The sequence below is a fragment of the Nerophis lumbriciformis genome, linkage group LG31 (assembly GCF_033978685.3).
Source record: "Nerophis lumbriciformis linkage group LG31, RoL_Nlum_v2.1, whole genome shotgun sequence".
Taxonomy (NCBI): Eukaryota; Metazoa; Chordata; class Actinopteri; order Syngnathiformes; family Syngnathidae; genus Nerophis; species Nerophis lumbriciformis.
The window spans coordinates 21,384,643-21,503,012 of record NC_084578.2 but is presented as its reverse complement, the minus strand read 5'-3'; the positions used below and the strand labels follow the sequence as shown (position 1 = coordinate 21,503,012).

The 118,370-nt window shown below is 40.3% G+C and overlaps 8 protein-coding genes across 12 annotated transcripts in view; 3 read left to right on the top strand and 5 right to left on the bottom strand.

Annotated features, from left to right (window-relative positions):
- The first annotated feature begins 1,775 nt into the window (after window positions 1–1,775).
- Window positions 1,776–9,039, top strand: LOC133574308 (uncharacterized). Its single transcript, XM_061926453.2, has 2 exons — window positions 1,776–2,472; window positions 8,032–9,039. The coding sequence occupies exons 1-2, from the start codon at window positions 2,277–2,279 to the stop codon at window positions 8,865–8,867; spliced, it is 1,032 nt and encodes a 343-aa protein (XP_061782437.1). The 5' UTR covers window positions 1,776–2,276; the 3' UTR covers window positions 8,868–9,039.
- Window positions 9,040–12,579: 3,540 nt separating this feature from the next.
- Window positions 12,580–25,854, bottom strand: LOC133574311 (uncharacterized). The gene is made up of 2 exons (XM_061926457.1): window positions 25,399–25,854; window positions 12,580–14,911 (listed from the first exon to the last, which is right to left on the bottom strand). The coding sequence occupies exons 1-2, from the start codon at window positions 25,592–25,594 to the stop codon at window positions 13,767–13,769; spliced, it is 1,341 nt and encodes a 446-aa protein (XP_061782441.1). The 5' UTR covers window positions 25,595–25,854; the 3' UTR covers window positions 12,580–13,766.
- A 5,955-nt stretch (window positions 25,855–31,809) lies between these two features.
- Window positions 31,810–39,926, top strand: LOC133574312 (uncharacterized). 2 transcript variants are annotated; one of them, XM_061926458.2, is made up of 2 exons: window positions 31,810–32,192; window positions 38,837–39,919. In XM_061926458.2, exons 1-2 carry the CDS (start codon window positions 32,072–32,074, stop codon window positions 39,832–39,834), a joined length of 1,119 nt encoding a protein of 372 aa, XP_061782442.1. In that variant the 5' UTR covers window positions 31,810–32,071; the 3' UTR covers window positions 39,835–39,919. The 2 variants fall into 2 exon arrangements, with proteins under 2 accessions (XP_061782442.1, XP_061782443.1); XM_061926459.2 differs by lacking the exon at window positions 31,810–32,192 and adding an exon at window positions 33,137–33,252 and having other exon boundaries at window positions 38,837–39,926.
- Window positions 39,927–42,652: 2,726 nt separating this feature from the next.
- On the bottom strand, window positions 42,653–50,467 carry LOC133574173 (uncharacterized). Its single transcript, XM_061926256.2, has 2 exons — window positions 50,022–50,467; window positions 42,653–44,491 (listed from the first exon to the last, which is right to left on the bottom strand). The coding sequence occupies exons 1-2, from the start codon at window positions 50,203–50,205 to the stop codon at window positions 43,668–43,670; spliced, it is 1,008 nt and encodes a 335-aa protein (XP_061782240.1). The 5' UTR covers window positions 50,206–50,467; the 3' UTR covers window positions 42,653–43,667.
- A 2,848-nt stretch (window positions 50,468–53,315) lies between these two features.
- LOC133574313 (uncharacterized) lies at window positions 53,316–61,064 on the top strand. 3 transcript variants are annotated; one of them, XM_061926462.2, is made up of 3 exons: window positions 53,316–53,688; window positions 53,772–53,818; window positions 56,420–61,064. In XM_061926462.2, the coding sequence occupies exons 2-3, from the start codon at window positions 53,806–53,808 to the stop codon at window positions 57,421–57,423; spliced, it is 1,017 nt and encodes a 338-aa protein (XP_061782446.1). In that variant the 5' UTR covers window positions 53,316–53,688; window positions 53,772–53,805; the 3' UTR covers window positions 57,424–61,064. The 3 variants fall into 3 exon arrangements, with proteins under 3 accessions (XP_061782446.1, XP_061782445.1, XP_061782444.1); XM_061926461.2 differs by having other exon boundaries at window positions 53,769–53,818; XM_061926460.2 differs by lacking the exon at window positions 53,772–53,818.
- Window positions 61,065–68,912: 7,848 nt separating this feature from the next.
- Window positions 68,913–79,130, bottom strand: LOC133574316 (serotransferrin-like). Its single transcript, XM_061926464.2, is given in 18 exon segments — window positions 68,913–69,053; window positions 69,129–69,318; window positions 69,419–69,600; window positions 69,675–69,742; window positions 70,012–70,170; window positions 70,973–71,126; window positions 71,317–71,337; window positions 71,646–71,742; window positions 71,824–71,987; window positions 72,051–72,136; window positions 72,138–72,202; window positions 73,534–73,697; window positions 73,887–73,939; window positions 74,011–74,140; window positions 74,912–75,103; window positions 75,180–75,279; window positions 78,789–78,943; window positions 79,023–79,130. Coding segments are annotated over 18 exon segments (2,070 nt in total). The 5' UTR covers window positions 79,069–79,130; the 3' UTR covers window positions 68,913–69,009.
- A 6,228-nt stretch (window positions 79,131–85,358) lies between these two features.
- On the bottom strand, window positions 85,359–97,140 carry LOC133574314 (serotransferrin-like). Its single transcript, XM_061926463.1, has 17 exons — window positions 96,979–97,140; window positions 96,743–96,897; window positions 91,938–92,037; window positions 91,667–91,858; window positions 90,752–90,881; window positions 90,631–90,683; window positions 90,276–90,439; window positions 88,805–88,958; window positions 88,572–88,735; window positions 88,397–88,493; window positions 88,060–88,080; window positions 87,708–87,869; window positions 86,506–86,656; window positions 86,171–86,238; window positions 85,915–86,096; window positions 85,607–85,796; window positions 85,359–85,532 (listed from the first exon to the last, which is right to left on the bottom strand). The coding sequence occupies exons 1-17, from the start codon at window positions 97,130–97,132 to the stop codon at window positions 85,489–85,491; spliced, it is 2,181 nt and encodes a 726-aa protein (XP_061782447.1). The 5' UTR covers window positions 97,133–97,140; the 3' UTR covers window positions 85,359–85,488.
- An 11,227-nt stretch (window positions 97,141–108,367) lies between these two features.
- Window positions 108,368–118,370, bottom strand: part of LOC133574317 (serotransferrin-like) — a 10,213-nt gene continuing 210 nt past the window's right edge. Inside the window, exons 2-17 of one of the 2 annotated variants that reach the window (XM_061926465.1) lie at window positions 118,218–118,370; window positions 114,590–114,689; window positions 114,319–114,510; window positions 113,430–113,559; window positions 113,310–113,362; window positions 112,965–113,128; window positions 111,554–111,707; window positions 111,327–111,490; window positions 111,161–111,257; window positions 110,830–110,850; window positions 110,496–110,657; window positions 109,503–109,653; window positions 109,163–109,230; window positions 108,904–109,085; window positions 108,615–108,804; window positions 108,368–108,540 (exon numbers count right to left, since the gene is read on the bottom strand). The exon at window positions 118,218–118,370 is cut by the window's right edge and continues 2 nt beyond it. In XM_061926465.1, the coding sequence (XP_061782449.1) occupies window positions 108,497–108,540; window positions 108,615–108,804; window positions 108,904–109,085; window positions 109,163–109,230; window positions 109,503–109,653; window positions 110,496–110,657; window positions 110,830–110,850; window positions 111,161–111,257; window positions 111,327–111,490; window positions 111,554–111,707; window positions 112,965–113,128; window positions 113,310–113,362; window positions 113,430–113,559; window positions 114,319–114,510; window positions 114,590–114,689; window positions 118,218–118,370 (2,025 nt within the window). In that variant the 3' untranslated portion in view covers window positions 108,368–108,496. The remainder of the gene's footprint in view (window positions 108,541–108,614; window positions 108,805–108,903; window positions 109,086–109,162; window positions 109,231–109,502; window positions 109,654–110,495; window positions 110,658–110,829; window positions 110,851–111,160; window positions 111,258–111,326; window positions 111,491–111,553; window positions 111,708–112,964; window positions 113,129–113,309; window positions 113,363–113,429; window positions 113,560–114,318; window positions 114,511–114,589; window positions 114,690–118,217) is intronic. The other variant, XM_061926466.1, reaches the window with a different exon arrangement.

Below are 118,370 nucleotides of genomic sequence, written 5' to 3'. Positions count from 1 at the left end.
GTTCTACCGCTTATTCCCTTTGGGGTCGCGGGGGGCGCTGGAGCCTATCTCAGCTACAATCGGGCGGAAGGCGGGGTACACCCTGGACAAGTCGCCACCTCATCGCAGGGCCAACACAGATAGACAGACAACATTCACACTCACATTCACACACTAGGGCCAATTTAGTGTTGCCAATCAACCTATCCCCAGGTGCATGTCTTTGGAAGTGGGAGGAAACCGGAGTACCCGGAGGGAACCCACGCAGTCACGGGGAGAACATGCAAACTCCACACAGAAAGATCCCGAGCCCGAGATTGAACCCAAGACTACTCAGGACCTCTGTGGGACCCGTTTTCATTATTTATTAAAAAAAAAAAATTATACAATTAATTAATTTTTCAAACTGAGACTCACTGACTTTGGCTCATATTACTTTTGCGATTGCTAAAGAGCATGATTTTGGTCTTCTTTACATTCAGAGACAATTTGTTCTTAATAAACCAAGTTTTGAAGTGAATTATATTTATATAGCGCTTTTCTCTAGTGACTCAAAGCGCTTTACATAGTGAAACCCAATATCTAAGTTACATTTAAACCAGTGTGGGTGGCACTGGGAGCAGGTGGGTAAAGTGTCTTGCCCAAGGACACAACAGCAGTGACTAGAATGGCGGAAGCAGGGATCGAACCTGCAACCCTCAAGTTGCTGGCAGTTGCTTTTTATATAATAAAATAACATCTGTGAAATAGTATACACAACAGTTTTGTAATATGTAATTAATTAATTCAGTCATTATTAACATACTGAGATGAAGAATATCTTATTTTCAATAAAGTTGAAAGTATTTCTCATAATTCTTCTTCTTTGTACTTTGTAAGCACCATTAATTTGAATAACCTCTTAAACTGGATCATATCAGTACAATGTTTAACTTCATTACTTAATCCATTCCATAATTTAATTCCACATACTGATATGCTAAAGGTTCTAAATGTTGTACGTGCATATAAATGTTTTATATTATTTTTTCCTCTAAGGTTATATTTCTCCTCTTTAGTTGAGAAGAATTGTTGTACATTCTTTCATCATCATCAGCCGTTATCATTCCACTGCTGGACGAAAGCCTCAGCATGTTTCTGCCATAGTGAACGATCTCTAGCTGCTCCCTGCCACTGCACTGTTCCCTCTGGAACTGCTGGGGACTGGGGGCCGTCTTCTTGGCGTACTTTTCATGCTGGTTATTAGCCTACACCTTCCACGCTGGCTTGGTCCGGGTTGGAAGGGGTATTTTATATCAGAGGTCCTTCTCCTAGACTAATTGCCTTACTGGGCTGTTGAACTTAGTCTGTCCTGTTGGTTGTCCGCGCCCCAATTACCTAGGGACCCGCTCATCTTTATGGCAAGAGAAGGTGCAAACGGTTCTTTGTGTGCATTTTATAGACGTTAGTTGGGACTCACTAACCCCACACACAACCTCCCATCTCATGCCTGGATGTAGTTTAATGTCATACCCAGGACAAGGTTATATTTCGCTTTGTACATCATTTTAGCTGTTTGCAATTTTACCAAATCACCGAACTTTAATATTCAATATTTGAAACTATGAATAATAAAACACGCCAAAACATGTGTCCTTTATCATAGCTACACGTATGACAAAAAACGTGTGAAAATCAGTGGTAATCAGTGAGGTAAGATGAATTAAATGCGCTGACAGTCCATTGCTCCTGACAAATGAATTGCACTGAGTGGAGCAGATCACCACTCCAAGATGGCGCCCCCGCGTCTCGTCAGCGCCAATAGGCAGTAACGGTCGATGCTGCGTCTGCTTATTAGATGTCTATGCTGACAATAGTGTAAGTGGAGGGACACAAGAACGCCCATGACATAACAAGACATGCAGAGAGGGCAAAGCGGGCCATTACTGCCCGTCACTCATTGGGACTCGACTCTTCTGAATTACAACAACACTACACTGACTCTAAGAGCCGGTTATTGTGCGCATGACATAAGACGTCACGAGAGCAGGATTGTCACGTCAAGTGTGCTAGCTGCCATGAAAGCACATCGATGAAGAACGCAGCTAGCAGAACTGTAAGCAGTCAGTGTTATCGTGTGTTATTTATTAAGTACATCATATAAAATACATCTTGATTTATTGACGTCACGATAGAATCGTCATCTCGCGCGAGATGCTTCTCAGGTTAGCTTAGCTTGTTAGCTGCTAACGAGAGACTTGGAAGTGATCAAAAACATCGTCAACCGGAGATCCGGTGTGAGTATAAAGTGTGGGGAAATGTGTAAAGTCCATGTGCTGAGAGCGTTGGTGAATCAGCGGCTAACTGAGGCGGTGGAAGAGGTTTTTGTAGTGATAGAAAAAACTTTAACAGACTACGAGGAGGAACTTTCTCGAACAAAAGAGGAGAATGAGCGACAACGTCAACTACTGGACGCTTTTTTCAAGAAACACCAAGTTGTGTCACACAAAGCAGGTTTGTGCCATTCTTTACCTTTTTTTAAAGTTAAAGTACCAATGATTGTCACCAGAGCCGGCCCAAGGCATAAGCGTACTAAGCGCTTGCTTAGGGCCCCGCGGCCACCAGGGGCCCCCCAAAAGCAATTAACAAAAAAAATTTATTTTTTATTTTTTGCATGTACGAGTCTGACTGATGATTTCTAAATGATCAAAGATATATTATTGTACAAAAACACAATTTTAGGTCAACAGAGTGCTGCTGCTGATCTAGGCTTAGTGATTCTTCCTGCCTCTCTTTAAATGTAAAGCTGCCTCTGCTGCACCTGTGACGTTTGCCGCCTGCTATGGCGTCACATTAGTGCCAAAAATCCGAGCGCATAAAAACTGTTATCGCGCGCTGATTCTCCACTTCGTGCGCGCGCGACACCCTTTTGCGCGCGCGTGGTGCCTTTTTGCGCGCGTGCCGTCTCGGTCTGTGCGCTGGCATGTTTCGTTTTGGCACTTTGGGGGTGGGTATGCTTAGCCGGCCCCTTCTTTCTGATTGGCCAGACGAAAAATGCTCAGAGATAATCAGAAGTATAGCAGGGCGGGTCATCGTCAATATGTATCAAGATTGTTATAGGCGCAAAGTTTTCACTTCTTCTTGAACATTTGTTTTCTAATTTATGGAATTTATTTTGATTCAGCCATAAAATTAATGAAATAATCTTTGAATTTTGTTTTTAAAATGTTAAAAATAGCCTTTTAATAATGTATTCTGAAACAGTTTAAAATAATCAGAGAACTGACTAACACTGACCCTACACAACTATGTTGCACAATTAAGTCATTTTTTTTATAGCGAAAGAGGTGATTTCAACAGGTGCAGCATCCTATGTCATATCTACATGTAATAAGATTTGTAACAAGGCAAACCGTTTGTAAATTGGTCGAAAATCGAGCAAGTTATGGTAATTTAATTGGTACATGTACTAATTAAATTACCATAACTTGCTTTGACATCAATGTAATGATTGAGGCTAGCTGTCCGAGGTAAGATGGCTACAACGTTGCTACGCTGGAGAATGATTGGTCTTATGAAAAATGCTCAGAGCCAATCAGAAAGGAGGGGCCGTCTAAGCATACCTGCCCCCAAAGTGCCAAAAAGAAACATGACAGCGCGAGGAGAGATGCCAGGAGTACACAGAGAGCGCACAGACCGAGACGGCGCGCGCGCAGAAAGGCACCGCGCGCGCGCAAAAAAAAGACACCACGCGCGCGCAAAAGGGTGTCGCGCGCGCACGAAGTGGAGAATCAGCGCGCGATAACAGTTTTTATGCGCTTGGATTTTTGGCACTAATGTGACGCCATATCTTTCCTCTCAGATTCAGACAGGTGATCAGAGGACCACTGTCTATTAAGGAGAACTTTTCATTCCCCAAACGGCATGATGGCCGAAGTTTTCATTATCATTATACCTACAGACAGCTAGTCAATGGGGAAAAAGTCAAGCGTAGCTGGCTGACTTATTCAAGAAGTAAAGATGCAGTCTATTGCTTTTGCTGCAAATTATTTTCCAAAAAGTCCTTAAAACTGGCAGCCGAGGGACAGCGGGATTGGGTCAATATAGGTGCACTGCTGAAACAGCATGAAAACAGTGAAGATCATTGTAGCAACATGGTGAAATGGAAGGAATTTGCCTTGCGTCTTTCAAAGGGGAAAACTATTGATGAATTTAACTTCAGTAGACTGCGCTCTCTTTGTACAAAGTAAACATTAAATATGAACAATTAACTAAAAATGTAAACTAGTAATTAAAGACTAATAAGTACAAGACTGATGAGACAAGATGACACTTTTACTGTAAATACAAAGCTTTATCACTTGGACTGTTCAACCCCAGGCCACTCTTGCAGCTGAATGTTTTCTACATTTTAAGATTAGGAACCATATGTGGCACTCTGGACATCATTCGTTCATTCATTGGTATTATTTATGTTCTTAACTGGGCCACCCCCATATCTTTATAAATGACATGTCATTTGTAAAGACATGCCAGGCTGACAATAGGATAATGTAAACAATACTGCCAGAGCCGCAATGAGTTTATAGTAGGTGTGTGAATGATCAACAATCAATATTATTGGCAGAAATAGAGGGCCCCAAAATCAAATTTTGCTTAGGGCCCCATGGAGGCTTGGGCCGGCACTGATTGTCACACACACACTAGGTGTGGTGAAATGGGTCCTCTGCATCCCCTTGTTCACCCCCTGGGAGGTGAGGGGAGCAGTGAGCAGTGGCGGTGGCCGCACTCAGGAATCATTATTGGTGATTTAATCCCCAATTCCAACCCTCGATGCTGAGTGCCAAGCAGGGAGGTAATGGGTCCCATTTTTATAGTCTTTGGTATGACTCGGTCGGGGTTTGAACGCACGACTAGGGATGATGTTTGATAAGAAATTATCGAGTTCGAGCCTATTGTCGAATCCTCTTATCGAACCGATTCCTTATCGATTCTCTTATCGAGTCCAGATAGGTTGTTGTATATGGAAAAAAACACACAATATTTGGTTTAACAAAAGCTCACTTTTATTATATAAGATATTTTTTTTATCTAATAAATAAATAAATATTGACTGTTACCCCCCTATAAAAATAAAACAAAATAAATAAATATTGACTGTTGTTACCCAAAGTATATTAAGTGGGATTTTTCAGAAAAACAAATATATACAGTAACACAAAAATAACCTGTCTCTGCGATCACTATAGGTGTATAAATAATAATAGTGTTAAATAAAATCAGTCCCTTGGGCAAAAAACTGAAAATAATACAGCTCTCCAAAAAGTGCACTTCTGCTGCTATTTGACATAACTGTTTGTTATGATGCTTTGACATTTTTGCACTTTATTTCTTTATTGAAAGAAAATTCTATGAAGAATTGTAACCACATTTGTTTGCAAATGTGGTTACAATGCTAAAAAATGAAAAGTTAAAGCTAAAAAAAGAAATACACTTTATTGAGTTAACATTATTTTTTTATAGGGGGAAAGATGTTATGAGCTAGGGTATATAACAACTACACTACCCAGCATGCAACGGGAGTGACGAGCATGCGCGGTAGCCCCGAAAAGTGTTGTTGCATGTCGTCACGCCGGCAGCTAAGAATGATGTTATGAGCACGCTGTGAAAGTAAACGTCAAGAACTCAGCCAACACGCCTTGTCTGCATTATTTATAAATAGACAGACAACACATACACAGTGTGATTTTGTTTTGTTTACAAGGAAAGAAAAACAAAAGTTAAAAAAGGGAGATCATGTCATATATGTTGTGTATATATGTATGTGCTGCGTTTGCTTTAAGAACGTTGCGACAGCTGCCGTAAAGGAGGTGCGTTGCTAGCCTGGTTGCTATGTTTACGGTTGGTCGTAAAAGTGTTTGTCATGTGTTTGTACCCTGCTCAAATCTCTCAGTAAAGTTGTGCTGCGTTTGCTTTAAGAACGTTGCGACAGCTGCCGTAAAGGAGGTGCGTTGCTAGCCTGGTTGCTATGTTTACGGTTGGTCGTAAAAGTGTTTGTCATGTGTTTGTACCCTGCTCAAATCTCTCAGTAAAGTTATTCATTGGATTATACCTTTTTGTTTTGAACTTTATTACACCTTGGAGCGCTTTTTCCGGTCCATTTTTTTCCTGCTTTCGCTATCTGCGCCTAATGACTGAGCTACGTGACGTAATTTCTTGTGATGTCACACAGTCGCACCTGCTGCCCTCTGGGAAGCGCTACAGGTGCATTAAAACCAAAACAAACAGGCTAAAGAACAGCTTCTTCCCCAGGGCCATAACCATCCTGAACGGACTGCCCCATTGTCCCTCATAACTGCCTTCTCTTCGGTGCAATAACCCATTCCACCAACCACCCTGTTTTTATTTTGTTTTTTCATGTATATATTCATTTCACACCATATTCATTGCACTTCTACATTTTTTAAATTTTTATATATTTGCACATTGTTTTTCTAGCATGCACACATCGCACTGTATGGAATGGCCTCAATCTCGTTACCTTGCGTAATGACAATAAAGCTGATTCTGATTCTGATTCTGACAGAGCATTTCTGGTCGGGACGGGATTTGTTCCGAGGGATTCGAATAAAGAACCAACTCTTTTTCTTTACTATAGTGGTCTCGATAACGGGTACCGGTTCTCAAAAAGGGATTTGAGTCCGAGGACTCGGTTCTTTTCTTATCGAACAACCGGGAAAATCGGTTTCGAGTATCATCCCTACTCACGACCTACCGATCTCAGGGCAGACACTCTAACCACAAGGCCACTGAGCAGGTTTGTCATTGGTCAGTTTAGACCAATTTCCATGTACCATCAATGTTCATTGCCTAATCCGGGGGTCAGCAACCCGCGGCTCTTTAGTGCCATCCTAATGGCTCCCTGGAGCATTTTTTTTTAATTATTGAAAATGGAAAAAGATGGGGGAAATGTTTTAGTTTTGTTTTAGTATGTTTTTTGTTTGACAACAAACACTCCCAATTGATAGAAAGCCCACTGTTTAATATGTTTGTTTGTATGCTTCATTGATGAGAGTATTTGGTGAACATCGTTTTGTCCTACTAATTTCGGCAGTTCTTGAACTCACCATAGTGTGTTGACTGTGACGCAACAGTTTGTTTACAAGTAAAATCTTCCACTCCTTCTTTGTCTCATTTTGTCCACCAAAAGTTTTATGCTGTGCGTGAATGCACAAATATGAGCTTTTGTTGTTGTTATTGACTTGTTGGAGTGCTAATCAGGCATATTTGGTCACTGCATGGCTGCAAGCTAACCAATGCTAACATGCTATTTAGGCTAGCTGTATGTACATATCGCATCATTATGCCTCATTTGTAGCTATATTTGAACTCATTACATATCCTTTACTTTTATCCTCTTTGTATATAATTTAGTTTTGCATGTCTCATTACACATTATCTGTATGCAATATTGGCTGCATTTCAGATAGTTGTTTTTGTGCCATGTTGTTCCAGACCACAGCAAACATTACCTAGCTTGCTAAAGATTGTAATAAATCTATTAAAAGAAGACAGCCTGCCATTTCCTTTAACTTGACACACACATCTATACCTTTGGCCATTAAAAAGCCAGTAATTTCCAGGAGTTATCGCACCGTCCGAGTAGCCTCTGATTTACTAATGGTTTCTAATGTTGTAAAAATGTGTAGAATAAATATTACATTTCAACATTTCGCTCAACAAAGATTTTCTTCAGCCTGCGACAAATAGTCATTTTTGATAGTAGGCTAATATATATAATATAGACACTTGCATCATGTGTTGCCTTCATTATAAGACTATAAGACAAATTTGTTTTTTGTATTTTTGGTCCAATATGGCCTAATCAATAGTCATTTGAACTCCATACTAAACTTAAGCTCTTCTAATGAAACTTTTTTAATTACACCCCTTGTTATTTCATGTAATGTTTGGCCCAACACTGCCCCTTTCTGGGAGGAAAGAGACACACCAATGACATGGAAGCATTTTTCATTTTGTATTTTCTAATGTGTCATTGTCGTGCGTCTGCAGATGAAGGTCTTCCCCCTGAGCAGGAGGAGCCACAGCCCCACCACGTTAAAGAGGAGGAGGAGGATCACAGCGTCAGTCCAGAGGTGGATGGACTAGATGATTTCCCAGTGATTCGTGTCATTGTGAAGAGCGAAGATGAGGAAGACAAAGGTCAAAGTGAGGAGAGAGGGGAGGAGCATCTAAGCAGCAGTTCAAATCAACACACGACAAGAGAAGCTGATGGAGACGACTGTGGAGGATCACAAGCAGACAATCTCTCAGCTCCACTATCTGATAGTGACGACACGGATGATGAAGACTCTAAAGCTGATACGACAAGTCACACTGACAACACACACTGGACATGTTCTCAATGTGACAAAACATTTGGCAGCAAGAGAAATCTGAGAAGACACATGAGTATCCACACAGCGGAGAAACCGTTTGAGTGTTCAGTCTGTGGTAAACGATACCCTACAAAGGAACGTCTGACAGACCACATGAGAATTCACGTGAAACGATTCATATGCACAGTCTGTGGCAAAGCCTTTTCTGGAGGTCACCATTTGAAAAGCCACCTAAGAACACACACAGGAGAAAGACCTTTTGTTTGCTCGGTTTGCGGTCAGACATTCTCTCAAAAGTGCAGTTTGGAGAAACACGCCATCATGCACACTGGGGAGAAACCATTCAGTTGTACATTTTGCGGTCAAAAGTTCTGGCAGAAAGGCACTTTGACAAGACACACAAGAATACACACTGGTGTGAAACCATTCGCCTGTTCAGTGTGCGACGCAGGTTTTTGTCATCGTTCCGCATTAATCAAACACATGATGAAACACATTGACGAGAAATAAATAAGACACTTTGGTAATTTGTGTCCCGTCTGTGACTTGTTTTTAGGAAATAGGAAAAAAGTCAAGCAAAATGGATGGGATTGCAGCACATCAGTATTATTGTGTTTGTCCTTCATTTAGTACTAATTTTATTGCTGTCATATAACACTGATAATATGGTAAATAAAGCAACACAAACACTACCTGCCTTGTTATTTGACTCTGAATCAGCTTTAAAAGTGGATAAATAAGCGCAAAATATGTCCAACTTTAAATAAGTTGGTATATCTATCTATCTATCTATATATATATATATATATATATATATATATATATGTATACATATGTGTGTGTATATAAATTTAAACTATGAAAATCTGCTGTACACTGTGTGTTTGGGTCCTATTTTTAGGAAAACTAATACAAAAACTCAAAAGTCTAATTAAACGCTAAAAGCAGACCGCCTTAAAAAACGGAATGGAATTTTACATTTTTTACAGCATGATTTACAATACTAACTATGAAGGATAAAACACTGAATATTGACAACATATGAGCGTCACACCCAATCTCGATCGACAAATTTTACAATCAAGCGAAATGCAAAAAAAATGCATCAAACACAGCGAAATAACGCAAAGGCTAAAAAAAAAAACAACAATCTGATACATCTGATATATCACTAAGCTTTAGAACTTTGTTGTAAAAGTCTTCTTCCGCGTCTGTTCATGACACCCGCATTTCAGGCGGACCGCTCTGGAAACACTCTGTGGAAACGCTCCCCACCCACACTGCTTGGTGCCTCATCTGAGCTGCTGTGACTTAGATGACCATAGTAACTAATTAGATTACCATAGTAACTAGTATATCATGCAAAAGCGCAGATTCCAACCATTGACATACTTTGTATAGTTCAAGACTTACGGTCATTTGAAAATATCACTGCACATCATAATGGCAGCTACTGTTTCCATCTTAAAAAACTAAAACAAATATTTGGGAATGTCCGACGGGCCAGATTGAAAAGCTGTGGTCCCCAGGCCTCAATTTGCCCAGGTCTGTTCTAGAGGGACCACATTGCACCACTCTCCAATCCGGTAGATGACGCTACCGCACGTATGAAGTCGGCACAAAGAAGGGCCACAGTTTTCTTCTGTCAACAAACGGACTATGTGAAAGGGATGAATTCAAAGCAGAAACATAAGCATCATTACATTGTCTGCCAAAACACAAGGATATCACACTATTAATGTGTAATAAAGAGCTAACAATGACACATTAAGATTTGCATATATATTTTAGACTTACGCTTTTTACATTTATATACAAATTAAACAATACCTCAAGCCGTTTACAGTTTCTCGCTTTTGGAAATGATGTGCATTACAATTGAAGTTCATCTTTCTTACTTGAGTATTCGTTCTTTCAATTTTGACAGAAAAATTACATACTAGCATGTCTTTTAAACTTGGGAACAATCTGACCATGCAAAACATAAAGTCGGCCTGCAGGTCTAGTTTTGTTGGCCCGTCGCATATTGTTGGAGAAAAAAAATAACAGTAAAAATGTTTTTTTTTAAAAGTGATGTAATGCGAAAATAAGCTAAAAATGTGATACTAGTAACTCAGGGGTATTCACATTTCTTACACCAAGGGTCTCATACTGAAAAGTCAAAGTATGCAGGGGCCATTTTGATGTTTTTTTTTTTAATTTGTAAAAAAAGATAATAAAAGACATTATACATCCAGTATTTAAAGAAAAAACTTAGGGTTAGCTTTGTCTTATAAGTGACTGTGTATTATTATTAGTTATTAGTATCAACATTTTAGCTTTTTTTCATTACGTTACTTTTTTTGCTTTTTTTTATTTTTATTGAAGTTTTTTACTTGTGTTATAATTAATAATAGTACACTTTGTTACCCATGACACAAATCTGACACTAAGTTTTGTCTTTAAACATATGTAATGTTTGTTGTTAGCATTATGTATATGTATATATATATATATATATATATATATATATATATGTATACACACACAAAACCAGTGAAGTTGGCACATTGTGTAATTCGTAAATATAAATAGAATACGATGATTTGTAAATCCTTTTCAACTTATATTCAATTGAATGGACTGCAAAGACTAATAAACTAATAAGACTAATAATTTAATGTTTGATCTGAGAACGTTTTTTGTTTTTTTTGGCAAATATTCACTTAGAATTTAATGGCAGCGACACATTGCAAAAAAGTTGGCACAGGGGCATTTTTACCACTGTGTTACATGGCCTTTCTTTTTAACAACACTCAGTAAACGTTTGGGAACTGAGGAGACACATTTTTTAAGCTTTTCAGGTGGAATTCTTCCCCATTCTTGCTTGATGTACAGCTTAAGTTGTTCAACAGTCCGAGGTCTCCGTTGTCGTATTTTACGGTTCATATTGCGCCACACATTTTCAATGGGAGACAGGTCCGGACTACAGGCAGGCCAGTCTAGTACCCACACTCTTTTACTACGAAGCCACGCTGTTGTAACACGTGCAGAATGTGGCTTGGCATTGTCTTGCTGAAATAAGCAGGGGCGTCAATGAAAAATACGTTGCTTGGATGGCAACATATGTTGCTCCCAAACCTGTATGTACCTTTCAGCATTGATGGTGCCTTCACAGATGTGTAAGTCACCCATGCTTTGGGCACTAATACACCCCCATACCATCACAGATGCTGGCTTTTCAACGTTGCGCCTATAACAATCCGGATGGTTCTTTTCCTCTTTGGTCCGGAGGACACGACGTCCACAGTTTGCAAAAACAATTTGAGATGTGGACTCGTCAGAACACTTTTCCACTTTACATCAGTCCATCTTAGATTAGCTCGTGCCCAGCGAAGCCGGCGGCGTTTCTGGGTGTTGTTGATAAATGGCTTTCGCTTTGCATAGTAGAGTTTTAACTTGCACTAACAGATGTAGCGATTAACTGTAGTCACTGACAGTGGTTTTCTGAAGTGTGCCTGAGCCCATGTGGTGATGTCGTTTACACACTGAGTCAGTTTTTTATGCAGTACCTCCTGAGGGATCGAAGGTCACGGGCTCCCAATGTTGGTTTTCAGCATTTCCGCGTACATGCAGTGATTCCCACAGATTCTCTGAACCTTTTGATATTGCGGACCGTAGATGGTGAAATCCTTAAATTCCTTGCAATAGCTCGTTGAGAAATGTTGTTCTTAAACTGTTCGACAATTTGCTCACGCATTTGTTCACAAAGTGGTGACCCTCGCCCCATCCTTGTTTGTGAATGACTGAGCATTTCATGGAAGCTGCTTTTATACTCAATCATGGCACCCACTTGTTCCCAATTAGCCTGTTCACCTGTGGGATGTTCCAAATAAGTGTTTGATGAGCAGTCCTCAACTTTCTCAGTCTGTTTTGTCACTTGTGCCAGCTTTTTCGAAACATGTTGCAGGCATCAAATTCCAAATGAGCTGATATTTGCAAAAAATAAAGTTTACCAGTTCGAACGTTAAGTATCTTGTCTTTGCAGTCTATTTAAGTGAATATAGGTTGAAAAGGATTTGCAAATCATTGTATTCTGTTTTTATTTACGATTTATACAACATGCCAACTTCACTGGTTTTGGGTTTTGTATATATATGTATATACTATGTATATATATATATATATATATATATATATATATATATATATATATATATATATATATATAGTCGTGGTCAAAAGTTTACATACACTTGTAAAGAACATAATGTCATGGCTGTCTTGAGTTTCCAATAATTTCTACAACTCTTGTTTTTTTGTGATAGTGATTGGAGCACATACTTGTTTGTCACAAAAAAACATTCATGACGTTTAGTTCTTTTATGAATTTATTATGGTTCTACTGAAAATGTGACCAAATCTGCTGGGTCAAAAGTATACATACAGCAACATACATTATCGATTTTGGTGATGTCGAAAATTTACAATCAAATCAAATTAGCTTCATGGCATGGCCTCTAAACTTTATGTGAGTGATTATGATTGACGACACCTGTTGACTTCTCTGAGCCCAATTCAATAGGTCTCATGTGATGCAGTCATTAGACTCGGTTACAAACGCGACAATGGGAAAGTCAAAGGAACTCAGCACAGATCTGTAAAAAACAAATAATTGAATTGTACATGTCAGGAAAGTCACTTGGAGCCATTTCAAAGCAGCTTAAGACCCCAAGAGCAACTGTGCAGACAATTTTTCATAAGTGCATGGCACAGTTTTGTCACTGCCACGATCAGGAAGAAAACGCAAGCTATCACCTGCTGCTGGGAGAAAATACAATACTGCTGTACAATACATTTTTGTCAAGGCAATTATCAATAACGTCCTGCTTCTCAAGACCAATACAGATAACTTATTTATAACTATTGTTCTAAACTTTTAGGTTTAATTGTAGTTTATGCACACCTTTATTTGCAGCTGGCGTCTGGGGCAGCTTGTTGAGCAGTGCAAGCGTCTTCTTAGGCATCGTAGCAATGCTGGTGTTGCAGGTGGCGGATTTTTGCCCAACATGTGCTACAAATAGCACGCAAAATATCTTCATCTGGAACAGTGACGCAGTCAAACGCAATCAACTGCACGTTTGTGTCTGTAAGTGCACTCACTGTAAAAGCAAAGCGGGCGAGAGCAGTATAACACCAGTTGAGTAAAAAGATGCTAAATGCTCACAGACTGGCTTCCTAACCAGACTAAAGGAAAACAACTACCGGTAAGTAGCTTTTTAGTCTCTCACTTAGCTCAAGTCTGCAATTCAATGAAATATGATTGAGTATTGTATTGTTTTGCATTTAAATGGTAGAAGCATATCAACAAAGTCACAAGTTATTGTGTGAGAAAGTCACTTATCAAAATCAGTTTAATGTCCTGCTAGTTCATTTAGTGCTGCTGTTCTCACCAGCACACTTGTGACAGTCAAGCTGGTATTTATAAGAGAATCTTTCATCACACACAATGCAACTCAACTTTTTCTCATAAGTGTGTGTTCTCATGTGTCTTACAAGTGTTGTTCGGCCACAAAAGCTTCTGTTGCAGGTTGAACAGGAATACGTTTTATCGCCAGTGTGTCTTCTCATGTGTCTGTTCAAATCATGATTTCGTTTAAAACCTTTACTACACACCGAACACATAAAAGGTTTCTCTCCAGTGTGTATTCTTGTGTGTGTTTTTAACTCGTCATTTCTTACAAAACCTACACCACACACTGAACAGGAAAAAGGTTTCTCTCCAGTGTGTACTCGTGTGTGTATTATCAAATGCGCCTTTCGAGAGTACCTTTTACTGCATATTGTGCACACGAATGGTTTCTCTCCAGTGTGCGTTCGCATATGTATTTTCAAATATTGATTTCGGACAAAACCTAAACCACACTCTGCACAGGAAAACGGTTTCTCTCCAGTGTGTCTTCTTGTGTGTGTTGTCAAATGTGTCTTCTCATAGAATCTTTTACTGCAAACTAGGCAGCTGAACGGCTTCTCGCCTGTATGTATCCTCATGTGTCTTTTCAGTGTTGAATTGTCAGCAAACATATTCCCACATTTAGAGCATTTAAAGTCCTTGACGCCCGCATGACTTTTCATGTGTCTATTCAGATTCCCCTTATTAACAAAAGCTTGCTCGCAGTGAGAGCATTTCCAGTGTGTGTTGTCAGCTTTAGAGACTTCATCAGTGTCAGCAGAGTGTGACGTTGTCTCGTCATTATTCGATAGTGGAGCTAAGAGGTTGTCTGCTTGTGATGGTCCACAGTAATCTCCATCAGCTTCTGTTGTCATCTGTTGAGTTGAACTGCTGGTTGGAGTCTCCACCTCGCTCTTCTTCTCACTTTCACATTTGTCCTCATCATCTTCACTCTTCACAATGACACCAATCACTGGGAACTCCAATCCTTCAAGATGCTCTCCTTCCTGGCTAATGACGTGTTCCTCCTCCTCCTCCTTAATGTGGGGTTCCTGTGGCTCCTCTAACGGCACCCCGGAGCTCCACTTGTGCTGCTCAAGGTTAAGATGTTCTTCACTGAAGGCTGCAGGACACAAGATGGCAAAAACATGCTTTAGAAAAGTCCAGCTTTTCACAGTCACACTCACATGAGACATCATGCACCAGAAAGAATATGTTCTGACGTCGCTGAGGATCTCATCAGTCACCACAGTGACATTCAAGACATCATAATAAATACAGTAGAATAATAGAACCAATTAAATGGGTCATGAAAACACTAAAAAGAGAACATTTAGAGTGAAAATTGTGTAAAAATATATATATATGTGGGGTAGAAACAGAATCAAAATGAACATGTACTTAAAAACAAAGAGGGCCAACCTACAATGTCAATTTTTCAGACTTACAGATGTATGTGTTTAAGATCTTGCACTCATGTTTTACATAATATGGTTATATCATGAAGTTGGTGTTAGGCAATAAATTATTTCGATTTGTTTGAGTTTGTTCTGCTCTTGCAGGAGCTTTCATAGCTTCCCCTACAATCAACCCTGCTTCCCGAAACAGAGATGCACACAGTAACACAGCAACAACATGGCTACCGCTTTCGCTAACGAGAGCGAGAAGTACAAGATCTATAGCATCATCAGTGGTTTGGCTTTGCAGCGACACATGTGGAACAGTGAAATTGTCTAAGTTATTCCATAGAAGTTTTATTTTTAAGCCATATCACTCAGCCCGAGTTGGTGTGTTTTTAAGATTATCCCAGCTTTTATTTTCATACCACTCCTAAATGTCCTGAATGCTGGGGTACAAGAACACAAGATTTCCACTAATGTAGTCACACGGCTGACAAGCGGCTATCAACTAATTAGGTGTCTTCATTCATAGTGTACAGCTGCGACCCTAAGTTAGTAATAATCACCTCAATTACGGAAAATAAACTGTATTTCTTAGTATCTTAAGTACCATGATCAAGTATCATTATCACTGGAGGACAAAGCTTAACATGTAGGCAAGCGAGGGCAAGCCAGGAGCAAGGATGCTAATATCTAAGCTAACTGCTAAGCTCCCTTTAAACAACACTAATAAACAAGTGCTTAGTAAACTTTAAGAAGTATTTGGGGTAATGTCTAATATGATAGATACTAAAGTGATTAGATCGATATTTTTTACTTTATCAAAATACATTTTTTCGTTGCTTTTTATTAATGTTTTCAAACTTAAGACTTTGACGGCAAACACCAAAAGATTTAAACTAGGGATGTTACAAAGAATTTATGCTGCCGATTTCGTTCATCCATGAGTGATATCGGCCGGTCCCAAAACCGTTTTCAATCACATGTACTAACTGTGAATTTTTTTTAATGTATTTACGGTGAGTTTAAAAATATCAACACAATATCTAAACGAGTTCCGTATTCTCTTTTATTACATACATCTGTTTGAGAAAAAAATCAATACTACAGAATAACTTAACTAAAGCAAAAATTACTATCTACTAGGGGTGTAACGGTACGTGTATTTGTATTGAACCGTTTTGGTACAGGGGCTCCGGTTCGGTTGTGTACCGAACGAGTTTCCACACGGACATATTAAGTAGCGTAACGCACATTGTGTAAACAATGCACACCGAGGCACAACACATGGCGTGTTAGCAGCTAACGGGCTATGCCACCGGAAATGTCCTCTTTTGCGGAGCTGTCAGGGCGGAGTTTCTTAAATGCCTCAAATGTCTGGCATTTTGAGTTAGGGTTGCGTGTATTTTCAATTTACGTTCAGGATTAAGAAGGGGTTAAAAACAAAACAAATTGTGCGCGCAACAGCATTCTTGAGGGAGGGGCAGAGACAGAGAGAGCGAGAGAGTTATGATAAACGCGCTTGCGTCGCCAGGCTCGGCTTTTTATCCATAGATTTATCAGATTAAATTTTTTATCATCTATAGCAGGGGTGTCAAAAGTGTGCCCCGGAGGACATTTGCGGCCCACAGCTAATGTTTTAAAGGCCCACGGCACATTCTAAAAATACTATTAAAATAAACAAAAACATAACAAGAGTGAAATAAAAAAGCTTAAAGGTTAAATGTAATTTAGAAAAAGTTGCAATGTTGACTAATAAAACAAAGCTGTTTTTTTCTTTCAAACTGTCATTGCTCAAAACATAATATTGAATCAAAATCAATGTTATTATGAATTATCGACCTATCCAAGGTTCCGATTACTTCACATCAAATATTCTCCTAAGAAAAATATTTTTGGTGGAAGATTTTGCAAATTTGGTAATTAAATAACCCAAAAATGTATATTTTGTTGTGTTCTTACTGTACCGAAAATGAACCGAGACCTCTAAACCAAGGTACGTACCAAACCGAAATTTTTGTGTACCGTTACACCCCTACTATCTACTACTTATTTAAATCCTTTGTTTTTTTCCCTCGAAGTGCTCCTTGGTCCAAGGAATTATTCCTTGAATTATATTCCTTGCAAACATTACCAACAACAAACAAAATAATACTTTAAGACAATAAAAATATTACCCGAGTCCCTCTAGTATGGGATCATATTCTGATATTACCCTTGGTGTCAACGCTTTCTAAGCTAAAAGCTATCTTAGCTAGCGCTCCTGTTTGCTCAGAGTGTCACATGTTTAGCACTATCCTAATGCTTAATAATGATACTTGATGATACTTCAATGGGTCATATGATTTATTTTCTACATTTAAAAACACTTTTTTGTGGTCTACATAACTTGTAATGGTGGTTCCTTGGTCAAAATTTTGCGTACATTATGTTTCCAGATTATCCTCAAAGTGCTTTCTGACTATCTCTTCAGGATGCGTCGTTTTGTGGGCGGTCTTATTTACATGGCTCCACTTCAACTCCGTCTTCTCCGTCATCTTTGTTGTAGTTTTTAGCGCTTCCATATGGACTTTACTGACAGATATAACGTCGAACTATATGCTTATTTCTCTACTTTGTAGAGGGTGCATGTGCATGCACGAGCCAGTCTGCCCCACAACAAGAGGATAGAGAAAAAGAAGTAGCTTATTGATTACAGCGTGAGACTACAATGGTGAACTCTAAATATCTACCATGTGTGGAGATATCCGCTGATGTCACAACTGGGAAAAACATTGCAAATTGGGCAAATTCCAAGACTCTTTTGGAGGAAGTAGGAAGAAAGGCAAGATTGTTTTATAAATATCTCCGCCATGCCTCAATGGTTTAATTTCACATTTTCGGGACTTCCCAAGAAAAACATCGTCTGTTGGTGGTTTGGTTTCAAGCGGGAAGATGTCGAACAAGTATGCGGCAAACGCGTTGCTACAAAAAGTAGCACCTACTGCTAATTTGTAGCATCATTTGAAAAGTCACCCGCTAGAGAATGAAGAGTGCTTGAAATTCCGCATGTCAACATCTCCGTTCGGTGCACTTTCTGTTTTCAAATGACATGAATGTTTGTGCCACTGCTTAAAGGCCTACTGAAACCCACTACTACCGACCACGCAGTCTGATAGTTTATATATCAATGATGAAATCTTAACATTGCAACACATGCCAATACGGCCGGGTTAGTTTACTAAAGTGCAATTTTAAATTTTGCGCGACATATCCTGCTGAAAACGTCTCGGTATGATGACGTCAGTGCGTGACGTCGCGGATTGTGGAGGACATTTTGGGACAGCATGGTGGCCAGCTATTAAGTCGTCTGTTTCATCGCAAAATTCCACAGTATTCTGGACATCTGTGTTGGTGAATCTTTTGCAATTTGTTCAATGAACAATGGAGACAGAAAAGAAGAAAGCTGTAGGAGGGAAGCGGTGTATTGCGGCCGACTTTAGCAACAATAACACGGCCGGTGGTTCATTGTTTACATTCCCGAAAGATGACAGTCAATCTTTACCATTGGCCTGTGGAGAACTGGGACAACAGAGACTCTTACCAGGAGGACTTTGAGTTGGATACGCAGACACGGTACCGTGAGTACGCTTCCAAACATTTAATCGCTTGCCCGTACGTGCGTGCCGCTATGTGCATGCCACGTAAATAATTCAATGTATACACCCTGATGATTATCTTGTGTGATGAATGTATTATGATGATAGTATATATGATAAAATATATCTGTATCATGAATCAATTTAAGTGGACCCCGACTTAAACAAGTTGAAAAACTTATTCGGGTGTTACCATTTAGTGGTCAATTGTACGGACAATGTACTTCACTGTGCAACCTACTAATAAAAGTCTCACGTACGTAACTTTGGGGACTTTGGGGAAATATATGTAATGTATGAACTTTGGGAACGGTACTTTGGGCTGTGGGATTGAGTGTGTTGTGCAGGTGTTTGCGTTGTATTGGCGGGTTATATGGACGGGAGGGGGGAGGTGTTTGTTATGCGGTATTAATTTGTGGCATATTAAATATAAGCCTGGTTGTGTTGTGACTAATACTTACTGTTTTAGTCATTCCCAGCTGAATATCAGGTCCCACCCACCTCTCACAGCATCTTCCCTATCTGAATCGCTCCCACTGCCCTCTGGTCCTTCACTCTCACTTTCCTCATCCACAAATCTTTCATCCTCGCTCAAATTAATGGGGAAATCGTCGCTTTCTCGGTCCGAATCGCTCTCGCTGCTGGTGGCCATGATTGTAAACAATGTGCAGATGTGAGGAGCTCCACAACCTGTGACGTCACGCTACTCGTCTGCAACTTCCGGTAGAGGCAAGGCTTTTTTATCAGCGACCAAAAGTTGCGAACTTTATCGTCGATGTTCTCTACTAAATCCTTTCAGCAAAAATATGGCAATATCACGAAATGATCAAGTATGACACATAGAATGGACCTGCTATCCCTGTTTAAATAAGAAAATCACATTTCAGTAGGCCTTTAATAACTGTTTAATAAATACACTTTTGGTAAATTGACTTAGTTGTGGTTCCCCTCTCTGCATGAAAGTTTAAAATGAGCATATATTAATGCAGTGTGAACAAGAATGTTTTAATGTAGACACATAGAATCATCATACTGCTGTGATTATATGCATCAAGTGTTCATTCAAGGCTAAGGCAAAATATCGAGATATATATCGTGTATCGTGACATGGCTTAAAAATATTGAGATATTAATAAAAGGCCATATCGCCCAGCCCTAGTTCGCACACACAAATAGCTTTCACTACGTTTCCATACACTAAGTTAGTCTGATTTCTCAAATAATTTGCTTTCTTCTATTTTCACACCTGCATGTAAAGTCCCAGTTTCCATGCTCCATCTTTAACGCGACCCTTGACCATACGCTGTGTGCCTCACAAAAAAGGGTGATTATGGGTGTGTCAGCTTGTTTAGCTATGCGGGAATGTAAATACAGTCAAAGAAGAGAACAGTACAGTTTAATAAGATAGAACTACTAGCTGTCAAGCTCCAGATCTAACCAAAAACTACAACTTTCTGCTATTTGGTGTTGTTGGTAATGTTTCAATGTGTTTAAATGACCACTGTAATGATGGTTATTATGATCATCAGAGATAAAGAAAAAGATTGCTTTTGTGGTAAATTGATTTTACCATATACTGTAAATACAAACTATGCAGTGAATTAATTTGAATTGCTGGTTTGTATGTAAAAGACAATGTATAAATTGTGGTATATGGACATTGAATTTTTAGGTCACAAAATACAGTACAAATAGCAATGTTGCTTATGTATTAATGAATTAATGAGGTCGAGGCAGAAATACTTTGTGATCTACCGCTATTTATTATTGATGTGTACATTGTACAGTAAACTATCGTTTTATTAGGTTCGTAGATTGTATTTCTCGTTTAGCACTTAGCAATACTGCTACACGATGCTTAGTGTTTCACTAAAGCTGGATCTATTAAACAGAGCTTCTAAAATGTGTAGCCAATCCTCCTTATATTTAGGATCAACAATATAAGTTTATGGATCATAATTTTTTCCAAAGTAATGGTTGTTGGCTCTCACAAATTCTGCATGATTTGCATTGTTGTTGGTGATGAAATGATGTGTGGTTCCTACCTCTACGTCACGCTATGACGTGTCTGGCTAGCTCATTATCTCTCAAAATGTCTCGAGAATCTCCATGAGATTGATACCATTTTGATCATATCTATTTACTCGCAAACTTTGGAAATCTTTTGGTGTCATACATCAGATATACTATACCAGTGACGTGCTGTCACTAGAGGCAGGTGAGGCGGGGCCTCACCTGCCATCATGGAAAGACAAAAAATGTAAAAAGAAAAAACATTAATTAAATTGTTATATGTATTCAGTGATTATACTATAAAGTTATTTTCCATTTAACTTCACCAGTTTTCGATTATTTTTATTCAAAATCGCTGAATTTTCACATTTGCCGTTCAAATACTGAGAAGAGACGGTGCGGTGAACAGCAGCCAGTTGAGGCACGTCACTCAGTGCCTCAACATGGATTCCAGACTCGGCTAACTGCTGGCCTGCTGTGCAGTGAGACTGTATTGATATATGAATTATATTATACATTTCCATAGTTTAGTTAGCTGAGGTATATAATGTACAGTGTATTTTGTCAACAACTGTATGTGTGTAACGTATTTCTTGTGCTGAGCGATCATAAAACGGCTGCAAAAGACGCACTGGCTGAGGCTCCAGTAACCCCGCCTCCTGCACCCCCGCCGTAGAATTGTTATATCAACTAAAGCCCACACTTAAACTTTCCACGTGCAAGATTGAATCTATTTAAAAAAGTTATTTCATAAGAAGCCAAAAAGTGCAAAAACAATAATGTTCGTGTTGGAGGAGTTGTGAATGACTGCAGGGCCACAACATTAAGTACACCTGCAGACTGCAGGTGTATCTAATTCACAACTCCTCCAACACGAACATTATTGTTTTTGCACTTTTTGGCTTCTTATTAAATAACTTTTGTAACCTATTTTTATGGGCTTTCCTCTTTGTGATGTTAAGTTCCTGTTATGCGCTGTTATACAGTATATGCCTTGAGCTCTTATTTTGAAGGCGCTAAGAGCGGAAGTGATGACACGTTGGAGTGGAGCGGAGGTTTTTGAAAGAAGGTAAATAAAGTGGTCCTCGTGTAAACTGGAGCCTCCGTGTTTGTTATTTTGTAGTTTCATACAGTATAGGCGACATTTATAAACCCTCGGTTACACTTTTTTAAATAGATTCAATCTTGCACGTGGAAAGTTTAAGTGAGGGCTTTAGTTGATATAACACTCCCGTCAGGGGGTGCATTAATCCAGCACAACAGCGGCGCATGGACTTCATTTATAAGTAAAGGTATGACCAAAATAATGTTTTTTTATTAAATGTGCTTTTTTTGTGTGTTACAGTTTGTATGTGTAAAGTTAAAGTTAAGTTAAAGTACCGGTACCAATGATTGTCACACACACACTAGGTGTAATGAAATGTGTCCTCTGCATTTGACTCATCCCCTTGTTCACCCCCTGGGAGGTGAGGGGAGCAGTGGGCAGCAGGGGCGCCGCGCCCGGGAATCATTTTTGGTGATTTAACCCCCAATTCCAACCCTTGATGCTGAGTGCCAAGCAGGGAAGAATGCTGGTATGAGCTTTTAAACATAACCCGTTAACTGCTGCCAATCAAATGGTGAATAAGATACTCTTTAGGGTTCATATGTTTGTAAATCTGACTGTGATGAAGTCAGTGCCTCACCAGCCATGAACCCCACCGCACGTCACTGTACTATACTGTATAATATACAGTATAGTATATCTGATGTATGACACCAAAAGACTACCAAAAAAAAGATATATATTTTTTTTACTGAAGAAGGGTTCGGTGAATGCGCATATGAAACTGGTGGGGTTCGGTACCTCCAACAAGGTTAAGAACCACTGCTGTATATAATAGCTTCAATATAGAACTAAAATGTGTGTTAAACACAATCTAAAAGTGTTTACATGCCTTTTACATAACTGTTTTTCAAATTAATGTAAATATAAACTTTTTTAGAGCATTCACTGGCTGACTTATTCTTTGCAGTCATTGGGATGTGACTTACAAGTTGAGTCCGACCAACAATGTTAACTCAAATTTTCCGTCACATCCAACGCTAATTTCATGTATTTAAACAAACATAAACCGTAATTGTTAAAACTAATTTTTTTGTTTAGCAATCTTTCTAATATTACCAACCTTTTAAAATGGGGTAAATATTAAGAAAGTAAAATAAGTGTAAGTGTCGTTGAAACTTACACTTAATATTTTTGTTTAAGGGTTAATATTTTTTGTTGAAAATTATTATGGTTGTGAATTCATGTTACATTTTTTGTAAATAAGACACATTTTGTTTACTATAAAAAGGGCAATTTATTTCCTTTGTTACACTGCTATTCTCGCGAGGTTTTGGTTTACTATTGGAGGTTGCGAGACCTGCATTCGCCCAGACATGCAAAGGACTTTGAGCGAGCCATCAGCAGCAGCAAGAACATTTAGCTAGCTGAACAAGGTATTTGTCATATTGTGTCGAATTGTTCTGTATATTTGTAAAGTACATTGGTTTAATTATTGTACGCTCATTTAGTATGCACAAGACTGAAATATTTGCTGCCCAAGAACCTCCGAAGTGGCAGGCGGCCACGAGGTAGCTATTTTGTTTAGCACTTTATTTGCCTGTGACTGAACTATGTCTAAAGCATTGTATTTCATGTCTTGTCCTGTAGTTTTCACGGCATAAACCCAAGTAAAGAGCCCGTCTTTAAGAAGCCGTGCCTGTGTTGTCATTTCGGAGCCACATTAAGAAAGTTACGACATTTTGAAAGTCGGATTTAACAAAAAGGTCACACCTAAAATCTTGACCCCTATTATCTTAGTATTAAGAAGTTGACCGGAAATTATTGCATTAACTGATTTTATTAAAGGGGAACATTATCACAATTTCAGAATTGTTAAAACCATTAAAAATCAGTTCCCAGTGGCTTATTATATTTTTCGAAGTTTTTTTCAAAATTTTACCCATCACGCAATATCCCTAAAAAAAGCTTCAAAGTGCCTGATTTAAACCATCGTTATAAACACCCGTCCATTTTCCTGTGACGTCACATAGTGAAGGCAACACAAACAAACATGGCGGAAAGAACAGCAAGCTATAGCGACATTAGCTCGGATTCAGACTCGGATTTCAGCGGCTTAAGCGATTCAACAGATTACGAATGTATTGAAACGGATGGTTGTAGTGTGTAGGCAGGTAGCGAAAACGAAATTGAAGAAGAAACTGAAGCTATTGAGCCATATCGGTTTGAACCGTATGCAAGCGAAACCGACGAAAACGACACGACAGCCAGCGACACGGGAGAAAGCGAGAACGAATTCGGCGATCGCCTTCTAACCAACGATTGGTATGTGTTTGTTTGGCATTAAAGGAAACTAACAACTATGAACTAGGTTTACAGCATATGAAATACATTTGGCAACAACATGCACTTTGAGAGTGCAGACAGCCCAATGTTCATCAATTAATATATTCTGTAGACATACCCTCATGTCAGCAGGCCAGGGAAGCTAGGGTCGATATTCTTCTCTTGATCCGATATTGTCCAACTCTTAATTACCGATTCCGATATCAACCGATATATACAGTCGTGGAATTAACACATTATTATGCCTAATTTTGTTGTGATTCCGCCGCTGGATGCATTAAACAACGTAACAAGGTTTACCAAAATAAATCAACTCAAGTTATGGAAAAAAATGCCAACATGGCACTGCCATATTTATTATTGAAGTCACAAAGTGCTTTTTTTTTTTAAACATGCCTCAAAACAGCAGCTTGGAATTTGGGACATGCTCTCCCTGAGAGAGCATGAGGAGGTTGAGGTGGGCGGGTTGGGGGTTGGGGTTGAGTTGGGGGGCGGGGGGCTGGGCGGTAGCGGGGGGGTGTATATTGCAGCGTCCCGTGCTGCAAGGGTTTCTGGGTATTTGTTCTGTTGTGTTACGGTACGGATGATCTCCCGAAATGTGTTTGTCATTCTCATTTGGTGTGGGTTCACAGTGTGGCGCATATTTGTAACAGTGTAAAAGTTGTTTATACGGCCACCCTCAGTGTGACCTGTATGGCTGTTGACCAAGTATGCATGGCATTCACTTGTGTGTGTGAAAAGCCGCAGCTATTATGTGATTGGGCCGGCACGCAAATGCAGTGCATTTAAGGAACGCACCCAATATTGTTGTCTGGGTGGAAATCGGGAGAAATTCGGGAGAATGGTTGCCCCGGGAGATTTTCGGGAGGGGCCCTGAAATTCGTGAGTCTCCCGGGAAAATCGGGAGGGTTGGCAACTGCTCTGTACCACTGCGTACAGCGGCGTTTTAAAAACTCATAAATTTTACCGATAATTTCCGATATTACATTTTTTAAAGCATTTATCGGCCGATAATATCGGGTGCCCGATATTATCAGACATCTCTATTACTTACTTTTTACTTTATTGACACCGTTCCACCAGTCAGTAGTTCTTACATGTGGGGAGTTTTCATGTTATTGAATAAACACAAAGTTAGTAAACATGTTGCAGTGAGAAGTAAACAAACCTGCTCTGTGTGACTTTCCTTGATGTTTCTTGAAAAAAGCGTCCAGTAATTCACGTTGTCGCTCGTTCTCTTCTTTTATTCGGGAAAATTCCTCCTCGTACTCTGCTATCATTCTTTCTACCACTACAAATATTTCTTCCACCGCCGCAGTTAGACGCTGATTCACCAACGCTCTCAGCATTTGTACTTTGTACATTTTCACACACTTTACACTTGCACTTGACCTCTTCTTGGCGAACTTTCGCGTCTTTGTTTGCAGCTAACAAGCTAAGCTAGCCTGAGAGCTTCTCGTGCACAGAGACGAGTTTACCCTAACTTGCTTGATTAAAGATGTCTTTCATATGACATAAATATGTAAATAATATATATCAAACATTAGCACTGACTAATTAGCGTATTGCTATATTCTTTCTGCAATGTGCTTTCATGGCCGCTAACTCACTGATGCTATCTCGTAATGTGTCATGCGCAGAAGAGCGTTGTGTCCATTTTCTTCTTCTGCCTTGTTTAACTGCGGATGCAAACTGAATTAGTGCGTTACCGCCACCCTCCGGATGTGAATGATAGTGTCAGTGTCAGATCAATGATAACTTGATGTGATCGATATTTTTCAGTTCTTCAATGTTTTTTTTCCCCACAAATACGTACACTTTTGTTGTGTTGAGATTGTAAATATTAGTATTATAATATAATATAATATAATTAATTGGACACTTTTGATGACTTTAAAGGGTTTTTTTTAATGATAACCAATAGTATAGTTGTTACTTGCCTTGTTCATTTTGCTTAGACTATTGTATGTAATAAATGGGAATAATTGTAACATATTGATATTGCAACATTGTTGCATTTATCTCTTAAGTTGTTCAATTTTTATGTTTGCCTAAGATCTTTGTCCTGTGTATTTTTGTGATTCTCATGCTCAACAATTAAGTTAAAGTTAAAGTACCAATGATTGTCACACACACACTAGGTGTGGTGAAATTATTCTCTGCATTTGACCCATCACCCTTGATCACCCCCTGGGAGGTGAGGGGAGCAGTGAGCAGCAGCAGTGAGCAGCAGCAGTGGCTGCGCCCGGGAATCATTTTTGGTGATTTAACCCCCAATTCCAACCCTTGATGTTGAGTGCCAAGCAGGGAGGTAATGGGTCCCATTTTTAAAGGTGAAATCACAAAATCATTATTTTATCTTGAACATTTTAAAGTAGTGGTGTATCCTGTATTTGCAAAACCCAAAACCAGTGAAGTTAGCACATTGTGTGAATTGCAAATAAAAACAGAATACAATCATTTTCAACTTACATTCCATTGAATACACTGCACAGACAATTTAGAATTTAATGGCAGCTGCACATTGCAAAAAGTTGGCACAGGGGCATTTTTACCACTGTGTTACATGGCCTTTCCTTTTAACAACACTCAGTAAACGTTTGAGAACTGAGGAGACCAATTTTTGAAGCTTTTGGGTAGAATTATTTCCCATTTTTGCTTGATGTACAGCTTATGTTGTTCATCAGTCTGCGCTGTTGTATTTTACGCTTCATAATGCGCCACACATTTTCAAGGTCTGGACTACAGGCAGGCCAGTCTAGTACCCGCACTCTTTTACTAGGAAGCCACGCTGTTGTAACACATGCAAAATGTGACTTAGCATTGTCTTGCTGAAATAAGCAAAAAGACGTTGCTTGGATGGCAACATATGTTGCTCCAAAACCTGTATGTACCTTTCAGCATTAATGGTGCCTTCACAGATGTGTAAGTTACCCATGCCTTGGGCACTAATACACCCCCATACCATCACAGATGCTGGCTTTTGAACTTCGCGCCAAGAACAGTCCGGGTGGTTCTTTTTCTCTATGGTCTTGAGAACAAGACGTTCACAGTTTCCCAAAAATGTTTTAAATGTGGACTCGTCAGACCACAGAACACTTTTCCACTTTGCATTAGTCCCTCTTAGATGAGCTCAGGCCCAGCGAAGTCAGAGGCGTTTTTGGGTGTGGTTGATAAATGGCTTTCGCTTTGCATATTAGAGTTTCAACTTGCACTTACAGATGTAGCGATGAACTGTAGTTACTGACAGTGATTTTCTGAAGTGTTCCTGAGCCCATGTGGTGATATCCTTTACACAATGATGTCGGTTTTTGATGCAGTACCGCCTGAGGGATCTAAGGTCATGGGCATTGCCGCTTACGTGCAGGGATTTCTCCAGATTCTCTGAACCTGTAATTATATTACGGACCGTAGATGGTGAAATCCCTAAATTCCTTGCAATAGCTCGTTGAGAAATGTTGTTCTTAAATTGTTCGAAAATTTGCTCACACATTTGGTCACAAAGTGGTGACCCTCGCCCCATCCTTGTTTGTGACTGACTGAGCAATTAATGGAAGCTGCTTTTATCTTTATTATGGCACCCACCTGTTCACAATTAGCCTGTTCACCTGTGGGATGTCCCAAATAAGTGTTTAATGAGCATTCCTCAACTTTCTCAGTCTTTTTTGTCACTTGCGCCAGCTTTTTTGAAACATATTGCAGGCATCAAATTCTAAATGAGCTAATATTTGCAAAAAATAGCAAAGTTTACCAGTTTGAACGTTAAGTATCTTGTCTTTGCAGTGTATTCAATTGAATATAGGTTGAAAGGGATTTGCAAATCATTGTATTCTGTTTTTATTTATGATTTACACAACGTGCCGACTTCATTGGTTTTGGAGTTTTGTACTTGGTATCAAGTAGTATCAACAAACATAACAAGCACACAAACCTGTTGTGTGTTTGCATACACCTTAAAAAGTGAGTAATTGTGCCACTGTGTTAAAGTAGATAGTAGAAGAAGTAAAAAACCCCAGAAACAAACTCATATTTTTCTCATGCACTAAATACTAATTGTGCTTTTACTGACTTTAGTCCTGTTTTTGGGTATGTGGAATTTGTTTCTCATGTAAATAATGTAACCCAGGTGGTTTCGGCCCCTCGCCTTTATCCTATTTGGCTGCATGAGAGACGAGTGTACTGACCAGCACACTCTTGAAGTAGACAAGAAGGGAGGTTTACTAACGTACAGATGGTCCAGCCAAACTCCCTCTCCTCCGTTACACTAACACAATTATGGATTAAATATTCAACAAAAAAAAGTAAAAAAATAAATGCACAAAATGTGGTAATTTCAGCATTTTTTGTTAAATACTGGGTTTTGTTTTATTGCGTTCCAGGGTGCTCCAGGAAGTGACGCTCATAGTGCCATTTTTTGTGCCAAATTTAAGGAAGCCTAGCATGGATGTGTAATTTGTAATAATATGAAATGGGTTATCATTGCACAAACCAGCCTTTTTGTGACCCAAATCAAGATTTTGTTTGTAGCCAAATATCAGTCTTTAATTCTATTATTTATTATTAAATTCCTGAAAGCATAAAGCTAATGTCACTACCCCATACACACACGTGTTATGTTTACATGCAGTAAAAAAAACTAATTGTTGGTTGAAACTATCTTTTTAAAACACACATAAAAACCTTGTTTAGGTTTTCGACTTTTAAATAGCCCTGTGACGAGGTGGCGACTTGTCCAGGGTGTACCCCGCCTTCCGCCCGATTGTAGCTGAGATAGGCTCCAGCTCCCCCCGCGACCCCGAAGGGATTAAGCGGTAGAAAATGAATGGATGGATGGACTTTTAAATATGGGATTAAAATATTTAGATGCTGTGATTAAAAACCAGTTCTCTCTCATGTATGCACTCTGCACGTGCCAGTCTTCCCAATGTGATAACACAGTAGATTATTTACATGTTTAGGTCTTTATTTCATCAATAATGTTTTTCAAGTATTCAAACCAGTGGCGACATCTGACCTTTTTAGGAGGCTAAAGGCTCATTAACATAGTAATAACCCCTCTAAATTATTTGGAAGTGTTTTATTATTTTTTTTAAAGTTCTGTTTTTTTGTTTTTACAAAAAATTATGACAAATAGCCAGAATGACATTATTCACTCAAATATGATTATAAATAAGTACAATTTCTCTTTACTTCATAGTGTAAGGTACACATCAGCTGATACATGTAGTATTATCATCAGTGGATGATAATAATTGTGAAGTGAATTATATTTATATAACGCTTTTTCTCTAGTGACTCAAAGTGCTTTTACATAGTGAAACCCAATATCTAAGTTACATTTAAACAAGTGTGGGTGGCACTGGGAGCAGGTGGGTAAAGTGTCTTGCCCAAGGACACAACAGATGTGACTAGGATGGCGTAAGCGGGGATCGAACCTGGAACCCTCATGTTGCTGGCACGGCCCTCTATCAACCGAGCAATACCGCCCGGTATAGCTCGGTTGGTATTATTAATAACTATTATTATTAGTGTATCCAATGGGGGTAGCTTTAAAAAGTGACACCTTTGTTTCAAACTTTAATCGGGAGTCTTTCTTTAAATGCACCACAATTATGTGCTATGCGATTTTATTTTACATTTTATGATGTCATCTTTAATCACTTTAGATTAAATTTAAGAAAAAAAAAATCTATTTTATTCTTTAGATTAGATTTATCCATCCATCCATTTTCTACCGCTTATTCCCTTTGGGGTCGCGGGGGGCGCTGGAGCCTATCTCAGCTACAATCGGGCGGAAGGCGGGGTACACCCTGGACAAGTCGCCACCTCATCGCAGGGCCAACACAGATAGACAGACAACATTCACACTCACATTCACACACTAGGGCCAATTTAGTGTTGCCAATCAACTTATCCCCAGGTGCATGTCTTTGGAGGTGGGAGGAAGCCGGAGTACCCGGAGGGAACCCACACAGTCACGGGGAGAACATGCAAACTCCACACAGAAAGATCCCGAGCCCGGGATTGAACCCCAGACTACTCAGCACCTTCGTATTGTGAGGCAGATGCACTAATCCCTCTTCCACCGTGCTGCCCTAGATTAGATTTATATTAAATTAAAAATAATTCTATTTTATTATTTAGATTAGATTTAAATTAAATTAAAAAAATATTCAAAACTTTCTAATAGCCTAGGACAGGGGTCGGCAACCCAAAATGTTGAAAGAGCCATATTGGACCAAAAATACAAAAACAAATCTGTCTGGAGCCGCAAAAAATTAAAAGCCATATTACATACAGACAGTGTGTCATGAGATATAAATTGAATCAAGAGGACTTAAATGAAACTAAATGACCTCGAATATAGCTACAAATGAGGCATAATGATGCAATAAGTACATATAGCTAGCCTAAATAGCATGTTAGCATCGATTAGCTTGCAGTCATGCAGTGACCAAATATGTCTGATTCGCACTCCACACAAGTCAATAACATCAACAAAACTCACCTTTCATGCACAACGTTAAAGGTTTTGTGGACAAAATGAGACAGAAAAAGAAGTGGCATAAAACATGTCCTAGAAAGTCGGAGAAAGTTATACATGTAAACAAACTACGGTGAGTTCAAAGACCGCCAAAATTAGTAGGACAAAACGGCGCTTGCCAAATACTCAAATCAGTGAAGCATGTTTAATATAAACAGTGTGCTTTGTAACAATTAGAGAGGCTTGTGTCATGTTTGTCCTCCTACAGAAACCATATTAAAACAAAAAATAGATTATTTTTTTTCTTTTTCCATTTTTCATACATTTTTTAAAAAGCTCCAGAGAGCCACTAGGGCGGCGCTAAAGAGCCGCATGCGGCTCTAGAGCCGCGGGTTGCCGACCCCTGGCCTAGGACATGAACATGCGGGCCTTCTAGAAGTTGTGACTCTAAAGAAACACGCAGTGTTTATGCCACCGCCTGCCTTGGCGTAAACCATTTGGATTTGCAAAGGTAGGCTACATATGGTACTACAAATTAAGCAGGAGCCGGCGGGTGCCAAAAGAGCCGTCTCTCAAAAAAGAGCCGAATTTCAGTTGTTTAGCGTTATCTTCTTGCTGAGACTGAAGAAGCTACGACAGCCAGCCTACATATTAATGCATCGTGTGGTAGCCAAAAGTCACCAGTAGGTGGCAGCCTTGTACAGTCATGCAGCTTCACTGAGCAAAACAGGACATGAGGATCTGCGGTGCCAGACGTATGATATTTATAGCATTTGTACGAGAATTTCACCCTCTGTACTATCGATAATTAACACTTTGACCCTTTTAATACATTGCGTCTGATTTTCTGTATCGTCTCGTGTACCTCTTATATGTTAGGCTGGTGTTGTTCTACCTGTGGACGCTTTATTCCAAAGTGCCGTTGGTCTATCTAAATGTATAACTACACATTAAGCTGTACTGTACACGGTCTATAGTATTTTTTTTTGCTGTAACAGATGGTCCCGAGCAACGTCAAGTCGAATAATTTCTCTTTATATAGCAGAATGTAAGGTCCGGTACGATAACTTGTCATTTTGCACCTGGCAACACCGATGAGGCATGTCAGAGCAAAAAAAATGAAAAAAGCAAGATGGCGTTTGACGGAAAATACATTATTGTTCTGTGTTCTTAATCCGTGCGTGGACGTTCACAAATAGACCGTGTAATAGAGTCAATTGTTGTAATTGTTTGTATCGGGATACATTAATCTGAGCGATTGACGCTCCTCAGGCTAGTTTAGCTTGTTAGCTGCTAACAAGACGCGGAAGTGATCAACATATAGCTCAGCAAAGAAGTGTTGTGATCGTGTGGAAAAATGTGCGAAAAAACGATAGCCGAGTACGAGGAACAACTTTCTCCAACAAAAGAGGAGAACGAGCGACAACGTCAACTCCTGGACGCCTTTTTAAAGAAACATCCAACATTACACGGAGCAGGTTAAGTGGAAGTCATATTTTCACATGTTTACTAACTTCATATTTCATCATTTTGCTACGCTGTATATTCTATCATACGTACAAATCCTGGATCTCAGCGTCTCTTAATCGTCATCAACGTTATTTGTATGGTAGCACAACACACAGTAGAATACAAACTCACCATTGTGTGAACACTCTGTTAAAAATATACAGGGGAGCACGATAAATATATCGGACTGGTTATTGTCAGGTGGAATGATGACGTCATCACGACACAGCTGGTTACATTAAAGGCCTACTAAAATGCGATTTTCTTATTTAAACGGGGATAGCAGGTCCATTCTATGTGTCATACTTGATCATTTCGCGATATTGCCATATTTTTGCTGAAAGGATTTAGTAGAGAACATCGACGATAAAGTTCGCAACTTTTGGTCGCTGATAAAAAAGCCTTGCATGTACTGGAAGTAGCAGACGATATGCGCGTGACGTCACAGGTTGTGGAGCTCCTCACATCTGCACATTGTTTACAATCATGGCCACCAGCAGTGAGAGCGATTCGGACCGAGAAAGCGACGATTTCCCCATTAATTTGAGCGAGGATGAAAGATTCGTGGATGAGGAAAGTGAGAGTGAAGGACTAGAGGGCAGTGGGAGCGATTCAGATAGGGAAGATGCTGTGAGAGGCGGGTGGGACCTGATATTTAGCTGGGAATGACTAAAACAGTAAATAAACACAAGACATACAGTATATATACTCTGTTAGCCACAACACAACCAGGCTTATATTTAATATGCCACAAATTAATCCCGCATAACAAACACCTCCCCCTCCTGTCCATATAACCCGCCAATACAACTCAAACACCTGCACAACACACTCAATCCCACAGCCCAAAGTACCGTTCACCTCCCCAAAGTTCATACAGCACATATATTTCCCCAAAGTCCCCAAAGTTACGTACGTGACATGCACATAGCGGCACGCACGTACGGGCAAGCGATCAAATGTTTGGAAGCCGCAGCTGCATGTGTACTCACGGTACCGCGTCTGCGCATCCAACTCAAAGTCCTCCTGGTAAGAGTCTCTGTTGTTCCAGTTCTCTACAGGCCAATGGTAAAGCTTGACTGTCATTTTCCGGGAATGTAAACAATGAAACACCGGCTGTGTCAGGGGGTGCATTCTACGGCGGGGGTGCAGTATCCGGCACAACACCTGCCGCAATACACCGCTTCCCACCTACAGCTTTCTTCTTTGCTGTCTCCATTGTTCATTGAACAAATTGCAAAAGATTCACTAACACAGATGTCCAAAATACCGTGGAATTTTGCGATGAAAACAGACGACTTAATAGCTGGCCACCATGCTGTCCCAAAATGTCCTCTACAATCCGTGACGTCACGCGCAGGCGTCATCATACCGAGACGTTTTCAGCAGGATATTTCGCGCAAAATTTAAAATTGCACTTCAGTAAGCTAACCCGGCCGTATTGGCATGTGTTGCAATGTTAAGATTTCATCATGGATATATAAACTATCAGACTGCGTGGTCGGTAGTAGTGGGTTTCAGTAGGCCTTTAACAATAGCCCTGATAACTGATTTAAAAACGCTCCACCATGAGGCGAGGTGACCCATACTGTGGTGTAGGGGGGGCGAGGATGAACAAGTCAAGCGCTCCTTTTCTCCGGCTCATGCTGTAAATTTCCCCTAAGCTCACTGTCATGCCCCCCAACGTAGGGATAGAATGTTTTTCACGCCCCCACTCTCCGAAGTTAATGTTTATTTTGTAGCTGTATGTGTGAAGATAGTTATACTAAGACTAAAGATGCTATATCGCAATTGCCCCCTAAGACTCCTGTTTGATTGATTGATTGATTGAAACTTGTACATATTCCGTACAATTGACCACTAAATGGTAACACCCGAATAAGTTTTTCAACTTGTTTAAGTCGGGGTCTGCGTTAATCAATTCATTACACAAATATATACTATCAGCATAATACAGTGATCACTCAAGTTAATCATCAGAGTATATCATACTTGCCAATTCTTGCCGAGACTCCCGAAATTCAGCGCCTCTCCCGAAAACCTCCCGGGACAAATTTTCTCCCGAAAATCTCCCGAAATTCAGGCACACAATATAAAAAGCGTACCTGCCCAACCACGTTATAACTGTAGAATGATGGAGGACGAGTTCTTGGTTTCTTATGTGGGTTTATTGTTAGACAGTTTCATTAACGTCCTCCCAGCGCGGCAACAACACACAACAACAGCATTTCGTCTACCGTAAGGCAGTTTGTCTGCCGTAAACAGCAATGTTGTAACACTCTTAAACAGTACAATACTGCCATCTAGTGCATTTGATGAAAGCTTATTGTGCGTGCCACACAGCAATGCATCATCAGTGAGGGTGTTCAGCATGGTTAGAAAAATAGTGACAAATAGAACAAGGATGGACAATTCAACCCTTAACTCAACAATGAGTAGATGAGTGTTATGTGTGTGTATATGTGTAAATAAATGAACACTGAAATTCAAGTATTTCTTTTATTTATATATATATATATATATATATATCCATCCATCCATCCATTTTCTACCGCTTATTCCCTTTGGGGTCGCGGGGGGCGCTGGAGCCTCTCTCAGCTACAATCGGGCGGAAGGCGGGGTACACCCTGGACAAGTCGCCACCTCATCGCAGGGCCAACACAGATAGACAAACAACATTCACACTCACATTCACACACTAGGGCCAATTTAGTGTTGCCAATCAACTTATCCCCAGGTGCATGTCTTTGGAGGTGGGAGGAAGCCGGAGTACCCGGAGGGAACCCACGCAGTCACGGGGAGAACATGCAAACTCCACACAGAAAGATGAACCCAAGACTACTCAGGACCTTCGTATTGTGAGGCAGATGCACTAACCCCTCTGCCACCGTGAAGCCCCCATATATATATATATATATATATATATATATATATATATATATATATATATATATATATATATATATATGAAATACTTGACTTAGTATTTCTTATATATATATATATATATATTATATATATATATATATATATGTATATATATATATATATATATATATATGAAATACTTGACTTGGTGAATCCTAGCTGTAAATATACTCCTCCCCTCTTAACCACGCCCCGCCCCGCCCCCGCCCCCCACCTCCCGAAATCGGAGGTCTCAAGGTTGGCAAGTATGGAGTATATACATTTAATTATTGACATTATTTACAATCCGGGGGGTGGGACGTGGAGGGGGTTGGGGCGGGGGGGTTAGGTTTGGTTGCTATCAGTACTTCAGTCATCAACAATTATATAATCTGAGAAATAGACATTGTAACAGTGTAGGTCTCACTTGGTAGGATATGTACAGCGAGCAGTGAACATAGTGAGCTCAGAAAGCATAAGAACAAATATATACATTTAATTATTTACAATCCGGGGAGGTGGGATGTGGTGGGGGGAGGGTGTTAGTCTAGGGTTGTAGTTGCCTGGAGGTGTTCTTTTAGTGTGGTTTTGAAGGAGGATACAGATGCACTTTCTTTTACACCTGTTGGGAGTGCATTCCATATTGATGTGGCATAGAAGGAGAATGAGTTAAGACCTTTGTTAGATCGGAATCTGGGTTTGACGTGGTTTGTGGAGCTCCCCCTGGTGTTGTGGTTCTGGCGGTCATTTACGTTCTAGAAGTAGTTTGACATGTACTTCGGTATCAGGGAGGTATAGCGAATTTTATAGACTAGGCTCAGTGCAAGTTGTTTTACTCTGTCCTCCACCCTGAGCCAGCCCACTTTGGAGAAGTGGGTAGGAGTGAGGTGTGATCTGGGGTGGAGGTCGAGAAGTAACCTGACTAGCTTGTTCTGGGATGTTTGGAGTCTAGATTTGAGGGTTTTGGAGGTGCTGGGGTACCAGGAGGTGCATGCGTAATCAAAAAAGGGTTGAATAAGGGTTGTCACCAGCGCCCACCCCACTATTTAAGAAGCACTGCATTAAATGGTACCCCGCCTTCCGCTTGAATGCAGCTGAGATAGGCTCCAGCACCCCCCGCGACCCCGAAAGGGACAAGCGGTAGAAAATGGATGGACGCATTAAATGGTCTGTTTGGAACTATGCTCACAGTTACAATTTTTAGGAGACAATTGTTTTCACGCCCCCGCCCCCAAAGTGAATGTTTATTCATGTATCTATCTGTCCATCCATCCATTTTCTACCGCTTGTCCCGTTCGGGGTCGCGGGGGGTGCTGGAGCCTATCTCAGCCTCATTCGGGCGGAAGGCGGGGTACACCCTGGACAAGTGGCCACCTCATCACAGGGCCAACACAGATAGACAGACAACATTCACACTCACATTCACACACTAGGGCCAATTTAGTGTTGCCAATCAACCTATCCCCAGGTGCATGTTTTTATCTATCTGTTTGTGACAAAATAAATGCTATTACGCTATGGCCTCTCACGCCCCCACCCCACTATTTAAGAAGCACTGCAAACATGGCATTGATCCGGTGGGATTTCCTTACTGTTTCAGAGGAAGACATTCATGCATACTGTTTGCACCAAATGTTCTGCAAACATTCCACAAGGAGGTTAAAAAAAACACTTCTGGCTTCAACACACCAAACCTTATCAGCCGCCTGAAACGGCAGCATAACTACCACTAGCGTTGAGTACCAAAATCAGTACTTTAATAGGTAACGAGCAAATACTAACAGACACTGTTTCACGTAAAGCGCAATGGTACCATATTGCGATACTATCGTGGCACATGACATCACGTCCAGTTGCACCGGCTCAAGCACTTGGCAGGCAAACAGGCGTATTCTAGCAGACTGTCTCTAGATATTATTTTAAGTTAAAAGTTAAAGTACCAATGATTGTCACACACACACTAGGTGTGGCAAAATGATTCTCTGCATTTGACCCATCACTCTTGATCACCCCCTGGGAGGTGAGGGGAGCAGTAGGCAGCAGCGGTGGCCGCGCCGGGGAATCATTTTTGGTGATTTAACCCCCAATTCCAACCCTTGATGCTGAGTGCCAAGCAGGGAGGTAATGGGTCCCATTTTTATAGTCTTTGGTATGACTCGGCCGGGGTTTGAACTCACAACCTACCGATCTCAGGGCGGACACTCTAACCACTAGGCCACTGATAATGATTTAGGCATGGCGGAGATATTTATGAAACAATTTGCCTTCCTTCGTACTTCCTCCAAATGACCCGTTTGGAATTTTACCCATTTGTGACGTTTTTCCAATTGATGTCCATCCATCCATCCATTTTCTACCGCTTATTCCCTTCGAGGTCATCAGCGGATATCTCTGTATATGGTAAAGTTATACCAGAAGAGCTTTGCGCAAGACCACCATTGTAGTCGTATGTTGTAATCAAGTTCCTTTTTTTCTTTATCACCTTGTTGTGGGGCAGACTAGCTTGTACATGCATATACGTCCTCCATTGATGCAATGTCTTAAACAATGTAGCGTATAGTTCTAACTTATATCTATCAGTAGACTCCATATGGAAGCGTTAACAACTACAGCATAGCTGGCGGGGAGAAAACACAGTCAAAGTGGAGGCACAAAAAAGACCGCCCACAAAATGATGTATCCTGAAGAGAGTCTGTAAATCCTTTTCATGCAACATTTTGACCAAAGAACCACCATAACATTTTATGTGGACTACAAGACAGTGGTCTCATAACTCGTACTACGACTCCTCTATATATATATATATATATATATATATATATATATATATATATATATATATATATATATATATATATATATATATATATATATATATATATATAAAATCACTGGAGAATGAGGCTGAACATATTACACACGGAGAAATAAAATAAGGAATTACTGTAAATATTGTGTTGATATTATTAAACTGACAATAGAACTCATGCACCAATAATATTTAAAGAAGTATAGTTAATACATGTGATTGGCATCAGTCGTTGTCACTCATGGATGATCGGTGTCGGAATCAGCATCATAAAACCATGTTCGAAACATCCCGACTGGATTAGCATTAGGGATGTTACAAACATACATACTTACAGTAAGGGCTCGACAAAAGACAAGAATGGCACATTCAACTAAATGGCAAAGACTACTTCCTGACTATGGCTACACTAGGACAAATAAAATGAATGCATACTTGCAAAATAGTCTAAGAAAACATGATATAACAACTAGGCAACAAAGTTATCATGATTGTCTGAGTAATAAATATTACACAAATAAAATAATTTGTATTATTTTACAAATCAACATTTATTACCACATCAGCACACACAAAAGTACTGAAAATTGGTACTTTTGAGTATCAATATTGATTGGCAGGGACCAGAAATTGGAACTGTATGTGAAGGTGACCCATTCCTAGCTACAATGGCGTTTAAAAAGCCAGCCTCAAAAAATGTGTACACAAACTAAATCTAAATTTAAAAAAAAAATTAGATATTAATAAGATATCAGTCTCTAAAAGCGGAATTTTATCTGTATTGTATCGGCTTCAAAACATATATTGTGCATCCCTAAAATACTTACATTGTCTCTTAACAGTTTTAGTTACATACTGTTTTTCTAAAGCATGTGCTTGTCTTCTTGTGTTCTACAGACGTCCGTGAAGAACATCAGCAGGAGTGTAGCTCCACGGTGGAGCAGGATGAGCCAAAGCCCCGCCACATTAAAGAGGAAGAGGAGGAGCACAGCATCAGTCAGGAGGGAGAGCGACTCGAAGGACTGGAGGAGTTTCCAGTGATTGGTGTCATTGTGAAGAGTGAAGACAAAGAAGCTGAGGGAGACCAGTGTGGTGCATCACAAGCAGACAACCGCTTAGCTCCACTATCAGATAGTGATGACACAACGTCACACTCCGCTGACACTGATGATGAAGACTCTACAGATGATATGACTTGTCACACTGACAACACACATTGGGAATGTTCTCAGTGTGACAAAACTTTTAGTGCCAAGGCCTTTTTGATAAGACACATGAGAAGGCACACTGGAGAAAAACCTTTTGCTTGCTTAGTCTGCAACAAAAGATTCTCTCGACAGGATTACCTGACAAGACACATAAGAACGCACACTGGGGAAAAACCATACTCCTGCTCAATCTGCAACAAAGGTTTTCATGATGTCTCAGCGCTGGTTAACCACACACGAATACACACTGGTGAAAAACCTTTTATCTGCTCGGTTTGTGGGAAAAGTTTTACCTATAAGACACAATTAACAAGTCACATGAAAACACACACTGGGCAGAAACCATTTTCCTGCTCAATCTGCAACAAAGATTTCCGTCAAAGCTCAGCGTTGGTTCGACACATGAGAGGACACACCGGAGAAAAACCATTTAGTTGCTCGGTGTGTGGTCAAAGATTTTCTCAAAGTCAAAGTTTAAAAACACACATCCGAGTGCACACGGGTGAGAAGCCTTTTCCCTGTTCGGTCTGCGGGAAAAGATTTACTCGGAATACAAATTTGATGGCACACACAAGAAGACACACTGGGGAGAAAGTGTTGAGTTGCAGTGTGTGTGATGAGAGCTTCTCTTATAAGTATCAGGTTAACAAACACAAGTGTGCTGGTGAGAACAGCAGCAGGACTTGAAATGAACTCAAGACTTTGATTGCCTTTCCAACAACATCAAACATAACGTCATGTGACATTGTTGTGTGTATGCATTCAAAATGCAATAAAATAACTTGTTGGTTCATGTGAAAGTATTGTGTGTTATTCTAAACTAGTTGCTGGAAAGTTAAAGGGGAACATTATCACCAGACCTATGTAAGCGTCAATATATACCTTGATGTTGCAGAAAAAAGACCATATATTTTTTTAACCGATTTCCGAACTCTAAATGGGTGAATTTTGGCGAATTAAACGCCTTTCTATTATTCGCTCTCGGAGCGATGACGTCACAACGTGACGTCACATCGGGAAGCAATCCACCATTTTCTCACTTTCGTCGGTGTGTTGTCGGAGGGTGTAACAACACAAACAGGGACGGATTCAAGTTGCACCAGTGGCCCAAAGATGCGAAAGTGGCAAGAAATTGGACGAAATTTGTTCAAAATACGAGGGTGTGGGGAAAGCCGACGAAATGGTGAGTCGTTTTGTTCCGCACACTTTACCGACGAAAGCTATGCTACGACAGAGATGGCAAGAATGTGTGGATATCCTGCGACACCACTCAAAGCAGATGCATTTCCAACGATAAAGTCAAAGAAATCTGCCGCCAGACCCCCATTGAATCTGCCGGAGTGTGTGAGCTATTCAGGGTTAACGGACCTCGGTAGCACGGCAGGCAATGGCGGCAGTTTGTTCCCGCAGACAAGCGAGCTAAACCCCCTGGATGTCTTAGCTCACACCGTCCATTATGCCACCGAAGATGATCAAGAGAAGAATATCGACCCTAGCTTCCCTGGCCTGCTGACATCAACTCCAAAACCGGACAGATCAGCTTTCAGGAAAAGAGAGCGGATGAGGGTATGTCTACAGAATATATTAATTGATGAAAACTTTATTCATTACTTGCGGTTTTACGTAAATTATTATACATAAACTGTGTTTACCAATAATTTAGCTTAAAAACATTTATTTTTTTCAATCATTCGAGTACATTCCGGTAGTCTTGTGTAATGCAGTATTTTGTGTCTATTTAGGTATGGTTAACCTGAGTGCTGAAATCGTGGAAAAATATATGTTCTTAGCGCGCCTGAAATGGGCTGTCCGCACTCTCAAAGTGCATGTTGTTGCCAAATGTATTTCATATGCTGTAAACCTAGTTCATAGTTGTTAGTAATTATCTTATCAGACAGTGTTAAGCCGCTGAAATCCGTGTCTGAATCCGAGCTAATGTCGCTATACCTTGCTGTTATTTCCGCCATGTTTGTTTGTATTGGCATCACTGTGTGACGTCACAGCAAAATGGACGGGTGTATATATCCATCCATCCATTTTCTACCGCTTATTCCCTTCGGGGTCGCGGGGGGCGCTGGAGCCTATCTCAGATACAATCGGGCGGAAGGCGGGGTACACCCTGGACAAGTCGCCACCTCATAACGATGATTAAAATCAGGCACTTTGAAGCTCTTTTTAGGGATATTGCGTGATGGGTAAAATTTTGAAAAAAACTTCGAAAAATAAAATAAGCCACTGGGAACTGATTTTTACTGGTTTTAACCCTTCTGAAATTGTGATAATGTTCCCCTTTAAGACTTACTAGTGGTTGTGGCGTGACAGTATCCCAATTCTTAAGAATTCATCATGTAAATGTGTGACAATGTCGTACGTGTGTGTACATATACTTTTTACTATTCTATCAAAACGTATAGCTCTTAATCACAAGTGTCTTAAATGGCTGTACAAAATCACAGACATCCCCTTATCCAAACCCACATCTGGTCAAGGAAACACTCTAAAGACCTCAGCTGGAGAAAAGAAGAAACCTTGAGAAGGGACTGCAGATGTGGGAACCCCCTTCCAGAGTGATTGGCTGTATGGATGTGGAGTGGATCTAATTATTGAATTGTTACATTAATAGATAATGTAGGAGTCCAGTCCATCGGGAAGCCAATTTATCCATAGAGGGATTTACTTCCGGGCTCGGCCAGGACAGCTACACAGGGACGTTCACAGCTGTGCATGGAAGAGTTGTCCATCGCAGGTGAAAACTCGGGTCAGGTGCATTAAGACTGGTACATCTCCAAAAATTATCCATGGCCACCTGGTATTCTCTCCCGGAGAAAAACGGGACAACAACAGCTGGTCTAAAAAAGGGGTCCATCTAAAAGCTAGAGTTTGTAAATTAGTTTTAAGGAGGGAATTAAACTCTTCTACAGAGGTAGTATCTCTAAATATTGCCGTTAGGGCATTCCAAAGTACTGGAGGCTGAAAAGAAAACGCTCCAGAGCCTGAAGACTTTTTAGGGCTTAGGGGGTCACGAATAAGCCAGGGTTTTTGTAACGCAGATTATAAACGGGACATATGAACATGTGTGAGCAGATGTGTTTGGCTTTTCTTAGCTTTTTTGTGACATAACCGCAGAAGGTTACAGTCACGGCAAAGAGCGTTTAGTGTGATAATAACCAAATATATACACAACTATTTAATTACCGTTTCATGAGAGGTTGTCTGCTCTCCATCTTAAAGTGTTGGGAGCCTGGAGGTGGTCTCACTTAAGATGGTACAGCGAGGAGATCGGCCTGGTTTCTCATTGTCTTTGTCCAGTGGTCCACTTTACTTCAGCAAGGTGCTACAATCTGGTGGGATTGTGAACAGCTGCCATGTAGGCTATTGGCCCTTACCTGGAATTTAGTTCAAAGGTTCGGAACACAGGAATGAACCACAGGTTAGTTGTACACCCAGGAATGAATGTACGATTTTGCAGTAATTAAGAACTTGACGAAACATGAATTTTGCAGGAAGAAGTTTATTGCAGAAGTTACTTACTGTAAAAACTACCTTTGTAAGCTTAACATCTTGATCTACAAAACCTTTAAGTTCACCTTGAAGAACACTGTTGTTTTTAATAGAGTAATACTGTCTTGTCTACTTGTAGTTCCCTTATTGTGCAGAAAGTGTCCTAAAAAAGTTTCACCCTGGATTTTCACTGGATCCGGTATGGCGGCGGAACTGCGCCGCCAAGACGGCAGACTCTGCCCTATTTGATTCAAGTCAATGTGTCAAAGCTTCTATATTTGCCGGTCGCCGCAACACGGTGGTTCAATTTGGCTAAAATCTGCTTGTGTTGGACAAGAAGTCATGCAAAAACACAAAACAAATTATCCAGTTTACTTTCAAAATAAAATACACCATTTTCAAGGCGGATCGTATTTTACACTTCAACATGTCGGGACAGACATAAAGTCAACTTGTCAAAGGTTTTCAGACATAATTTCACCTTTTTGACACCAATGGATGAGGATATGCTGATTCTGGAGGTCCAAAATTATGAATATTTATCACAGGCATCTAAATGGGAGCCTGTGTCAAATACAAGCTGATACAGGGGGCAGGGAAGCAGGGGAGTGGTTAGCGAGCGTTGATTGGGATCTGGGATGGATGATGTTAGTGTTGTGTTGTTGCTTGCTAAAAAATAAATAAAGTTGTCTTCTATTCTGCAATGAGAAACGGTCGTCTTTTCTACGAGTCAAGTTAAGCCAATACCGTCACAGACTGCCTGTGGGTATTGATGGACGATCCGTGGTGTTGCCGTTCAGTAGCCATTACGTATCTCAAATAGCAGGACTGAGTTTATTTGCTTTCGCTCCTCTGGAAAGACAGAATAAATTGTTTGTGGTTCGCTTTAGTACAACTTCCCTTATCACGTGATTAGGTGCGGATTTGCGAGATCTCGTCAAAAGTCCACGCTATTTCACGGCAGGGCGGAGCTGCAACAAAACGGCGGTAAGGGATTGGTAGACCGCGTTTTGTTGCCGTTACGCATTCAGTGGATATTCTCCAGTGTGTGTTCTTATGTGTCCAATCAAAGTTATCTTCTGAGAAAACCTTTGACCACAAACTAAGCAGGAGAAAGGTTCCTCTCCAGTGTGTGTTCGTGTGTGTCTCGTTAAACCATCTTTTTTAGTAAATCTTTTGCCACACACCGAGCAAGGAAAAGGTTTTTCTCCAGTGTGTGTTCTTGTATGTCTCTTTAAACCGTGTTTTTTAGTAAATCTTTTACCACAAACAGAGCAAGGAAAAGGTTTTTCTCCAGTGTGTATTCTTGTGTGTTCTTTTAAATGGGATTTATGAAAAAATCTTTTACCACAGACTGAGCACGGAAAATGTTTCTCTCCAGTGTGACATATCATATGTCTTTTCAGATTACCCTTTTTACCATAGGTTTTGTCACAGTGAGAGCATTCGAAATGTGTGTTGCTAGTGTGACATGTCTTATCTGCTGAGTCGTCGTCATCATCATCAGTGTCAGCAGAGTGTGACGTTGTGTCGTCACTATCTGATAGTGGAGCTAAGAGGTTGTCTGCTTGTGATGCTCCAAAGTGGTCGCCATCCGCTTCGGATGCCATGTGTTGAGTTGAGCTGCTGCTTGGGTCTTTAATTTGACCTTTGTCTTCGTTAATTTCACTTTTTACAAGGTCATGAATCACTGGGAACTCCTCCAGTCCTTTCAAATGCTCCCCTTCCTGATTGATGCCGTGATCCTCCTCTTCTTCTTTAATCTGAAGGGGCTCCGGCCACTCTTGCTCCATCCTGAAACTCCACTCCTGCTGCTCAGGGGGAACATTATCTTCGCTGGCGTCTGCAGGACACAAGAAGACAAACAATTGCTTTGGAAAACGGTAAGTAACTAAGATTGTTAAACGGGGCTGAAGTTAGCTTTCACTTCACAACCTTCGATACTGATCATAGATACCAGACTGATCATTGAACAGTTACTAGTGCAAAACGATGACAAAGAACAACATAACACTATAAATGTTTTGTAAAGATGCATTATAACAAAGTGTATTGTTTGTGAAATATTTGAGCTACAGTATCTGAGACCACAGCAGGTCCAGAATAAAAAAACACTGTACCTGGACCTCTCAAATCTGGACTCTATTACCCCACAGACCCTGAAGATTCAAAAAAATATTGTGTTTGTAATTTGTGAAACCGTTATTGTATTATTGTAAATATATATTTTTTTACATTTAACCTTTTTTTCAGCATTTAGACCACATTACCCTAGGTCCAAATCCAAAACCACTATACCTGGACTTCTCAAATCTGGACTGTGTTTTTATAAATCTTAAGTGTTTATAGCACGGCTATTCTACTGGGGCACGGGGGGGCCATATTTTTACATGTTCACATGTCCCAAAATTTCCGGTCCAAAACTGCTGGCTTAATAGTGACCTCCAGAGTGGGGGGGTTTTCGGGCTCTAGTACAGAATGCCCTGCTGGCAATATTTAGAGATACTACCTCAGTAGAAGCATTTAAGTTCCTCCCTAAAACTCATTTATAAACTCTAGCTTTTACAGTGCATCTGGAAAGTATTCACAGGGTTTCACTTTATCCACATTGTTTTATGTTACAGCCCTATACCAAAATGGAATAAATGTATTTGTGTCCTCAAAATTCTACACACACTACCCCATGATGACAATAAGACAAAGGTTTTTTGGATTTTTGCAAATGTATAAACAATTAAAAACTCAGTTATCACATGTACTTAAGTAGTCACAGCTTTTGCCATTAAGCCCAAAAGAGAGCTCAGATGCATCCTGTTTCAACAAATCATCCCTGAGATGTTCCTACAGCTTAATTGGAGTCAACCTGTGGTAAATTTAGTTGATTGGACATGATTCGGAAAGGCACACACATGTCTATATATAAGGTCCCACAGATGGCAGAGCACAAATCAAGCATGAAGTCGAAGGAATCTTCTGTAGGCCTAGGATTGTCTTGAGGCACACATCTGGGGAAGAGTACAGAAAAGCTGCCTTGAAGGTTCCAATGAGCACAGTGGCCTCCATCATTTGTAAATGGAAGAAGTTTGGAACCACCAGGACTCTTTCTAGAGCTGGCCGGTCGTCTAAACTGACCGATCAGCGGAAAAGGGCCCTAGTCAGGGAGGTGACCAAAAACCTGATGGCCAGAGCTACAGCATTCCTCCGTGGAAAGAGGAGAACCTTCCAAAAGGACAACCATCGCTGCAGCAATCCACCAATAGGGCCTGTATGATAGAGTGGCCAGAAGAAAGCCATTCCTTGGTAAAAAGCACATAGCAGCCCACCTGGAGTTTGCCAAAATGCACCTAAAAGACTCTCAGACCATGAGGAACAAAGTTCTCTGGAATTATGAGATAAAGATTGAACTCTTTGGCGTGAATGCCAGGCGTCATTTTAAGAGGAAACCAGGCACCGCTCATCACCAGACCAGCACCATCTTTAGCAGCAAGAACTCGGAGACTATTCAAGATAAAGGGAAAGATGAATGAAGCAATGTACAGAGACATCCTGGATGAAAACCTGCTCCAAAGCGCTCTTCAACTCTGACTGGGAAGACGGTTCATCTTTAAACAGGACAACGACCCTAAGCACACAGCCAATATATCAAAGAAATGGCTTCAGGACAACTCTGTAAATGTCCTTGAGGAGCCCAGCCAGGTCTCAGTATTTAATCCGATTGAACATCTTTGGAGAGATCTGAAAAGTCTCCCAGTTTCTCTCTGGCTCTCATCGAAGGCGTACACTTTCCCATCCCCTTTCCCCTTATCTCTCTTGCTTGCTTCTTTGTTTTATCTTGTCTTAACTTTCGGGTAGCCTCTTTTTGCACGGCTTTCCAATATCTAAACAACGGAATTGATGAACTGGCCTCTCAACAAAATTGACAAGATCTCGGGTTCGGGGGAACCTGTCTGTCCTGACGGAACGGTTGTGGCTGGACACATGACGGACACTTGGGAGAAGCAGAGTGCCCCCTGCCTGGCGACACTTTCAGTCGAGGACGTTGAAGATCTATTCCTATTCAAAATCATGATAACAGGACATCTGCTGATTGGAGTAAGCATTAGCCTGGTGCATCGACCATTTGGAAGATACTAGCAGACGTTCAAAGTACCACAAATGATTGGATGATGTGGGCAGAACTCTGCTCTGTCTCCCTGTAATGTTTGTCTGCTCTTGAATGGGATTGTGCTGAAAATCCTAATTTCTCCTCTGGGATTAATAAAGTACTTCTGATTCTGATATGGAACATGCTTGTAATGTGTGTCATAACTGAACTTACTGAATCATCAATCATCTTCAATGCAGTCGGGGTCACCCATGGCAGAGCCCAGCTCTGAAACAAGGATCCCAGTGTCGTGTGCGATTACTTCGGGGTAGGTGAGGCGGCCCCTGGTAGATTGTTTCCAAAAGAGGAGCTGTGATATCAGCTCCATCTTGGCACAGAAGCAGTGACCAGCAAACTGTGCGCAACGTTGGCTCAGTCGGGTGCTTGCTCTAGGTATTTTGTCCAAGGTGAGATGGGACTGCCACGACAAGCCTTGAATCCCTCGAAGCAGGTTGGTATAGCAACCGTCAAGGCGTTTGTGAAGGCCCGCATTGAGGGTCCAGGTCTCGGAGCAGTACATGAGGATGGGTTCGATGGCAGACTTGAAGAGGTCTAGCTTAAGTGACTTCAATCAATGTTTATTTATATAGAACTAAATCACAAGTGTCTCAAAGGGCTGCACAAGCCACAACGACATCCGCGGTACAGAGCCCACATAAGGGCAAGGAAAAACTCACAACCCAGTGGGAGACCGGATGCAATGGACGTCGAGTGGGTCTGACATAATATTGTGAAAGTCCAGTCCATAGTGGATCTAACATAATAGTGAGAGTCCAGTTCTTAGTGGGGCCAGCAGCAGACCATCCCGAGCGGAGACAGGTCAGCAGCGCAGAGATGTCCTCAACCGATGCACAGGTCCACCCCGGTCCCTGGGCAGGTTGGAGTGCCATATACTGTCCATTTTATTACATGCTTTCCAGGCTTGGGCTTTCCTGGTACGGAAGTCATTACCGGAATCCATGATCCAGGAACCGAGGTACTTAAAATCGTCAACTTGGGGCTCTAGATTTGGAGGACAGTTGTACAGCAGTTTCGGTCGAGACAAATTCTGTCTTCAAGGAGTTGCAGTGGAGACCAACGCAGTTAGCGGTATCCTCTAGAGCAGTGGTCCCTAACCACCGGTCCGGGGACCGGTACCGGTCCGTGACACATTTGCTACCGGGCCGCAGAGAAACATTAAACAATTTATAAATGACTGCATTTTCTCCGACTTAACTTTTGCCAAGCTTTTACTCAGTGGCCTAGTGGTTAGAGTGTCCGTCCTGAGATCGGTAGGTTGTGAGTTCAAACCCCGGCCGAGTCATACCAAAGACTATAAAAATGGGACCCATTACCTCCCTGCTTGGCACTCAGCATCAAGGGTTGGAATTGGGGGTAAAATCACCAAAAATGATTCCCGGGCGCGGCCACCGCTGCTGCCCACTGCTCCCCTCACCTCCCAGGGGGTGATCAAGGGTGATGGGTCAAGTGCAGAGAATAATTTCGCCACACCTAGTGTGTGTGTGACAATCATTGGTACTTTAACTTTAACTTTTATATAGATGTACAATAAAAGTTGCAATTTGTTATATTTGTTATAACTTTGTGACATGATACAAAGCACATTAATGAACATATAAAATATAAATGTGAAAGATTTCCATCTGAATCGTATCGCAAAAAAACAAGCCCAGTGCTCTTACTAATTCAGCGTTATAGTGAGTTGTATTTTTCATGCACGTATTTTTGCTGTATTTATCTGTCGCAAGTGGAAAGCCGGTCCCTAAAAATAATGCCTACATTAAACCGGTCCGTGGCGCAAAAAAGGTTGGGGACCACTGCTCTAGAGCATGGAGAAGGGTTTCTGCATCTGCCGACGAATTGGATGGTATTGCAATGTCATCTGCAAAATCAAAATCTCTGATGTATTTCTACACCACAACTCAGTGGCCTTGTGGTTAGAGTGTCCGCCCTGAGATCGGTAGGTCATGAGTTCAAACCCTGGCCGAGTCATACCAAAGACTATAAAAATGGGACTCAGCATCAAGGGTTAGAATTGGGGTTAAATCACCAAAAAATATTCCCAGGCGCGGCCACCGCTGCTGCTCACTGCTCTCCTCACCTCCCAGGGGGTGATCAAAGGGGATGGGTCAAATGCAGAGAATAGTTTTGCCACACCTAGGATGTGTGTGACAATCATTGGTACTTTAACTTAACTTACTGAAAACATGGGACTAAAATCGATTATTTTCATGAAATTTGCAAAAAGCTCTTAAAAAAAAAGTATTTTTTTTGCAATAAAAACTAGCATATAGTTTTAGTTTTTGACAGATCCTTGCCCCGGTGGAGAAAAAAATCCTGGAGCCGTCCCTCGTAACGCCACACGAGATAGGAGGGATATGGGGATCGATCTCCCAACCCCTAGAGCAGAGTTTTTCAACCTTTTTTGAGCCAAGGCACATTTTTTTCATTAAAAAAATACGGAGGCACACTACCAGCAGAAAAGGTTAAAAAATGAAACTCCACCAGGTTGTCGTGCCTTATTTTGAGTTTGTTGTTGTTTCCTGTGTGTAGTGCTTTAGTTCCTGTCTTGCGCTGTTATTTTGGTGACCCTTCCTGTTTTGTTGTTGTTCTCCTGTAGCAGCTTCACGCCTTCCTTTGAGTGCTATTGCCAGCAACTGCTTTGTTTTCGCAATCAAGACTATTTAAGTTGTGCGTACGCTATCCTTCTTTGTGGGGACATTGTTGATTGTCATGTACGGATGTGCTTTGTGGACGCCGTCTTTGCTCCACACGCTGCAAGTTTTTGCTGTCGTCCAGCATTCTGTTTTTGTTGACTTTGTAGCCAGTTCAGTTTTACTTTTGTTTTACATAGCCATCCCTATGCTTCAGTGCCTTTTCCTAGCGGGACTTGCCTTTTGTATTAATTTTTGGTTTAAGCGTTACATACCTTTTTACCTGTCTCTCGCTGTGCTCTGCATATTGGTATTGCCAAGCTCTACACAGCGCAGGCACTAGACAGCGACACATTATTATGATTATTGATTTGCAAAAAATATTTTTTGGACCAATTAGGTGAAGTGGCATAATTTCCCACGGCACACCAGACAATATCTCAGGGCACACTAGAGTGCCGCGGCACAGTGGTTGAAAATCACTGCCCTGGAGTACACAAATAAAAAGACTTCAACGAGGAAAACATACAATGGAGTAGTGTTGATGAACAAATGGAAAGCATTGAAGGACTAACCTGATCTGTTTGACTCTATTCGAGGCTTGAAAACAGCGTCCAGTAGTCGCTCGTTCTCCTCTTTTATTCGAGAAATCTCCTCCTCGTACTCTGCTATCATTCTTTCTAACACTACAAATATTTCTTCTACGGCCGAAGTCAGTCGCTGGTTGACCAACGCTCTCAGCATTTGTACTTTACACATGTTCACACAATCACAACACTCGATCTTTGCATAGAGGATGTGTTGATAAACTTCCGCGTCTCTATTGTTAGCAGCTAACAAGCTAAGCTCGCCTGTAGCTTCTGAGTAAACTGAGGCAGGTTTGTCTTAACAACAATTTACAAAAAATCGCAACATATAAGGCGACAATTTAACAAACGATGCAATAACCACGTCGACTAGCTAACTTTATTTATTTTCGTGTCAACTGTACTGTAAGATAGTTGTCTAAAATGGCAACCAACGCATGCGCTGTATGTGTTCTTCTTCTTCTTCTTCATTTTGTTTAATGGCGGTTGGCAAGTGACCTTATGGGGTGCATTACCGCTACTTTCTGAAATGGAGTGTGGACCGAGGTGGAACCCTTCTCTAAATATATTTTACAGTGACGTGCAGTCAGGGGAGGCAGGTGAGGCAGGTGCCATCATGGAAAGAAAAAAAAAATGTAAAAAAAAAAAAAAAAAAAAAATTTAATTGTTATATGTATCCAGTGATTATACTACAAAGTTATTTTCCATTTAACTTCACCAGTTTTAGATTATTTGTATTCAAAATCGCTGAATTTTCACATTTGCTGTTCAAATACTGAGAAGAGACTTGCGGTGATCAGCAGCCAGTTGAGCCTCACCATGGATTGTGCAATGACTCGGCTAACTGCTGGCCTGCTGTGCAGTGAGATCGTATTGCTATATGAATTATATTATACATTTCCATAGTTTAGTTAGCTGAGGTATTAAATGTACAGTGTATTTTGTCAACAACTGCATGTGTGTAACGTATTTCTTGTGCTGAGCAATCATAAAACGGCTGCGAAGACGCACTGGCTGAGGCTCGCAGTAATCCCGCCTCATGGTGGTAGAGGGCGCTAGTGATCCCAGGGAACATTTTTGCGACTACTCGGCTGTAGACTGAGTGACAACAAGCAGCAACAGTTAGCGATCATTTATTTTTTCATCTCGCCTGGACTTTTAACATGGAGGATTACATATCTAAAATAAAACAGTTTTCTAAACTGGACTTTCAATCGAAGCAGGAGGTAATAATTAAAGGAAGATCTCCATCGAGACAGAGAGACTTTTAAAACTGAAGAAAGATAAGGAAGACTTCTATAAACAAGTTATCGATGCTTTTGTTCAGAAGGAGCACCGCATGGACTTAATTTATAAGTAAAGGTATGACCATAATAACGTTTTTTTAATTAATTGTGCTTTTTTGTGTGCTACAGTTTGTATGTGTAAAGTTAAAGTTAAGTTCAAGTACCAATGATTGTCACACACACACTAGGTGTGGTGAAATTTGTCCTCTGCATTTGACCCAGCCCCTTGATCACCCCCTGGGAGGTGAGGGGAGCAATGGGCAGCAGCGGCGCCGCGCCCGGGAATCATTTTTGGTGATTTAACCCCCAATTCCAACCTTTGATGCTGAGTGCCAAGCAGGTAAGAATGCTGGTATGAGCTTTTAAACATAACCCGTTAACTGCTGCCAATCAAATGGTGAATAAGATACTCTTTAGGGTTCATATGTTTGTAAATCTGACTGTGATGAAGTCAGTGCCTCACCAGCCATGAACCTAAACCGCACGTCACTGATATCTTATTTAACCCAGTCTTTTTAAAGTATGTATATATTGCTTTGTATCCTACGTGTTCCAAATGCATTCCTAAAATACCTTCCACTACTAACCTAACCTTCTCTTTCGCTAACTTATTTCCCAGTATTTCCCTTTCTCTATTGTATTTCCTACATTGTATTAAAACATGTCCCACACTTTCTATCTGATGGCAACAGTCCCACAGCCCTGTATTATGTTTACCTATCAATGTCAATGAATTATTTAGATATGTATGTCCTAATCTCATTCTAGTAATAATGTCTTCTTTGATTGAAACTTTTATTAATAGATTGCACAGTACAGTACATATTCCGTACAATTGACCACTCAATGGTAACACCCGAATACGTTTTTCAACTTGTTTAAGTCGGGGTCCACGTTAATCAATTCATGGTATTATATATATATATATATATATATATATATATATATATATATATATATATATATATATATATATATATATATATATATATATATATATATATCCATCCATTTTCTACCGCTTGTCCCGTTCGGGGTCGCGGGGGGTGCTGGAGCCTATCTCAGCTGCATTCGGGCGGAAGGCGGGGTACACCCTGGACAAGTCGCCACCACCAACACTGTATATTACTGACAATTGCAAAGTCTAGTTTTTAGCTTGCAGATATAGATTTAAGTGAATTGACTCGTTAAAAAAATAACATTTAGATAAAAATGGATTTGCTGGATTTCAGTTATGCTTTTGATCGTCATTCAGTGCAATTCCAGTGTAACCTATTTTTATGGACTTGCCTCTTTGTGATGTTAAATTCCTGTTATAAGCTGTCATACAGTGTGTGCCTTGAGCTCTTATTTTGAAGGCGCTAAGAGTGGAAGTGGTGTGACACGTGTGGTGGAGCGGAGTTTTGGAAGCAAACGAAATAAAGTGGTCCTCGTGTAAAACTGGAGCCTCCGTGTTTGTTATTTTGTAGTTTTATACAGTATAGGCGACATATATAAACTTTCGGTTACACCAGTATAGTAAAAGTGATTAGTTGCTTAATAATGCTTCTTTTTATATACCCCTTATCCATCTTATCCATCCACATCACAGCTGACTCTTCTCACCCTGGACACAAACTATTCTCCCCTCTCCCCTCAGGCAGGAGACTACGGACCATCCAGACCCACACCTCCCGCCACCTGAACAGTTTTTTCCCCTCGGCCATCAGACACATGAACAATAACAAGATCTGATAGCTCAGTCATGTTTGATCTATTCTGTGTTATATGTGTTTTATGTCGCACGATTGCGCCAAGTAAAATTCCTAGTTTGTGAACCCGTTCTCAAAACAATGGCAATAAAAACTCTTCTCTTCTTCTTCTTATATTATATATTTTTTCCTACAATTTTTTTTGTCTTTTCTACAAAACATTAGTAAAAAAAAAAAATGCGAGAGGAAGGAAGTGACGTACATTTGCGCATGCGTGGACTGATTGTGTCTTCGCCTGTCACTATCGCGTAGTGACAGGCGTGGATGTTGTTGTTGTTGTCACTTATGATTATGGATGTGCGTAGGCATTCATGTCATGTGTTAAAGTAAATCATCCCTAATTATTTTTTTGTATCCGGATACATTCGACTAAGCGCACTTTGACGCTTTGCGGGCTAGCTTAGATTGCTAGCTGCTAACAAGCCAGAAGTGATCAAAAAGACATCGCTACGCAGAGATCAAAGTGTGAGTGTAAAGTGTTGTGATTGTGTCATAAAATGTGCGAAAGAACGATTGCGGAGCACGAGGAGGAACATTCTCGAACAAAAGAAGAGAACGAGCAACAACATGAATTGGACGCTGTTTTCCAGACAAATCAAGTTGTGTCACACACAGAAGGTTTGTTTCATTCTTAGCCTCGCATGTTTCTTAAGTTAATGTTTTAATATTACCAACATTCCTAAATATATTGTCTATAGCAGGGGTCTCAAACTCAATTTTCCTGGGGGCCACTGGATGCAGAAACTGGGTGAGGCTGGGCCGCCAGAAAAGATTTCTTAAAAAAATCTAACATGCACTTTTTAATGAATTCACCTTCTTTGAATGACTATCCCACCCTGGCAACATACTTGCCAACCCTCCTGATTTTTCCGTGAGACTCCCAAATTTCAGTGCCCCTCCCGACAATCTCTCGGGGCAACTATGCCCTCGAATTTGTCCCGATTTTCACCCGGACAATAATATTAAGGGTGTGCCCTGATAGCACTGCCTTTAACGTCCTCTACAACCTGTCGTCGCGTCCGCTTTTTCACCATAAGTGACTGCAAGGCATACTTGATCAACAGCCATACATGTCACACTGAGGGTGGCCGTATAAACAACTTTATCACTGTTACAAATATGCGCCACACTGTGAACCCACACCAAACAAGAATGACAAACACATTTCGGGAGAACATCTGCACCGTAAGACAACATAAACACAACAGAACAAATACCCAGAACACCTTGCAGCCCTAACTCTTCCGGGCTGCAATATACACCCCCGCTACCACCAAACCCCGCCCCCCCCCAACCCCGCCCACCTCAACCGACGCACGGAGGGGGGCATGGTTTTGATGTGTGGGGGCGCAGGGTTGGGGGGGCGGGGCAGTTGATTCGGCAGGTGGGTTGTTACACACTCCTTAGCGGGTTCCGACTTCCATGGCCACCGTCCTGCTCTCTATATCAACCAGGGTGAGCCCCACCCCTTTCGTGAGCGCACTGCGCGCGGAGTGACCCCTGTTACGCGCCCCCGGCAACAGGGGTGGCGGGCAGGTAAGCTGCGCGGGCGGAGCGCGCGGAGTGACTCATGTTACGAGCCCCCGGCCACGGGGGTGGCGGGCAGGTAAGCTGCTTACCTGCTGCGCGTGACGCCGGCCGCGGCGAAGGCGGACGAGGCGGGGTGTCGGTGCGGTGGGCGCGGTAGTGACCCTGGATGTGCGTCGGGCCCTTCTCGCGGATCGCCTCAGCTACGGCTCCCGGTGGGGCCCTCTCGGGGGTTTTTGGGGTGTTTTTGTAGAGGGCTTTATGTCCGGAATAGTGTATTCCCATTAGCTGCATTGTTAGCCACCTTGTACATGCCAAGTTTAAAGACATAGAATGCATTAAAAAATAAATACTCAGAGCTCATTGTCACGTTACTGTTTTAATTAATTAATTAATTTCAGAAAGATACACCACTGAAGGCTTTCTTATTGTGTATTGTCATCCACAAGTTGCAAGCATTCTCTGTGTATATTTTACGCTTGAAAAATGATTGTCATTCTTAAACAACAATTTGTGTTAAAACACATTTACCCGCACCTATTAAGAGCATTCATGAACTGTTGAGCGATCTATAGTGCTAATTTGTGAGGATGAAAGATTATCATCACACATCTCTGTCATGTAAATGCTGCCTCTTTGCTGGATCAGCATTGCAAATGAAAATCTGTTCGTAATTGTTTTTCTCTGTATAAATAATGAATATATAAATACATGTAAACTATGAAGTGAGGACATGGATGTGTTGCTAAATGTTTATATCCTAAATTACCCAGAAGGCTTAGTACTAGAGATGTCCGATAATGGCTTTTTTGCCGATATCCGATATTCCGATACTGTCCAACTCTTAATTACCGATTCCGATATCAACCGATACCGATATATACAGTCGTGGAATTAACACATTATTATGCCTAATTTTGTTGTGATGCCCAGCTGGATGCATTAAACAAAGTAACACGATTTTCCAAAAAAAAGAGAACAACTTCAACTCAAGTTAGTAGACTGCCTGGTATACTGTATAACAGGAAATTATAAACTGAGCTCAATCTGCCCTGCTCTAACGTATTTGTATGAGTAACACAAATGTGCTGCAAGCTAGTGGTGAGTGCTTGAAGTGGCCTAGCAGTCAGCCAGAGCTTCTGAAATGCTGCATTGAGACAGGGCACCTCCGTTCACTGCAAGCTGCTTTCGGTGTTTGCTTTTCATCCATCTTCCGCTTGTATTCATCGTGCATCTCCTTATGATTCTTGAAGAGGTGGGAGATCAAATTGCTCATATTAAAGGAAGACGACTTGGTTCCTCCTCGCATAACCAACTTTTTGCAGCCATTGCAAATTGCCGGTTTTTTATCCGTCAGACACACTTTAAAATAATCCCAAACCATAGACATGGTGTCGTTAGTTAGTCACGGAGCGGGCTCGCTTGTTAGCCAGGCTACAGCACCGGCAACAACACACTCTTGTTGTTGTTATGTTCCGCTCGCGGCGGTTTGATAAGGTCATCAAGCGTCGCCAGTAAACCTCTCATGCTGCAGTTGTCAACTCCTGTGTTGTGTGTGAGAGAGGGGAGAGGGGAGGGGCTGCTGACTGGAAGACGCAACTGCTTTGTACTGCTCCCTACGTCTGTGTTTTACCGGATATGTACCGCTCCGTACAGCGGTGTTTTAAAAATTCATTAATTTTACTTTTTGAAACCGATACCGATAATATCCGATATTACATTTTAAAGCATTTATCGGCCGATAATATCGGCCGGCCGATATTATCGGACATCTCTACTTAGTACCAAAGACATAATTTGTTTGTCTTCTTGCGCCCTGCAGACATTGGTGAAGAACGTAGCCTCAGAGCGGAGCAGAAGGAGCCACAGCCCCCCCACATTAAAGAGGAAGTTGAGGAACTCCCTCACATCAAAGAGGAAGAGGAGGAACACAGCATCAGTCAGGAGGGAAAGCCTCCTAAAGGACTGGAGGATGTTGATGTCACCAAGTTTTCAGTGATTGGTGTCATTGTGAAGAGTGAAGATGATGAAGAAGATGGTGTAAATGAAGAGACGAGGCAGGAGTTTCTGTTTGCAGGCTCCACTACTCAACGCATGACAACAGAAGCTGATGGAGACCACTTCGGAGCATCACAAGCAGCCATCGTAGCTCCACTATCAGATAATGTTGACACAATGTCACACTCTTCTGACACCGATGATGAAGACTCTAAAGCTGAAATGTTATATCACACTGACAACATGCCTTGGAAATGTTTTCAGTGTGACAAAACCTTTAGCAACAAGGGAAATCTCAACATGCACATGAAGATCCACTCAGGAGAGAAAACCTTTTCATGCTCATTTTGTGGTAAAACATTCTTTCAGAAGGCAAATTTGACAGCACACACAAGAACACACACAGGAGAGAAACCTTTTTCTTGCTCCGTGTGTGGTAAAAGATTTTCTAAAAATGATGGTTTAAAAAGACATGCAGGAACACACACTAGAGAGAAACATTTTCTCTGCCCGGTGTGTGGTAAAAAATTCTCTAAAAAAGATGGTTTAAAAAGACACACCAGAATACACGATGTTGAGCAACCTTTTTTCTGTTCAGTGTGCAAAGCACATTTTGGTGACAGTTCTGTCCTGGCTCGACACATGAGAGGACACACTGGAGAGAAACCTTTCACCTGCTCAGTTTGCGGTAAAGGATTTTATCATAAGTCACATTTTAAGGAACATACCAGAATACACACTGGAGAGAAACCGTTTCCTTGTTCGTTGTGTGGTAAAAGTTTCTCTAAAAGACATGGTTTAAACAGACACACACAAACACACACTTGAGGGGAAAAAAACACATTTTGTTTATTGTATGATCAGCGGTTCTCAAATAAGGTTGTGTATTGTTTACATATCCGACACTAGTGTCGAATCAAACTCTACTTTAAAAAAGGTAACCACAACACAACTGATGTTTAAAATTAAATGTATATATATTTTTTACAAAATGTATGAAATTCAAGTTGCTTTGATTATCATTTAAATATTTCATTAATAAAAATTAGATAATTGAATAATACATTCACAAAAAGGATATTTTGATATTAATTTCTAATGATCTCAATTTACCCAAAAACATCTGAAATTAGCATACGATGCACTGCATACGATGCACCAAACGTGCATAAGTAGCAAGGCACAACATTCAGTTCAGATGCTGTATGTATATGACAAAACTTACATTTAGTCGTCAAGGCACACAAGGCTGGCTGCCAAAATTGATCGAAAGCGGGCTATTCTGACAGACGTGCTTGAAGGGGAAAATGACGTCACAGATTGAATTACCAAATTAAAGGCACAGGAACATTACAGAACTAGTTAACTGCACACAATAGACTTTTGTACAGTAACCTAAATGAAACAAAACATCCAAATTAGGGAGAAAATACCTAAACTAAACAAATACCAAATATAATCCTAATGCAACTAAATTATTTCAGAATAATTCAACCTAAACACTACATACAGAAATAAATGAATAGCTCCAACAGATGCTAAAAGTTCAACTTCAACTGTTAAAGTTAAAGTGCCAATGATTGTAACACACACTAGGTGCGGTGAAATTATCCTCTGCATTTGACCCATCCCCACAGGAGAGCTGTGAGCAGCAGCGGTGGCCGCGCCCGATAATCATTTGGTGATTCAACCCCCAATTCCAACCCTTGATGCTGAGTGCCAAGCAGGGAGGTAATGGGTCCCATTTTTATAGTCTTTGGTATGACTCCACTGGGGTTTGAACTCACGACCTACCGATCTCAGGGCGGACACTCTAACCACTAGGCCACTGAGCAGGTTCCCATTTGCAATAAAAACTAGCATATAGTTCTAACCACTTTTAAGTATTAAGTCACAATTACAAACGAATCTCAAAAAGTGCTATTCCCTTAGACCAGGGGTCTCAAACTCAATTTACCTGGGGGTGGCTGGAGGCAGATTTGGGTGGGGCTAAACCGCATCAGGTATTCCACAAGAAAAGCTTTGTTGAAAAAAATCCCAATCTTCCCAAATTAAGTTTAAAGTTAAAGTACCAATGATTGTCACACACACACTAGGTGTGGCGAAATTATTCTCTGCATTTGACCCATCAAAATTATAATATACGAAGGTCCTGGGTTCGATCCTTTCTGTGTGGAGTTTGCATGTCCTCCCCATGACTGCGTGGGTTCCCTGCGGGTACTCCGGTTTTCTCCCACCTCCATAGACATGCACCTGGGGATAGGTTGATTGGCAACACTAAAAAATTGGCCCTAGTGTGTGAATGTGAGTGTGAATGTTGTCTGTCTATTTGTGTTGGCCCTGCGATGAGGTGGCGACTTGTCCAGGGTGTACCCCGCCTTCCACCCGATTGTAGCTGATATAGGCTCCAGCGCCCCCCGCGACCCCGAAGGGAATACGCGGTAGAAAATGGATGGATGGAGTAAATACATGTTTGGGGATGTGGAATATTTTGTAATTCCACTTTGTGCCACTATCGTGTTTAGCCAACGCATAGAGAACGTCATTTTCGCAATGTACGTCATTTCTGCTTTTTCCTGTTCAGCAGCACGGCGGAGGATAATAGCCTGTTAGCAGTCTCCTTTGTTTTTGTTGATGTCTTTAAAGGGGAACATTATCACAATTTCAGAAGGGTTAAAACCATTAAAAATCAGTTCCCAGTGGCGTATTTTATTTTTCGAAGTTTTTTTAAAAATTTTACCCATCACGCAATATCCCTAAAAAAAGCTTCAAAGTGCCTGATTTTAACCATCGTTATATACACCCGTCCATTTTCCTGTGACGTCACATAGTGATGCCAACACAATCAAACATGGCGTATAGAACAGCAAGATATAGCGACATTAGCTCGGATTCAGACTCGGATTTCAGCGGCTTAAGCAATTCAACAGATTACGCATGTATTGAAACGGATGGTTGTAGTGTGGAGGCAGGTAGCGAAAACGAAATTGAAGAAGAAACTGAAGCTATTGAGCCATATCGGTTTGAACCGTATGCAAGCGAAACCGACGAAAACGACACAACAGCCAGCGACACGGGAGAAAGCGAGGACGAATTCGGCAATCGCCTTCTAACCAACGATTGGTATGTGTTTGTTTGGCATTAAAGGAAACTAACAACTATGAACTAGGTTTACAGCATATGAAATACATTTGGCAACAACATGCACTTTGAGAGTGCAGACAGCCCAGTTTTCATCATTTAATATATTCTGTAGACATACCCTCATCCGCTCGCAAATTTCTTTGACTTTATCGTTGGAAATGCATGTGCTTTGAGTGTCGCAGGATATCCACACATTCTTGCCATCTCTGTCGTAGCATAGCTTTTGTCGGTAAAGTGTGCGGAACAAACGTCCAATTTCTTGCCACTTTCGCATCTTTGGGCCACTGGTGCAACTTGAATCCGTCCCTGTTCGTGTTGTTACACCCTCCGACAACACACCGACGAGGCATGATGTCTCCAAGGTACGGAAAACAGTCGAAAAAACGGAAAATAACAGAGCTGATTTGACTCGGTGTTTGTAATGTGTTTGAGAAAATGGCGGATTGCTTCCCGATGTGACGTCACAACATGACGTCATCGCTCCGAGAGCGAATAATAGAAAGGCGTTTAATTCGCCAAAATTCACCCATTTAGACTTCGGAAATCGGTTAAAAAAATATATGGTCTTTTTTCTGCAACATCAAGGTATATATTGACGCTTACATAGGTCTGGTGATAATGTTCCCCTTTAATGACATGAACACCATAGCACTTTAACTTAACTATGGGACGGCGTGACTCGGGTGGTAGAGCGGCCGTGCCTGCAGCTAGAGGGTTCCTGGTTCAATCCCAGCTTCCGCCATCCTAGTCACGTCCATGTCCTTGAACAAGACACTCCACCCTTGCTCCTGATGGATCAGGCTCGTGCCTTGCTTGGCAGCTTCCACCATCAGTGAGTAAATGTGTGTATGAATAGTTGAATGTGGAAATAGACTCAAAGTGCTTTGAATACCTTGAAGGTAGAAAAGCGCTATATAAGTATAATCCATTTACCATTTAGAAAGTACCGCGATTGCTCCCGGAGTGTTATCCTCTATGCTGTTACTCGAAAAAAAGTGGAAATCACTTTGTGCTGTTGTTGTGGTAAACGTAGTAATAAAAGACAAATGAAATCAAATAGAAATATATGTTGTGTTAATCATGTGAAGTAAAGCAAATACTTTGCAAATAACACTATGCAAATGCAAACTAATGACTTACAATTAACGGTTTGATTCTATAATTGGTCCGGGTTGTCGGTGACGTTTATTGCCTCCGGCCTGCCTGTTTGCCTCGTGTGTTTTTTGATTTTGTGCCTAAGCCTTTTGTTGCAGTGCCTTTTTGTTCTATTGGCACTGTAGTTTTTGTTTTTTTGAATCATTAACAGTGTGGACAATAAAAGACTTGTCGCTCTCACCGCTCCTCTGCGCTTTTTGGAATCCACCACAGTAAACCACGACATACAAGTATAATGTCCCGCTGTGTAGGAAATTTTAAAACTTTTTTTTTGGAAATGCTGTGAACGCAGCGCTGGGACGAATGTCCGCGTGTGCCCAATAGAAACGAGGCAGCCAGCCAAATCAGCAGAATCCTTGTGGGGCGGCGGCATCTGTGATAACAATTTCCCCAGGAATTAGACTTCTCCTTGGTCTTGCCCTTTTCTGTCTGTCTTGCATCATTGGTAGGTATTCAGAAATCCATCTTTTCCAAAAGAGTTCTATCATGTATTGTAGTGGCTTCCCCCCCTTCCCGATGTACAGATCATTATGATCAACCAGTCCTGACGGCATGATTGGCTATCTCTTTAACATCAGAATATAATTATCAATCAATCAAAGTTTACTTATATAGCCCTTAAAAACAAATGTCTAAAAGGGCTGCACAAGCCACAATGACATCCTCAGCTCAGATCCCACATCAGGGTAAGAAAAAAAACTCAACCCAAAGGGAACGACAAGAAACCTTGGAAGGGGCCGCCCCTTGTGTGACCGGTGCAATGGATACTGAGTGAATACAGTTAACGTGAGAGTCCAGTTCATAGTGATGCTAGCAGTGGATCCTCTTGTATGTAGACACGTCAACAGCGCAGAGACGTCACCAACTGATGCATGGAGCAGTGGTCCATCCCTGGTCCCGATTTGGAACAGCTAGTGCATCCTCGGGGGAAACTGATCTGTGGGCACCTGATAACATCTCCACGGAGCAGAGGGAAACAGAGCAAAAAAGAGAGACGGCGGATCAACTGGTCTAAATAGGGGCCTATTTAAAGTCTAGGTTGTATAAATGAGTTTTAAGATGGGACTTAAATGCTTCTACTGAGGTCATACTTGCCAACCCTCCCGGATTTTCCGGGAGACTCCCGAAATTCAGCGCCTCTCCCGAAAACCTCCCGGGACAAATTTTCTCCTGAAAATCTCCCGAAATTCAGGCGGAGCTGGAAGCCACGCCCCCTCCAGCTCCATGCGGACCTGAGTGACTCGTCAACAGCCTGTATTCACGTCTGCTTTCCCACAATACAAACAGCATGCCTGCCCAATCACGTTTTAACTGTAGAATGATCGAGGGCGAGTTCTTGGTTTCTTATGTGGGTTTATTGTTAGGCAGTTTCATTAACGTCCTCCCAGCGCGGTAAAAACACACAACAACAGCAGTCATGTTTTATTCTACCGTAAAGCAGTTTGTCTGCCGTAAACAGCAATGTTGTTGTAATATATTGAGTTGGAGGCAATAACCAGGCGAGGTGATGAAGTACTTCTCTTTACTGTAGACTTCAGAACAGACTCACACACTTGACGTCAGGTGCGCAACACCACGTAAATTGTTGGTCAACCAAAAAGTAACCCCAGTACGCTATAGCCAACATTCACCAGGAGATGGCAACAGACAAACATAGATCACTCTATTACATTCCTCCCCTTTTAGAGTAGAAGTAGAAGTTACTCAAAATAAATAAACAATCCAACCAAAAAATGCAGCAGCTCAATTAAAAAACTGTACTTAAGCCACATTCTTTTTTTTAATTTTTAGTAAACAAAAACATGCTTATTATACAAACAGTATTTGTACACCTTTAACACAGATTTTTATACTGTCTTCAGAGATTCAGTTTTTTTGGTGGTACTCGAAACCTTTCTGGGTACCTGCGAAAGGTGTTCAGCATGGTTAGAAAAATAGTGACAGAGAATAGAACAAGGATGGACAATTCAACCCTTAACTCAACAATGAGTAGATGAGTGTTATGTGTGTGTATATGTGTAAATAAATGAACACAGAAATTCAAGTATATATATATATATAATAAAATAAATATATATATAGCTAGAATTCACTGAAAGTCAAGTACGTCTTATATATATATATATATATATATATATATATATATATATATATATATATATATATATATATATGAAATACTTGACTTGGTGAATTCTAGCTGTAAATATACTCCTCCCCTCTTAGCCACGCCCCCAATCACGCCCCGCCCCACCCCGACCACGCCCCCCACCGCCCACCTCCCGAAATCGGAGGTCTCAAGGTTGGCAAGTATGACTGAGGTAGCATCTCTAACTGTTACCGGCAGGACATTCCAGAGTACTGGAGCCCAAATAGAAAACGCTCTATAGCCTGCAGACTTTTTTGGGGCTCTGGGAATCACTAGTAACGTCTGGCCATTCCCAAGAAAATTTTAATGTAAACTGTGTCATCACTTTGGAGCCTCAAATACACCACTGCTCCATATCCAAATTGACTGGCGACGGAGAAGTGGTGAAGTTGTGCTGTGAGGGTCTCCAAAATGTCTGGGTTTAGAACAGTGCTCTACATTGAACCCTTCAATCACCTTAGAAAAGGGGAATGAGGACTAGAGTCATCCCACCACAAGCTTCTCCTTCAAAGGTTCTGTAGCAACTGCTAGGCAGGAATGGTGAATGGAGCAATCAATCTTAAAGGCCTACTGAAATGAAATGTTTTTATTTAAACGGGGATTGCAGATCCATTCTATGTGTCATACTTGATCATTTCGCGATATTGCCATATTTTTGCTAGTATAGAACAACAACGATAAAGTTCGCAACTTTTGGTCGCTGATAAAAAAAAGCCTTGCCTGTACCGGAAGTAGCGTGACGTCACAAGTTGAAAGTCTCCTCACATTTCCCCATTGTTTACACCAGCAGCGAGAGCGATTGGGACCGAGAAAGCGACGATTAACCCATTAATTTGAGCCATGATTGAAAGATGATGAAAGATTTGTGGATGAGGAACGTGAGAGTGAAGTATTAGAGTGCAGTAACTGTAACCGTAACTTAGGTACAAGGGCTCATTGGATTCCACACTCTCTCCTTTTTCTATTGTGGATCACGGATTTGTATTTTAAACCACCTCGGATACTATATCATCTTGAAAATGAGAGTCGAGAACGCGAAATGGACATTCACACTGACTTTTATCTCCACGACAGTACATCGGTGAAGCACTTTAGCTACGGAGCTAACGTGATAGCATCGGGCTTAACTGCAGATAGAAACAAAATAAATAAACCCTTGACTGGAAGGATAGACAGAAAATCAACAATACTATTAAACCATGGACCTGTAACTACACGGTTAATGCTTTCCAACCTGGCGAAGCTTAACAATGCTGTAGCTAAGGACGCCATTGAATCTAACTTAGCTCCGGACCTCGACAGAGCTATGATAAAAACATTAGCTCTCCACCTACGCCAACCCTCATCTGCTTATCAACACCGACGCTCACCTGCGTTCCAGCGATCGACGGAGCGACGAAGGACTTCACCCGATCATCGATGCGGTCGGCGGCTAGCGTCGGATAGCGCGTCTGCTCTCCAAGTCAAAGTCCTCCTGGTTGTGTTGCTGTAGCCAGACGCTAATACACCGATCGCATCTACAGCTTTCTTCTTTGCAGTCTCCATTGTTCATTAAACAAATTGCAAAAGATTCACCAATACAGATGTCCAGAATACTGTGGAATTTTGCGATGAAAACTGAGCTTTTTGTATTGGATACAATGGCGTCCCAATACTTCCGTTTCAACCATCGACGTCACGCGCATACGTCATCATACCTAGACGTTTTCAACCGGAAGTTTCGCAGGAAATTTAAAATTGCACTTTATAAGTTAACCCGGCTGTATTGGCATGTGTTGCAATGTTAAGATTTCATCATTGATATATAGACTATCAGACTGCGTGGTCGGTAGTAGTGGGTTTCAGTAGGCCTTTAAAGAGCCATAGTGAGCTGACCACTGACAAAACACTGCATCCTTCTAATCAACATTTCAAATATTGAACAAAAAGGAGCAGAAAGCAGTAAAACTTATATCTGCCCCCCTAAGGAGAGCATGTACTACCCGCTCAAATCCAAATGGGTGATGCGTATTCCATAAAAGGTTTTTGTAGGCCTTGTAAATGGTAACCCTGGCCTTTGGGCTAGATGGTCTCTTAACTCAGATATGACTGTATATACGACGGATATCCCCCTCCAAAATAGTCTCTCTCTTTTTGTTTGGTTTGGTTTGTCTTTTGGTTATTCATCCTCTGCTCAAAAGACCTAACCTTGATCCTGACCTCATGGTAAACTACCGGCCGGTGTCCTACCTTCCGTTTATTTCGAAAATCCTCGAAAAAATTGTTGCACAGCAGCTAAATGAACACTTAGCGTCTAAAAATCTCTGTGAACCCTTTCAATCCGGTTTCAGGGCAAATCACTCTACGGAGACAGCCCTCGCAAAAATGACTAATGATCTATTGCTAACGATGGATTCTGATGCGTCATCTATGTTGCTGCTTCTTGATCTTAGCGCTGCTTTCGATACCGTCGATCATAATATTTTATTAGAGCGTATCAAAACATGTATTGGTATGTCAGACTTAGCCTTGTCTTGGTTTAACACTTATCTTACTGACAGGATGCAGTGCGTCTCCCATAACAATGTGACCTGGGACTATGTTAAGGCAGGCCCGGCCCTAACCAATCTGGCGCCCTAGGCAAGATTTTAGGTGGCGCCCCCCCACATCGGCAGTGAAGTGTATATACTCACAAGAAACCGAATAGCTTTGTCTTTGACCTTTTTTTTTTTACTTACAACTATACCTAATATATAAAGGGGTGGAAAAGTGACTATTACTTGCAGGGCAAACATAGCTAACCAGAAGGCAATAACAATGTAAACAAAAAACAGCTGCTTAAAAGATCTAATACAAATGTCCCTGAAAAATGTAAGGTGGGAGTACTGTAATTACCTAACGTTACATTATTATTTTCCATAACAATTTAGCCCCCTCCACAATATTAACCCGACGTTAAAACAGAACTAGCTATTTATTGATTAGCAATTGCCGAATCATGTGACATTAGCTTATCACATTCTGTAACAGACAAATAATTTCATGTTCGGCTCACCTACCTGCTACCTCTGTCTTTTCTCGTTTCTCCTCCTCTTCTTTTCTCTTTTTTCTTCCCTGGGCACCTGACAGTTTTGGCCGTTTTGACATCTTGTGTTGATTTTTTGATGTGGTGACGTCCAAAAAGAGTCATGATACGGGAAGGGAGGGGGCGCACCGTGCGGGGGGACAGGGGGGGGAGGGGGCGTAATGTTGTAACAAATAATATTTCTATTAAATAGGCTTTACTTTGCATTTTAATTAACGTGGGATTATTTTTTGTATTTAGAAATAATAGTACCAACTTTTTCTTTTTTCTTTTTTTTTCTCCAACATTTGTGGCACTGGCGTGGCGCCCCCTGATGGACGGCGCCCTTAGCATTTGCCTATACGGCCTATGCCACGGGCCGGCCCTGTGTTAAGGTGACGTGTGGAGTTCCCCAGGGTTTGGTTCTTGGCCCTGCCCTCTTCAGCAACTACATGCTGCCGCTAGGTGACATCATACGCAAATACGGTGTTGGCTTTCACTGTTATGCTGATGACACCCAACCCTACATGCCCCTAAAGCTGACCAACACGCCGGATTGTAGTCAGCTGGAGGCGTGTCTTAATGAAATTAAACAATGGATGTCCACTAACTTTTTGCAACTCAACACTAAGAAAACGGAAATGCTGATTATCGGTCCTGCTAGACACCGACACCTATTTATTAATCCCACCTTAACATTTGACAACCAAACAATTACACAAGGCGATCCGGTAAAGAATCTGGGTATTATCTTCGACCCAACTCTCTCGTTTGAGTCACAGATCAAGAGTGTTACTAAAACGGCCTTCTTTCATCTCCATAATATTGCTAAAATTCATTCTATTTTGTCCACTAGCGACGCTGAGATCATTTTTCATGCGTTCGTTACATCTCGTCTCGATTACTGCAACGTATTATTTTCGGGTCTCCCTATGTCTAGCATTAAAAGATTACAATTGGTACAAAATGCGGCTGCTAGACCTTTGACAAGAACAAGAAAGTTTGATCATATTACACCTCTATACTGGCTCACCTGCACTGGCTTCCTGTGCACTTAAGATGTGACTTTAAGGTTTTACTACTTATGTATAAAATACTATACGGTCTAGCTCCATCCTATCTTGCTTATTGTATTGTACCATACGTCCCGGCAAGAAATCTGCTTTCAAAGAACTCTGGCTTATTCGTGATTCCCAGAGCCCAAAAAAAGTCTGCGGGCTATAGAGCGTTTTCTATTCGGGCTCCAGTACTCTGGAATGCCCTCCCGGTAACAGTTAGAGATGCTACCTCAGTAGAAGCATTTAAGTCCCATTTTAAAACTCATTTGTATACTCTAGCCTTTAAATAGACCTTCTAGACCAGTTGATCTGCCGTTTCATTTCTGCTCTGCCCCCCTCTCCTTCATGGAGGGGGGAGGGCACAGGTTCGGTGGACGCGATGGCTGTCCAAAGCCGGGACCCGGGGTGCACCGCTCGTCTGTGCATCGGTTGGGGACGTCCCCGCTAGGGATGGTCTCCTGTTGGCCCCACTATGGACTGGACTCTCACTATTATGTTAGATCCACTATGAACTGGACTCACAATATTATGCTAGATCCACTCGTCCATTGCACCGGTCGCCCAGGGGAGCTCCCCACATCTGCAGTCCCCTCCAAGGTTTCTCATTGTCCCATTGGGTTGAGTTTTTCTCTTGCCCTGATGTGGGATCTGAGCCGAGGATGTTGTTGTGGCTTGTGCAGCCCTTTGAGACATTCGTGATTTCAACATTGATTGATAAACATTGACGGTCCCTTAACAGACTTAAGATTTAAATGTTTTATTTTTTGGGGTGCGGGGACAAGACTTGTAACATGGCATTAAAGTGTGTTGGTAATGACTGCACAATGAGTAGGTGGGTTTTAGCTGGTTATGCATGAAAGGGTGTAACTTATCGGTTTCCTGCTGTGCTTGCGTTGAAAGTAATGCACCAGTCAGATGCCTACACGTCCTGTCGCAAATCATTGGTGGAAATTGCATGGTGAGATGAATTGTCAAGGTGGGAGGCAGATCAATGAACATAAGAAAAAGCAAGAGCCTGAGGACTCTACCCTGTGGCATAACTGCAGATTTTTAAAAAAAGCTCAGTGTAGATTTTCAGATTTTAAAAATGTGGGGTCAGTTCACAATGCCACACAAATGCCTTCTTACTAAATTCAATTGTGATTACCCCCACTTTTTGAAGTCAAAACAATTCCACCCCTGCATGTAGTAGGAAAGCATGTCAATAGACTTACTCACAGAACATGTTCAGAGTGTGTAAGAGTGGTTGCTAATGCTGTCAACCTTTGATTTGCAGGAAATTAAAAAAAATTAAGTTAATTATCTTAATGAGCATCATTGAAATTTAAGTATACAAATGTAATATCAGTGCCTCACTTTGATTTTAGTTTATTCTCTACATACTGCTGGGATTAAAAATAAAGTTTTTAAATTGTGCACACTCACTTTGATTTTAGTTTATTCTCTACATACTGCTGGGATTAAAAATAAAGTTTTTAAATTGTGCACATCTTTACAACTTTTGCACCGAGTTTGCTCCACTCGCTTTAAGACTTACATTTTTGAATGTCTTAGTTGGTAGACTCTACCTTATTCATCCAAATTACTATTTTGCACACTGCAGTCAGAACTGTATGGTCATGTGACCAGTGTAAGAGTGCTCAGTGTCCAAATTAAAGACCGAAGTTTAGTAACAGACCATTATCATTTTCAATGTGACCTTTTAGTAACACTTCAAAACCAGAACTCCACAAGTCATTGAAAAGCTTTATTTGAGCAATAAAGTACAGGTTAGGAAAACATAATCCAGGAACAAGGAAATATGTTGTACATAGTTACAAGACAATCCAGAGTTTGAGTCAGTGAGGGACACCTGAACAAAACATCTAGTTTGACTGGCAGCTATAGGAAGTGCACAGTTTCTCCAGATCTGTAAAACAGTTGAAAAGAATAAGTCAAATACAGTTATCAGCCATAATTCCACTTTGTGAGGAACCGTACTAACCTGAAGTGATGTCACTGCACTGCCTCAGCACATTCATGGTGTTCATGTACCCCATTCCTAAAAACTTCTCATAACTGGATCCAGCAGGAAGTTCTTGGAGACACTTTGTGGAGTCTTCAAAGAGCAGATTCTTTCCAGACTCTGACTCAAACAATTTGAAATTTGTAGTGCTGCCCCTTCCAAACTTGGCCTGCAGAAAAAAAATAAAAGCAAAATAATTAAAATAGAGATAAAATGATGTGAAGTAGAGCAAAATTTGATGAAACGCTAAAACTTATTTGCATTCTGACCTGCTCAGCCTGGAGAACACGAACAAGGTCATTGCGGGTCTCTGGTCGTGTCACCACAGCGTGTGCTGGGGTGGCTGCCAGGTAGCAATCTTTAAACTGTGTCACTGGAACCGAAGGCTTCCTGGGGCAGATTAGTTCATAGTCGCTGCTGGAGAGATTGCGAGCCCATGATGGACCATTTCCTGCAAGAAAGGAGGCACATTTTTAAATGTTACAAAGATGATGGCTGAGGATAAAAGATGCATCAAGTCTTTACCATCGCTGTTTTCTTGTACAGTTGTGTGTTTAATGAAGGCAACGTCACCAAAGCCATCAACAAGGCATCTAAAATTGAGGAGCAAAACGTATTTCATGAAATGTGAAGATTTTGATATTCAAGGGGAGCCAAATTCAAGGTAAGGGACCACATTTATAAATAACGTGAATTAAATATGCTAAAAACAATGTACAGTAGGTTATTATCACTGAACAAAATATATTGGCTTTGTGTCATTGGTGACAAATACTGAATTACATTTAAATTTTGTCAATGCAGAGGGCTAATAAAAGCTACCATAAAGGTCAATTTGCCATAATCACTGCTACCATCCTACCTAAAGGCGCCAGCGTAGCCGTAGTATTTTTCCTCAGCACTGGCCTTGCACTTGAACTCGTCAGTCACAGTTTTGCCGCTGCCGGCGCACTGCGAACAGAATGGGGAGTCGGCCGGCGCGCCGGGAGCACAACCGCTACTGAAGAACTTGGCTGAGGAAGGTGGGAGAGATATTTAACAATGTACAAAGAATGCAGTTTTATTAGCAAAAAGATCAGGTTATGCACTGGGGAATAGTAATGTAATGGGGCAGTGCACCTCTGTTTTATAGTCAGAGCAATTTGAATGTGTCAATAGAAAATATTGAATTAATTTTAGTGAGCAACTTGAGTTTTAACAGCTTTTGTGTTAACTAGTGAACAATTTATTTTGGGTTCAAAACTTTTTTTTAAGAATGTGGCTTGAATTCAGAAAGTGCCCTTGTGGCTTATGAAGGGAGTCTTTTCAAATGTCAGTGTTTCGTTTGAAAAGAGTAATTTAAGTGCAAAATAATGTTCCAAAGTACCACTAGAATAAGTCTGAACTACGACTGGTAATTGAAGTTATATTTCACTTGTGAAGGGGATTTGACTGTATGCAGCAGGGTGTTATTGATAATCCTTAAGGTGGTGACAACACTATGGTCTTCTAACAGCAGGCTTCAAATAAAACTACAATGTTTCACTCTGCCATTAGGATTATGCATCATTTGATCCGAGAAAGTAGTTTTATTAAACATCAATTGTTTAAGTATCTTTGTGAAATAATCAGTGAAAGGCTGATATCACTAGCATATAGGATTTATAATTTAATTAGCACTTTTGTATCTTGCTAATTGACACCATTTCTGCGTGTTTTACAGTGCTTCAAAGTATAAGCTCTGAAATGGAACAGAGTCTGGAAAACCTGCAGAGCAAGCAGATCAAAAATGCTTGACAAAAATTTGATTTCCCCCATAACAAAATAAAAGTACTTACTGAAGTCAGTCATTAGTTTGCTTATAGATTTCCCCCATTGGAATGTTCCAACCAGCCGTTCTGCCAAAGCCCGTGTGGCAGGACCTCATCCCCCTCAGATTGTCCCAGGTCACCCCTGAGCCCCTCTTGACCACAGCAACAGCAAAGTAGGAGGCCGATTCTACATGAAAATATCAAGAGCAGTGCTTGCCAGATAGTCAGAAATAAGTGAATGATCAAATTCATGCATATGCAGGAGGTGGATATCAATGAAGGTGGTCCAATTGGGTGCCATCTAGTCCAGCTGTCAATGTTTGTCACCCTTCTGGTCTAGCTGCCTGTGATCAAGCTAAGAGAACACAGTTGCTTACCTTCAGGTATGCTGCACATTACTGTGGAGAGGAAAAAAAAAAAAAAAAAAAAAAAAAAGTCATAGAATTCAGTTGCTTTCTTTACAATGTCATGTATTTGTGTAAGACAACTCTTCTACTCTTGCACATTTGTCAAAAAAATGCACCTCTGCAAGACAGTCTTATGCTGCGCCACAAGATACCAACTGTAACTATAAGCTAAATAGTTGCTCTCATCTAGACTACCACAAATATTTTGTAGTCTTGTGTGGAAACACATGGCTAGCATATCTTACAAAGCATTTCTAAGAACCTATAGGGGGCGCTACAAATCGCATTTCCTTATGTACCTTCGTTGTACTGCTCCACCATGGCTGGAACCAGACCACACTTCCCAGCTGAGAACACCTCTCCTCCATCAACTGCCATCGCATCCGCTTCTTTGCGCTAGAGGAAAGAATCCAAAATGTAATCTAATTTATAAAAAAATAAAAAAAATAAAATAAAATAAAAAAAGCAGGACTTTACCAGGATCATTTTCAAGCAGGCTTCAACTGTGGGGCCTTCCTGGCAAATAATTTTGCAGTCTCCATCCACCATAGAGTTAAAGCTCCATTTGTTACACTTGCTGGTCTCAGCAGCACCCACTGCACACCATGTGATGGCACCGCTTTTGTTAGCTGTAGTGACCTCTGAAAAAAATAAATAAATAAAATTAAGACTGCTTGCCTTATAGGTTCATATGTCATTACTACCTTTTGTCAGGGAGCGCACAATGCCCGTGTATGTGGCACCCAAATACATGAAGGAGTTTGTGTTGTCAGGCAGCTTGACAAGTGACAGTAGAATCTTTAAACATCAGGTTCTTGGCAGGAGCGTATGACTTCGAGTAGAACAGGTTGAAGTCCTGGTTTAAAGGGGGAAAAGTTAAATCACAACTACAATACCAAGGATTGCTGAATAGTACATTGTCAAAAATGGCTCCAGCAGAAACATGTATGTCAAGTTCAGCAATCAGGCAACATTTAGATGGTTCTTCATTAGCAAGTCTTAATCAGTTCACTGAATTACCCTCAATAAATTGAGTTACTTAACCTGCTTTTTAAAAGTAACTCCGGTGTAAAACTTATTGTTCAGAGGGCGCATGGAGGGAAAATCTTGGCACAACTAAACTTCAGATGGTTCTTTGGCTAAAATAGAAAAAGCACATTCTGAAAAAGTACATTCCAAATAACCTTTTTGACAACACTTCAAGTTGGTTGAAAAAGCTGAGGAAATTGGTGAAAAAAAAACCTCAATCCACAAAGCCATTAAACTGCAAGTCTCAGCCTTTGGGATAAAAAAAAAAAATAAAAATAAAAAAAAAAGTCCCTTTTATCAAATGCTGTTCCCTTACATTAATCCTGTGCTAACTCACCCATACAAACTGAGGTAGAAACTATTCAAGTGGGCTGAGTTACTCCCTGCCTTGATGGGAAAATAGCTGTTCAACGAACCAACAATTTCAAAGAACAAGAGACTCACGTGTATTGTAGTAAATCGCTGTTCACTTTGTTTAAATTTTCACAGAACTATTAAAACACTACATGACACTGCACATTAGTGTTACCAATTGTTTTTCCTCCTGATAAAGAATATTTGAGCTTCCACAAGTGCAATCAATATCAGGAGTCACATTTAGAGTGGAATACAATTTCAGGAAGTTATTTAAGTTCTTGTGTGTAACTGTTTTATAGATGCACACCAAACTTGCAAATATGTAGTTTCCCATTCACTTCTGTGAATAAGATATTCTCAGAACACTCTGCATCCACTTTTTCAAAGAGACATTTTGTGGAAATGAGGGTGCCAAAGCATGATTTTATTTCAAAGCAAATAACTTGATGTTTCATATACTGTAAGTGGCGGGAGGAGCCATAGCCCTGTTTTGCTAGTACTTCTTGCTCACCCCAGTATGAACCATTTACTTTCCTAATAGAATTGCTATCGTGACATCCAGTGGACACATTCAGAACAGCAGTTTAATTTTTACACCTGCCAGACTCATCTGTTGGGCACTATGCTTGACATCCCTGTTCAACATTAAGTCATAATTGAGATTGTAAATTGATTTAACATTTGGTAAATCCATTATAAAAATTCCTTAATTATTATTTTTTTAAACTACTGAAAAAAGGTGGTCCTGGAACCAATAGATTGACACTGATTCTCAAACTGCATTAGAGTCATGCATCTTACCCGCAATGTTGTGAGGCTTCTCCAGATTAATTCTGCCAGCTGTGGGTCCTTGCAGGTGACGACAGCATGAGCTGGTACTCTGGCCAGGTGGCATTTTTTGTAATAGTCCATGGGTGCCCTGGTGTTGTCAGGGCACAGCAGTTCGTAGTTGGCCTTGTCGCCATCTGCAGGTGGGAAACAGCATGTTTACAAAATGCAGCATTTTCCTGCAATGCTCAGTTTTGACAATGTTTGCAGACAACAAACTTTCCATGTAAGTTTACATTATTCAACCTACAGTTTAAAGCAGAAAGGAAAACTGCGAAAATGTACTTCATGTAATATACGGCTCCGTAACACTCTTTGGAACTCACCAGGCACAGTCAGATGATTCACAAAAGCCACATCCCCATTTTCCACCAGGCACCTACAGGAACAGTTCTCATCAATTACCATATATCCAGACATTATGCTTGGAAAAGATGGATGCAAACTGACTGGAAAGCACCGCTGTAATCGTAGTAGGGCTCATTGTGGGACCGTGAGCAGTCTCCCTTGCAGCCATCACACAGTTTGGTCTCGTTGGCCGCTCCGGGGGCACAGCTTTTAGAGAAGAAGCTCGCCACCGCTAGGGAGAAAGAAAAAAAAATAGTCTGTCATGAGACATGCTTGGATGTCAAACTAACTTGTAAAGTATAGTATTTAGTAGTTAGACATTTTTGGTCATTTCTGTATGCTTTTTGTAACATTTAATGTAAGTGGACTGACAATCTCTTAAGCAGTTTGCCAGTAGGTGCACCCCATACTACTTACATTAATTCACCCAAAAAGCGACATGTTTTATAAAAAGTAGTCACATGGGTAGGTCTAACAAGCCTGCTAGAAGTCACAAGTTTAGTATGAAGCCTGGCCCGCGGGGTGTTTCCAGCTGAACCTTGATATCTGTCAGTCTCCTTGCTGCGAAATTGTCACCATATTGTAGTTTATTTTTGGGATTCAGATCTATGATCATGAAATTCGCCAAGTGTTTGAGCACAGCATTGGTTTATACAACCCTTACTACTCAGAACATTAACACATGTTACATAACCTGCTCGCGGAACCTTAGATACAACCACAATACATAATTGAAATTAAACCCATGTAAATCCACTACAATGCAAAACACTCCACACTTAATCTGTTTGGTACAATTTAGCTGCGTGACATTTGATTTACAAAACTTTAAGGGAGGTCGTCACAGAAGTAAATAGGGTAGGAGTCAAACAGTCAGGGTCTGATGTAGGGGGTTAATAAGTTGTCTCTTATCAGTTACTTTACATGCAGTCAGCTTTTGGCCCAAAAAGTTTGGACATCCCTGGTCTTTAACATGCGAGATGGCTTGACAGCTGTCACTCACCCTCCTCAATTGGTTTGTCGTCAGTGCTTTTCCACTTAAGTATATCCATTGAGACCAGAGTTCCAATTGGAATGTTCCAGCCAGCAGATTTCCCCAAACCGGTGTGGCAGGATTTCTTCCCCTCCAGCTCTTGAATGCCAAATCCGGTGCCCTTTTTAGCCACGGCCACCGCATAGTAACAGCTCTCGGACGCTAAGGTCAAAAAGGTTAAATTCCGTTTGAAACATTTTGATAGTCAAATGAACTTCAAATTAAATAGTTATCTTACGGGAGCCATAGATCTCAGCAATAATGGGATGCAGTTCGTAGTTCAGTCCAGCAGTGTAAATATCTCCTCCATCCAAAGTGATTGCATCTGCCAAACCACCCTGTCAGACAACTGATATTTAGATAAACTTTTCAGGGACCGTTTCTGCATAAGATTTCTAAACTGAATTATAAATGTATTCAATGAGAAATGTAATAAAGTGAGGCTCAATTGGAGGTCTCACTCTTTTCAAATCTTTACGCTACATAGCATCATTTTCCACAGATACACATTGCCAAACAGATAACTCCTCCATCCAAAGCAATATTATCTGCCAAACCACCCAGTCAGACTACTATTTAGCTAAACTTGTGAGAGATTGTTTCTGCATCAGATTTCTAAAAACAGCAGAGAATTTATATCAGACCAGGGGTTCATAACCTTTTTGGCCTCAGGGCCCAACTTTTCCAATACAAATCTGAACATTAAATTAGTAATCTTACTCTTGATTGTAATCATATTCAATATGTATTTCAAACTATATGAAACCATGTGTTGATCAAAGATAACCCTTAGGTCAAGCTGATTAGAGAACTTGGTACCAAATATACTGTTCAAGGGCCTTTAAACAAAGATCCACTTGCATACAATGTTGCGATAAAATAAATTCATAATGAATATTTTTAACCAAACTGTCAAAATAGTTACCACTTTGGTCTACGATTATACGGTAAATCGGTACTGTTAAAGTACCGCAATACCAATTGAAATCTGTACTTATCTGCCTGTGAAAAATACCGGTACTTTTCTTTCATCTGAATGCCGCTGTGACTACAGAGCCGAGGCACATGTTGAAAGTCAAAAGGCACAGTGCAGTAAGCGATAACATCTTGGAGTGGAAGAAGGGCAAAAATGACAGCATTTCTATTGGTTAATAAAAAGGGTGCGTGAAGCGCAATATTGAAGTATTTTGGCTTCAAAACTAACAATAAAAGGTGACGCCGTGCTGCAAGTGTTGCTTTAAAACATGCCTCGCTAAACATGGCGATTAGCATTACCACCTTTGCTTCAAACTTAAACATTTAAATAAGCATTCAGATCTGCACAATGAGTTATAGTGACCGGTAATTTAGTTACACCTGTCCTGTTCAGCTCTGGTGCAGACCGTAGTCGAGGAGCACAGGGCAGATGTTCCCTTCTGGGCTGTTTTTGTTGAGGGGAACACCCCTATCTTTACAATGGCAAAAGGTCTGCTCAGCTCCACTTAGGGGTCAGAATGACGAGGCCACCTGGTTGTTGCATTTTTACTTTTGCAGGACACAACCAGACCCGTTCACCTCTGCACAGTGCACGCACTCCCTCCCTTTACTCACCCACTTAGCCAACATTCTTGCAAACACAAAGATGACTCGAGTTAAACAGCTCCCCTGTTGTACACATGTAGATGCAAACACAACTGCTTGGCTAGATGCCAAATATTAGCATCAACTAATGCAAGTGAAATTATTTAATTGTGTAACAAAATGCTACAATGTGTTTTACCTGCTTCATGGCTTATCTGTACATTAATCCATAGTTTTGTACTTCATTGTATTTTTCTTAAAGCACAAACCAGGCATGGCAACCATAAATCATTTAATATGTAAAACGTTTTGTTTATAGCAGACTATGCAATATAGAAAAAATTGTTCTTTGAGTGCAACAAGAAAATCCCAATGTGTTTATGCCTTTTAATTTGTATTTTAACCTTGTAAAATTGTTATTAGAGTGCAATAGGACACATGTTCATTGTATTGTAGGATTGTCTGTTAAAATAAAAGCCAATATTGAAATTTTTTGTAGTTCCCTTTATTTGGAAAAGTATCGATATACATTTTGTTACAGGTACCAAATTAATGGTATTGGGACAACCCTACTTTGGTCATAACTTTTGCACCTTTACTTTTATGCCCATAGCGCCAGACTTCGGTTTGATTTGTCACTCCTGCCACAAGTGGTGAAAACATGTATTTACAACTGCGACACATAGTTGAAAAACTTTTGGCAGGTCCCTAAGGGGCTCTCGAGTTCCAACAATGGCAGAGTCGTGTATAGAGAGAATATGACCAACTCTGGAAGTTGGTCCCCCGGCATGGCGCCCTGTAGTCACATGAGGCTTTTGACCAGACAATCTAAATGATTGGTTTAAAGCCCCTCACTTGACTACAGGGGACCATGTTGGAAACGAACTCTGAAAACGAGTTGGCTCTGAACAATGGTTAAGAAACATTGTCATAATCCATCTTTGACTAGCATTAACACTGGCATGTTTGAAGAAGCATCCGTTGAACTTTCTGGGTTTTTTTTTTTAGGTAAATATGACATTCATATACCTCTATTATAGAACAATGAATCCTCCACAAAGTGTCATTATGCAGCAAAAGTAGCATTACATAATTGTGTCCACACAGAAGGACTCGCTTGTGTTAATAATAATAATAACGGACACAATTATGGGGCCAATCAGATGCTTTGTACTTTCTTGCACAATATTTTTCAGTCTGCATAATATTGTTTACTTCAATCAATCACTTTGTCATAATAACACTTAAGTCATACATGTCAACGAGATTTTGTTTGAGCTTTGTCTAGCGACATAGAAACTGCATTGAAGTGCAGGTTGACCATAGTTTACAGTATAGCATTTGTCAAGAAGATTGCGAATAGAGGGGCGTGGGAACAGTCAGATGTCTGATGGGTGTTACGTTGATGTTGCAGCAACGCAATGTACGGAGCAGTGATTTTCAACCACTGTGCTGCGGCACACTAGTGTGCCCTGAGATATTGTCTGGTGTGCCGTGGGAAATTATGCCACTTCACCTAATTGGTCAAAAAACATTTTTTGCAAATCAATAATCATAATGTGCCGCTGTCTAGTGCCTGCATTGTGTAGAGCTTGACAATCCCAATATGCAGAGCACAGCGGGAGACAGGTAAAAAAGGTATGCAACGCATAAACCAAAAATTAATAAAAAGGAAAGTCCCGCTAGGAAAAGGCACGGAAGCATGGGGATGGCTATGTAAAAAAAGTAAAACTGAACTGGCTACAAAGTCAACAAAAACAGAATGCTGGACGACAGCAAAAACTTGCAGCGTGTGGAGCAAAGACGGCATCCACAAAGCACATCCGTACATGACAATCAACAATGTCCCCACAAAGAAGGATAGCGTACGCACAACTTAAATAGTCTTGATTGCGAAAACAAAGCAGTTGCGGGCAATAGCACTTAAAGAAGGCGTGAAGCTGCTACAGGAGAACAACAACAAAACAGGAAGGGTCACCAAAATAACAGCGCAAGACAGGAACTAAAGCACTACACACAGGAAACAACAACAAACTCAAAATAAGGCACGGCAACCTGGTGAAGTTTCATTTTTTAACCTTTTCTACTGGTAGTGTGCCTCCGTATTTTTTTAATGAAAAAAATGTGTCTTGGCTCAAAAAAGGTTGAAAAACACTGGTCCAGAGCACAACTATTATTACTTGAACAGTTCTATTGGTTTATTTGAAAAATTAAAATTAAGTGAAAACATTTTGTAAGAAGAGTGTTTGGTAATGTTTGAGTGTAGAACACAAAGACAACAACTCACATGAATGGCAATGATACAATCCATTGAGTTGGTCCTCTTCACACAGGTGAACACAGGCGCTTTGGCTGCGAGGTCCATACATTTCTGGTACTCTTTGTCCGACTTGACGCACCACCTCACCTTTTCCGTGTCAGCAGGGGCCGACCAGACAGCGGCTGCCAGTGGAGACACATAGAGAAGAAAAACCCATCACATATGACCAACAAAGTGTTTTTGCAAGCAAATAGTTTTTACCCAGGCAGGCAAGGAGGAGGTGGACCAGGACGAGAAGGTGCTTCATGGTGAAAGGTCTCCAAGTCAGCAGACTGAAAGGTAGCCTGTGTGGCCTTTTATAGCAAAACTTTGAACTCAAAAACAAAAAAAAGGTGAAAGACACAGCTGGCCCACATTTCCTAATTGAGTATGTGTGTGCTCAGTACACAAAATGTCCTCATGGGGTGCAATCACGCTTTTCCAGCTGATATATGTTGAATATTTATCTCGCTTATCTCACACTTCTATTACTTTTCTCACGCTTAGCTCATTTATAAATGTTAAATATGAATGCTAAATCCAAATGTTGAATAAAGATGTTAAATCTAAATTTTGAATCCAATTGCTAAATCTAAATCTACATTTTAAATGTTAAATATGAATGTTTAATCTAAATCTAAATGTTAAATATAAATATTAGATTTCAAATATAATTGTTAAATCTAAATATAAATGTTGAATTTAAATGTAAAATCAAAATGTTAAATGTAAATATATATATGTTAAATTTAATTTGTATACATAACTTTTTAAACTAAATAGTCAATCTTAATATGAATGTTAAACATAAATGTAGATGTAAATATTGAATATGAATATAAATGTTAAAATCTAAATCCATCCATCCATTTTCTACCGCTTGTTCCTTACAGGGTCGCGGGGGGTGCTTGAGATTATCCCAGCTGCACACGGGCGAAAGGCGGGGTACACCCAAGTCACCCCCTCATCACAGGGCCAACAGAGATAGACAGACAACATTAACACTCACATTCATAAATGTTGAATCAAAATGTTAAATCTAAATCTAAATACTAAGTATAAATGTTAAATATAAATATAAACATTAAATCTACATCTAAATATTGAAATTAAATGTTGAATATAAAAGTTAAATACAAATGTCAATTCTAAATGTAAAATCTAAATGGTAAAATGTAAAGTTAAATGTGAATGTAAAATATAAAGGTAAATACAAATGTTAAATCTAAATGTTAAATGTTAATACTTAATCTAAATAGTACAATTGTTAAATATACATGTTAAATATAATTGCTAAATGTATATGTGAAATATAGATGTTTAGTATAAATGCTTAATACAAATAGTTAAGCTGAGTATAAATGTTATCTCTAAATGGTAAATTCAAATGTTAAATATAAATATTAAATATACATGTTAAATGTAAGTGGCTTAGTGGTTAGAGTGTCCGCCCTGAGATCGGTAGGTTGTGAGTTCAAACCCCGGCCGAGCCATACCAAAGACTATAAAAATGGGACCCCGGCATTACCAGGGAGGTAATGCCATTTAACCCCCAATTCCAACCCTTGATGCACTCAGCATCAAGGGTTGGAATTGGGGGTTAAATCACCAAAATGATTCCCGGGCGCGGCACCGCTGCTGCCCACTGCTCCCCACTGCTCCCCTCACCTCCCAGGGGGTGATCAAGGGGATGGGTCAAATGCAGAGGACACATTTCACCACACCTATAGTGTGCGTGTGACCATCATTGGTACTTTAACTTTAACTTTAAAAGTTAGATATAAATGGTAAAATGTAAATGTTAAACATAAATGTTGCATATAAACATATATGCTGAATACACACGTTAAATATAAATATTTAATCTACATAACAAATCTGAATTTAAATGTGGAATCTAAATGTTAAAATTAATTGTGAAATATAAATCTTCAATTTAAATATTAAATATGAATCTAAATATTAAATTTAATTGTGAAATATAAATCTTCAATTTAAATATTAAATATAAATATAAATGGTCAATAACATATACATTGTAAATATAAATGTTAAATATGAATGATTAATCTAAATACTAAATCTGAATGTGAGCATTACATGTGAAATCTAAAGGTTGAATCTAAATATAACATTTATAAATAAATGTTAAAACTAAATATAAATATTAGATACAATGTTTCATATAAACTATAAATATAAATGTTAAATTGAAATTTTGAATCTAAATGTAAAATAGAAATGTTTTACATTTAATTTAAAACGATAAATGTAAATGTCAAATACAAATCTTTTATCTAAATAGTAAATCTTAGTATAAGTATTACATTTTAATGTTAAATAAATCTTAATGGTAAATATAAATGCTAAATATTAACGTAAATGTTAAATTTGAATGTTTAATCTAAATAATAAATCTGAATATAAATGTTAAAACTTAATGCTAAATTTAAATGTATATGTTACATGTAAAATATCAAATAAAAAAATATTTTATCCAAATGGTAAATCTCAATGTAAATGTTAAATCTAAATACACATTTTGAATATAAATATTAAATATAAATGCTAAATATACATAACTTTTTTTTTTTTTTTTGAGAACTATTTAAAAAAAATACTATTTTAGGCCATCTCTATGCTTACTTGGTGCGCCTATATGTCATACGTCAGCTACCAATAGGAGGTTTTGTAACCTGTAACCCTTTTTTTGGTTTTGTTATTATAAGTATGCCATATACTACATTGAAATCAGTTTGAATCTAGAATCGTGTTGAATCGAGAATCAATTCGGAATTGAATCGTCCCCCCAAGAATTGTGAGGTGCCTAAAGATTCCTAAAATGTACAAACTGGTGCTGAACTACTGGGCTAAATTGCAGAGCTGGGGGTCTTTAATCCACACTAAGAGGGTGATGGGAGAGCACTGGCAACTCCAAGGGACTATCGGTAGAGGGAGGAGGAAACATTTCATGCACTCAGTAAGGAACAGAGCAGTGGAGATAGGATTATGTGATTTGCAGTTGGGCCCTGTGGTGTGTTGGTCACCTGTTCCTCCTTGGATCCTGTCAGAGCCAGATGTGGATCTCTTAATATTAGAGTTAGTGAAAATAATTGATGCAGGTAATCCTGTAGAAGTAACAACAAAACATTTAAAGAACAAATGGTCAGATTACATGCAAATATACACAGACCGTTCCAAAAATATGACTTAATTAAAAGGCGGTAATAGGGGTGAGCATCCCACAGTTGCAAGTACAGCATGGCAAATAAATAAACTATCAGTGTTTAAAATGCACAAGTGGAGAGGAAGAAAGTGTCACCCATATCCTCAAAGACTGCAATAAATACAATGAAGAGAGAGCCATAATGCACGCAAAACTGCCAGAAACTAGAAACGAGGACACTACACTTAAAAGCATATTAAGCTGGGAACATCAAGCAGTGGCAAAAACTGTTTTGGAATTCCTGCAAAAGACTGGACTACACAAAAGGATCTGAGGTGATGAAGGAATTCAAATAAGGACCAGTGGAGGGCAGCAATACGCTTAAGATGCGTCCAGTCTGCCGGAAATTAAAATGAAGAAAAAAAAGATTGTGTCTTCTGGTACCTGTCATGTGACAGGCCTTGTTGTTGTTGTTGTTGTTGTTGTTGTCACTTATGGTTATGGATGTTTGAATCTGTGCGTAGACATTCATGTTGTGTGTTAGAGTAAAACACCCTTAATGATTGTTTGTATCAGGATACATTACACTAAAAATCAAGTTGTGTCACACAAATTATTGTTACATTTTTACTCTCGCATGATTCTTAACTTTATTTTTTTATTATTACCAACACTCCCAAATATATTGTCTATAGGTAGACCTCTCTTGTGATAATTTTTTTTTAAAGGAGACGAGCTTGTAATCCATGTTTATCACGGCGCACACCCATCCATCCATTTTCTACCGCTTGTCCCTTTTGGGGTTGCGGGGGGCGCTAGAGCCAATCTCAGCTGCATTCGGGCAGAAGGCGGGGTACACCCTGGACAAGTCGCCACCTCATCACAGGGCCAACACAGATAGATAGACAACATTCACACTCACATTCACACACTAGTGCCAATTTAGTGTTGCCAATCAACCTATCCCCAGGTGCATGTCTTTGGAGGTGGGAGGAAGCCGGAGTACCCGGAGGGAACCCACGCAGTCATGGGGAGAACATGCAAACTCCACACAGAAAGATCCCGAGCCCGGGATTGAACTCAGGACCTTCGTATTATGAGGCACATGCACTAACCCCTGTTACACCGTGCTGCCCCACAGCACACACATTTACCAAATATATTTGACAATGCAGTCAACATAATTTGTTATTAATGGTTGATCACTCTGTTTTAGCTATATCAGGTGTCTTTAATCACACAGAGCGCTACCCATTTTTGCAACGTTTATTTTAATAGCTTATTTACGTTTCATACTTCATTTGATAAAGCGAATAAGCTTGTTTTGCCATATTCTTAAAAAAAAAAACAACAAAAAATGTTCATTTGCATTTTTTATTTCAGTATTCATTTCTTTGTAGTTCCGTTTTTTGTATCACTTTTAACAGCTACTTTGACAAAAAGTAAGGATTTTGATTTTTGTTCATATGATTTGCAACATTTAAATTGTACTTTCACTATAGGGAAGCAGATCCCCACTCAACTATTGACTATGTTTTGTTCATTTCTCATTAAATAGAGGAATATTGTCTGAATTTAAAGGGGAACTGCACTTTTGGGGAATTTTGTTTGTCATTCACAATCCTTATGAATGATCAGAACACGCTATTCTTTTTTTTATGCATTCTAAATCATTAAACGCTCAGCTAAGAGTCACTGTATTGAGCCTAAAGTGCTCTAAAAAAAAAACTATCAAAAGGCTCCATCATCGAATTATATACACACTGTAATGATATATGTAATGTAGTAACATGCACATGCATAATAACATGTAACTTTGGACCATTTATCCATAATTTCTGCCCTTGTTCCTCTTGATGCATCATCTGCCGGGTTCTCCTTTGAGCCTACATATCTCCACTGATGAGTATCTGTTGCTTCTCTGATGATGGAGACTGTTTGCCAGAGAGGTATGGAATCGACATGTTTAATTACAAATGTATTTCAGAACAGTTGTGCTATCAGTCTAAAAAATGGGCTTGTCCAACTCAAGTTGTAGCTCCTTCTGCAACATTTGATCAACTCAAACTGTAAGAACTGCTGCTGTGATTTCCAGTCGAAGAATTGCTGTCTGCATGAGTGGAGCAACTCTGGTCTTTCCCAAGAAAAATGTAATCTAAACTGTCTCATCCTTGTGGAGCCTCAAATACACCACTACACCATATCCAACTTGACCGGCGGCGAAGAAGAAGGGAAGTTGTGCTGTGAGGGTCTCCAAAAGGTCTGGGTTTCGAACAGTGCTCTACGTTGAACCTTCCAACCACCTTTTAGAGAGGGAATGAGGAATAGCTTCATCCCACCCCAAGCTTCTCCTTCAAAGCTCCTGTAGCATCAGCTAGGCAGGAATGGTGAATGGAGCCATCAATCTTGAGGGTCATAGTGAGCTGACCACTGACAAAACACTGCTTCCTTCCTATCAACATAACATTTCAAATAAATATTGAACAAAAAGGAGCAGAAAGAAGTAAAACGCATATCTGCTCCCCTAAGGAGAGCATGTACTATCTGCTCAAATCCAAATAGATGATGCAATTTCCATGAAGGTTTTTGTAGGCCTTGTAAATGTTAACTCTGGCCTTGAGGGAAAGATGGGGGGGCAAGACTCGTAATATGGCATTAAAGTCTGTTGGTAATGACTACACAATTTGAGTAGGTGGGTTTTAGCTGGTTGTGCATGAAGGAAAAGGTGTAACTTGTTTCCTGCTGATTTGCTTGCATTGAAACTAATGCAGGAAAGACAATATATAAAAAGTTAATTCTCCTGGGATCTTAATGAGCATCATTGAAATGTTTTTAAGTATAGCAATTCAAAGTAAAAAAACCAACAAAAAAACCCCACTACTGCATCAGTGCCTCACTTGGTGTGAACTTCAAAGTTTGATTTTGGTTCTACAATTCTTCACATGCTGCTGGGATCAAAAACACTTTCCTTACAGTTGTGCAAATCTACCTTTTAAAACTCTTGCGCCACTAGCTTTAAGAGTTTTATTTTAGAAGGTCTTAGCAGACTACCTTATTTATCCAAATTGCATATTTTGCACACTGCAGTCAGAACTTTACAGTCATGTGACCAGTTTAAGAGTGCTTAGTGTCCAAATTTAAGACCGAAGTTTAGTAACAGACCTTGAAGTCCAACGGTCTTGCGCCGAATGTCAGAGTTGCGCCATCTCTCCGCAGTTTAAAATCTTCACTAATGCTAAGTATTAGTCTTTTTAGGTCATGCAGACAGTTTATCCACAAAGATGTAGAGGTTAATGTTGCATTACTTGATTTAAAAAAGTCAGAATGAGTATGATCATGGAAAATGCACAATTTTTGACCATTTCGTAACACTTCAAAACCAGGACTCCACAAGTCATTGAAAGGCTTTATTTTAACAAGTAGGTGTTGGGAAAACATAATCCAGGAACAAGGAAATATGTTGTTCAGAGTTACTAGTGACAATCCAGAGTTTGAGCCAGTGAGGGACACCCGAACAAACATCTAGTTTGACTGGCAGCTATGGGAAGTGCACAGTTTCTCCAGATCTGTTAACGGTTGAAAAGAATAAGTCAAAGACAGTTATCAGCCATAACTCCACTTTGTGAGGAACAGTACTAACCTGAAGTGATGTCACTGCACTGCCTCAGCACATTCATGGTGTTCATGTACCCCATTCCTAAAAACTTCTCATAACTGGATCCAGCAGGAATTTCTTGGAGACACTTTGTGGAGTCTTCAAAGAGCAGATTCTTTCCAGACTCTGACTCAAACAATTTGAAATTTGTAGTGCTGCCCCTTCCAAACTTAGCCTGTGGGGAAGAAAAAAAAAAAAAAGAAAAAAAAAAGAAAAAAAAAAAGAAGTTAAATGGATTAAATGTGAAGTAGAGCAAAATCGTATTAATGCTAAAAATGTTTCTGTCTTCTGACCTGCTCATCCTGGAGAACACGAACAAGGTCATTGCGGGTCTCTGGTCGTGTCACCACAGCGTGTGCTGGGGTGGCTGCCAGGTAGCAATCTTTAAACTGTGTCACTGGAACCGAAGGCTTCCTGGGGCAGATTAGTTCATAGTCGCTGCTGGAGAGATTGCGAGCCCATGATGGACCATTTCCTGCAAGAAAGGAGGCACATTTTTAAATGTTACAAAGATGATGGCTGAGGATAAAAGATGCATCAAGTCTTTACCATCGCTGTTTTCTTGTACAGTTGTGTGTTTAATGAAGGCAACGTCACCAAAGCCATCAACAAGGCATCTAAAATTGAGGAGCAAAATTTCATGAAATGTGAAGATCTTGATATTCAAGGGGAGCCAAATTCAAGGTAGGGGACCACATTTATAAATAACGTGAATTAAAGATGCTAAAAACAATGTACAGTAGGTTATTATCACTGAACAAAATATCTTGGCTTTGTGTCATTGGTGACAAATACTGAATTACATTTGAATTTAGTCAATGCAGGACCAATAAAAGCTACCAGAAAGGTCAATGTATTTGCCATAATCACTGCTACCATCCTACCTAAAGGCGCCAGCATAGCCGTAGTATTTTTCCTCAGCACTGGCCTTGCACTTGAACTCGTCAGCCACAGTTTTGCCGCTGCCGGCGCACTGAGAACAGAATGGGGAGTCGGCCGGCGCGCCAGGAGCACAACCGCTACTGAAGAACTTGGCTGAGGAAGGTGGGGAGATATTCGTAGACACTATCAAGAATGCAGTTTTTTTTAAACAAAATAGATCAGATTATGCACTGGGGAATAGTAATGCAATGCGGCAGTGCCCTTCTGTTTTATATATATATTCAGAGCAATGTGAATGTGTCAAAATAGAAAACACTTGATACATTTTTTAGTGAGCAACTTGACCGTTTTAACCACTTTGTGTTATCAGCAGGGGCGCCGAAAAGGGGGGGTAAAGGAGACGGATTCTAGGGGCCCATGATGGAGGGGGGCCCAGAGAGGCCCCTAATGATGATGAAATTATAATACAGAAAAAATAATGACACTGTGTTGGGGCCCTGTAAAGATTCTTTTCATGGGGCCCAAAATCCCTAGCGGCGCCCCTGGTTATCAGCTATAGTGAACAATTTTGAGAACCAATTTAAACTCATTTTATGTTGGATTATTAACTTTTTTTTTTTTTTTTAAGAATGTGGTTTGAACTCAGAAAGTGTCCTTGTGGCGTATGAAGTGAGTCATTTCAAAATGGTCAGTATTGTGTTTTAAAAATGTAATTCAAGTGCAACATAATGTTCCAAAGTACTACTAGAATAAATCTGAACTACCACTGGTAATAGAAGTTACAATCTTGCACTTGTGAAGGGGATTTGACTGTAGGCAGCAGGGTGTTATTGATAATCCTTAAGGTGGTGATGACATTATAGTCTTCTGACAGCAGGCTTCAAATAAAACTAATGATTCACTCTGCCATTAGGATTATGCACCATTCCCTGACCATAGAAAGTAGTTATTATACAACTGTTTAAGTATCTTCATTATGTATTTGAAATGTCCATGGTGAAAGGCTGATATCCCTAGCATATAGGATTTATAATGTAAATTAGCACTTTTGTATCTTGCTAATTGACACCATTTCTGCGTGTTTTACAGTGCTTCAAAGTAAAAGCTCTGAAATGTAAGTCTGGAAAATCTCCCGAGCGAGCAATTTGAGCCCAAATGTGAGCAGACAGAAATTACATTTCCCCCATAAAATAAAAGTACTTACTGAAGTCACAGTCATTTGTTTGCTTATAGATTTCCCCCATTGGAATGTTCCAACCAGCCGTTCTGCCAAAGCCCGTGTGGCAGGACCTCATCCCCCTCAGGTTGTCCCAGGTCACCCCTGAGCCCCTCTTGACCACAGCCACAGCAAAGTAGGAGGCCGATTCTACATGAAAATATCAAGAGCAGTGCTTGCCAGATAGTCAGAAATAAGTGAAAGATCAAATTCATGCATATGCAGGAGGTGGATATCAATGAAGGTGGTCCAATTGGTTGCCATCTAGTCCAGCTGTCAATGTTTGTCACCCTTCTGGTCTAGCTGCCTGTGACCAAGCTAAGAGAACACAGTTGCTTACCTTCAGGTATGCTGCACATTACTGTGGAGGGAAAACAAAGTCAGAATTCAGTTGCTTTCTTTACAATGTCATGCATTTGTGTAAGACAACTCTTCTACTCCTGCACATTTGTCAACACATGCACCCCCTACTGTGTCACCTGTGCAAGTTAGACTTGACTGTCTTATGCTGCTCCACCAGACACCAACTGTAACTATAAGCCAAATAGTTGCGCTCATCTAGACTACCACAAATACATTGTAGTCTTGTGGGGAAACACATGGCTACCATATCTTACAAAGCATTTGTAAGAGAACCTATAGGGGACGCTACTATTAGCATTTCCTTATTAATGTACCTTCGTTGTACTGCTCCACCATGACTGGAACCAGACCACACTTCCCAGCTGAGAACACCTCTCCTCCATCAACTGCCATCGCATCCGCTTCTTTGCGCTAGAGGAAATAATCCAAAATTTAATCCAATTTAAAAAAAAAATTAAAAAAAAAAGAAAAAAAAAAGCAGGACCTTACCAGGATCATTTTCAAGCAGGCTTCAACTGTGGGGCCTTCCTGGCAAATAATTTTGCAGTCTCCATCCACCATAGAGTTAAAGCTCCATTTGTTACACTTGCTGGTCTCAGCAGCACCCACTGCACACCATGTGATGGCACCGCTTTTGTTAGCTGTAGTGACCTCTGGAAAAAATTAAAAAAATTATAAAATTAAGACTGTGCTTGCCTTATAGGTTCATAGGTCATTACTACCTTTTGTCAGGGAGCGCACAATGCCCGTGTATGTGGCACCCAAATACATGAAGGAGTTTGTGTTGTCAGGCAGCTTGACAAGTGACACAGTAGAATCTTTAAACATCAGGTTCTTGGCAGGAGCGTACGACTTTGAGCAGAACAGGTTGAAGTCCTGGTTTAAAGGGGGAAAAGTTAAATCACAACTACAATACCAAGGATTGCTGAATAGTACATTGTCAAAAATGGCTACAGCCAAAGCATGCATGTCAAGTGCAGCAATCAGGCAACATTTAGATGTTTCTTCATTAGCAAGTCTTAAATCAGTTCACTGATCTGAATTACCTTCAGAATAAATCATTATTGCGTTACCTAAAAACCTGCTTTTTAAAAAAGGAACTCAAGTGTAAAACTTATTTTGTTCAGAGGGCGCATGGAGGGAAAATCTTGGCACAACTAAACTTCAGATGGTTCTTTGGCTAAAATAGAAAAAGCACATTCCAAATAACCCTTTTGACAACACTTCAAGTTGGTTGAAAAAGCTGAGGAAATTGGTGCAAAAAAACCCTCAATCTACAAAGCCATTAAACTGCAAGTCTCAGCCTTTGGGATTGAAAAAAAAAAAAAAAAAGACCCTTTTATCAAATGCTGTTCCTTTACATTAATCCTGTGCTGACTCACCCATACAAACTGAGGTAGAAACTATTCAATTGGGCCGAGTTACTCCCTGCCTTGTAGGCATCACTATTGATGGAAAAACAGCTGTTCAACGAACGAACAATTTCAAAGAACCAAACGTATGAACAAGAGACAGTATTGTAGTAAATCGCTGTTCACTTTGTGTACATTTTCACAGAACTATTAAAACACTACATGAGACACCGCACATAGTGTTACCGATTGTTTTTCCTCCTGATACTGAATCTTTGAGCTTCCACAAGTGCAATCAATATCAGGTGTCACATTTTGAGTGGAATACAATTTCAGGAAGTTAAGTTCTTGTGTGTAACTTTGTTTTATTGATGCCAACCAAACTTGCAAATGTGGTTTCCCATTCACTTCTGTGAATAAGATCTTCTCACAACACTCTGCAGCCACTTCTTTTTCAAAGAGACATTTTGTGGAAATGAGGGTGCCAAAGCATGATTTGTTCAAAGCAAATGATTTGATGTTTCATATAAGTGGAGGGAGGAGCCATAGCCCTGTTTTGCTAGTACTTCTTGCTCACCCCAGTATGAACCATTTACTTGCCTAACAGAATTGTTATCGCGACATCCAGTGGACACATTTAGAACAGCGATTTCATTTTTACACCTGCCAAACTCATCTGTTGGGCACCATGTTTGACATCCCTTTTCAACATTAAGTCATAATTGAGATTGTAAATACATTATAAAAATTCCTAAACAAACAAAAATAAAAATAAAAAAGTGGTCCTGGTACCAATAGATTAACACTGATTCTCAAACTGCATTAGAGTCATGCATCTTACCCGCACTGTGGTGAGGCTTCTCCAGATCAATTCTGCCAGCTGTGGGTCCTTGCAGGTGACGACAGCATGAGCTGGTACTCTGGCCAGGTGGCATTTTTTGTAATCGTCCATGGGCGCCCTGGTGTTGTCAGGACACAGCAGTTCATAGTTGGCCTTGTCGCCATCTGCAGGTGGGAAACAGCATGTTTACAAAATGCAGCATTTTCCTGCAATGCTCAGTTTTGACAATGTTTGCAGACGGCACAAACTTTCCATTTAAGTTTACATTATTCAACCTACAGTTTAAAGCAGAAAGGAAAACTGCGAAAATGTACTTTATGTAATATACGGCTCAGTAATACTCTTTGGAACTCACCAGGCACAGTCAGATGATTCACAAAAGCCACATCCCCATTTTCCACCAGGCACCTACAGGAACAGTTCTCGTCAATTACCATATATCCAGACATGCTTGGAAAAGATGGCTGCAAACTGACTGGAAAGCACCGCTGTAATCGTAGTAGGGCTCATTGTGGGACCGTGAGCAGTCTCCCTTGCAGCCATCACATAGTTTGGTCTCGTTGGCTGCTCCAGGGGCACAGCTTTTAGAGAAGAAGCTCGCCACCGCTAGGGAGAAAAAATAAAAAATTGTCATGAGACATGCTTGGATGTCAAACTAACTTGTAAAGTATAGTATTTAGTAGTTAGACATTTTTGGTCATTTCTGTATGCTTTTTGTAACATTTACTGTAAGTGGACTGACAATCTCTAAAGCAGTTTGCCAGTAGGTGCACCCCATACTACTTAATCATTAATTCACCCAAAAAGTGACATGTTTTGTAAAAAGTAGTCACATGGGTAGGTCTAACAAGCCTGCTAGAAGTCAAGTTTAGTATGAAGCCTGGCCCGCGGGGTGTTTCCAGCTGAACCTTGATATCTGTCAGTCTCCTTGCAGCAAAATCGCCACCATCTTGTAGTTTATTTTTGGGATTCAGATCTATGATCATGAAATTCACCAAGTGTTTGAGCACAGCATTGGTTTATACGACCCTTACTACTCAGAACATTAACACATGTTACATAACCTGCTCGCTGAACCTTAGATACAACCGCAATACATAATTGAAATTAAACCCATGTAAATCCACTACAATGCAAAACACTCCACACTTATTCTGTTTGGTACAATTTAGCTGCGTGACATTTGATTTACAAAACTTTAAAGGGAGGTCGTCACAGAAGTAAATAGGGTAGGAGTCAAACAGTCAGGGTCTGATGTATGGGGTTAATAAGTTGTCTCTTATCAGTTACTTTACATGCAGTCAGCTTTTGGCCCAACGTGGCCCCCAGGCCAAAAAGTTTGGACATCCCTGGTCTTCAACATGAGAGATAGCTTGACAGCTGTCACTCACCCTCCTCAATTGGTTTGTCGTCAGTGCTTTTCCACTTCAGTATATTCATAGACACCAGAGTTCCAATTGGAATGTTCCAGCCAGCAGATTTCCCCAAACCGGTGTGGCAGGATTTCTTCCCCTCCAGCTCTTGAATGCCAAATCCGGTGCCCTTTTTAGCCACGGCCACCGCATAGTAACAGCTCTCGGACGCTAAGGTCAAAAAGGTTAATACGTTCCATTTGAAACATTTTGACAGTCAAATGAACTTAAAATTAAATAGTTATCTTACGGGAACCATAGTTCTCAGCAATAATGGGATGCAGTTCGTAGTTCAGTCCAGCAGTGTAAATATCTCCTCCATCCAATGTGATTGCATCTGCCAAACCACCCTGTCAGACAACTGATAGTTAACTTCTCAGGGACTACGTTTCTGCATGAGATTTCTAAACTGAATTATAAATTCATTCAATGAGAAATGTAATAAGGTGAGGCTCAATTAGAGGTCTCACTTTAAATCTTTACATACTGCCTTTTGGGATCATTAGGCTACACAGCATCAGTTTCCACAGATACACATTGCCAAACAGATAACTCCTCCATCCAAAGCAATATTATCTGCCAAACCACCCAGTCAAACTACTATTTAGCTAAACTTGTGAGAGATTGTTTCTGCATTAGAAATCTAAAGACAGCAGAAAATGTATATCAGACCAGGGGGATAAGCGGTAGAAAATGGATGGATGGATGGGTTCATAACATTTTTGGCCTCAGGGCCCAACTTCTCAAATACAAATCTGAACATTAAATTAGCAATCTTACTCTTGATTGTAATCATATTCAATATGTATATTTCAAATGACATGAAACCATGTGTTGATCAAAGATAACCCTTAGGTCAAGCTGATTAGAGAACTTAGTACCTTTAAATAAAGATCCACTTGCATACAATGTTGCGATAAAATAAAAACTCAGGAATATTTTTAACCAAACTGTCAAAATTAAATAAAGTGCAAGTGAAAATAGTTTCACCACTTTGGTCTAGGGTTGTACAGTAAACCGGTACTATTAAAAAACCGCGATACCAATTGAAATCTGTACTAATCTGTCTTTGAAAAACACCGGTACCGTTCATCTGAATGCTGCTGTGACTACAGAGCCGAGGCACATGTTAAAGGTCAAAAGGCACAGTGCATGTAAGCAATATCATCTTGGAGTGGAAGAAGGGCAAAAATGACAGCATTTCTACTGGTTAATAAAGAGGTTGTGTGAAGCGCAATATTGAAGTATTTGGGCTTCAAAACTAACAATAAAAGGTGACGCCGTGCTGCAAGTGTTGCTTTAAAACATGCCTCGCTAAACGTGGCGATTAGCATTACCACATTTGCTTCAAACTTAAACATTTAAATAAGCATTCAGATCTGCACAATGAGTTATAGTGACCGGTAATGTAGTTACACCTGTCCTGTTCAGCTCTGGTGCAGACCATAGTCGAGGAGCACAGGGCAGATGTTCCCTTCTGGGTTTTTTTTGTGGAGGGGAACACCCTTATCTTTACAATGGCAAAAGGTCTGCTCAGCTCCACTTAGGGGTCAGAATGACGAGGCCGCCTGGTTGTTGCATTTTTACTTTTGCAGGACACAACCAGACCCGTTCATCACCTCTGCACAGTGCACACGCTCCCTCCCTTTACTCACCCACTCAGCCAACACAAAGATGACTCGAGTTAAACAGCTCCCCTGTTGTACACATGTAGATATGAACACAACTGCTTGGCTAGATGCCAAATATTAGCATCAACTAATGCAAGTGAAATGATTGAATTGTGTAACAAATTGCTACAATGTGTTTTACCTGCTTCATGGCTTATCTGTACATTCATCCATAGTTTTGTACTTTATTGTATTTTTCTTAAAGCACAAACCAGGAGTGGCAACCATAAATCATTTAATATCCAAAATGTTTTGTTTATAGCAGACTATGCAATATGGAAAATTGTTCTTTGAGTGCAACAAGAAAATCCCAATGTGTTTAATGCCTTTTAATTTGTATTTTTAACCTTGTAAAATTGTTATTAGAGTGCAATAGGACACATGTTCATTGTATTGTAGGATTGTCTGTTAAAATAAAAGCCAATAGTGAAATTTTTTTGTAGTTCCCTTTATTTGGAAAAGTATCGATATAAATTGTGTTACCGGTACCAAATTAATGGTATTGGGACAACCCTACTTTGGTCATACCTTTGCACCTATAGCGCCAGACTTCAGTTTGATTTGTCACTCCTGCCACAAGTGGTGAAAACGTGTATTTACAACTAATTACAACTGCAGCACATAACTGAACAACTTTTTTTGTCAGGCCCCTAAAGGGCTCTCGAGTTCCAACAATGGCAGAGTCGTGTATAGAGAGAATATGACCAACTCTGAAAGTTGGTCCCCCGGCATGGCGCCCTGTAGTCACATGAGGCTTTTGACCAGACGATCTAAATGATTGGTTTAAAGCCCCTCACGTGACTACAGGGGACCATGTTGGAAACAAACTCTAAAAACGAGTTGGCTCTGAACAATGGTTAAGAAACATTGTCATAATCCATCTTTGACTAGCATTAACACTGGCGTGTTTGAAGCAGCATCCGTTGAACTTGCTCGTTTTTAAAAAAAAAAATTTATAAAAAAGGTAAATATGACATTCAAATACCTCTATTATAGAACTATAAATTCAAAAAGAAACCGAATCCTCCACAAATTGTCAGTATGCATGTGTCCACATAGAAGGACTCGCTTGTGTTAATAATAATAATAATAATAATAATAATAATAAATAGACACAATTATGAGGCCAATCAGATGCTTTGTACTTTCTTGCACAATATTTTTCAGTCTGCATAATATTGTTTACTTCAATCAATCAATCCCTTTGTCATAATAACACTTAAGTCATACATGTCACAAGATTTTGTTTGAGCTTTGTCTAGCGGCATAGAAACTGCTTTGAAGTGCAGGTTGACCATAGTTTACAGTTTAGCATTTGTCAAGAAGATTGCGAATAGAGGGGCGTGGGGGTGGGAACAGTCAGATGTCTGATGGGTGTTACGTTGATGTTGCAGCAACGCAATGTCCAGAGCAGTGATTTTCAACCACTGTGCCGCGGCACACTAGTGTGCCCTGAGATATTGTCTGGTGTGCCGTGAGAAATTATGCCACTTCACCTAATTGGTCCAAAAAATATTTTTTGCAAATCAATCATAATAATGTGCCGCTGTCTAGTGCCTGCACTGTGTAGAGCTTGGCAATCCCAATATGCAGAGCACAGCGGGAGACAGGTAAAAAAGGTATGTAACGCTGAAACCAAAAATCAATACAAAAGGCAAGTCCCGCTAGGAAAAGGCACGGAAGCATGTAAAACAAAAGTAAAACTGAACTGGCTACAAAGTCAACAAAAACAGAATGCTGGATGACAGCAAAAACTTGCAGCGTATGGAGCAAAGACGGCGTCCACAAAGCACATCCGTACATGACACGACAATCAACAATGTCCCCACAAAGAAGGATAGTGTACGCACAACTTAAATAGTCTTGATTGCGAAAACAAAGCAGTTGCGGCCAATAACACTTAAAGAAGGCGTGAAGCTGCTACAGGAGAACAACACCAAAACAGGAAGTGTCAGCAAAATAACAGCGCAAGACAGGAACTAGCACTACACACAGGAAACAACAAACTCAAAATAAGGCACGACAACTTGGTGGAGTTTCATTTTTTAACCTTTTCTGCTGGTAGTGTGCCTCTATTTTTTTAATGAAAAAAATTATGCCTTGGCTCAAAAAAGGTTGAAAAACACTGGTCCAGAGCACAACTATTATTACTTGAACAGTTCTATTGGTTTATTTGAAAAATTTAAATTAAAGTGAAAACATTTTGGATGAAGAGTGTTTGGTAGTGATGGGTCCGGCAACACCGATGCATCGGCGCATGCGTCGAGCTCATAGAGCGAAACCCTGTGTCGGTGCGCGTACCGCTTTTAGAAAGTCACGTGACCGATCATGAGCTGTTTTGGTCACGTGACCGATACGCGAACTGTGTCGCACTGACGCCTCCTCTGTGCCCTGTGAGCGGGTCTTTTCTACAGCTGGAGAAATAATAACTAAGAAAAGAGTCTAAAATTGAATACGTTGGAAAAACAGGGTTTTTTTTTTTTTAATAAAAATGTGTAAAAAAAAAAATTATTTCCAGGTCCACAAATATCCTCATTCACAACACGTTCTCTTAGATTTCCATGTTATGATACATGTTCACATTATCTAAAAAAGACAAAAAATATATTTGTATTTAAATGAAGTTATGAAATAATCCTAAATGAAATACAATGACTTGGTTTATATTATTGTATATACTAGGTCAGTGGTTCTCAACCTTTTTTCAGCAATGTACCCCCTGTGATTATTTTTTTAATTCAAGTACCCCCTAATCAGAGCAAAGCAGTTTTGGTTGGAAAAAAAAAAGATAAAGAAGTAAAATACAGCACTATGTCATCAGTTTCTGATTTATTAAATTGTATAATCATTCTAAACATTTCTTCACAAAAAAAAAAAATCTTTAATATCAATATTTATGGAACATGTCCACAAAAAATCTAGCTGTCAACACTGAATATAGCATTGTTGCATTTCTTTTCACAGTTCTTTTTGACAGACATTTTAGTGACAAACCTAAGCTTGTGCTTCACTGAGTTTATGAACTTACATTCATATTTTGTTGAAGTATTATTCAATAAATATATTTATAAACGATTTTTGAATTGTTACTATTTTTAGAATATTTTTTCAAAATCTCACGTACCCCTTGGCATACCTTCAAGTACCCCCAGGGGTCCCCATTTGAGAACCACTGTACTAGGTCATAAAATCAGTGTCAGTTGAGTCGGTCCATAGGTTGCCTGTAGGGATTTGTAATGTCCAGCAGATGTCAGTATTTAGTGACACAGTATCGACACAGTATCAATACAGTTTTGCAATGTGTCGAAACGTTTCATGACGCCTCATCAACCCATCACTAGTGTTTGGTAATGTTTGAGTGTAGAACACAAAGACAACAACTCACATGAATGGCAATGATACAATCCATTGAGTTGGTCCTCTTCACACAGGTGAACACAGGCGCTTTGGCTGCGAGGTCCATACATTTCTGGTACTCTTTGTCCGACTTGACGCACCACCTCACCTTTTCCGCGTCAGCAGGGGCCGACCAGACAGCGGCTGCCAGTGGAGACACATGGAGAAGAAAAACCCATCACATATGACCAACCAAGTGTGTGTTTGCAAGCAAATCGTTTTTACCCAGGCAGGCAAGGAGGAGGTGGACCAGGACGAGAAGGTGCTTCATGGTGAAAGGTCTCCAGGTCAGCAGACTGAAAGGTAGCCTGTGTGGCCTTTTATAGCAAAACTCTGAACTCAAAAACAAAAAAAGGTGAAAGACACAGGTGGCCCACATTTCCTAATTGAGTGTGTGTGTGTTTAGTACACAAAATATCCTCATGGGGTGCAATCACGCTTTTCCAGCTGATATATGTTGAATATTTATCTCGCTTATCTCACACTTATATTACTTTTCTCACGCTTAGCTCATTTATAAATGTTAAATATGAATGCTAAATCCAAATGTTGAATAAAGATGTTAAATCTAAATTTTGAATCCAATTGCTAAATCTAAATCTACATTTTAAATGCTAAATATGAATGTTTAATCTAAATCTAAATGTTAAATATAAATATTAGATTTCAAATATCATTGTTAAATCTAAATATAAATGTTGAATTTAAATGTAAAATCTAAATATTAGATTTCAAATATCATTGTTAAATCTAAATATAAATGTTGAATTTAAATGTAAAATCTAAATGTTAAATAAAAATGTTAAATGTAAATATACCTGTTAAATTAAATGTGTATACATAACAGTTTAAACTAAATAGTCAATCTTAATATGAATGTTAAACATAAATGTAGATGTAAATTTGGAATATAAACATAAATGTTAAAATCTAAATCCATCCATCCATTTTGTACCGCTTGTCCCTTACGGGGTCGGGGGGGGTGCTTGAGCCTATCCCAGCTGCACACGGGCGGAAGGCGGTGTACACCCTGGACAAGTCACAACCTCATCACAGGGCCAACAGAGATAGACAGACAACATTAACACTCACATTCATAAATGTTGAATCAAAATGTTAAATCTAAATCTAAATATTAAGTATAAATGTTAAATATAAATATAAACATTAAATCTACATCTAAATATTGAATTTAAATGTTGAATATAAAAGTTAAATGCAAATGTCAATTCTAAATGTAAAATCTAAATGGTAAAATGTAAAATTAAATATGAATGTAAAATATAAAGGTAAATAAAAATGTTAAATCTAACTGTTAAATATTAATGCTTAATCTAAATAGTACAACTGTTAAATATACATGTTAAATATAATTGCTAAATGTATATGTGAAATATAGATGTTAAATCCATCCATCCATTTTCTACCGCTTGTCCCTTTCGGGATAGCGGGGGGTGCTGGAGCCTATTTCAGCTGCATTCGGGCGGAAGGCGGGGTACACCCTGGACATATAAATGCTTAATCCAAATAGTAAGGCTGAGTATAAATGTTATCTCTAAATGGTAAATTCAAACGTTAAATATAAATATTAAATATACATGTTAAATGTAAAAGTTCAATATAAATGTTCAAATGTAAATGTTAAATACAAATGTTGCATTTAAACATATACCGTATTTTCTGCACTATAAGGCGCACCTAAAAACCTCCAATTTCCTCAAAAGCTGACAGTGCGCCTTATAATCCGGTGCACCTTATATATGGACCAATATTGAGCCACAACGGGTCTCGCAACTACGGTAAGAAGCCGCCGACTTCATTTTCCCCTGTAGAAGAAGAAGCGCTTCTTCTTCTACGGTAAGTAGTCGCCGACTTCATTTTCCCCCGTAGCAGAAGAAGTTCTTCTTCTATGGTAAACAGCCGCCGACTTCATTTTCCCCCGTAGAAGAAAAAGTGTGCTTCTTCTTCTACGGGGGAAAATGAAGTCGGCGGCTGTTTCTACGGGAAAAATTAAGTCGGCGGCTTCTTCTTCTATGGGGGAAAATGAAGTCGGCGGCTGCTTACCGTAGAAGAAGAAGCGCTTCTTCTTCTACGGGGGAAAATGAAGTCGGCGGCTGCTTACCGTAGTTGCGAGACCTAAACTTTATGTAAAGACCCAAAAATGGCTCCTATTAAGAGACACGCTTACGACGCAGAGTTTAAACTCAAGGCAATCAGTCACGCAGTAGAACACGGGAATAGAGCAGCAGCGAGAGAATTTAACATTAATGAATCAATGGTGCGGAAGTGGAGGAAGCAACATGATGACCTGCGCCAAGTAAAGAAGACTAAACAGAGTCTCAGAGGGAACAAAGCGAGATGGCTACAGTTGGAGGACAAACTGAAACAGTGGGTTGTTGAACAGAGAGCAGCAAGTAGAAGTGTCAGTACAATCGCTATTTATTTTGTTGACATTCCCTTTAGCGCAGCTCCATCTAATGAATGCATAACGTAACCCCAGCCTCTACTGTAGCGTCTATTCTATGCGCCTTATAATGCGGTGCGTCTTATATATGAACAAAGTTTTAAAATAGGCCATTAATTGAAGGTGCACCTTATAATCCGGTGCGCCTTTTAGTGCTGAAAATACGGTTTGTTGAATACACGCGTTAAATATAAATGTTTAATCTACATAGTAAATCTGAATTTAAATGTGGAATCTAAATGTTAAAATGAATTGTGAAATATACATCTTCAATTTAAATATTAAATATAAATATAAATGTTCAATAACAAACACATGGTAAATATAAATGTTAAATATGAATGATTAATCTAAATACTAAATCTGAATGTGAGCATTAAATATAAATGTGAAATCTAAAGGTTGAATCTAAATATAACATTTATATATAAATGTTAAAACTAAATATAAATATTAGATATAATGTTTCATATAAACTATAAATATAAATGTTAAATTGAAATTGTGCATCTAAATGTTAAATAGAAATGTTAATGTAAACGATAAATGTAAATGTCAAATACAAATGTTTTATCTAAATAGTAAATCTTAGTATAAGTATTACATTTTATTGTTAAATCGAAATGTTACATATAAATCTTAAATCGTAATGGTAAACATAAATGCTGAATATAAACGTAAATGTTAAATCTAAATGCTTAATCTAAATAATACATCTGAATATAAATGTTAAATCTTAATGATACATTTAAATGTATATATAACATGTAAATATCAAATAAAAAAATATTTCATCCAAATGGTAAATCTCAATATAAATGTTAAATCTAAATATACATTATATGTTATATATATATAAATATTAAATATAAATGCTAAATATATCTAACATATATTTAAAAAATTTGAGAACTATTTAAAAAAAATACTATTTTAGGCCATCTTTACGCTTACTTGGTAAGCCTATATGTCATAAGTCAGCTACCAAAAAGGGGTTTTGTAACCTGTTTACGCTGCGGACGGGCGGTGGTGGTGATGGTTGCTGCGGTGATACCAGCGGTTGGCATCGCTGTGTTGGGTTGGAGTGGTTGGGGGACTGTGGCTGGTGTCTGTGCGCTTGTGGGGTTGTGGGGCTGGCTGGCGTTGGCTTGCCGGCTGGTTTGGGGGCTGGCGGGCGGACGGGATGCATTGGCTTCTTCCCCCGTTGGGGGGCTCCTTCCCCTGGCCGGGACTCGTATGGGCACGTTGCTGTGTGGATGGCCGGGATGCGGTGTTTGCATTGGGCGTGGGGGCTGTGCGGTTTTTCTGCGTTTGGTTGCCGGTATGGGCTCTGCAGGGTTGGGTTGGGGCGGGCGGGGGATGGCTTTGTTTGGCGGGGGGAGGGCTCGCGTGGCGTCACGTTAAAGTGGTCTGGTGTGGGTCACGGGCTGTGGCGGGGGGTGGCGGCCTCCTGGCCGTAGTTCCTGGTTGTCGGCCGCGTGGACTGGGGGGATGTCCGGGCCCTCTATTCCTCCTACTTATAGCGCACACAGTCACACATATATAGGACTTTGGGGATTGTCCTGCGGGGAGGCATGGCGGGGAGTTGAGGATGCCTCCAATGGGGCTCCAGTCCTCCTGTCTTGTCCCCTGCTCGTCCATCCCTCAATCTTAGCTGCATATTAGACACTTAGGATTTGGGGGGCTTGGTTTGGTTGGGACCCACCATGACCTTGATGTCCCCCAATTTTAATCGCATTATTAGTTCCCACAAGCATACATATCTCACTCATGCTACAGTACACACATCAATAGGGACTGGAGGTCGGCTGTAACGGCTGACCTCCTAATTTTAACTACACAGTAGACACTCTGGGGGCCTTGTACACATGCATGGGGGGTTTTGGGTTCGGTGCACCCCTCATTGCCTCGTCGGCCGGCGGGGACTGCGGTCTGGTGGCCTGCCAGGCTTTTATTCATTTATTATTGTTTTTTTTGTTTTTGTTTTTTTAATGTATTTATTATTTTTATTTTTATTATTTACTTATTTTTATTTTATTTTATTTTTTAAATTTTATTTTTTATTTTATTTATTTTATTTTTTTTTAATCTTATTATTTATTTGTGTGTGGCGGCGCGCGGGTCTCACTTCCTGTTGGGTGGGGTCCGTGCCCGTGTGGCCCGACCTTGCGCTGTGGGGTCTCTGTTGGTGACTTGATGTGGTGGCGGCGCAGCCCCCGTGTCTGGTCTGGATGCTGTGTCTCGGTTGTTTGGGCGGTGGTGTGTTTGTGCGGGTTTGGGTTGGGGTGGGGGGCCTTTTGGTTGGGGGGGTTGTTGGTGTCTCTTGTTTGCGTGTTGGCGTTCGGGCTGACTGGCGGGCTGGCGCCGGCTGGTCTCCGTGGTCCTGGTGGCGTGTGGTTGCTGGTCGCAGTTTTTTTTTGATCGCTTTGATTTGATTGGCTGGTGCTGGCTGTCTGGGGTTATTGCGGCTGCTGTTTCTGCTGCCGTTTGTTTGTGGTGTGGGCGCCCGTGGCTGCTGGGTCTGGTGCAGGGGTGTGGCTGATGTTGTGACTGGTGGCAGCGCGCGCGCGTGATGGCTGTCGGGGCTGACGAACTGTGTATATGTATGTATATGTGTGTGTATGTATGTATGTTTATATATGTGTATGTGTACATATGTGTATGTATATGTATATATGTGTATGTGTGGGTATGTATACATGTATGTGTGTATGTGTATGTATATATGTATGTATGTATGTATATTTCTGGGGGTACGCTCTGGGCCTGCCTGTCAGACGGGGGTCGACGCCTCAGGCTACTGCATCCGAACTGCGTGTCTGGAGCTCCTGGGTCCCGCTGTCCATCCCTTCCGGGTGCCCGTCTTGGTTGGGGCCTGTTGGGCCTAGTCCCTGCGTCTATTGTGGTAGCTTGGTGCTGCAAGGTATTCCGAGGTGCTGCGAGTCGGCCAGTTGCTGGGGTAGTGACCTTGTTTGTCAGCATGTCTTTGATCTTCTTTTAATTCTTTTTTTTTTTAAATTAATTAATTAATTAATTAATTAATTTATTTATTTTTTAATATATTTTATTAATATTATTTTTTAATTTTTCCCCTCCCTCAGGGGGGGGGGGCTCGGCGGGGCGGTTGCTGGTTGTTCCATCTCCATCGTTGGGGTCCCTGCGGGTGGGGTGGGTGGTTCCCGTGGCCCTGTGCCTGGGTGGTCCTGCGGCGGCCGGTTTGGGTGGGGTGGCCGGGGGCTGGCCTCGCCGCGCTCTCCGGGGGTGGGGGGTGGGCTCGTGGGGGCCCGGTTGCCGGTGGGGCGGGGGCGGTCTTCCCGTCCGGTTGCGGGGAGTCTCTGGGTCCCTCGGGCGGGGCGTCTCGCCTTTCTGCCCGTGTGGGGTGTGGTCTCTCGCTGGCTTGGGGTCTGGCTGTCCCCTGCTTTTCTCGTGCCCTGTCCTCTGCCGGGTGCGTCTGTCTGCGGCCTGCTGCTAGCCCTTGTGGGCGGTACGGTGGGTCGGGCTCTGGGGTTCCTGTCGCTGGCCGGCTTGGCTGCGTGGGGGCGGTGGTCCCTGGTTCCCTGGGCACCACGCCTCCTGTTTGTGGGTTGGGCTCTCGGGGGTGATAGGGCCGTGCTCTGGCTCCCACGCACTCTGGGAGTCGAATGTATTGTACATGCAAATTCACATATGCTCACATACGTACATAGGTACCTACGCTCCCACATACATACACAAATACAGTACATATTTACCTACCTAATGTTCGTACATCCACACGCAAATTCAATATACAAACATACACATACACATACTGTACATATACATTCACTGTACAAACACATATACACATTCTGTACATATACATTCATTGTACAAACACATATACACATTCTGTACATATACAAGTACATATGCATACTTACACTCATGCACATAATCACGTTTCATCAAACATATATTAACGTTGTTGCCCTAGGGTAAACTGGGTGTAACACATGGCACACTGACAAAGCTTAACCTATTGTGACTATAACAATCTACAAGGTTAATGTAGGTTGCTTCTCTTTCTCCCCCTCCATTTTTCTGCATTCTTTCGTATCTCAAGTTATCATTACGTATATGTATTGTTGCATTTAAACAACTGTATTGTTGATAATAAAGGTAAATTATTGGTATTGTTCATTATCAATAGCGCTAATTCTATTGGTATTTGTATTGATCCATTTGTAGTGTAATAATGCTCATTGTCATTTCTGTATTATTTTTTATTTTTCGCTAACTGCTTATTTGCTATTACTTTTACCATCATATTTGTACATGTCATATTTGCTGATGTTGCTCTATTGTTGTTGTTGTTGTTGTTTGCTGTTGTTGTTTTTGTCTCTCTGTCTAATCCCCCTCTTGTCCCCACAATTTCCCCCTCTGTCTTCTTTTTTTTTCTCTTTCTATCCCCTCCTGCTCCGGCCCGGCTGCACTAAATGATAATATAAATACATTTAATAAAGTCAAATACAAATAAGGCAACAAGAGAAGTATCCTACACTTCTCTTTTGTAAAGTAAATCTGAACAGCCGACATGGGCATCTACATCAACTATATGATTTGCCTGAGAAGCTGGACAGGACACAAAAATAAATAAATAAATAAATAAATAAATAAATAAATAAATAAATAAGTCAGCTACCAAAAGGAGGTTTTGTAACCTGTGACTTTTGTTTTGGTTTTGTTATTATAAGTATGCCATATGCTACATTGAAATCAGTTTGAATCTAGAATCGTGTTGAATCGAGAATCAATTCGGAATTGAATCGTCACCCCAAGAATGGTGAGGTGCCTAAAGATTCCTAAAATGTACAAACTGGAGCTGAACTACTGGGCTAAATTGCAGAGTTGGGGGTCTTTAATCCACACTAAGAGGGTGATGGGAGAACACTGGCAACTCCAAGGGACTAGCGGTAGAGGGAGGAGGAAACATTTCATGTACTCAGTAAGGAACAGAGCAGTGGAGATAGGATTGTGTGATTTGCAGTTGGGCCCTGTGGTGTGTTGGTCACCTGTTCCTCCTTGGATCCTGTCAGAGCCAGGTGTGGATCTCTTAATATTAGAGTTAGTGAAAATAATTGATGCAGGTAATCCTGTAGAAGTAACAACAAAACATTTAAAGAACAAATGGTCAGATTACATGCAAATATACACAGACCGTTCCAAAAATATGACTTAATTAAAAGGCGGCAATAGGGGTGAGCATCCCACAGTTGCAAATACAGCATGGCAAATAAATAAACTATCAGTGTTTAAAATGCACAAGTGGAGAGGAAGAAAGTGTCACCCATATCCTCAAAGACTGCAATAAATACAATGAAGAGAGAGCCATAATGCACGCAAAACTGCCAGAAACTAGAAACGAGGACACTACACTTAAAAGCATATTAAGCTGGGAACATCAAGCAGTGGCAAAAACTGTTTTGGAATTCCTGCAAAAGACTGGACCACACAAAAGGATCTGAGGTGATGAAGGAATTCAAATAAGGTCCAGTGGAGGGCAGCAATACGCCTAAGATGCGTCCAGTCTGCCGGAAATTAAAAAGAAGAAAAAAAAGATTGTGTCTTCTGATACCTGTCATGTGGCAGGCCTTGTTGTTGTTGTTGTTGTTGTTGTTGTTGTTGTTGTTGTTGTTGTTATTGTTGTTGTTGTCACTTATGGTTATGGATGTTTGAATCTGTGCGTAGACATTCATGTTGTGTGTTAGAGTAAAACACCCTTAATGATTGTTTGTATCAGGATACATTACACTAAAAATCAAGTTGTGTCACACAAATTATTGTTACATTTTTACTCTCGCATGATTCTTAACTTTATTTTTTATTATTACCAACACTCCCAAATATATTGTCTATAGGTAGACCTCTCGTGAGGATGTTTTTTAGAGGAGACGAGCTTGTAATCCATGTTTATCACGGCGCACACCCATCCATCCATTTTCTACCGCTTGTCCCTTTTGGGGTTGCGGGGGGCGCTGGAGCCTATCTCAGCTGCATTCGGGCAGAAGGCGGAGTACACCCTGGACAAGTCGCCACCTCATCACAGGGCCAACACAGATGGATAGACAACATTCACACTCACATTCACACACTAGTGTCAATTTAGTGTTGCCAATCAATCTATCCCCAGGTGCATGTCTTTGAAGGTGGGAGGAAGCCGGAGTACCCGGAGGGAACCCACGCAGTCATGGGGAGAACATGCAAACTCCACACAGAAAGATCCCGAGCCGAGGATTGAACTCAGGACCTTGTATTGTGAGGCACATGCACTAACCCCTGTTCCACCGTGCTGCCCCACAGCACACACATTCACCAAATATATTTGACAATGCAGTCAACATAATTTGTAGTTTAATGCTTGATCACTCTGTATTAGCTGTACCAGGTGTCTCCAATCACACAGAGCTCTACCCATTTTTGCAACGTTTATTTTAATAGCTTATTTACGTTTCATACTTCATTTGATAAAGCGAATAAGTTTGTTTTGCCATATTCTTTAAAAAAAATCAACAACAAAAAATATCGTTCATTTGCATTTTTTATTTCAGTATTAATTTCTTTGTAGTTCCGTTTTTTGTATCACTATTGACAGCTACTTTGACAAAAAGTAAGGATTTTTATTTTTGTTCATATGATTTGCAACATTTAAATTGTACTTTCACTATAGGGAAGCAGATCTCCACTCAACTATTGTCTATTTTTTGTTCATTTTTCATTAAATAGAGGAATATTGTCTGAAATTAAAGGGGAACTGCATTTTTTTTGCAATTGTGTTTGTCATTCACAATCTTTATGAAAGATCAGAACACATTTTGGTTGTTTTTTTTAAAGGAGACGAGCTTGTAATCCATGTTTATCACAGCGCACACATTCACCAAATATATTTGACAATGCAGTCAATATAATTTGTAATTTCATGGTTGATCACTCTGTATTAGCTATACCAGGTGTCTCCAATCATACAGAGAGCTACCCATTTTTGCAACGTTTATTTTACTGTCTATTTACGTTTCATACTTCATTTGATAAAATGACAAGCTTGTGTTGCCATGTTTAAAAAAATCAACAAAAAAATGTTCATTTGCATTTTTAATTTAATTTTTAATTTTTTTCTTGTTCCTTTTTTTGTATCACTATTGACAGCTACTTTGACAAAAAGTAAGGATTTTGTGTTTGTTCATATGATTTTCAACATTTAAATTGGACTTTTACAAGAGGGAAGCAGATCTCCACTCAACTATTGTCTATTTTGTGGTCATTTCTAATTAAATAGAGGAATATTGTCTGAATTGAAAGGGGAACTGCACTTTTTGGGAATTTTGTTTGTCATTCACAATCCTTATGAAAGATCAGAACACGTTCTTTTTTTTATGCATTCTAAATCATTAAACGCTCAGCTAAGAGTCACTGTATTCAGCCTAAAGCGCTCTAAAAAAACGATCAAAAGGCTCCATCATCGAATTATATACACACTGTAATGATATATGTAATGTAGTAACATGCATAATAACATGTAACTTTGGCCCAATTATCCATAATTTCTGCCCTTGTTCCTCTTGATGCATCATCTGAGGGGTTCTCCTTTGAGCCTACATATCTCCACTGATGAGTATCTGTTGCTTCTCTGATGATGGAGACTGTTTGCCAGAGATTTGGAATCAACATGTTTAATTACAAATGTATTTCAGAACAGTTGTGCTATCAGTCTAAAAAATGGGCTTGTCCAACTCAAGTTGTAGCTCCGTCTGCAACATTTGATCAAGTCAAACTGTAAGAACTGCTGCTGTGAAATCCAGTCGAGGAATTGCTGTCTGCATGAGTGGAGCAACTCTGGCCTTTCCCAAGAAAATTTTAATCTAAACTGTCTCATCCTTGTGGAGCCTCAAATACACCACTACTCCATATCCAACTTGACCGGCGGCGAAGAAGAAGGGAAGTTGTGCTGTGAGGGTCTCCAAAAGGTCTGGGTTTCGAACAGTGCTCTACGTTGAACCTTCCAACCACCTTTTAGAGAGGGAATGAGGAATAGCTTCATCCCACCCCAAGCTTCTCCTTCAAAGCTCCTGTAGCATCAGCTAGGCAGGAATGGTGAATGGAGCCATCAATCTTGAGGGTCATAGTGAGCTGACCACTGACAAAACACTGCTTCCTTCCTATCAACATAACATTTCAAATAAGAATTGAACAAAAAGGAGCAGAAAGAAGTAAAACTTATATCTGCTCCCCTAAGGAGAGCATGTACTACCCGCTCAAATCCAAATAAGTGATGCATTTTCCATGAAGGTTTTTGTAGGCCTTGTAAATGTTAACTCTGGCCTTGAGGGAAAGATGGGGGGGGGCAAGACTTGTAATATGGCATTAAAGTCTGTTGGTAATGACTACACAATTTGAGTCGGTGGGTTTTAGCTGGTTGTGCATGAAGGAAAGGGTGTAACTTGTTTCCTGCTGATTTGCTTGCATTGAGACTAATGCAGGAAAGACAATATATAACAAGTTAATTATCCTGGTATCTTAATGAGCATCATTGAAATGTTTTTAAGTATAGCAATTTAAAGTAAAAAAAACAAAAAACTACTGCATCAGTGCCTCACTTGGTGTGAACTTCAAAGTTTGATTTTGGTTCTATAATTCTCTACATGCTGCTGGGATCAAAAACAATTTCCTTGCAGTTGTGCAAATCTACCTTTTAAAACTCTTGCACCACTAGCGTTAAGAGTTTTATTTTAGAAGGTCTTAGTTGGCAGACTCCCCCTTATTTATCCAAATTGCATATTTTGCACACTGCAGTCAGAACTTTACAGTCATGTGACCAGTTTAAGAGTGCTTAGTGTCCAAATTTAAGACCGAAGTTTAGTAACAGACCTTGAAGTCAAACAGTCTTGCGCCGAATGTCAGAGCTGCTCCCTCTCTCCAGTTTAAAATCTTCACTAATACTAAGTATTAGTCTTTTTAGGTCATGCAGACACCGTTTTTGGTTAGTTTATCCACAAAGATGTATAGGTTAATGTTGCATTACTTGATTTGTGCATTGATTTAAAAAAAAAAAAAAAACAGTCAGAATGAATATGATCATGGAAAATGCACAATTGTTGACCATTTAGTAACACTTCAAAACTAGGACTCCACAAGTCATTGAAAGGCTTTATTTTAACAAGTAGGTGTTAGGAAAACATAATCCCAGGAACAAGGAAACATGTTGTTCAGAGTTACTAGGGACAATCCAGAGTTTGAGCCAGTAAGGGACACCCGAACCATCATCTAGTTTGACTGGCAGCTATGGGAAGTGCACAGTTTCTCCAGATCTGTTAACAGTTGAAAGGAATAAGTCAAAGACAGTTATCAGCCATAACTCCACTTTGTGAGGAACAGTACAAACCTGAAGTGATGTCACTGCACTGCCTCAGCACATTCATGGTGTTCATGTACCCCATTCCTAAAAACTTCTCATAACTGGATCCAGCAGGAATTTCTTGGAGACACTTTGTGGAGTCTTCAAAGAGCAGATTCTTTCCAGACTCTGACTGAAACAATTTGAAATTGGTAGTGCTGCCCCTTCCAAACTTGGCCTGTGAAAAAAAATAAAAATAAAAAAAAATAAAAAAAAGTTACATGATGTGAAGTAGAGCAAAATCGTATTAATGCTAAACATGTTTCTGTATTCTGACCTGCTCATCCTGGAGAACACGAACAAGGTCATTGCGGGTCTCTGGTCGTGTCACCACAGCGTGTGCTGGGGTGGCTGCCAGGTAGCAATCTTTAAACTGTGTGACTGGAACCGACGGCTTTCTGGGGCAGATTAGTTCATAGTCGCTGCTGGAGAGATTGTGAGCCCATGCTGGACCATTTCCTGCAAGAAAGGAAAAGGCACATTTTTAAATGTTACAAAGATGATGGCTGAGGATAAAAGACGCATCAAGTCTTTACCATCGCTGTTTTCTTGTACAGTTGTGTGTTTAATGAAGGCAACGTCACCAAAGCCATCAACAAGGCATCTAAAATTGAGGAGCAAAACGTATTTCATGAAATGTGAAGATCTTGAAAATCAGGGGCAGCCACATTCAAATTGAAGGCAAGGGACCACATTTATAAATAATGTGACTTAAAGATGCTAAAAACATTGCACACTAGGTTACAATAACTGAACAAAATATTTTGGCCTTGTGTCATTGTGACAAATACATCTCAAAATTGAGTCAATGCAGAGGGCCAATAAAAGTTACCAGAAAGGTCAATGTATTTGCCATAATGACTGCTACCATCCTACCTAAAGGCGCCAGCGTAGCCGTAGTATTTTTCCTCAGCACTGGCCTTGCACTTGAACTCGTCAGCCACAGTTTTGCCGCTGCCGGCGCACTGAGAACAGAATGGGGAGTCGGCCGGCGCGCCGGGAGCACAACCGCTACTGAAGAACTTGGCTGAGGAAGGTGGGGAGATATTCTTATACACTATCAAGAATGCAGTTTTTTTTAACAAAATAGATCATGTTATGCACTGGGGAATAGTAATGCAATGCCCTTCTGTTTTATATTCAGAGCAATGTGAATGTGTCAAAATAAAAAACACTTTATACTTTTAGTGAGCAACTTGACCGTTTTAACCACTTTGTGTTATCAGCTATAGTGAACAATTTTGAGAACCAATTAACTCATTTTATGTTGGATTATTAACTCTTTTTTTTTTTTTTAAGAATGTGGCTTGAACTCAGAAAGTGTCCTTGTGGCGTATGAAGTGAGTCATTTCAAAATGGTCAGTATTGAGTTTTAAAAATGTAATTCAAGTGCAAAATAATGTTCCAAAGTACCACTAGAATAAGTCTGAACTACCACTGGTAATAGAAGTTATAATCTTGCACTTGTGAAGGGGATTTGACTGTATGCAGCAGGGTGTTATTGATAATCCTTAAGGTGGTGATAACAGTCTTCTGACAGCAGGCTTCAAATAAAACTACAATGATTCACTCTGCCATTAGGATTATGCACCATTTCCTGACCATAGAAAGTAGTTATTATACAACTGTTTAAGTATCTTCATTATGTATTTGAAATGTCCATGGTGAAAGGCTGATATCCCTAGCATATAGGATTTATAATGTAAATTAGCACTTTTGTATCTTGCTAATTGACACCATTTCTGCGTGTTTTACAGTGCTTCAAAATATAAGCTCTGAAATGTGAGTCTGGAAAATCTCCCGAGCGCTCAATTTGAGCCCAAATGTGAGCAGACAATTTGATTTCCCCCACAAAATAAAAGTACTTACTGAAGTCACAGTCATTAGTTTGCTTATAGATTTCCCCCATGGGAATGTTCCAACCAGCCGTTCTGCCAAAGCCCGTGTGGCAGGACCTCATCCCCCTCAGGTTGTCCCAAGTCACCCCTGAGCCCCTCTTGACCACAGCCACAGCAAAGTAGGAGGCCGATTCTACATGAAAATATCAAGAGCAGTGCTTGCCAGATAGTCAGAAATAAGTGAATGATCAAATTCATGCATTTGCAGGAGGTGGTCCAATTGGTTGCCATCTAGTCCAGCTGTCAATGTTTGTCACCCTTCTGGTCTAGCTGCCTGTGATCAAGCTGAGAACACAGTTGCTTACCTTCAGGTATGCTGCACATGACTGTGGAGGGATAACAGAATTCAGTTGCTTTCTTTACAATGTCATGTATTTGTGTAAGACAACTCTTCTACTCCTGCACATTTGTCAACACATGCACCCCCTACTGTGTCACCTGTGCAAGACAGACTTGACTGTCTTATGCTGCTCCACCAGACACCAACTGTAACTATAAGCCAAATAGTTGCTCTCATCTATACTACCACAAATACATTGTAGTCTTGTGGGGAAACACATGGCTAGCATATCTTACAAAGCATTTGTAAGAGAACCTATAGGGGACGCTACTATTAGCATTTCCTTATTAATGTACCTTCGTTGTACTGCTCCACCATGACTGGAACCAGACCACACTTCCCAGCTGAGAACACCTCTCCTCCATCAACTGCTATCGCATCCGCTTCTTTGCGCTAGAGGAAAGAATCCAAAATTTAATCTGATTAAAAAAAACTTTAAAAAAAAAAAAAGCAGGACTTTACCAGGATCATTTTCAAGCAGGCTTCAACTGTGGGGCCTTCCTGGCAAATAATCTTGCAGTCTCCATCCACCATAGAGTTAAAGCTCCATTTGTTACACTTGCTGGTCTCAGCAGCACCCACTGCACACCATGTGATGGCACCGCTTTTGTTAGCTGTAGTGACCTCTGGAAAAAATAAATAAATAAAATTAAGACTGCTTGCCTTATAGGTTCATATGTCATTACTACCTTTTGTCAGGGAGCGCACAATGCCCGTGTATGTGGCACCCAAATACATGAAGGAGTTTGTGTTGTCAGGCAGCTTGACAAGTGACACAGTAGAATCTTTAAACATCAGGTTCTTGGCAGGAGCGTACGACTTCGAGCAGAACAGGTTGAAGTCCTGGTTTGAGGGGGAAAAGTTAAATCACAACTACAATACCAAGGATTGCTGAATAGCAAACAGCAGAAACATGTATGTCAAGTTCAGTAATCAGGCAACATTTAGATTTTTCTTCATTAGCAAGTCTTAATCAGTTCACTGATCCGAATTACCCTCAGAATAAATAAGATGCTTCACCTAAAAACCTGCTTTTTAAAAGTAACTCAAGTGTAAAACTTATTTTGCTCAGAGGGCGCATGGAGGGAAAATCTTTGTACAACTAAACTTTAGATGGTTCTTTGGGCCTAAAATGGAATAAGTACATTCCAAATAAACTTTTAAACACTTCAAGTTGGTTGAAAAGCTGAGGAAAGGGTGCAAAAAAAAACTCAATCTACAAAGCCATTAAACTGCAAGTTACAGCCTTTGGGATTAAAAAAAAAAAAAAATAGACCCTTGTATCAAATTCTGTGCTAACTCACCCATACAAACTGAGGTAGAAACTATTCAAGTGGGCCGAGTTACTCCATGCCTTGTAGGCATCACTGTATTGATGGGAAAATAGCTGTTCAATGAACCAACCGTATGAACAAGAGACTCACGTGTAGTGTAGTAAATCACTGTTCACTTTGTTTAAATTTTCACAGAACTATTAAAACACTACATGAGACACTGCACATTAGTGTTACCAATAGTTTTTCCTCCTGATACAGAATCTTTGAGCTTCCACAAGTGCAATCAATATCAGGAGTCACATTTTAAGTGGAGTACAATTTCAGGAAGTTAAAGTTCTTGTGTGTAACTTTGTTTTAGTGATGCCAACCAAACCTGCAAATATGTGGTTTCCCATTCACTTCTGTGAAGAATATATTCTCTCAACACTCTGCAGCCACTTCTTTTTCAAAGAGACATTTTCAAAGCAAATAACTTGTTTCATATACTGTAAGTAGAGGGAGGAGTCACAGCCCTGTTTTGCTAGTACTTCTTGCTCACCCCAGTATGAACCATTTACTTTCCTAACAGAATTGCTATCGTGACATCCAGTGGACACATTTAGAACAGCAGTTTCATTTTTACACCTGCCAGACTTATCTGTTGGGCACCATGTTTGACATCCCTGTTCAACATCAAGTCATAATTGAGATTGTAAATTGATTTAACATTTAGTAAATACATTATAAAAATTCCTAAACTTTTTTTTAACTTCTAAAAAAAGGTGGTCCTTGTACCAATAGATTGACACTGATTCTCAAACTGCATTAGAGTCATGCATCTTACCCGCACTGTGGTGAGGCTTCTCCAGATTAATTTTGCCAGCTGTGGGTCCTTGCAGGTGACGACCGCATGAGCTGGTACTCTGGCCAGGTGGCATTTTTTGTAATCGTCCATGGGCGCCCTGGTGTTGTCAGGGCACAGCAGTTCGTAATTGGCCTTGTCGCCATCTGCAAGTGGGAAACAGCATGTTTACAAAATGCAGCATTTTCCTGCAATGCTCAGTTTTGACAATGTTAGCAGACGGCACAAACTTTCCACTAAAATTTCAGAATTCTACCTACAGTTTAAAGCAGAAAGGAAAACGTACTTCATGTAATATAAGGCTCAGTAATACTCTTTGGAACTCACCAGGCACAGTCAGATGATTCACAAAAGCCACATCCCCATTTTCCACCAGGCACCTACAGGAACAATTCTCATTACCATATATCCAGACATTATACTTGGAAAAGATGGATGCAAACTGACTGGAAAGCACCGCTGTAATCGTAGTAGGGCTCATTGTGGGACCGTGAGCAGTCTCCCTTGCAGCCATCACATAGTTTGGTCTCGTTGGCCGCTCCGGGGGCACAGCTTTTAGAGAAGAAGCTCGCCACCGCTAGGGAGAAAAAATAAAATTGTCATGAGGCATGCTTAGATGTCAAATTAACTTGTAAAGTATAGTATAGTAGACATTTTTGGTCATTTCTGTATGCTTTTTGTAACATTTAATGTAAGTGGACTGACACTCTTAAGCAGTTTGCCAGTAGGTGCACCCCATACTACTTAATCATTAATTCACCCAAAAAGCGACATGTTTTATAAAAAGTAGTCACATGGGTAGGTCTAACAGGCCAGCTAGAAGTCACAAGTTTAGTATGAAGCCTGGCCCGCGGGGTGTTTCCAGCTGAACCTTGATATCTGTCAGTCTCCTTGCTGTGAAATGGTCACCATATTGTAGTTTATTTTTGGGATTCAGATCTATGATCATGAAATTCATCAAGTGTTTGAGCACAGCATTGATTTATACAACCCTTACTACTCAGAACATCAACACATGTTACTTAACCTACTCGCTGAACCTTAGATACAACCACAATACATCATGTAAATCCACTACAATGCAAAACACTCCACATTTATTCTGTTTGGTACAATTTAGCTGCGTGACATTTGATTTACAAAACTTTAAATTCGTCACAGAAGCAAATAGGGTAGAAGTCAAACAGTCAGGGTCTGATGTAGGGGGTTAATAAAAGTTGTCTCTTATCAGTTACTTTACATGCAGTCAGCTTTTGGCCCAACGTGGCCTCCAGGCCAAAATGTTTGGACATCCCTGGTCTTCAACATGCGAGATGGCTTGACAGCTGTCACTCACCCTCCTCAATTGGTTTGTCGTCAGTGCTTTTCCACTTCAGTATATTCATAGACACCAGAGTTCCAATTGGAATGTTCCAGCCAGCAGATTTCCCCAAACCGGTGTGGCAGGATTTCTTCCCCTCCAGCTCTTGAATGCCAAATCCGGTGCCCTTTTTAGCCACGGCCACAGCATAGTAACAGCTCTCGGAAGCTAAGGTCAAAAAGGTTAATACGTTCCATTTGAAACATTTTGATAGTCAAATGAACTTCAAATTAAATTGTTATCTTACAGGAGCCATAGTTCTCAGCAATAATGGGATGCAGTTCGTAGTTCAGTCCAGCAGTGTAAATATCTCCTCCATCCAAAGTGATTGCATCTGCCAAACCACCCTGTCAGACAACTGATATTTAGATCAACTTTTCAGGGACTACATTTCTGCATAAGATTTCTAAACTGAATTATAAATTCATTCAATGAGAAATGTAATAAGGTGAGGCTCAATTGGAGGTCTCACTTTTTTCAAATCTTTACATTCTGCCTTTTGGGATCATTAGGCTACATAGCATCAGTTTCCACAGATACACATTGCCAAACAGATAACTCCTCCATCCAAAGCAATATTATCTGCCAAACCACCCAGTCAAACTACTATTTAGCTAAACTTGTGAGAGATAGTTTCTGCATTAGAAATATAAAGACAGCAGAAAATGTATATCAGACCAGGGGTTCATAACATTTTTGGCCTCAGGGCCCAACTTCTCCAATACAAATCTGAACATTAAATTAGTAATCTTACTCTTGATTGTAATCATATTCAATATGTATATTTCAAATGACATGAAACCATGTGTTGACCAAAGATAACCCTTAGGTCAAGCTGATTAGAGAACTTAGTACCTTTAAATAAAGATCCACTTGCATACAATGTTGCGATAAAATAAAAACTCAGGAATATTTTTAACCAAACTGTCAAAATTAAAGTACAAGTGAAAATAGTTTCACCACTTTGGTCTGTGGTTGTACAGTAAACCGGTACTACTAAAGTACCGCGATACCAATTGAAATCTGTCTTTGAAAAACACCGATACCGTTCATCTGAATGCCGCTGTGACTACAGAGCCGAGGTACATGTTGAAAGTCAAAAGGCACAGTGCAGTAAGCGATAACATCTTGGAGTGGAAGAAGGGCAAAAATGACAGCATTTCTACTGGTTAATAAAGAGGTTGTGTGAAGCGCAATATTGAAGTATTTTGGCTTCAAAACTAACGATAAAAAGGTGACGCCGTGCTGCAAGTGTTGCTTTAAAACATGCCTCGCTAAACGTGGCGATTAGTATTACCACCTTTGCTTCAAACTTAAGTAACATTTGAATAAGCATTCAGATCTGCACAATGAGTTATAGTGACCGGTAATGTAGTTACACCTGTCCTGTTCAGCTCTGGTGCAGACCATAGTCGAGGAGCACAGGGCAGATGTTCCCTTCTGGGTTGTTTTTGTTGAGGGGAACACCCTTATCTTTACAAAGGCAAAAGGTCTGCTCAGTTCCACTTAGGGGTCAGAATGACGAGGCCGCCTGGTTGTTGCATTTTTACTTTTGCAGGACACAACCAAACCCGTTCACCTCTGCACAGTGCACGCGCTCCCTCCCTTTACTCACCCACTCAGCCAACACATTAACGTTCTTGCAAACACAAAGATGACTCGAGTTAAACAGCTTCCCTGTTGTACACATGTAGATGCAAACACAACTGCTTGGCTAGATGCCAAATATTAGCATCAATTAATGCAAGTGAAATTATTTAATTGTGTAACAAAATGCTACAATGTGTTTTACCTGCTTCATGGCTTATCTGTACATTTATCCATAGTTTGGTACTTCATTGTATTTTTCTTAAAGCACAAACCAGGAATGGCAACTATAAATCATTTAATATGTCAAATGTTTTGTTTATAGCAGACTATGCAATATGGAAAAAAATTGTTCTTTGAGTGCAACAAGAAAATCCCAATGTGTTTAATGCCTTTTAATTTGTATTTTAACCTTGTAAAATTGTTATTAGAGTGCAATAGGACACATGTTCATTGTATTGTAGGATTGTCTGTTAAAATAAAAGCCAATATTGAAATTTTTTGTAGTTCCCTTTATTTGGAAAAGTATCGATATACATTTTGTTACAGGTACCAAATTAATGGTATTGGGACAACCCTACTTTGGTCATAACTTTTGAACCTTTACTTTTAGGCCCATAGCGCCAGACTTCGGTTTGATTTGTCACTCCTGCCACAAGTGGTGAAAACGTGTACATAACTGAAAAACTTTTGGCAGGTCCCTAAGGGGCTCTCGAGTTCCAACAATGGCAGAGTCGTGTATAGAGAGAATATGACCAACTCTGAAAGTTGGTCCGCCGGCATGGCGCCCTGTAGTCACATGAGGCTTTTGACCAGACGATCTAAATGATTGGTTTAAAGCCCCTCACGTGACTACAGGGGACCATGTTGGAAACGAATTCTGAAAACAAGTTGGCTCTGAACAATGGTTAAGAAACAGTCATAATCCATGTTTGACTAGCATTAACACTGGTGTGTTTGAAGCAGCATTCATTGAACTTGCTGGGGAGGGGGGGGTTTTAAGGTAAATATGACATTCAAATACCTCTATTATAGAACAATATATTCAAAAAGAAACTGAATCCTCCACAAAGTGTCATTATGCAGCAAAAGTAGCATTACATAATTGTGTCCACACAGAAGGACTCGCTTTGTTAATAATAATAAATAATAATAACGGACACAATTATGGGGCCAATCAGATGCTTTGTACTTTCTTGCACAATATTTTTCAGTCTGCATAATATTGTTTACTTCAATCAATCACTTTGTCATAATAACACTTAAGTCAACATACGTGTCAACGAGATTTTGTTTGAGCTTTGTCTAGCAACATAGAAACTGCATTGAAGTGCAGGTTGACCATAGTTTACAGTTTAGCATTTGTCAAGAAGATTGCGAATAGAGGGTAGTGGGGGTGGGAACAGTGATGTCTGATGGGTGTTACGTTGATGTTGCAGCAACGCAATGTCCAGAGCAGTGATTTTCAACCACTGTGCCGCGGCACACTAGTGTGCCCTGAGATATTGTCTGGTGTGCCGTGGGAAATTATGCCACTTCACCTAATTGGTCTAAAAAATATTTTTTGCAAATCAATAATCATAATAATGTGCCGCTGTCTAGTGCCTGCACTGTGTAGAGCTTGGCAATCCCAATATGCAGAGCACAGCGGGAGACAGGTAAAAAAGGTATGTAACGCTGAAACCAAAAATTACTACAAAAAGCAAGTCCTGCTAGGAAAAGGCACGGAAGCATGTAAAACAAAAGTAAAACTGAACTGGCTACAAAGTCAACAAACAGAATGCTGGACGACAGCAAAAACTTGCGTGTGGAGCAAAGACGGCGTCCACAAAGCACATCCGTACATGACATGACAATCAACAATGTCCCCACAAAGAAGGATAGCATACGCACAACTTAAATAGTCTTGATTGCGAAAACAAAGCAGTTGCAGGCAATAGCACTCAAAGGAAGGAGTGAAGCTGCTACAGGAGAACAACAACAAAACAGGAAGGGTCACCAAAATAACAGCGAAAGACAGGAACTAAAGCACTACACAGGAAACTACAACAAACTCAAAATAAGGCACGACAACCTGGTGGAGTTTCATTTTTTAACCTTTTCTGCTGGTAGTGTGCTTCCGTATTTTTTTTTTGAAAAAAATGTGCTTTGGCTCAAAAAAGGTTGAAAAACACTGGTCCAGAGCACAACTATTATTACTTGAACAGTTCTATTGGTTTATTTGAAAAATTAAAATTAAGTGAAAACATTTTGTATGAAGAGTGTAGAACACAAAGACAACAACTCACATGAATGGCAATGATACAATCCATTGAGTTGGTCCTCTTCACACAGGTGAACACAGGCGCTTTGGCTGCGAGGTCCATACATTTCTGGTACTCTTTGTCCGACTTGACGCACCACCTCACCTTTTCCGTGTCAGCAGGGGCCGACCAGACAGC

Coding starts and splice junctions, on each gene's coding strand:
- LOC133574311 (XM_061926457.1), bottom strand. CDS start 25,594: ATGTACAAAGTACAAATGCTGAGAGCGTTGGTGAATCAGCGTCTAACT. Junction 14,912..25,398: donor AGGAAAGTCACACAGAGCAG/GTTTGTTTACTT, acceptor TGTGTCCTGCAG/CCTTCAGTGAAGAACATCTT.
- LOC133574173 (XM_061926256.2), bottom strand. CDS start 50,205: ATGTGTAAAGTACAAATGCTGAGAGCGTTGGTCAACCAGCGACTGACT. Junction 44,492..50,021: donor AATAGAGTCAAACAGATCAG/GTTAGTCCTTCA, acceptor TGTGTCCTGCAG/ACGCCAGCGAAGATAATGTT.
- LOC133574308 (XM_061926453.2), top strand. CDS start 2,277: ATGTGTAAAGTCCATGTGCTGAGAGCGTTGGTGAATCAGCGGCTAACT. Junction 2,473..8,031: donor AGTTGTGTCACACAAAGCAG/GTTTGTGCCATT, acceptor GTGCGTCTGCAG/ATGAAGGTCTTCCCCCTGAG.
- LOC133574313 (XM_061926460.2), top strand. CDS start 53,568: ATGTGCGAAAGAACGATTGCGGAGCACGAGGAGGAACATTCTCGAACA. Junction 53,689..56,419: donor AGTTGTGTCACACACAGAAG/GTTTGTTTCATT, acceptor TGCGCCCTGCAG/ACATTGGTGAAGAACGTAGC.
- LOC133574314 (XM_061926463.1), bottom strand. CDS start 97,132: ATGTGGGCCACCTGTGTCTTTCACCTTTTTTTGTTTTTGAGTTCAGAG. Junction 90,882..91,666: donor CGACAAACCAATTGAGGAGG/GTGAGTGACAGC, acceptor TTTTCTCCCTAG/CGGTGGCGAGCTTCTTCTCT. Junction 90,440..90,630: donor GAATCATCTGACTGTGCCTG/GTGAGTTCCAAA, acceptor TCCCACCTGCAG/ATGGCGACAAGGCCAACTAT.
- LOC133574312 (XM_061926458.2), top strand. CDS start 32,072: ATGTGCGAAAAAACGATAGCCGAGTACGAGGAACAACTTTCTCCAACA. Junction 32,193..38,836: donor TCCAACATTACACGGAGCAG/GTTAAGTGGAAG, acceptor TGTGTTCTACAG/ACGTCCGTGAAGAACATCAG.